This window comes from Amia ocellicauda, chromosome 4 (assembly GCF_036373705.1).
Source record: "Amia ocellicauda isolate fAmiCal2 chromosome 4, fAmiCal2.hap1, whole genome shotgun sequence".
In the NCBI taxonomy this organism is placed as follows: Eukaryota; Metazoa; Chordata; class Actinopteri; order Amiiformes; family Amiidae; genus Amia; species Amia ocellicauda.
The window spans coordinates 88,507-200,263 of record NC_089853.1 but is presented as its reverse complement, the minus strand read 5'-3'; the positions used below and the strand labels follow the sequence as shown (position 1 = coordinate 200,263).

Below are 111,757 nucleotides of genomic sequence, written 5' to 3'. Positions count from 1 at the left end.
TTGCAAGAAAGGAATGTGAGCTGCTGATAACCAAGTGAGGAGTAACGGCACACCAAGGACAAAGGCAGGATAGGATTTCTATATTTTTTCCCCCACATTATGAAGGATTATTTAACCATGTAAACCATCCCTTCCTATTAAGAGACGTGTGGGAATGCCACTGATGCCGGCAATAGCAGCCTGTGTGTAATTCATAACATGCGTTGTTGCTCCGCTTTCCTTCCCTTTTCTGTCGGTGCCAGCGTTACAGAAGGGTGTTTCATTCATGGGTTAACACACCAGCTGCAAATATTGTACCGATATATGTTCTCAAACTATTGGCTAAACATTTTTTTATTATAAAAATCCTTTGTCGACTTCAGACAATAAATAAATACATGTTATTATAATTCTGTTCCAATGTTTTTGAACACAGTCCCGGTGCTTTAGTTTCCGCTGGCAGCTCCGACTGCAGTGCCGCTCCTGAGCGCTGTGGGACACCGGGCTCGTCTCTCGCTGCCTCGGGAGCAGGACGTCGCGCATGGAGGCTGCGCTGCATTGGAGCGGCCATGGGCTTCATTGTTTATTTTCATTATGACTGAAGATTACTGTGAATTATGGCATAGAGGCGCATTTCTACTTAAAATTAAATCGCAATAGCAATTAAAATAAAGAAAAACCGCTGAAGATGTTGACTGGATATCAGCAAACAAAAACTCTCCAAATGACAGGCAGGCTCAGAACAATCTAAAGAAAATTAGTGAAAAATGCATCTCGGACAATGTTGGATAAAATTTAATCTTTACATGATATTTATAAAAGTATTTAAAATCCTACATCGTGTTTTGGCTGTGATTTGAATTGCAAGACGTTTAACATACATATGAAATAAGTTACACTTCCAAGGGCATTTTAAAATAAATGTTTAAGCCAATGCAGCTGTGCTGTGAGCGCTGAGCAGGACTGTGAACTGCGGAGCCGGAGTTTTTTAGCGCTTTTCCACCGACAAGGAGCCGGTGCTGTAGCCGGAGCCGCTGCTCGGCCTGGGATCCAGCTGATGTTTTTGGGAACCGGCCCGCTTTTCCACCGGTTTTGGAACCGAGCTCTGACGTCACTGGTGTGGGCGTTCCCAAGCGCGGAGTAAGAGAAACACAGAATAATAATCAGCACCGAGGACTGCGACTTCAAACCCTGTTATACATCCCAATCAAACTCAATATAGCGTCACACAGAATAATAATCAGCACCGAGGACTGCGACTTCAAACCCTGTTATACATCCCAATCAAACTCATTGTGAAAAGCAAAACAAAAAACACGAGATCACATGTAGACAAGCAGAAACGCAAATACAGCTTTACGAATATGCTAAGATAACTCAGCCTTTTATTTGTATTGATTTGTATTGATGCATTAAGGGATTTACACCGATTCGCTTTCAGACACTTTTACTGTATTGAATAAAATACAAATTAGAGTTAACATGCATTCGCGCACACCGTTCATTATGAATATACTTTGTATGAGTGGATACATTTTCATTCATTTTGTGGCGTATTTTTACTTTTATTCTTGTTTAAACACAATGGCTATAGGCTGGCCTATTGATTATGGATGCGGCTGTTTTGGGGGTGTTTGCGGCGCAGTCCTGGGCAGATCAATAACCTGTCGATGATCTCAGGTGATGTTAATGGTTTGATGGGAAATTGTGCTGATTGATGAAGTCTGGGATGATGGTCCAAATCACTGTTACATTGTCCCTGTTGCCAGACACGCAGCAATGCGCTTATGTGTTGAAAGTCGCCCTGGATAAGAGTGTCCGCTAACAAATACATAATAATAATAATAATAATAATAATAATAATAATAATAATAATAATGCATTGTCAGCACTGCTGGCGTGTGAGCACAAAGCGCATCACTAACAGCTCTCACTGTGTATTTGATCTTCTCTTACTGTACAATATGTATGGTTTGTGTAATTCGCCCTGTGCTAAGAAAATGAATTTATTCACATTATAAATCATGCGCAAACCAACCCGGGACACGTGACTCGTAGCGGCGCTTCATTACAAACAGCGCTTCTGTTCAATCTGTCTCGCGTTAACTCTCATCGTCATAATCTCGCGGTAACACGGCTGTCCTGACACGGAAGTTGCGCTCAGTCGTCTCTCAGTCGAGCTGAGGTCAAGGAACTGCTTCACTCTCTCCTCCTGCATTAAATTCTCCCACATATTAAATCCATCCATCCATTTTCGAAACCTCTTATCCTGGTGTGGGTTTCAGGGACATATTAAATCCAATTTTCTTAAATTAACAAATTATATAACTTCATAGGTATAGTTGTTTGTTAGGGGTTATAAAATACGATCAGTTCTCACTCCAGCTATTAGTACATAATCCATTCTTTTTTTATTAATTGTAAGTAAATGACACCTTCACTTTCTCACTCTGTTCAAGAAGTGATTCTAAAATCTCCCATCTAAAACGGTCCCATCTCGTATAAACCACTTCCAAAGGAAGGAAAGTCCATTTTAACTATCTCCAGACCAAATTTTTCATCTGCCTAAATTAGTCTAATTGTATAGCCATCTGTTATCTGAAATGTCCTGACTTTAGTTTGTCCAAAAGTTGGTGCCAGGGAGTTCAGGTCACATGCAGGAGTCATGCCCCTGCACCCTGTTTGCCACTAGAGTTGCTACTTTTAAGATACAAAAATACCGGACCCCAGGAGGGGGGGCGTTGGCGAAATGTAAACCGAGGGGGGGTGCTGGCGATTTGACGACGACGGGGGGAGGTTGAGGGCAAATTGTACAACAATAACATTGTTAACCACATATCCAATAGATTACATTACTTAAAATAGCCGGACATCTTCCAAAAATACAGGAGGTCAAAGTACATACACTACATAGCCAAAATTATTTGGATACCTCCTCATCTCATTCCAAAATCATGGACACTAAAATGGAGTTGGTCCCCCCCTTTAATGCAGTAACAGCCTCCACTCTTTCCACTAGATGTTGGAACATTGTTGAGGGGATTTGCTTCCATTCAGCTACAAGAGCAGTATTGAGGTCGGGCACTGATGTTGGGCGATCAGGCCCGGCTCACAGTCGGCATTCCAATTCATCCCAAAGGTGTTTGATGGGGTCGAGGTCAGGACTCTGTGCAGGCCAGTGGAGTTCTTCCACACCGATCTCAACAAACCATTTCTGTATGGACCTCGCTTTGTGCACGGGCGCATTGCAAAGGAAACAGGAAAGGGCCCCCCCAAACTGTTGCCCAAAAGTTGGAAGTGCAGAATCATCTAGAATGTCATTGTATGCTGTAGCGTTAAGATTTCCCTTCAGTGGAACGAAGGGGCCCAAACCATGAGAAACAGCCCCAGACCATCATTCCTCCTCCAAACTTTACCCAAACCCAAACTTGTCTATAGGACTGGCAGATGGTGAATCGTGATTCATCACTCCAGAGAACGTGTTTCCGCTGCTCCAGACAATTTAGACAATTTGCAGATTATATTTTTCACTTTCTGTGTTGATCAGTGGCAAAAACTCCTGATTATATCCATTCTGATTTCATGTTGTAACACAATGACATTGACATGGAAACGTCTAAGGGGTGAAGACTTTTTAGAGCCATTGTATACACCTGCCAGCAATGGGTGTGGCTGAAATAGCCAAATTCACCAATTAGAAGGGGTGTCCACATACTGTTGGCCTTGTAGTGTAACAATACCGGACAGTCCAGTAAAATACTGGCCGGCTGGCAACCCTAATCACCACATCTTTATAATTTTCTACTTTTTCATGTTTGAATGGTTAAACAGATATTTGTTATTAATAATGTGGTTTTGTTAAACAGTTATTTACATAAAAGAAGTAAAAAATTTAATGTTATAAATAATGATCACATCCTAGTTTGCACTGTTTTTTTGTGGCTCTGGAGTTGGTTAAAAGCAGCCGGCTGGTTTAAATAACTCATGCAATCAAGGTGCATCGTGTTAAAATATGCACTTGTTTTTAAAAGAGACAGTGTGGAATATGAATGAGGCAGGGTTTCCATTATATTGATCAGCGAATAGCGCCACTGGCACTCCTTGCAATCCCATAATGCACCGGTCAGGTAAGACGGAAGTTCCAATATCAATAGGCAGAGATTACCATCTTGTTTAAATAGAGTATCTATGGCTGCTCTGTGACCAGCATTGGCGCAGTTCCTTTGTGACCAGCAGAGGGCGCCTGGTGCTCTCATCACAGCTCACTAACTGCAGTGTGTGTGTGTGTGTGTGAGTGTGTGTGTGTGTGTAGAGGAGAGGAGAGAAGAGAGAGTGTGTGTGTGTGTAGAGGAGAGGAGAGAGTGTGTGTGTGTAGAGGATTGAGAGAGAGTGTGTGTGTGTGTGTAGAGGAGAGAGAGAGAGAGTGTGTGTGTGTGTGTAGAGGATTGAGAAAGAGTGTGTGTGTGTAGAGGAGAGGAGAGAGAGTGTGTGTGTGTGTGTAGAGGATTGAGAGTGTGTGTGTGTGTGTGTGTAGAGGATTGAGAGAGAGAGAGTGTGTGTGTGTGTGTAGAGGAGAGGAGAGGAGAGAGCGAGTGTGTGTAGAGGAGTGTAGAGGAGAGGGGAGAGAGAGTGTGTGTGTAGAGGAGAGGGGAGAGAGAGAGAGTGTGTGTGTAGAGGAGAGGGGAGAGAGAGTGTGTGTGTAGAGGAGAGGAGAGGAGAGAGCGAGTGTGTGTAGAGGAGTGTAGAGGAGAGGGGAGAGAGTGTGTGTGTGTAGAGGAGAGGGGAGAGAGAGTGTGTGTAGAAGATTGAGAGAGAGAGTGTGTGTGTATGTAGAGGATTGAGAGAGAGTGTGTGTGTGTGTAGAGGAGAGGGGAGAGAGAGAGAGTGTGTGTGTGTAGAGGAGTGGGGAGAGAGAGAGTGTGTGTAGAAGATTGAGAGAGAGAGAGTGTGTGTATGTAGAGGATTGAGAGAGTGTGTGTGTGTGTGTAGAGGAGAGGGGAGAGAGAGAGTGTGTGTGTGTGTAGAGGAGAGGGGAGAGAGAGTGTGTGTAGAAGATTGAGAGAGAGTGTGTGTGTGTGTGTAGAGGAGAGGGGAGAGAGAGAGAGTGTGTGTGTGTAGAGGAGAGGGGAGAGAGAGTGTGTGTAGAAGATTGAGAGAGAGAGTGTGTGTGTATGTAGAGGATTGAGAGAGTGTGTGTGTGTGTGTGTAGAGGAGAGGGGAGAGAGAGAGTGTGTGTGTGTGTAGAGGAGAGGGGAGAGAGAGAGAGTGTGTGTGTGTGTAAAGGAGAGGGGAGAGAGAGAGAGTGTGTGTGTGTGTAGAGGAGAGGGGAGAGAGAGAGAGTGTGTGTGTGTGTAGAGGAGAGGGGAGAGAGAGAGTGTGTGTGTGTGTAAAGGAGAGGGGAGAGAGAGAGAGTGTGTGTGTGTAGAGGATTGAGAGAGAGAGTGTGTGTGTGTAGAGGAGAGGGGAGAGAGAGAGTGTGTGTGTGTGTAGAGGATTGAGAGAGAGAGTGTGTGTGTGTATGTGTAGAGGAGAGGGGAGAGAGAGTGTGTGTGTGTAGAAGTTTGAGAGAGAGAGAGAGAGTGTGTGTGTAGAGGAGAGGGGAGAGAGAGAGTGTGTGTGTGTGTAGAGGATTGAGAGAGAGAGTGTGTGTGTATGTGTAGAGGAGAGGGGAGAGAGAGTGTGTGTGTGTAGAAGTTTGAGAGAGAGAGAGAGAGTGTGTGTGTAGAGGGGAGAGAGAGTGTGTGTGTGTTTGTAGAGGAGAGGGGAGAGAGAGTGTGTGTGTGTGTGTAGAGGAGAGGGGAGAGAGAGAGAGTGTGTGTGTGTGTAAAGGAGAGGGGAGAGAGAGAGTGTGTGTGTGTGTGTAAAGGAGAGGGGAGAGAGAGAGAGTGTGTGTGTGTGTAGAGGAGAGGGGAGAGAGAGAGAGTGTGTGTGTGTGTAGAGGAGAGGGGAGAGAGAGAGTGTGTGTGTGTGTAAAGGAGAGGGGAGAGAGAGAGAGTGTGTGTGTGTAGAGGATTGAGAGAGAGAGTGTGTGTGTGTAGAGGAGAGGGGAGAGAGAGAGTGTGTGTGTGTGTAGAGGATTGAGAGAGAGAGTGTGTGTGTGTATGTGTAGAGGAGAGGGGAGAGAGAGTGTGTGTGTGTAGAAGTTTGAGAGAGAGAGAGAGAGAGTGTGTGTGTAGAGGAGAGGGGAGAGAGAGAGTGTGTGTGTGTGTAGAGGATTGAGAGAGAGAGTGTGTGTGTATGTGTAGAGGAGAGGGGAGAGAGAGTGTGTGTGTGTAGAAGTTTGAGAGAGAGAGAGAGAGTGTGTGTGTAGAGGGGAGAGAGAGTGTGTGTGTGTTTGTAGAGGAGAGGGGAGAGAGAGAGAGAGTGTGTGTGTAGAGGATTGAGAGAGAGAGTGTGTGTGTGTAGAGGAGAGGGGAGAGAGAGAGTGTGTGTGTGTGTAGAGGATTGAGAGAGAGAGTGTGTGTGTGTATGTGTAGAGGAGAGGGGAGAGAGAGTGTGTGTGTGTAGAAGTTTGAGAGAGAGAGAGAGAGTGTGTGTGTAGAGGGGAGAGAGAGTGTGTGTGTGTTTGTAGAGGAGAGGGGAGAGAGAGAGAGAGTGTGTGTGTGTGTGTGTGTGTGTGTGTGTGTGTGTGTAGAGGAGAGGGGAGAGAGAAAGTGTGTGTGTGTAGAGAAAAGCTGAGAGCAGCAGACTGATCTCCCACTGACACCCTGACTGCCTGCTGTCTCAATGAGAGAGTGTCTCAGTTATATAGTGTCTCTGAGTGTCAGTGTGTGTGTGTGTGTGTCTGTGCTCTCTCTGTGAGTGTCTTCTCTCTCTGTGCAAGTGTGTGTGTGCGCTCTGTGTGCGTAAGTGTGTGTCTGCTGTGTGTGTGTGCTCTCTCTCTGTGAGTGAGTGTGTGTGTGTGTCTCTGTGATGTCTCTATGAGTGTGTGTGGTCTCTGTGCCCTGTGTGTGTGTGTGTCTGCTCTCTCTGTCAGGTGTTAATCAGCAGAGCCCCACCCTGCAGTAACGGTTCATTGTGAAGATTACAGCCCAGACTGCCACCACTTTGGCCCACACCCAGCACTCAGACCTCTGCCCCCACACACAACCACACAGTCCAGTCCGGCAGGGTCTCAGCCCTGGTGCTGGATGAAGGCGGTCAATGGTGTTGCGTTAGATTGACAGTGCCTATAGGAAGTCTACACCCCCTTGAGTTTTTACACATTTTGCTGTCAGTGTCAGAGTTTCATACATTTCAACGAGGATTTGTTTCCACATTTCTACACACCAGACTCCACACTGTTGAAGGGAAAAACAAAAAACTGAAATATCCTAATTGGAAACGTCTCCACCCCCTGAGTTAATACCTAGTGAAGCACCTTCAGCAGCAATTCCAGCTGTGAGTCTGTACCTTTTCCTTTACCTCTGTGTGTCTTATCCACTCCAGTGTAAGAAAGAACATAAGAACATAAGACAGTGTCCAGTTGAGAGGAGCCCATTCGCCCCATCGTGCTCGTTTGGTGTCCATTAATAACTCAGTGATCAAGGATCCTATCCAGTCTGTTTTTGAATGTTCCCAAATTGTCTCTTCAGCCACATCGCTGGGGAGTTTGTTCAGATTGTGACACCTCTCTGTGTGAAGAAGTGTCTCCTGTTTTCTGTCTTGAATGCCTTGAAGCCCAATTTCCATTTGTGTCCCCGGGTGCATGTGTCCCTGCTGATCTGGAAAAGCTCCTCTGGTTTGATGTGGTCGATGCCCTTCATGATTTTGAAGACTTGGATCAAGTCCCCACATAGTCTCCTCTGTGTAGTTCTGGCTGTGTGCTTCGGGGCATTGTCCTGCTGAAAGGTGAACTTCAGTCCTGGTTTCATCTTCCATGTACAGGGCAGCAGGTTTTCCTCAAGGACTTTTCTGTTCTTTGCTCCATTCATCTCCCTTCTCTCCTGAGAAGAGCCCCAGTCCTGCCTATGAGAAACAGCCCCATCACATGCTGCTGCTCCCCCAGGCTTCACAGGAGGGATGGGGCTCTCTTGGTCATGCACTTTAGGACATTATAGTTTCTTCAGACCACAAAACTGTTTGCCACATGGCTACAAAATCTCCTGAGAGTTTCAGGTGGGCTTTCTTGAGCAATGGCTTCCTTATCACCACTCTACCTCACTGTCACCAGTCTGGGCCATAAAAGCCTCTAGCTTTTCCATAGTTGCCATTGGCCTCTTGGTGGCCTCTCTGATCATCTCCTTCTTGCTCAGTCATCCAGTCTGGAGGGACACTCTGATCTAGGCAGGGTCTTGGTGGTGCCGAACACCTTCCACTTCTTAATCATCGTCTTGACCGGCTCCAAGGGATATTCAATATGTTTTATACTCATCCCCTGATGTGTGTCTTTGCTTTGAAACACATGAGCCAGCAGAGGGACCTACAGGAGCTGCTGAATTTATCCTGAAATGCTATGAATCACTACAGTTTATCACAGGTGGAGCCACTTAACTTGGTGTGTGAATTTGAGGGCTATTACCCATTCAATAATGCAGGATTGGTATTACAAGGGGGTGGACACATATTCAACCAAGCTATTTCAGTTTTTATTTTTTATAAATTTTCTACAAATTTCTAGAATATGTTTTTCACCTGGAAGTCATGGGGTGGGATGTGTAGATAAATGAAGAAAAACAGAGATTTGACTATATTTTAATTTCAGACTATAAAGCAACAAAAGGTGACACTTTTGAAAGAGGGTGTAGACTTTGTAATCTATAGGCTCTGTAGATGAGCCTCTCAGCCCAGTCTGGAGATCACAATGACAACGCACATAATTACGCACACAGGGAGAGAGAGAGGTTTTTTGTTAAGTCATGGTCTGTCAGCAGGAAGTGTGTGTGTGTGAGAGAGAGAGTATCAGTGTCAGAGAGCATGTGTGTGTGTGTGTGTGTGTGTGTGAGGAAGGTCTCAGGTGTTACTGAGAGGAACAGAAAGTCTCTTCTTCCTCTTTCCTCAAACAGGTGTGTGGCTCACTGCACTGAGCAACACAACACAACACAGCACAGCATTGAACAGCCCAGCTTGGCCCAACCGCACTGAATAAACAGTACAATCTAGTCAGGTTTACTCCAATGCACCACAATGCAGCTCAGTACAGTGCGGTACAGTGTGGTACAGTGCGGTACACAGACACTGTTATTAACTCAGCAGACTCATTTATACAGGGAGAAGCAGCAGCTCAAAGAACAGTGTAATACACTACAGTAACACACAGTATGATGCAGTACAGTACAGTGTAATACACTGCAGTAACACACATTATGATGCAGTACAGTACAGTGTAATACACTGCAGTAACACACAGTATGATGCAGTACAGTACAGTGTAATACACTACAGTAACACACAGTATGATGCAGTACAGTACAGTGTAATACACTGCAGTAACACACAGTATGATGCAGTACAGTACAGTGTAATACACTGCAGTAACACACAGTATGATGCAGTACAGTACAGTGTAATACACAGCAGTAACACACAATATGATGCAGTACAGTACAGTGTAATACACTGCAGTAACACAGTATGATGCAGTACAGTACAGTGTAATACACAGCAGTAACACACAGTATGATGCAATACAGTACAGTACAGCGCGGGGCTGTGTGGCAACCGGGAATTCGAACGGACACACGGATGACGTCACGGAAAATCCCGTCTATTTCGCAAAGTCTGCGGATTGACTTATATACTTATATGTGTGTGGAGACACGTACAGGTCCAAGAAGCAGCTTCGTCACGCGTGTTGTGTAACTGTGCACTTGTGTTGAGCAGTCAGCTGCGTACTGACTAAGCGGAGGGGAATGTCAACATCATATACAAGATACAGTGACGTTTTGTTACAAGTTGTTTCAATCTGTGCTGCGCTTTATCGCAGCCTTTCGGAGGGCGCTATACCACATAAACATTGATTGATTGATGATATGATACATTATACTTATGTAAACCCTGCCGGTCGCTTTAAAAGAATAACGACGATGATGAAAACAGTGCCCAGTCCCATGTTGTTCCCGTAACCAGACAAAGGGAAGGAGGAGCGCGTCTCCTGACGTGAGCCAGGGCTCAATGTCCTGGTTTCTGATTGGTTGGCGACGGGACTCCGCCCTGTTCCACGGCGATGACGTAGGCAGTATATAAGCAGCTGCGCGGCCAAGCACAGGCAGTCGGACTGAGATTTGCGTAGTTAAGGTTACCTGCTTCAACAGTGCTTGAACGGCAACCCAACTACCGCAGCCTCTTCCTCAGACCTACATCCAGACCAGCACAGCTGCCAGACATCGCGCTCCTGCTCCACGATTGCTCCCGGCTCGCCTGCTTCGTTTGTGTACAAGATTCGCTTTGTCTGAACAAGAGTTAATCAGCGCCTCCATCTTGACTCATCCCAGAAGCGTCAAGGTCGTCATCCGCAGGTGAGTGGGGTCTGCGTGACGTCATCGCGCCGTGCGTGTGGGGGTGTCTGTGTGCATTTCTAGGGCGGCCCGGCCCGGCAGCTCGACCCGTGTCTCTGAGCACTGTTATTGTTGTCGGTGAAGCCGCAGTGTAAGATGGCGCGGTCATGGCGGCTGTGTTGTGACCCCTCGGCGCTGCTCGGTGCCTCTACTCTCCTCTACTGCACCTCATGCTGGAGCTGACCCGCAACCGATTCATAATGAAGATGCATGTGTGCGTACGTGCTGACGTCACTAACATTGACGGCAGGTCGCGGACACGAACATGGCAACGGGGGACAAGATTTGATGCGTATACAGCTATCGGTCTGTGTAACTCGCTTATCTGTGTACTGTGCTCTGGGCCTGGGTTCAAGGCTTTTTCACGGCTGTAAACGGCGAGTCCGTGCGAAGGTCCTGCCTGACGGGGGGGCACGCGCACTAGGGTGTAATTGTGACGCAATTGTTAACTGCGCTTCCAGCTGTGTAGTGACTGCGGCGGGACTTGCAGCATCTATTAACTGAGGCCTGAGTTGCTCACTGCTGGTGTTACTCCGTGGATCCCCGCAGTTGTGCCCTTCCTGTACTCGGCCGCACATCCAAACCACTTCCAGCACTGCTCTTCCATTGTCCATGGGTGTGTAAGCTGGGGACCCTCTGCATAGGGACTGGCTGGGTGTGTCGCTTCATTGTGTATTGACCAGGGCTGTGTCTCCTACAGCCATGAGCTCCCAGATCAGACAGAATTTCCACCAGGACTGCGAGGCTGCCATCAACCGGCAGATCAACCTGGAGCTGTATGCCTCCTACGTCTACCTGTCCATGGTGAGTGAGGGCTGACACGGGGTGGGGGGGCTGTGTTCCCATCTGTGAGCGGTGAGGAGTGCAGGGGACTGTCCAGTCATGCCAATAAAGCACCTTTGAGTTGGAGAGGGAGATGGCATGACTAACAGCCGTATTACCAAAGCAGGTACAGTATAACCCCTTATACCAGTCCTTTCTCTCCTCTCCCAGTCATACTACTTTGACCGTGACGATGTGTCCCTGCACAACTTCTCGCGCTTCTTCAAGAAGCAGTCGCACGAGGAGCGCGAACACGCCGAGAAGCTCATGGGCCTGCAGAACCGCCGCGGCGGCAAGATCTTCCTGCAGGACATCAGGGTATGCTCTCACTGTTCCACAGTGATGCTGTGGTGGGGGGGGTGCTGTGTGTATCTCTCCCTGCACAACTGTCGCCCAGCTGTCTGAGCAGCCCACAGGGAGGCAGGCAGAGATAGGCGAGGGAGGGGCACAGTGACAGATAGGAGAGGTGTGGGCTCGTATCTCCTTTGCACGCCTGCACCGCACACGCTGCTCTGAGCGAGGTGCAATGCGGGGGGCTGGGGGGCTGCTGACACGGATGTGTTCAGTGTAGCGTCTGTAGTGTATGGTGTGTCACTGGAGCCCTGTGCAGCCATGTGTAGTGATGTGGGAGGGCTGGCTTGATCCTGATGCTGTGGTCCTGATGCTGTCTGTAGAAGCCAGAGCGTGACGAGTGGGGCAGCGGGCTGGAGGCACTGGAGTGTGCGCTGCAGCTGGAGAAGAGCGTCAACCAGTCCCTGCTGGACCTGCACAAGGTGTCCTCCGAGCGTAACGACCCCCATGTGAGTGAGCCGCCACACATGCTTAACGCTCCAACGCGCTGGATGCCCCCACACACTCACTCGTACTGACCCCCTCTCTCTGCAGATGTGTGACTTCCTGGAGACGCACTACCTGGACGAGCAGGTGCGGTCCATCAAGGAGCTGGCCGACTGGGTGACCAACCTGCGCCGCATGGGTGCGCCCAGCAACGGGCTGGCGGAGTACCTGTTCGACAAGCACACCCTGGGCAAGGAAGACAGCAGCTAGGCCCCCAAGTCCGCAGTCCCCCTCGGGCACAAAACTGGGTTTGAGGTTCTAGACCAACCCTGCCCCTCCCCCTCACCCTCTCGAGTTGGGTCTGCTGCTCGTTTTACTACAATTCAATCTGTAACAAACAATAAATGATTCCAGTCTGCATTGAGACAGTGTTTGTTTGTTTAAGGGGGGGGGGGGTGCACATCTCCAGGGACACCACAGCACAGCCAGGCCTGGTGCTGAACCAGTCTTTATTAAAGATCCAGAGACCACTTATTAAAGACCACCGCTCAGTGCAGGAGTGAGGCTTCAGGTGATGCCAGTAGTGTGTGGGTGGGTGTCAATGCCTGGTATGACTGGCTCTCGTGTCCAGGGGAGAAGTGCAGTGGAAACGGTCTGCAGGTGGACAGTCCAGCAGGGTGGATGGTTCAGGGATCACCACCCCCCCAGTATTTTTATTTTATTGGTCAGTTGCACATCTTTGGTGAGGTTTCAGCTCTCCTGTCATGTGACACTGGCTCCTTGGCAGTGCAGCTCCTCCCACAGACCTGCGTTCATCCTCTCTGTCACAGCTGTGTGCGCTCCAATGCCGCAGCCCGCAGGTCCCTGGCCTGGTTCTGACTGGTTTAGAGTGCTGCGGATGGAGCGCGGCCTGCTGGTGAAGTCTGTGATCGCGCTATCGTCACGTGTGGCAAGATGACCACGATTCGGAACACGGAGTCTTTTGTAATTCTAGAACTCTAGTCTAATTCTCATCGGTCTGCGCTGTCCCGTGGCCGCATGCGGCTGGAGCGCCGCTGTGTGTAATGGGCGGTTAGAGTGTGCATTGTAGTATTCTTCACATTTCTAAAGCCTGTCAGTTGGTATCTTTCTAGAAGTTTTTAAATATCGGGTCGTCACTGTTTGAGTTCATCTGTTCATAAACGCTTTTTAAAGATCAAATCCGTGTGATCGACTCGGAGTTGTTTGTGGAAGAAACAGTCGGCCCCCTGGATGCCCCCACCCCTGTGTCCTCTGCGTTGGACAGGCGGTCAGCACCGTTCAGGGTTGGGAGGACACCGGGGTGGGGGGGTGGTGCTGGGGGGGGGCTCTACTGTCCCGTTTGCCCCCCTCCTTGTCCCTCTGCCCAGCAGGTCTCCCTCAGCCAATGAGATGCCAGAGTCATTGGGAGAGCGCTGCCGGTTGGCTTCGGGCTGGGAGGGGGAGGGGCCTCGGCTCGGGTTGTTGCTGCCGTTGCCGTGGTTACTGGCGAGCGTGCAGGTGATGCTGCTGTTGCCAGGGTGCCAAAAGGAGAGGGGGGGTGCATGGAGCAGCGGGGTGGGGGGGGGAAGGCGAAGAACCGCCCTGTCTCTGCCGCCCCCCCGTCTCCTCTGGCGCTGGGGGGCTCGGCTTGGCCCTCGGCGAGGGGGGGGTCCAGGGAGAGGTGGGGGGGTGGCAGGCGGCGAGACTGTGGGCCCTGGGGGGGCTTCAGGCGGGGGGGCGTGGTCTCGGGGGGGTCGGGGAAGCAGAAGGAGGAGGAGGAGGGGGGTGGCTCGGACTGCTCGTCCTCCTCGCTCAGCCAGGGGAAGGGTGTGTCCGTGGGGCCGGGGCCTCGGGGCTGGGGGGCCGGGCCGCGGCGCGGTGGGGGGCCCAGGGAGGGCGGGGCGCAGTGGATGGGTGTCTGGGGGCAGCTGTAATACCCCGGGCGCTCCAGCAGCCCCAGCGAGGGCAGGGGGAACTGCGGGGGGGTGCGGCGGCGGGCGAGGCGCTGACCGGGCCGGGGGGGGGGTGGGGAGTGCACCCCCCCCAGCCTCACCAGACCCCCCAGCAGCGGAGTGGAGTGGTGCGCCTCCTCGTGCTCCTTGATCTGCTGCAGGTTCGACTGGAACTCCATCTCCTCGCGTGGCACACTGAGAGAGAGAGAGAGAGAGAGAGAGAGAGAGAGAGAGAGAGAGAGAGAGAGAGAGAGAGAGAGAGAGAGAGAGAGAGTGTCAGTCAGTGGCAGGGCGTCTCAGGGCGTGTTGGTGTTGGTCGGGTCAGGGGTCAGACCTGATGTCCAGGGCCGAGCCCATGAAGGAGGGCTTGCGGTGTGCGGCGCTGGCTGCGGTATAGGGGGGCTGGGGGTCCGACTCGCCCCAGAACCGGTCCTTTTCCAGCACTGGAACACTGTCGAACATGTCATCCACTGACAGCAGAGACACCTGGGGAGAGGGGGAGGGAGACAGAAGGAAGGGGAGGGAGAGCAGTGGTAAGCACAGACAGAGACAGCTGGAGCACAGTCATTTGACCCCTGACCCCAGGCTGACCTGCAGGTTGCGATCCACCAGCCAGTTGGTCTCGAAGTCGTCGTCGTCTTCACCAAACGGGTTGATCAGCTGCTCCGCCACCTGGAAACCACAGCAAGCAGCCTGGCATCAGAGCGACCCCCGAGAGCGGCAGGACCCCACCCGAGCCCGAGCCTGGCTGTCTCTGCGTGTGTCTCTCTGCCCTTCCTCCTCTCCCTCTGTCTTTACCCACTCTCTCCCTCTCCCTCTCGCTCACCTTCAGCCAGCCGGCGTAGAAGAAGAACTGCAGCAGAGTGAAGACAGGCAGGTAGAGGTCAAGGTCGTGACCCGGGTATCCCTGGGCGGGGGCAAGGAACTGCCGACCAATCAGACAGGCCAGGAAGAAGCTGTACACAGCAACCGTCACTACCTAAAGACAGGGTGCTCATTGACTATCAGTATCCAGCCACAAGGCACACAGATACTGTAGCACTGTAAGAAGATTAGAGAGACACAGAGAGACAGAGGGGGAGTGAGAGCGAGAGAGTGCTGGTACCTGTGTGTACACCAGGGGCAGGCTGACCCAGTCGTAGCTGTACAGCTTCATACATTGAGTACGCAGAGAGTTCAACTCCTAGAGAGAGAGGGAGAGGAAGAGGAGGAGGGAGAGATGAAGAGATTCCATCACACTTCTCGTCACCCCTCTCCAGAGATCAACAACATCAATAATAAATATTAGTATTATCATAACTGATTATACAGTGCAAATATCCCCCAGAACTAATTAAGCCGTTTCTACATCATGACCCCATAAATACAAATACAATAAGGAAAAGACAAACACAGTGTGATACAGGACAGACAGGGTGTCATACAGAATATGTGAGTGTGTGCGTGGGCGTGTGTGTGTCTATGTGTCAGAAGTCTGGAAAGAGGAAGTTAGGAGTTCCCCTCAACTCTCCATCTCCTCCTCTCACTTCCCCTGTCAGTCAGTTAGTCAGTCAGTGTGTCAGTCAGTCAGTCAGTGTGTCAGTGTGTCAGTCAATGTGTCAGTGTGTCAGTCAGTCAGTGTGTCAGTGTGTCAGTCAATGTGTCAGTGTGTCAGTCAGTCAGTGTATCAGTCCCTGCCTGCTCTCTCTCTCTCTCTCTCTCTCTCTCTCTCTGTTTGGGACTCACGGTCAGTATGGCCTGCAGGGCCACATCGTTGCTGATACGCCCGTCCTGTCGTGCCCGCTGTGCCAGTGAGCCGAACCACACGCACGGCACCCAGAACTTACTGTGGGGCGACGGCAGGGCCTGCAACTCCTTCAGTTCCTCCGCTGTCATCAGCCCTGAGGGGGACAAGGGGTAAAATAGCTGCACTGGGGTGTAGAGTACAGCTGTGTATTTACCTGTGCAGGTGTGCTGTGTGTGTCTGTGCAGGTGTGTTGTGTGTGTACCTGTGCAGGTGAGTGCTGTGCTTACCTGCCTGCACCAGGTGCTCCATGCTGGGGAACCTCTTGTACACAGCCGTGCTGACGGAGCGGTAGATCAACACGCCGCTCAGGTTGGCGTAGCGCATCATCGATCGCCGTAGCAACCGGCCCGCCTCATCAGCCCCCTGCACATGTGCAGACACCAGCCCCCCCAGCCTGTCGGGCCACGGCACGCTCTCGAACTGCCCCCACCAGCGAGACACAACCAGAGCCACGTAGAACCCTGCAACACACGCACAGCCCTGTTCACACTGTATGCACATACAATGCTCAGTGTGCAGTGTAGCTCGCAGTGTGCAGTGTGTTGTGTGTTTAGTTCAGGCTCACCCAGTACAAAGGACAGGGGGATGAGCTCAGCGTAGCGGTCACAGTACAACACCAGCCTCTCGAACAGGCGCCGCTGGGGCTCCGACAGGATGCACCTGCACCTCACAACACATAACACCTCACCACAATGCAGTGCAACACAACACAGCACAGCAACACAAAACAACAATATAACAACACAAGAACACATTTTGAGTCTCCCTCTTCTTAGCAATTAGCTCAACATGTGAATAAACTGCAAATACTGCACTGTGCTGCACTAGTGAAGTGGGACGCTGTATTTCATGGTAACATGATTTCAGACTGAGGGTCTTTTACACAACTGCCCCCCAGCCCCGGCGCTGCATATCACCAGACCTGTAGAGGGCACTGAGGGCGCAGTAGAGCAGCACGAAGATCAGCAGTTCTCTGTACAGCAGCTTGTAGATGCTGCCCCTCCAGCGCAGCAGCAGGTGAGAGAAAGTGCCGAGGCGTGCGTCCGCCACCCGCCGGGAGTACGTCACCGTCATACTGCCCCTGCAGGCTGAGCGGACACACTGCACTCACTGACACATCGATATACACACTGATATACACTCACCTAAAGGATTATTAGGAACACCTGTTCAATTTCTCATTAATGCAATTATCTAACCAACCAATCACATGGCAGTTGCTTCAATGCATTTAGGGGTGTGGTCCTGGTCAAGACAATCTCCTGAACTCCAAACTGAATGTCTGAATGGGAAAGAAAGGTGATTTAAGCAATTTTGAGCGTGGCATGGTTGTTGGTGCCAGACGGGCCGGTCTGAGTATTTCACAATCTGCTCAGTTACTGGGATTTTCACGCACAACCATTTCTAGGGTTTCCAAAGAATGGTGTGAAAAGGGAAAAACATCCAGTATGCGGCAGTCCTGTGGGCAAAAATGCCTTGTTGATGCTAGAGGTCAGAGGAGAATGGGCCGACTGATTCAAGCTGATAGAAGAGCAACTTTGACTGAAATAAGCACTCGTTACAACTGAGGTATGCAGCAAAGCATTTGTGAAGCCACAACATGTACAACCTTGAGGCAGATGGGCTACAACAGCAGAAGACCCCACCGGGTACCACTCATCTCCACTACAAATAGGAAAAAGAGGCTACAATTTGCGCAAGCTCACCAAAATTGGACAGTTGAAGACTGGAAAAATGTTGCCTGGTCTGATGAGTCTCGATTTCTGTTGAGACATTCAGATGGTAGAGTCAGAATTTGGCGTAAACAGAATGAGAACATGGATCCATCATGCCTTGTTACCACTGTGCAGGCTGGTGGTGGTGGTGTAATGGTGTGGGGGATGTTTTCTTGGAACACTTTAGGCCCCTTAGTGCCAATTGGGCATCGTTTAAATGCCACGGCCTACCTGAGCATTGTTTCTGACCATGTCCATCCCTTTATGACCACCATGTACCCATCCTCTGATGGCTACTTCCAGCAGGATAATGCACCATGTCACAAAGGTCGAATCATTTCAAATTGGTTTCTTGAACATGACAATGAGTTCACTGTACTAAACTGGCCCCCACAGTCACCAGATCTCAACCCAATAGAGCATCTTTGGGATGTGGTGGAACGGGAGCTTCGTGCCCTGGATGTGCATCCCACAAATCTCCATCAACTGCAAGATGCTATCCTATCAATATGGGCCAACATTTCTAAAGAATGCTTTCAGCACCTTGTTGAATCAATGCCACGTAGAATTAAGGCAGTTCTGAAGGCGAAAGGGGGTCAAACACAGTATTAGTATGGTGTTCCTAATAATCCTTTAGGTGAGTGTACACTCACCTAAAGGATTATTAGGAACACCTGTTCAATTTCTCATTAATGCAATTATCTAACCAACCAATCACATGGCAGTTCCTTCAATGCATTTAGGGGTGTGGTCCTGGTCAAGACAATCTCCTGAACTCCAAACTGAATGTCTGAATGGGAAAGAAAGGTGATTTAAGCAATTTTGAGCGTGGCATGGTTGTTGGTGCCAGACGGGCCGGTCTGAGTATTTCACAATCTGCTCAGTTACTGGGATTTTCACGCACAACCATTTCTAGGGTTTACAAAGAATGGTGTGAAAAGGGAAAAATATCCAGTATGCGGCAGTCCTGTGGGCGAAAATGCCTTGTTGATGCTAGAGGTCAGAGGAGAATGGGCCGACTGATTCAAAGAAAGGGGGTCAAACACAGTATTAGTATGGTGTTCCTAATAATCCTTTAGGTGAGTGTACACACTGCACTCACTGATATACACACTGACGCACCAATGTACACACTGCACTGACTGACGCACTGAAATACACACTGACACATTGCATTCACTGACGCCCTGTTATACATACTAATATACACACTGCACTCACTGATATACTGATACAAAAGTAAAATGTATTAAATTTTGAATTGCTATGTTTCATGTAAATTGAGTTTGTAATGATTGATGCCTTTACTTAACTGTATTTTTGCATAATACATAAGGATAAGGGTGTCTGTCAAGAAATACAAAAAATAAAAAAAAATAATAATAATAATAATACACACTGACACAATGTACTCACTGATGCCCTAGCACACTGACGCCCTGACATACATAGTGATATACACACTGCTCTCACTGACACACTGATATACACACTGCACTCACTGATGCACTGGCGCACTGACACACTAATATACACACTGATGGACTGATATACATACTAATATACACACTGCACTCACCGATATACACACTGACACACTTACACACTAATATACACTCCTGGCACACTGATGCTCTGACATACATACTGATAGACACACTGCTCTTACTGATACACTGATATAAACACTGAGACACTCACTGATATACACACTGACACACTGCACTCACTGACGCCCTGACACCCTGATATAAACACTGACACACTAATATACACACTGATATACACACTGATGTACAGACTGACACTGAAGCTTTCACACCCTAACACACACACTGACATGCGATACTGATACTCTGACTGAATTATGGACTGATACTCTGACCTATAATACATATAGATACACTGACACAATGACTGGCTGATTGAAATAGTTATTGATCGAGCACATAGTTGAGTTGATCGGTCGTGTAGTACTCACAGTGGTCTGAGCTGCAGACAGGAGCAGAGCACAGAGAGAGTGATCCCAGAGCGAGAGAGAGAGATGGAGGAAGGGAAAGAGAAAAAGGGAGAGACGGAAGAAGGAGATTGACTCCCCCACCTCCGGTCACTTGATGTGTTAATCTGCCTGAGCAACAAAGCAGCATTGTAATCTGTACACAACACACACACACACAAACTCAAACTCACCCTCTGACACTCACACACACATCCTTACATACAGAAACACACTCACATACAGACATACACATAACACATACACACACAACAACAACAACAACAACAACAACAACAACAACAACAATAATAATAATAATAATAATAATAATAATAATAATAATAATAATAATAATCTGTGTGTGGCTTAATGTGGTGGGCAGCAGTACCCTCTGGTGGTGAGAATGCGCGGACCCGCTGGTAGAGACGGCGGCTGCGGGACTCTCTCGCCGTTTCTCCGCACCTGCACTTCGGTGAGATATTATTATTATTATTATTATTATTATTATTATTATTATTATTATTATTATTATTGTTATTATTATTATTGTTATTGTTAATAATATTATTCTAGTTGTTGTATATTGTTGTTGTTGCTGCTGACAGAGAGAAAGTTCAAATGTGTGAGAGTGTGTGTCCCTGTTATCCAGCACACTCTTACTGTGTGACACAAGTACGCAGTGGGAGCAGGTGCTCTCTGTGCAGAAAGCGAACGTGTCAGGAGGACAGTGACCCTTGACCTCTGTCTCACCTGTTGACCTGTGTCTTTCTGTCTCTGTCATTCAAGGTAGTCAGAGTCTGGTAGTGCCTATTCCCTCTTTCTTTTTCTCTCTCTCCCCTCATTCTCTATTACTCTGTGCCAGCCTCCACTGACCTTCAGTCCCTCCCCCTCTCCTTCCCTCTCTCTCTGTGTGTGAGAGTGAGTGGAGGGGCAAAGGTTAACCAAGTTTGTTATGTTTCACAGTCTGAGAGAGAGAGTGAGAGAGAGAGAGAGACTGTGTGACACAACACACACACTTCCTCACACAGACGGCTGTGCTTTGACCGGGCTGGTCTGAGTGGAGGCCCCGACTGAAGCCTGCTGCTCGGGTGCTACCTCTGCCATGGACTCCCTGGAGGGGCTGCACACTGTCCGATCGGCCTCGCCTCCCCCCCGTGACCCCTCTGGCCCTGGGTATGAGGTGCTGGTGTCAAGGGATTCTGGGATAGCTGTGTACTCCTCACCTGCGCTGTTCGGCCAATCAGGAAGAGGCCTCCCAAACTCCGCCCCCAAACCTCAGGGAGAGAGGTGTGCTGTGGGCAGGTGAGAGAGAGAGAAAGAGTGAGAGAAGGGAATTGTACTTGTCTGATATGACTAGTTTCGTGACACAAGTGTTTTGTGTATTTTCGTTGTTTGAAGAGGTTGGTGCTGCTGGGAAAATCTGCTTGGGTTGCGGTTGTATTCCAATAATAATAAAATATAATAATAATAATAATAATAATAATAATAATAATAATAACTACAATTGAAAGCATCTGAAGACACTCTGTCTGTATATGACAGTAATGTATGGAAGATATGTCCCGGATCAGTATTACTGTTATGGTCGTGTGCAGCTCAGTGTGAGTAATCGTGTGTAACGAAGTAGACACTGTTGTTATAATTGAGGTGGACAGGTCAGTCACAGTGTGTACAGGTCAGTCACAGTGTGCACAGGTCAGTACAGGTCAGTCACAGTGTGCACAAGTCAGTACAGGACAGTCACAGTGTGCACAGGTCAGTACAGGTCAGTCACAGTGTGCACAGGTCAGTACAGGTCAGTCACAGAGTGCACAGGTCAGTACAGGTCAGTCACAGTGTGCACAGCTGCAGTGTCACCGCAGTGTGTTCCTGGCGGGACGAGGGCTGTGTCAGTGTGTCAGTGTGATTATTTTGGCCAGGCCGTGCATGCAGGTGAGCACGCAGGGGTGCAGTTCACATCAGATCAGAATATGTGAGCAGGAGCCCGCTGAGGAGGGACGTCCTTCAGTCAGTCTGAGGCCTGCAGCCAACCGTGGTAAATATACTGTATGGTGCGGTGGACATGTGAAGGTATTCACTGGTATGTGGGGCACGAACTGTAGCACAAATTAGTGTTTATCGGAAAGGAATGATAATATTAATTATAATAATAATGATCATTATAATATGAATGATGATGCAATAGAACAAGACTCCCATGTTCTCTGGTGCAGATTACTGGTACTACTGTCCCCCCCAGGCTGGAGAGAGAGGGATGGAGGGATGGAGTGTGTGAAGTGGACGGGATATTTGAGAGGGATGGAGGGAGGGAGTGTGTGATGTGGACGGGTGTGGAGAGAGGGATGGGCGGAGGGAGTGTGTGATGTGGACGGGTGTGGAGAGAGGGATGGAGGGAGGGAGTGTGTGATGTGGACGGGTGTGGAGAGAGGGATGGAGGGAGGGAGTGTGTGTGGAGAGAGGGATGGGCGGAGGGAGGACGCGCTGGAGAGGCGGGCAGCCCCGCTCTGTGGTCACGTGACGCGGCGCACTGACGGCGCGCGGGCGGAAGGAATGCGCGGATCCTTGTTGTTTTGATTCAGAAGAATCGGGGCGATCAGACAGACAGACAGACAGACAGAGAGAGAGAGAGAGAGAGTACAAGAGAGCAGCCGAGAGAGCAGATTTCCTGTCCGCATCGCTGCGCCGAGCTGCTCAAATAAGTTGCATTTGAACAAGTTTCGGTGGAGGCGCTTGGATGAGTCTCACACGACAGACAGAGGACAGGACTGGACACGAGAGACAGAAAATCCCCGCCTGCCGGCGCTGTCCGGTTCTCAGTGAGCGGCGGGGCGGATCGTGTCTCTCGGCCGGGCAGCGAGAGGGTGAGGGGCGGCGCTGAGCCGCGGGGCTGCGGCTGATAGCACCATGAGTCGGCAGAGCTTTATAAAATACACACAGACATAAGTGAGTGTGTGTGTCTGTGTCAGTGTGTCTGTCTGTGTGTGTGTGTGTGTCTGTCAGTCAGTGTGTTTGTCTGTGTGTGTGTCTGTGTCAGTGTGTGTGTCAGTGTGTGTCTGCGTCAGTGTGTGTCTGTGTCAGTGTGTGTGTCTGCGTCAGTGTGTGTCTGTGTCAGTGTGTGTGTCTGTGTCAGTGTGAGTGTTTACAGAGCAGTGCATTAGGACAGTGCAGGACAGCAGTACAATACCGTCCATTGCAGCTCTGCATACTACAGCACAGTGTGGTACAGTACTATAGTACACTACACTGCTGCATCACAGTCTTCTGCACTCCAGCCCAGCTGTGTGTGTCTGCATCGTCATCATCATCATCATCGTTGTCCTGCTGGCCGTTAATGCCGCTATCCCCCCTGTGAGAGCAGGTTGGTAGATCTGGAGCCGGAGCGTGGTGCTGGGGCCGAGGGCCGGTCTACACCAATGGAGGCCGGGGAGGGGGAGCGCTACAGCCTGTCCCGCCTGCGCAGCTCCTCGCTGGAGATCAGGGAGAAGGGCTCAGAGATCCTGCGGGAGCAACTCAACACTGCGCAGAAGGTACGGACAGAGAAACACTGTGGAGAGAGAGAGACGCACACTTTCCCGCCTCTTTCTACCTCTTTATTTCCCACGGCCTGCTCCGTCCCTCCCTGCTTATCTCTCTCTCCACCCTCTGTGTCTCTCCCCAGGAGCTCAGGCTGAAGGATGAGGAGTGTGAGAGGCTGTCCCGGGTCCGAGAGCAGCTGGAGCAGGAGCTGGAGGAGTTGACAGCCAGCCTGTTCGAGGTGAGCGCAGCAACTGCACCTGCAGCACAGATGATGATGATGATGATGAAGGTGGGGTGTAATCCACTGTGTTGTGAGTCTGTTCCTCAGAGGGAACCATTATGTTCAACTCTCATTCCCCACAGGAAGCCCACAAGATGGTGCGCGAGGCCAACACCAAGCAGGCGGCCGCTGAGAAACAGCTGAAGGAAGCACAGGGCAAGGTCTGCCTGTCTGCCTGCCTGCCTTGTCTGTCTGTCTGTCTCTGTATTGTCATATGACTTCACACAGGAAAGAAAGTGGATAAAATAGACAGATTCTCTCTCTCTTGCTCTCTCCTTTTCGCTCCCTCTCCCTCTCTCTCTCCCTCCATCTCTCTCTCTCTCTCTCTCTCAGATCGATGTGCTCCAGGCCGAGGTCTTGGCTCTGAAGACGCTCGTTCTGACCTCCACCCCCTCGTCCCCGAACCCCCAGCTGCACCCCCAGCTGCTCTCTCCCTCCCGGGGGGGCTCGCCTCGGAGGGGGGGGCACACGCGCAACAAGAGTGCCAGCGCTGCTGTTGGCATGGCGACTGCTGCCCCCGACCCACCCCCCGCGCCCAAGCAGCCAATGGGCAGCGAGGAGGACCGCGAGGTGAGCCAATCAGAGTGGGCCTTACGGACCCCGTGCTTTACTAACACAGGGCTGGAGACCCTGCTCTACTGCAGTCTCCCAGTCTGACGCTCTCTCTCTCTCTCTCTGATGAACAACACTGCTCTATGCTAACCTCTGCAGTTTCTCCTTCTCTCTTCTGCCCTCCCTCTCTCCTCTGTCTCCCCTCCATTCTGAATGCCCTCTGTCCATTGTACATCCTCTCCTCTCCCTCTCTCTCCTCCCCCTCTCTCTCAGTCTGCAGTTCCTGCTCTGCTCTCTCTGATCCTGTGTATTGTGCCGGGTCGCTCTGTGCACGTGACCTATGAACCCTGCTGGCAGGACATGGGGGAGGGGCCCGGGCCCTACCTGCGCCAGGTAACCCTGCCCTGTTGCCAGGCCACCCCGCCCTCTTCCTGTGGCAACGGTGTGTGACCGGGATCTGTGTGAGTGTGTGTGTGTGTCAGTGCTGTGTGTGTGTGTCAGTGCTGTGCAGTTTGTCACTGTATTGCTGTTCTGTGTGTCTTTGTGTGTCATGGATCAGTGTTTTTCCAACTTGGTTTTCACACGACCCAGTCCCAAAGTGACCGTTTTCCACAGAGATGAAACATGCACCCCCACAACATAGGGGACGAGACTGTGGTGTTGGTATAAAAAAAAAAAATAATAATAATAGTGTAGTGGTATTGTAAACGAACAGTCCAGATCATACACATTTCTGTGCGTAATATTCCAGTACTGGGCCGCCCCCGGGTTTGAAAAACACTGTCTTAGATTAACACAGTTCAGTGTGTGTTGTGGATCAAGTGCAATGTGTCAGTGCGTGTGTTGTCTTAGATGGACGCGGTGCAGTGTGTCAGTGTGACACAGTGTGTATGTCTGTCTCAGATGGATGCAGTTCTGTTTGCGGAGTTCCTGTCCTGGAGGGAGCGTCCCAGTCTGGAGCGCAGCAGCGCCTTCCTGAGCCGAGTGTACGCTGAAGACATCTCCCCCTGCCTGGCCTTCACACGCACTGAGGTGTGTGTGTCTGCGTGTGTGCATGTTGTGTCTGCATGTGTGCGTGCGTGCGTGTGTGTCTTTGAGGTCTGTGTGTGTGTGTCTGTCATTTCAGTTTCTTTCTCCATTGTTTGATGTTGTCTCTCCATCTCTGTCTTAATGAATCCCTTTCTCTCTTTCTCCCTCTCTCAGCTGTCCGAGGCCGTGCACTGCGCAGTGGAGAGTAACTCGGTCTGCATTGAGCCGGTGGGGCTGCAGGCTCTCCCAGTGGTCAAGGCTGCGGCCGTCGAGCAAGGAGGACCAAAGTAAGACCGACCACTCTCCACTGACCACCATACTGACCACAGTGACACTGACCACTATACTGACCACAATGACACTGACCACTATACTGACCACTATGCTGATCACAGCGACACTGACCACTATACTGACCTCTGTCACCTACACTGACATCATTTTGTATTGCGCTCATGTTTTGTAAGTCGCCCTGGATAAGGGCGTTGGCTAATAAATAAATAATAATAATAATAAACACACAACTGCACTGACAAGCACTCTGACCAGCAAGACACATCAGAGAGGAAAAGTATGTTTCTTTGATTCTAGTTCTAGTTCATTCAGTGTGTCAGTCAGTGTGTCAGTGCTGTCGATCTCCGCTACTCTGATCAGTGAATCTGTGTATCTGTGCTCTGTTGTTTCTGTCTTGGTGCCAGTGGTTGGAGGGCTCAGGTAGAGACGTAAGTGATTCCAGATTCTCACAATTAACCCACTAATGATAATCCCACGTAACCCACTAACAAGAGTGTCAATTAAACTGTGTCTCAGTTAATCCACTAACGAATGTTTCAATTAACCTAGCCACTAATCAGAGACGCTCGGGGAGGGGGGGTAGGGCTGAATGACAGAGGGAGGTGTAGGGGCCGTGGAGGCTGCATGCTGGGCATGGAAGCCGAGGCTCATTGGTTTGCAACCTTTGTCTGCTGCCACGGTTCCGGGATGCAGTGGCCAATGGGGTGAGGCCGGTCCAGTCGTGATTGGTCGGTGCGTGTGTCTGTCTTCCTGCAGGAAGTGTGCGCTCAGTGGGATGTCCCGCCCATGCCGGCACAGGATCAGACTGGGAGACACAGGAGGCTACTACTACATCTCCCCCTCCAGCAGAGCCAGGGTACTGCGCGCGCGCGCGCGTGTGTGTGTGTGACAGTGCGTGTCTGTATGGTATGTGTATGTGTGTATGACTGTGTGTGTGTGTCTGTATATTAGTATGTTGTTGGGAATAACAGTCTATTATTATTGTTATTATTATTATGTATTTCTTGGCAGACTCCCTCATCCAGGGCAACTCACAGTTTATGCAGCAATACACAAGTGCAGGAATACAAATCAATACAAAATTAAATGAAAGTGCAGAAGTACAATGAATATAAACTGCAATGCGCTCATCCCAGGTCAGAGGGGCGCCGGTGCCGCGATGCAGGGACGTCCCAGGGTCAGCTGGACAGGGGGGCAGTGACAGGGAGCATGTTTATTTACAGAGCGCTGAGCCGCCTAGGGAACAGTCTGGACAGTGTGTGTCGAGTCATCGTTGACCGGGGCCAGTGTGGACTGTAATCAGGTATTCCTGGTGCAGAGGGAGCCGAGTGGGAGCGGGTATCCTGGAGCAGAGTGGAGAGAGAGACAGACAGAGAGAGAGAAGGAAGGGAAGGTGATTAGTAGGAGACCTGGGGAGATTGAAGGAGAGGGGCGTGTTGGATATCAGTGATTTTAGAGGCAGAATCACCCGCAGGGACAGGAGAGATCTTGCACAATCCTGCTGCTCCACCAGAACATCCCCGACGATTTACACAACATAACAGCTTAAATATGTGAATATGTGTACAAAATGTAACTGCATTTCCTTACTGTGTGTGTGTGTCTGTGAGCGTCTGTATCTGTGTGTGGGTGTAAAGTAATTATGTTCTTTCTCTCTCTCTGTCAGATCACTGCAGTCTGTAATTTCTTCACTTACATCCGTTACATCCAGCAGGGCCTGGTCAGACAGGAAGGTGAGAGACAGATGGACAGACAGACATACGGAGTGAGTTGTCAGTGCGTTGTGCCAGTGTGTTGACGCAGTGTGTGTCTCTCCAGCTGAGCAGATGTTCTGGGAGGTGATGCGACTGCGCAGGGAGATGGGCCTGGCCAAGCTGGGCTTCTACGTCACAGACGAGGGATAGAGGGAGTGATGGAAAAGAGGGAGAGGAGAGGAGCGCAGTGGACACAAAGCACCGCAAATGAATGAAGGAACCAAGGAAATGTAAGAATAAAACGCACAGAGGAGGAGGAGGAGATGAAGGAATGAAGGAAAATAAAATGGACTATTAAATATTAGGAGAGAGAGGTACAACTCCCTCTCTCCCTCTGCAGGCTCTCGGTATCTCTGCACTGATGTAAACTGGACAATGGTTTCCTAACTTTTCTGTTTATTTTACTTTTTTATTTTTTATTTGAAAACATATTTTGTTAGTTGTTCTTTTATTGTAGTTGTTTAATCTGGGGGGAGAGGAGAGCTCTGACATGCGGACACTGCAAACTGACACGCACACACACTGACACACACACACACACTGACACACGCACAAACACACACGTACACACTGACACGCACAAACACACACACTGACACACGCACACACTGACATGCACACACTGACGCTTGCAAAATGACATACACACACTGCACACTGACTATAGAGACCCACACTGACATTCCTGCATGAATCTGTATTAAATCTTTTACCAAATAACACTAAAATTATAACCATTGTATACATTTAAATAAAAATGTTAAGATGCATATATATATATATATACATATATGTAAAACTTCCAGTGTAAATGTATAGCTCTGTGTGTATATATGTATATATTACAGCTGCTGTCTCTGCCACACAGCACTGCAGCGCCGGCCTGTACTGTACTGACACTGTATCGGTCTCTCCAGAGTCCCACACCAACCTGCCTCTGCCCATCCCCCCATCCCTCTCTCTCTCCCTCTCCCCCTCAGCCTCTCTCTCTGAGACTCCCTCCAGCTGTGGTTTGAACAGTAAAGAGCTGCCTGACACTCCAGTCTGTCTCCGTCTCTCTGTGCGTCTCTGCATCGGCCAGTCTCTGTGTATCTGTATAGGAGTGGGTGTGTCTCTGTCTCTCTGTGTCTCTGTATGTGTGTGTGTGTGTGTCTCTCTCAAATTTAAAATTCAAGGTGTTTTATTGGCCTGACCAATCACAGTATTACCAAAGCAGATACAGATGTAATATCCAATATCACTCTGTCCCGCAGGCTGGGCAGGGACACACACTGGGCTGCTATGATGGCCATCTCTCCTCTTCTCCCAGCAGGACGGGGAGTGTGCAGCTCTCGGGAGCACACTGAGCTCAGGGATTTGCATTTTTAATTGTCTCACTGACATTAGCGTATTAAAGGCAGGACAGCAGGAGGTGTGCTCTTTGTGCAGCTCCCCCGTCACACTGGTTGCACAGCCGCTCTGCTCCGGTCAGCCAGGGGTTTGTGTAGCGGCCCTTTCGTTGGTGAGGCTGTGGTCACTGAGCCTGTATTTAGTTAGCTTTTGTCTTTCTTTTATATTTTTGATTTTTAAGTATTCAGCAAACTTAATTATTATTATATTATTATAATTCAAGTTCTTAGCGGACACCCTTATCCAGGGTGACTTACAATTGTTATAAAATATCACATTTTATACATTTACACAGCGGGGATTTACTCGAGCACTATAAGTAAAGTCCCTTGCGCAAGGGTACAAGCCCAGAGCCCAGAGCCCAGAGCCCAATAGTGTTGAAGACAGAAGCTATCATGTGCACATGGTGCTGTGGAATGTAACTGGAGTGATTGATGCAAATGGAATGGAGAGAATGGTTTAGAACTCGGGAGATGACGACCTCTGGTGGCGAACAGGGGAATGGGTAAGTGAGGATGACACACACAGCGTGACTCCCTTAATTTATTACTCTTTCTGCAGATTTTAACTGCAAACAATACTTTTTGCCGAATTATATATAATTTACTTAACAGACGTCCTTAACCAGGATAAATTACAGTTGAAACAAAATACACACGTTTCACGATTAATCATCCAGCTTCAATATAGCAGGTTATAATTGAACTAAAGTGTGCGCGTCTCAGTCATGGCGTGTATGGACACATTTATTAAACCAGTCCTTAGTGTTTTAGAGGGAAACCCAGATCTGCTGTATTTATTTATTCATTCATTTAACTTGTAAATGGACACGTTAACTGAATCGTGTTCGCCTTCATACTGACTGTCTCTGGATTGTCCTGCACACCATTCACACAACAAAGCCTGAAACACCGGCCAGCTGTTCATACAATATTAATAACATCAGCTACTACGATCCGATTATTATCCTTCAGTTTATTTGTAACTAGTCTGGCACGGTTAATACATTGATATTAACTGTAAGCAGTCATTGTTTCTGTACGTGGATTTCACTCCATGCTGCTAATAAAACTGTAATTTCTTCGTGATCGCACACAGCACTTGAGATTATATCTTCCGACACAATGTCTCTGATCTCTTCCCGGTGTCTCAGTCCAGCGCACTCCTCTCTTCTGAAAGTGAATCATGTCCTCAGTGGGACAGACGCTTACGGACGCGTCCAGCACCAGATATTTAACCTCCACAAAACACAGCTGCGTCCGGACGCTCAGCCAGTGGAAAGGGGGCATAATTCATGTCTCCATGCTTTTGTGTGTTTGTTTTTTAGATACATGTCAATTTTCCCAATTGTTGTTTTGGTCGTTGTGTGTTCGGGCTCTGAGCGCCTCAGAGCCAGTAGGCCCAGGAGGTCTGTGTCTGGGCAGAGCTGGGTGCTCAGTAGAGCCTCATACTGGCAGGACTGGGGCTCGTTCAGGTGCAGAGCTCGGCTGCTCTTGTTTGATCGGCTGTGTGCCGAGGTAAGACCCCCAGTTCTGCTCTGTAGGCGGTGTGGGGGCGTTTCTGTGCACGTGTAAGATGTGTTTAAATGGAATATTTCTGTGGGGCTTTTGTCCCAATTTCTGTTATTGAGGCTCATGAGGGGACCCCACACTTCGCCCCCATATAGCAGGACTAGTTGGATGAGAGAGTTGAATATTTGTATCCAAACAATTATTGGTATTGTTGTTTTCCCAAATCGTGTATTTCGGCAGTGGACAGAGGTCAGCACGACTGGTCTGCGGCTACGCAGCCCCATACGCAACAAACTGCGATGCACTGTGTGTTCTGACACCTTTCTATCAGAACCAGCATTCACTTTTTCAGCAATTTGAGCTACAGTACCTCGTCTGTTGGATCGGACCACACGGGCCAGCCTTCGCTCCCCACGTGCATCAATGAGCCTTGGCCGCCCATGACCCTGTCGCCGGTTCACTGCTTTTCCTTCCTTGGACCACTTTTGATAGGTACTGACCACTGCAGACCGGGAACACCCCACAAGAGCTGCAGTTTTGGAGATGCTCTGACCCTGTCGTCTAGCCATCACAATTTGGCCCTTGTCAAAGTCGCTCAGATCCTTACGCTTGCCCATTTTTCCTGCTTCTAACACATCAACTTTGAGGACAAATATATCCCACCCACTGACAGGTGTCATGATAACGAGATTATCAGTGTTATTCACTTCACCTGTGAAGAAACCCTCTTAAATTGACGAAAACGGCAGCTCAGGAGTTGTGTTCCAAATGGAAAAGAAGTATTTTATTCAGGCCGGCCCAGAAGAAGAACAGAGCAAACTTGTGTTCAAACTGCTTTCTTACAGATCTTTTCCGGGTTTTGCATTTTATACAGTAGTAAACAAAAGGTGAATAATGTCCAATCAGCTGAGGGCAGTGTCCCGGATGTGCATGTGGATTGGCTCAGCCCTTGCTTCCCTACTTCCTCTTCCTCCTTTGGAGTGTAGGGTTACCAATCACCGGGGGTGACGTCACCGTTTCCTCCGCAAAGCATTCTGGGATGCGCAAAGGACTGTGGGGGAGAGAGTGGTTCGACGTGTTTTACACGTGGAACCAGAAAAGTGGGTGTGCAGGGGGAGAGAGACAGACAGAACTATACATGTTACATATTACATTCAAAGAAATATATATACATATTCATATACATTTTAATTTTTATGCAGAGTTGATATGTCATTTATTGTATTTAAATTTAACAAGACCTCAGGTCTTTCAACCTGTTAGTGGTCATAATGTTATGGCTGACTGGTGTATATTCATTTGTATATCACGAATTAAAACTTTTCATGCAAAAACAATAATATTTTGAAGGTGCTCATATCCCTGTGTGACTCTCTCTCTCTCTCACACACACACACACACTCTCTGTGTCTCTGTGTCTCTCTGTCTGCCAGGGTGTGTGCTTGTCCATTGGTTGTCTTCTTAGATGTGTGTACAGTAGAGGGAAGCGAGGGCAAGAGTGAGAGAGTGATCGGGTGAGTACGTGTGATTGTCAGGGTGTCAGTGGAGTCAGAGCTACAGTACAGTGATTTATTTAGCACATGGAGACTATACAGTTACATCACTAATAGATACAGTTACAGCATTTATACATACAGCTACACCTGTAATAGATAGTTACAGCACTAATAGATACAGTAACAGCACTAACCAAGAATACAGTACACATCTCTCAGACAGTGTTTCCAACAGTAAGTGATCCATGTCAGCTGTAATAATGGGACCAGTAGCCGCAGCGGGGGAGATGACAGTATTATTGATTATTGATCAACACTGCCAGGGTCAACAGGCCAACCAGCCTCCTCACTGAGTCCCTGCCCCCTTGACTTTGGGGGCGTGTCCTTCAGCTGCCCATTGCACACTTCCCAGCCCTGGAACCGCCCCCTTTCTGCAGCATCCACCAATCCCAGGCTCCGGTCTCTTCTTGAAGAATCTGCGGGAGTGAATGTACGTTCCAGATGTACGTGTCTATTTTTAAGATTTTTCACAATGAATTGATTTTTGTAGTTCTTGTTGTCTTTGTAATGTGAGAGAGTAGTGCAGTACAGTGTAGTTTAGAGCATTGTAGGGCAGTGCTGTTTATGTGGCAACTCTTTCCAGCCAATCGCAGCTCACCTCCTGAAACATGTGATCAACAGCAGGCTCACAGACACGCCCCCAATCACTGTGATCACCGCGGCCACCACCGAGGCCACACTGGGGGGGCTTCCTGGATCTGACAGGGGGGAGACAGAGCACTGAACTGGACTGACAGCATAGGAGAGGAGAGGAGGAAGAGATGAGAGAGGAGAGAGAAACTGACGGAGAGGGGGGAGGATAACCATCAGTGCACTTACCTGAGCACAGGTGCGCTCCGGCCGTGTTCACACAGGCCTTGTGGGGGGGGCAGGGGGTAGGCACGACTGCACACTCATCCACATCTGGAACACAACATTATACAGTACAACACAACACAACACAGCACAACACAACACTATACAACACAACACAGTACTACACTACACAACACAACACTATACAGCACAACAAAACAGTACTACACTACACAACACAACACAACGCAGTACTACACTACACAACACAACACAGTACTACACTACTCAACACAACACTATACAGCACAACAAAACACAGTACTACACTACACTACACAACACAACTTAGCACAACACAACACTATACAGAACAACACTATACAGCACAACACAACACAGTACTACAATACACAACACACACTATACAGCACAACACAGTACTACATTACACAACACACTATACAGCACAACACAACACAGTACTACACTACTCAACACAACACTATACAGCACAACAAAACACAGTACAACATTACACAACACAACACAACATAGCACAACACAACACTATACAGAACAACACTATACAGCACAACACAACACAGTACTACACTACACAACACAGCACTATACAGCACAACACAACACAGTACTACAATACACAACACAACACTATACAGCACAACACAACACAGTACTACAATACACAACACAACACTATACAGCACAACACAACACAGTACTACAATACACAACACAACACTATACAGCACAACGCAGTACTACACTGCACAACACTATACAGCACAACACAGTACTACACTACACAACACAGCACAACACAACTCTATACAGCACAACACAGCACTACACAACACAACACTATACAGCACAACACAGCACTACAGTGCATTGTGCTGCTCTTTACTGCCCTGTGTTGTGTGTACCTTGGCAGGTGGGGGGGTCTGGCCTCCACTGGCCGCTCGGGGGGTCACAGGTCACTGAGGGGGGGCCGTGCAGCTGGTACCCGGGGCGACACTCGTAGAGCACCGACAGACCGCAGCGCAGAGAGAAGCCCGAGGCCAGCCGAGGAGCCGGCCCGCACCGCGCGTCTGAGAGAGATGGAGGGGGAGGGAGCATTACATTGTGTCCCCTCTTCCTCTCTCCCCTCTTCCTCTCTCATCCCTCCCTCTCTCACCACTGTCCTCCTCCCTCCAGGCAGACAGGTCAATGTGGGGCAGCTGGGGGCTGGCGCAGGACAGCATGTGGTGGGGCGAGTGTGTGTAGGTGAAGGGGTCCGGGGGCACACTGGCGATGTCTGTATTGTCACACATGATCCGCGACAGGGAGGCTCGGCCGAGCTGCTCCCGCTGCTGCTCTGAGAACACACCCTCGCGCTCCCACCAGAACCTGCAGACACAGGCAGGGAGGGTAAATATGATATCACATAGCTTTACTGACTCTGTGTGTATGTTTGAAAGGCGCTATATGTACTGGCCTGTCTCCGTCCCTCAGGTCTCTGAACTGGCGGGTGATCAGGCAGGCCAGTAGGGGCCCCACGCGGGAGCCAGGGAGGGGCGGCTCGGACACGGCCCCCACCCACACGTCCACACTGTCCACACTGCCGTACAGAGACCACAGCCGGTGGGCCAGAGATGCGCTGCCCAGCACTGACCCCAACCCAGCCTCACTGACCGGCACTGACAGACCACACAGCCTGCGCCACGCACTGTACCCTGAGAGAGAGAGAGAGAGAGGGAGGGAAGGAGGGAGAGAGTATATATATTTTTTTTTCTTGATATAATATATAGATATATATTTCCTGGTTTTGGGGTTAGAAAAAACACAAAACGGTTTTATTGACTTTAAGAAGCCATTTGACTCTATCTGGCATAAAGGACTCCAGTATAGAGGGTCGTGGGAAAGTTAAAGACATGACTAAGATCTAGACATTCAGAAATATTGGTGACAGAGGGACAGAGTTTGTCTCTCGGGGCTGTGGGGCGAGACAGGGCTGCAGTCTGAGCCCAACACTGTTCAACATCTACATCAGTTTGCGGCCCCGGCCTCGCTCTCCTCTACACAGAGATGCAGCTCCTACTGTACAGAGGACCTGGTGCTGTTGTCGCCCACAGAGCCGGGCCTACTGGAGCAGCACTCTCAGACCTGGGCCATGACAGTCAATCTGAACAAGACCAGAGTTATGGTTTTCCAGAAGAAAGCCAGATCTCAGGGTCACAGATACAGCCTCACGCTGGGCAGCAAGGTGCTATAGCACAGCACAGCTATAGCTACCTGGGCCTGACCCTCAGCACCTCAGGGAGTTTCAATCAGGCCACCAGCATACTAACAGAAAAAGCACGTTGGACTTTCTACGTCATGAAAACACAATTCAGCCAAACAGAAATACCCATACAAATCTGGTTGAAAATTTTCCAATCAATGATCCAGCCAATCCTCCTCTATGGGAGTGAGGGGGGGGGCCCTCACAAACCCCACCTATACAGTTTGGAACAAAAGCCTGATAGAAAAACTGCAACTTGTGTTCTGTAAGCACATCCTGCAGGTCCACAGGAACGCCCCCAACACAGCCGGCAGAGCAGAGTCTGTTTCCCCAGCTGATCACCGTCCAGAAGAGGGCAGTGAAGTTCTGCTCCCACCTAAAGCAGGCGGACCCCCAGTCCTACCACCACAAAGCACTACTGAGCACCCAGCTCTCCCCGGAGTGGGACCCTCTTGGCCAGCTGGCTCTGAGGCCCACGACCTCAAGCTGCACGGACACCGGAGAGCCCCAGGGCCAGATCTCCACAACAACCACACCAATTGACCTTCACCTGAAGGAGAAATACAATGAAATTTGGGAAAACGAATTACAATTAATAGATAAACTTGAGTGTTATCGGGCCCTAAATAGGAATATTAAATTTGCAGAATACCTAAAAATCAAAACCCCAAAAGAAAGGCAGACATTGACAAGGTACAGATTCAGTGACCACAGCCTGGCAATTGGAACGGGCCGAAGCAGACGGTCCTGGGACCCATAGAGGAGCGGCTATGTGGCACTGTGAGCAGGCAGAGATAGAAACAGACACACTTCCTGCTGTCCTGACCCCCACATTTCTGAACCATATCAGAGAATTCACACTCCTCCAGATACAGAAAATGTCCCCATCCTTCTGGGACAGGAGGAGAACACTGCCGGTATAGCGGCCAAATATGTGTCTGCCTGCCACAGCCGGAGGGACAGTGGGTGGACAGGGTGGACAATGTAGGGACAGTGTGGAAAGCCTCTCCTGTCCTGTTGCTCCATCGTCGTACCTCCGGCTCGCCCCCTTCCTCGCCTCACAGAAATCCATTGATACTCTAATCCAACCCCAGAACCTGGACTCTGATCCTTGTGAGACCCGTCCTCATCACACGTGATTACTGATGCGATTGATCGGCTCAGAAATGGCTGCCGCGTGTGTGTCATTGTGTGTAGTGTCAGTGTGTAGTAGGGGTGTGTACCTGGCAGGCCATGGTCTCGGCCTCTCTGCAGGTTCAAGGCCCCCAGGTCAAGCGCTGCCCCCCCCTGCTCCTGGAACAGCCGCTCAGTCAGCTCTTCCACCAGCATCTGCCCCTCCACCGGCCGCTTCGCCTGGGCCAGCAGCAGCCCCCGCAGCACCGGGGACACGCCCCCTGAGAGAGAGAGGAGGGTCATGGGTATGACACAGCACTGGGGACACACACCCTGAGAGAGGGGAGAGGAGGGTCCAGGGTACAGCACAGCGGTATGGCACTACAGCCCTACAGCCCAGCGCTACAGCACTACAACAATACAGCCCCCCACTCACCCTCCCGCAGGATCCTCCAGGAAGCGAACAGGGCCTGGTGCAGCGGCAGGGGCGGCAGGGTGGGGCTGGGCTTGTACCTGGGGCCGAGGCGGAGCACCATGGGTGACACCGTGACGTGTGCGAAGCGGAAGGCTGCGGTGGCGAAGACATTGGCCACACGGGGGTCCACGGCCGCGCTGTACCCTCTGTAAGCAGGCAGGAGACGCCGCACCGTTGCATTGCCCAGAATCACAGGCAGGTACTGCTGCCACGTCACCACCTGGGACAGACAGACAGGTGTGCTGTACCTGGTGTATAGGGACAGACAGACAGACAGACAGACAGACATGCTGTACCTGGCGTATACAGAGAGACACACAGGATGTACTGTTCCTGGTGTACTGAGACAGAGACAGACAGGTGTGCTGTACCTGGTGTATAGCGCCCACTATCTTGCGGGCCTCCTGGTACAGCGTGTTGGGGCTCCAGTGGAGGTTGATTCTGTGCAGCTCGGTGGCCAGGCGGTTGTGCTCCCGCAGGAACAACGTGTGAAGAGCCACCGTGCCCAGCTGCTCGTTCGCCCTGGAGTCGCCTGCACAGCAGAGCCCAGAGACCCAGTCACCCTCACACTGACACTCTGACACTCTGACACACTGACACTCTGACACACACACACAGTACCAGCCATGAAGCAGGAGGACGTGTTGTCGCTCTCCTCCCTCTCTCTCTCTGTGCGGTTGCCTGGCGGGGGGCCGCAGGGGTCCGGTGTGTGGGCGGCGCGGGGCAGAGGGGGCAGCAGGGCACGGCCGCGGTCGCTGAGGCTGGGATGTGTGGCCAACAGGCCGAGGAGGGACTGGGGATCCCGAAGGCGCTGGGCGAGGGGGGCGGAGCTGCCATACACCTGGCTGGCGTCCAGGAAGGATGTGATGGCATTCAGTTGCTCCCGCGGCCACGGAGACACTGTGGCTCCCGGCTCCGGGTCAGCACCGGTGTCAGTGACGCAGCTGGGCGCCGAGCGGAAGAACGGCATGCAGTTCTGACCAGCGCTGGAGCGGGGGTCCGAGAGAGGGATCTGAGAGAACGGAGAGGAGGTGACAGTGCCGGATCTGCGTGGGGACGCAGAGAGAGGGGCAGGCAGGGAGACAGGGCCGCACCTGGATGGGGAAGCAGGGGCTGCTCTGGCTGCAGCTGTGGGCGCAGTCCTCTCCAGTCAGGAAGGACGCAGAGCTGGCCGTCTGGGGGGTCAGATCCAGGTCGTGGTCCAGCCACTGACCCCAGTCCACCAAGAGCTGAGACGCAGAGTCCAGTGAGATCTGCTCATTGGGGGTGTGGAGCACAGACTGGGACACCACCCGCACCTGGCATAACAGGACACTAACACACTGGGACACACTGAGAGACACTGAGAGACACTCATTCTACTATGATACCGTTTAATTTATTTAGTATTTAGTATAAAAAAAATACTGATCAGGAAGCAAACCCAGATCACCAGGTTTGCAGTGCTGTTCTATAACCACTGCACCAACTGCTGTATAACTTTAACATGAAACCTATTTCATGTAGGGGTGAACTGACACAGGGACAACTGTCACAGGGATGAATTGTTGCCAAGACCAATTATCGTGGGGGCAAATTGTTGTCGGGGCGAATTGACGTGCTCCCGATACAGGGATACACTGGGACACACTGGGACACACTGAGAAACACTGGAACACACTAAGAGACACTGTGACACACTGAGAGACACTGGGAGACACTGAGTCTAGTGCAGTGTAGTTCAGTTTCAGTGTTGTGCAGTGCAGTGCAGTGCAGTGTAGTGTAGTGTACTGTAGTATAATGTACTGTAGTGCAGTGTAGTGTAGTGTAGTGTAGTGTACTGTAGTATAATGTAGTGTAGTATTGTGTAGTGCAGTGTAGTGTAGTGTACTGTAGTATAATGTACTGTAGTGCAGTGCAGTGTACTGTAGTGTAGTGTACTGTAGTATAATGTAGTGTAGTATAGTGTAGTGTTGTGTAGTGTAGTGCAGTGCAGTGTAGTGTAGTGTAGTGTAGTGTACTGTTGTGCAATGTAGTGTAGTATAGTGTAGTGCAGTGCAGTGCAGTGCAGTGTAGTGTAGTATAGTGTACTGTAGTGCAGTGTAGTGTAGTATAGTGTACTGTAGTGTAGTGTAGTCTCACCGGGGGAAGGGTGTGTCTGTGCTGGGGGTCCCAGCCGCGGGGGACGCTGCGCCCGTCCTGGTACTGAGGGGGCAGCCAGCGCCGGTAGGGTGTGTTTGCTGCGCCCCAGCGGGGGTGCTGCCTGTGGGGTCAGGGGTCAGGGGTGAAATAAGGGTCAGACTAGCGATGGCTATAAAATACACTAAACAACTGATTGTCTGCAAGACTGACGACACTGCAGTGTATATTACACTGATTCGCTGCACAGCAACAGCACTGTTAGTTCTGTTAGGACAGTGTGTGCACAGCATCTGCGAAGCGGCTGTGTACCTGTTGTTGCACTCTCCAGTGATGGTGCGGTATCGCTCCGACAGGCAGCCCATGTCACAGCGTAGGGGGCGGAGCTCCGACTCACAGCCTGTCCCCACAGCGATCACAGCCAGGTCCTCCCTGCTGAGCAGCTCTGAGAGAGGGGGGGATGACACAGTGCACTGCCTCTCCCTCCCTGTCCCTCTCCCTCCCCCCGCCACCCTCTCCCCCTCTCCCTCTCTCTCTCTCTCTCTCTCTCTCTCTCTCTCAGTACCGGTGAGCGCGCTGCTGTTAGCCGTGCTGTCCTGTGTGTACACCATTTCTCGGATAAGCTCCACGGTGCTGTGCAGCAGCTCTGCGGCTCGGACCCGTCCCCGGGTCTCGGGGTCAGGCTGCTTGAACTGGGCCAGACGGTCACTTGGCTGGACTGAGCCCTGCAGCGCCGACAGCTTCATCCTGAGAGAGACGCACCGCAGGGGAGGGAGTCAGACAAGGACACTGTGCTTTGCATAGATTCACTACAGCACAACTAATCAATACACTTGATGATGATTTATATTATTGCTAATAGATCAAAACTATTTTCCAATTAACAGCACATTTACATTAGAAACCCTTCCCATGAACTCAACGTCTTTATGACCCCGTTTAGCATGAATTGTTCAGGAACCGATCTCTTGTGCAAAGCGAGGTGTTGCTGTACTGAGACACACAGGTGTCTCTCTCTCTCTCTCTCTCCCCCTCACTCACCTTTCTCCAGTGTGGGTGTAAGCAGTGTCTATGAGCTCCTCTGCCTTCCTCAGGGCTTCCGACACAAACCGGCTCCCAGGATGCACCCCCCCTGCTGGACACAACAGTACAGCAACTCAACACGACACTGCACTGCACAACTCTACACCACAGCAACACAGCACAACAACAGGAAACAATACTGCAATACAGCCCAGCACTCCCCCTGCTGGAATGCGTGCAGACCTGCGACCCAACACAGCACAACTGCAGACAGCACAGAAGAGGAAACTATAACACACAATGCATCGCACAACACACAGCAGGCAGGAGTCAGGAAGAGGGAGCGATAGAGAGAGGGACAGAGGGAGAACATGTCTCTGACCTGTGGAGGAGTACGGAGGTGTATCTGTCTCCAGCGCAGCACAGCAACTAACGGCAAGTTTGAGGAAGAGGAGCGCAAAAAGGACCTGAAAGAAGACTGCAGTTAGAGGTGAGCTGTCAATCACAGAATCAATGTGTCAGTCAGTCAGTCCTCACCATTGCTGAAGTGTGTGTTTGTCCAGGTGTCTGTCTCTTTCTCTCTGTCGTTGTCCTCAATGTCCCTGCAGCTTTGTGTGATGTTGCATCTCCCTGTTCCTCTCAGTCCCCCTGTGTGTGTCCTGATGTGTCTCTGTATATCTGTCTGTGTCGCAGTGTCCGTCAGTGTGTGAGTGTGTGTCTCAGTATGTGTGTCTCAGTGTCTCAGTGTGTGTGTCTCAGCGTCCCAGTGTGTGTGAGTGTGTGAGTGCAGGGGTTTATATAGTGGAGGAGGAATGATCAGAATCCAGTTATCAGTGTCTGTATGTCGACGGCTCCCACATCAAGGGGTACAGCTCTCCCCCTCCCTCCCTCTCTCTCTGTTTGTTTCACTCTCTCTCCACCCTCCCTCCCTCTCTCTGTACAGGTGTGTTTATGATGTACCTGCATGCCGCCGAGACTCACAATCTGATTGGCTAATTCCCAAGGTCCTGCTCACCTGGACAGGTGTGGAGAGGAACAGAGTGAGAAAGAGAGAGAGACAGGGAAGGAGGGAGGGAGAGATGCAGAGATGGGGAGAAAGAACAAGAGGATGACAGATATGGGAGTGAGGGAGAGAAAGAGAAGGAGGCAGGTGAATGAGGAAAAGACGATGAGGGAGAGACAAAGAGAGACAAAGAGAAAGTGACCTTACATTTACTTTTACTTTGACTTTGACTTTGACCTTGACCTCTCCCTCTCTCTCTCTCTCCCTGTGTGTTAGCAGCAGTCGTGCCTGCAGAGTCTCCTTTGTTCCTGTCAGTGGATGACACTGAGGTTCTCCTTCCCCAGGGGGTTCAGAGAGCAGCCCTGTGTGGCATCTGTTGTGCGGAGGGCATTTCTTAAAGTTGTTTATTAATCATTTAGAATATTCACTGTGCAAAGGCTTGTCTTGTTAAATATTGTAAGCTGTAGGGGGATTAAGGTAAGTATAGAATTGTGTAAAGAACTTATTAACTTATTTATTACATAATTTAAAAAGTCAAATCTAAGCAGATTGCTAATTCAATTAAGTAATTGAGAGCTTGGTTGGAACAAAAACCAGTGGGGTAGGGGCTCCTGCAAAGGGTCCTGTCTTAAGAACATAAGAACATAAGAAAGTATCCAATCGAGAGGAGCCCATCCGCCCCATCATGCTCGTTTGGTGTCCATTAATAACTGAGTGATCCAAGGATCCTATCCAGTCTGTTTTTGAATGTTCCCAAATTGTCTCTTCAGCCACATCGCTGGGGAGTTTGTTCAGATTGTGACGCCTCTCTGTGTGAAGAAGTGTCTCCTGTTTTCTGTCTTGAATGCCTTGAAGCCCAATTTCCATTTGTGTCCCCGGGTGCGTGTGTCCCTGCTGATCTGGAAAAGCTCCTCTGGTTTGATGTGGTTGATGCCCTTCATGATTTTGAAGACTTGGATCAAGTCCCCACATAGTCTCCTCTGTTTCAGGGTGAAAAGGTTCAGTTCCTCAGTCTCTCAGTAGGACATTCCCTTCAGACCTGGAATAAGTCTGGTTGCTCTCCTCTGAACTGCCTCTAGAGCAGCGATATCTTTCTTGAAGTGTGGAGCCCAGAACTGTCAACAGTATCCAGATGAGCTCTAACTAGTGCATTGTACAGTCTGAACATCACTGCCCTTGTTCTCAATTCTACACTTTTGACAATATACCCTAGCATTGTGTTTGCCTTTTTTATTGCTTCCCCACACTGTTTGGATGGAGAAAGTGAGGAGTCCACATAGACTCCTAGGTCTTTCTCATGCGATGCTTCATCTAATTCTATTCCTCCCATAGTGTAATTATAGTGGACATTTTTGTTACCTGCATGTAATACCTTGCACTGAATATTATCTAAGTCCCTTTGAATAGCCTGTGCTGCCGAGATTGTATCTGCTGAGCCACCTATTTTAGTATCATCTGCAAATTTGACAAGTTTGCTAACTATCCCAGAGTTCAGATCATTAATATAGATTAGAAAAAGCAAAGGCCCTAGTACTGATCCCTGTGGAACTCCACTAACAACCTCACTCCAGTTAGAAGCGACTCCTCTAATCAACACCCTCTGTTTCCTATACATCAACCAGTTCATAATCCATCCACTTACATTACCCTGAACGCCTACAGCTTCCAATTTGAGGATCAGTCTTTGGTGTGGAACCTTATCAATAGCTTTTTGAAAATCTAAGTATATCATATCATATGCTTTCACGTGATCTACAGCTGCAGTTGCATGTTCAAAAATTCGAATAGATTAGTAAGACATGATCTGCCTCATCTAAACTCATGTTGACTATCTCCAAGAATATGGTTTTCATTAAGATACTCCTCTATTTTCTGTCTAATCATTTTCTCCAACATTTTACAGGTGATGCAGGTGAGACTGATTGGTCTGTAATTTCCTGGCTCAGTTTTGTCCCCTTTCTTGTGGATTGGTATGACATTTGCCGTCTTCCAGTCAGTTGGCTCATCCCCTGTTCTAAGTGTCATTTGGAATAATTGAATTAGCGGCCTATAAATAATTTCCCTAATTTCTTTAAGTACTGTTGGAAATATCCCATCTGGCCCAGGTGATTTGTTTGTTTTTAATTCTGCTAGTCCCTTTAGTACCTCCTCCTCATTTATCCTGATCTCTCTTAGGGTTTGACTGGACTAATTGTCAACCTGTGGCATGTCATCTGTCTTTTCTTTTGTGAAAACCTCTGTGAAATAGTCAATTAGAACATTTGCCACATCTTGTTCGTTTTCCAAGATACCTAAATTTTTGCCCTTTATCTGTTTCACTTCCTCCTTTATTGACCTCTTGCTGTTGTAATATTGAAAAAAGCTCTTTGCATTAGTTTTAGCTCCAAGAGCTATGTTTCTTTCTATTTCCCTCTTTGCTTTCCTGATCCCTTTCTTAAGATCTCTTTGCAGCTCAACACATTCTTTGTATTTTGTTTCATCCCTATCCCTTTTGTATGCACTATACAACATTTTCTTTCTCTTGATATTTTTTTGCATACCTACATTAAACCATTTTGGTCACTGTTTTTCGTTGGTTCTCTAACTAGTGTCCTTCTGACTCTATCTTGGTCATTTGAAAATATCAAGTCAATGCATGCACTCTCCCTGGTTGGTTCCCTGACAAATTGAGTTAGAAAGCAGTCATTTACCATCTCAACCATTTCTATTTCTGCTTCTGTAGTCCCGACTGGGCTTTCCCAGTCTTGTAGAGGACGGGGGTGTCGTAGGGGATGGGGGTTTTGTAGGGGACAGAGGTGTGTCGTTGGGGAACGGGCTTGCTGTAGGGGACAGGGGGTGTATCGTAGGGGACAGAGGTGTGTTGTTGGGGAATGGGCCTGCCATAGGGGACAGAGGTGTGTTGTTGCGGAATGGGCCTGCCGTAGGGGACAGAGGTGTTTTGTAGGGGACAGAGGTGTGTCGTAGGAGACAGGGGGTGTGTCGTAGTGGACGGGGGTGTTGTAGGGGACAGAGGTGTGTCATTGGGGAATGGGCCTGCCGTAGGGGACAGGGGGTGTGTTGTAGGGGACAGAGGTGTGTCATTGGGGAACAGGCCTGCCGTAGGGGACAGGGGGTGTGTTGTAGGGGACAGAGGTGTGTCGTAGGGGACAGAGGTGTGTCATTGGGTAATGTGCCTGCCGTTGGGGACAATCGGTGTGTTGTAGGGAATTTTATGCAGAAGTAAGGAATCCAAGTCCTGTAAATCCTGACCTCTCTTTGTATCTGCGGAATCGTTATGTCCCACAGTACCGGGAATATTACTGACAGTGTGATATGTGTACAGCAGTGGGAGCTAATCTCTGCGATGTTTTGTAGGTTAGTCACAGTAGTTAGTTAGTTGTAGGTTATTGTGGTTGATAGAAGTCGCTTATTTTAGACGTGTAAAGCCCGTCAGATTAAACGAATCAACCAGAAACGTTGATGGGTTACAATGCTGTCTGTCTTCAGGATCACAGCCGTCACTCTTTTCTAAAAGCTAAACAGTGCAAGTGAACCTTGACGAGCTGTAGCAGTGATCATGGATCAGTATAGAATTGGAGCTACAACGAGGTGAGTGACAATGCTTATATGACAGTTTGTTTGGTGGTATAATGGGTGACAATAACATAGTTTTCATTTTGGTAGACCTTTGTTCAGAAAGAATAGCAGGTGGTAAATGAGGTTAGAGGTATAGCGTGGGAGCTCTGTAATAATAATATTTATTCTAATTCTAAGTTTAGGTGCTGTTCCAGGACTGGCCAGTAGCGGCCAGGAGAGTCTGTCTGTTTGACTGGACTGCTGGGAGACAGAGAGAGAGAGAGAGAGAGAGAGAGAGAGACTGAGAGAGACTGGAAACACGGCTGGGGGAGGACACACAGGCAGCAGAGAACATGTCACACTTCCTCACCACAGACTGAGAGAGACCGGCTGAGGGCTCTGCATCTGTATTTCCCCATTTCCCAGTTCCTGAGCGCTGGTCTGTAACCAAAGCCTTGGCAACCCTGAAGTCAATTAGTCATGCCAATAAAGGTTTTTTAATTGAATTGATTTTGAATTGAGAGAGAGGGGACTAGGGATTCACAGGCCACAGAACAAATACAATCATATCTACTACTGCTCCCTTCTAAGAGGGACCATTCATTCATAGGCCACTCGCCCTGCTGAGTTTTACTGACAGAAGCCAAGTGGTCACTAGTGCACATTGTTGCGTGTATCAGTGGGCCGGATCTCTGGCTCGGCGGGTCCCTCGCTCTGCTCTGCTCTTAGAGGCGCTGATTTTTACTTTATGGCTTTACAGGCGAATGAAAATGAAGCCGAGTTTCTCAGGACAGGAAACCAGGGTCTCTTCTTCAGGAAACCAGTGGCTCTTGCTGTTGTAAGCGGAGCGACATGCCACTGACACGGCTCTGAGACGGGTCCGCAGGTCCACCACGTAGCCCCTGGAACTGGGCCGTAGACCAGCTGGCCGTTGGTCTGAGCTCACAGAGCCGGTGTGAGAGGAGCCTGCATCAGCCTCTGTAATCGGATTGTCATTCCTGCGTGTGTGAGCTGTGCATTACTGTGCCGTACCTTGGTACACACACACTACACAAGTGTGTCATAGTGTGGACATGCACACAGTACAGTGTTGTGCTGTACTGTATTGTTCAATGATAATAATAATAAACTGTTCAGCGCTGGTCTAGTCACCTGCTACACAACCGCCCACCCCCTCCAAACACTCCCACTCACACACACACACAATTTTAGCTCCGAGCCCCCCCCTCGAGTCTTACAAATGGAACAAAATGCTAAACCAACTGGAATGTTAATCTGTACTGAGAGAGAGAGTATGGTGTGTACACACACACACACACACGCGCACACACACATACACACACACAGATACACAGAGTCTGGTTTAAATTGTTTTGCTTGTTTATTGTTGTTTATTCTATCTTTGTCTAAGGTGGGTGGGCAGTTAAGTCCTGTGCGTAACCATCATATGAAGAACCCCCCCTCTCTCCCAGACACAGACAGACATTTAAAAAAAATTGAAAATTGTAATTTGAAATGATCTTATTATTACTCAGCACTGTAAGCATAACACACACACACACTGACACACAAACACGGGCTGTCTGTGTGTCTGTCCTTCTGTCTGTCTGTAAGGGTCCTGTTTTCTTCCATCCCATCTCTCTCACGATTGCTTTCTCTCCCTCTCTGTCTGTCTCTCTCTCTCACAAACTTTCTGCTTCACTGTAATCTCATGTCTTTGTGTGTGTTGGTGTGTCTGTCTGTGTGTGTTAGTGTGACTTTCAGTGCATCAGTGTGGGTATCAGAGCATCAGAGTGACTATCAGTGTGACTGTCAGTGCGTCATTGTGGGTGTCAGTGTATCAGAGTGACTGTCAGTGTGACTGTCAGTGCATCAGTGTGGGTGTCAGTGCGTCAGTGTGACTGTCAGTGCATCAGTGTGGGTGTCAGTGCGTCAGTGTGGGTGTCAGTGTGGGTGTCAGTGTGACTGTCAGTGCATCAGTGTGGGTGTCAGTGTGTCAGTGTGACTGTCAGTGCATCAGTGTGGGTGTCAGTGTGACTGTCAGTGCATCAGTGTGGGTGTCAGTGTATCAGAGTGACTGTCAGTGTGACTGTCAGTGCATCAGTGTGGGTGTCAGTGCGTCAGTGTGGGTGTCAGTGTGTCAGTGTGACTGTCAGTGCATCAGTGTGGGTGTCAGTGCGTCAGTGTGGGTGTCAGTGTGGGTGTCAGTGTGACTGTCAGTGCATCAGTGTGGGTGTCAGTGTGTCAGTGTGACTGTCAGTGCATCAGTGTGGGTGTCAGTGCGTCAGTGTGGGTGTCAGTGTGACTGTCAGTGCATCAGTGTGGGTGTCAGTGTGACTGTCAGTGCGTCAGTGTGGGTGTCAGTGTGACTGTCAGTGTGGGTGTCAGTGTGTCAGTGTGTCACTGTGCCACAGTGACAACATTCTAAAGATCTAAGACCGAAGAATCAGTTTAAATTGTATTTCTTTTTTTCCTTATCAAATGTATTGCATATCCTACTGACGTGTTTCTTTTTATATATATTACTCTATAACTATGTATTATTGTTTTTTTGTATTTGATTTTTTTTTTTGTTTTTCACTCTGCTATCGAATCTGAGGCAACCATGCTGGGTGGGGACGTCCCCTCTTGGCCGTTTGAGCCCCTCTCTAAGATGGCAGAGGCTCAGTGTTAGAGAGACTGACACAGCACTAGAGCCCGGAGAGACGGGTTTGGTACAGAAGGCGAGAGGGCTGGGGCTGGGAGCCACCCTCCCTCTCTTTCTCATCCTCTCTTTGTGCCAGAGGATGTGGAGAAAGAGAGAGGCAAGCAGTGGGACTCCCGGCTTCTGGCCCTCTGACCTTTGACCCCAGGGCTTGAGCAGGGGTCGTCACTTTGAAACAAAATGGACACCTTCCAGAGAAGCAGTCGCTCTCACTGCACTGTGACAGACAGGATTACTAAAACTGTGTATTTTAAACAAAATACAAATACACCCAAAACACACACATACAGACCCACACTCCTCGTTAAATAACCGCATAGTTAAATTAGTCTCAGTATTAATACATTCGAGAGAAACTATCAAAGACTACACAGCCACTGGGGCTGCAGAGAAGGCAGAAATGTGTCCAGCTTCTTGTTTCCTGTCCAGGAGACTGACTGGCTAATGACACACAGCCTGCTGTGACACATGACAGGACGTAGGAGTGGCTAAGCCACTGATGGGACTCTGTAAAACGAGGGGGTGTGGGGGCTGGGGTAATTAACAGGATTCATTATAAAATACAAAGGAGCAAACAAGCCAATTACAGCACCTGATCAGATGAGAGGGTACATTGTCTAGCCAATCACAGCCCTGATTATTGATATATGAGTGGAAACTTTATGAACAGATAATCCCTGTCTTCCCTCCTCTCTCTGGCTGTTGTAAAAGGGTCAGTAGCTGCTCTATTGACTGGCACTGAGTGATTGCCTAATTGCTTAAAAGCAAAATGTCTTGATTGCTCAGCTGTTTGATTGGATTGGAGTGGGTGTTGTGCTTTAAGAGCTAGGAAAGGAAGACAAACAGATGGACAGACAGACAGATGGATGGGGTGGGCAGGATTATTTGTGGAGGTATGCATCTAGCCACAGATCTCCAGACGTCCTCAGGGAGCTGTGAGAGAGTGAGAGGGCGTGCATGGGGTTAATATAACTGCAGTGGTCAGCAGTACTGTACCTGTGTGTGTGTATATACTGTACATATGTTATAATGTGGTTGATTAGTTTATGTATATTGTGATATATTCGTACATTTTATTTCTTGTATTTACTTTTGTCTTAATTTATGTTAATTGTTGATAGAATGTTCTATCATTGCTTTGGCAATATTGTCTTAAGCAGTCATGCCAATAAAGCTCCAGAAAATTGAAACTGCATGCGTGTGTGTGTGTGCGTGTGTGTGCGTGTGTGTGCGTGTGTGTGCGTGTGCATGTGCATGTGCATGTGTGCGCTGTGATTCATGGTCAGCGTGTTACCTGACGATGTCAGTGAAGCCCTGCCAAAGCCCCTTGACGCGGTACGGCACTCCATGTCTCTCGCATAGCTCCCGCACCTGCAGGGCCACGCGCCAGTAATTGTGTCTGGGCATCATGGGAAACAGACTGAGAGAGAGAGGGAGGGAGGCTGTTACTACAGGACAGTGCAGACTGACAGCTCAGCGTAGGACAGTCCAGTGTATCGCAGGGCTGGACTCTACTGTGTATGACAGCACAATATAGCACATTAAGTCCAGTGTATTAGAGCACAGGACAGTACAATCCTGTCTGACCCCTCAGGGCCGTCGAGGCACAGACTAGGCCGCCCAGTTTGCAGACCCCCGTCCCCGAGGGAGGACCGCAGACGCAGCACAGTAGAAGACCACTCTGATCTGCACGCTGCCTGGCCTGGCCTTGAGCCGCAGACCCCAAGAGACTCGCTCTCCCCGCTGTATCTGTGAGCCGGGGGAGTCTGTGCTGCTCTTCTCAGAGCCCAATGGTTTGCTTTTACATTTTGTATCACTAAGTGATATTGTTCTTTTAATCTGTGACGCACTGGGGCAGCCTGGACACAATACAGATGTGCTGATTTCTGTGTGTGTGTGTGCTTGTACTCACTGGTGTTCGATCTGGAAGTTGAGGTGCCCACTAAACCAGTCGTTGAAGAGGCTCTGCTCGATGTTGCAGGTGGCAGCCAGCTATAGGGGAGGACACTGTCAGTCGCCATCTTGTGTGCGCTGTGAAGCGTGTTCTGAGTGTTGTGGAGGGTGGGCATGCATTGTGCATAGGGTGTGCTGTGCTGTGCTGTGCTGTGCGGTGCTGTAGAGTGTTGTGTTGTGCTGTGTACTGTACCTGCATGGTGATCCAGTCCTGGTGTCTCTCATGCTCGATCTCCATTGGAATGTGATTCATCTGGGTCACCCACACAAACCAGTGACTCTCCAGGAACCTGAGAGAGAGTGAGTGTGTCTGTCAGTCAGTCAGTCAGTGTATCAGTCAGTCGGTCAATTTGTAAGCCAGTCAGTCAGTCAGTGTATCGGTCAGTTACCTGACGAAGCTGATGAGAGCAACAGAGCCCAGGACTCCGTACAGGGGAATATAGCAGCTGAAATAGCGCAGGTAATATGTCACTGACCAGAGCAGGTCCTGAAGGAGAGAGGGATGGAGAGGGCGTGAGAGAGGGAGGGGGGGGGAGAGAGGGATAGGCAATGGAGAGAACAGGAGAGGCATAAGACAACTGATGTGTTCAGTTTAAAGCTGTAGTATTATTATTAGTATAAGCAGCAGCAACACTGGAGTGGTATCAGTAATCACAGGAGCGGCTGTGTCAGCAGCAGCAGCAGTGACAGTGACAGTGACAGTGACTGTAACAGTGGCAGCAGCAGGGCTGACAGCAGCTCCACTCACCACCCAGTCCCGCCGGGAGATCATGGTTTGGACGATCTGGATGTGGAAGTAAACTGGAATCAGGAGAGGGGGTCCAACTGGGGGGAGAGAGAAATGAGGTATTATTACCCCTAATACTGTACAGGCACACTGTACACTGACTGACTGACTGACACACTGACAAGAGGGACCCTAGAGAGGGGAGACAGAGGGACAGCAAAGAGGGGACAGAGGGACAGCAGAGAGGGGACAGAGACTCACTGAGGAAGAAGTACTGATGCTGGTAGTTATAGGGCAGGTACTTCAGCTTCTTAATTCCGTACTGCAACACAAACAGAAACACACTGTTACACACTATTACACACACAGACACACAATACAACATACGCTTTCAAACAACAGGCTGTCCGATTGACCAATACACACATGAGAGTGTGTTAGTGTGTGTGAGTGTGATTGAGTGTGTGTGTGTTGACCTCCACAGGCTGCGTCTTCCCCAGGACGAAGGTGTGCAACATGTTGACATCAGGGTCCTTGCTGAAGATGTTGGGCTTGGCGTGGTGCTGGAAGTGACGGTGATTCCACCAGTTAGCAGAGGCTCCCTGAGAGGAAAGAGAGTGGGAGAGAGAACGCAGCACATCAATCATGTATAATAATTTTATATGTTTATTATTTGTAAAGCTATATAATGTTATTGTGTTTAATTTCAATGTACCCAATTGCATTGGCAATACTTGTGTGTAAACATCTCATGCCAATTAAGCTTGTTTTGAATTTGAATTTGAATTTGAGAGAGTCAGACACACACATAGGCAAATGCACAGAGCACCCTTATCCAGAGCGACTTACAAAACATAAGAGTGCAACAATACAGTGTAGTTCAGAGCATAATTCAGTTTACAAATTCCAGTTTACACAAGTGTATAGGAAATATACAATAAACAATACAAGTCCTACATCCTAGATAGTAAAATCTACTGGACTGCACTAGACTGTAGTATACTTATACTGCACAGCCGCCCCACTCTCACCTTCAGGTGTCCGATAACGAACTTGTGCAGCAGGTGGTTCCAGCGGGACGTCCTAAACACAGACAGGTGACCAAAGTCATGCTGCAGCCACCCAGCCTGAGCCTGGAGAAAGAGAGAGGGAGGGAGGGAGGGAGAGAGAGGAGATAAATGAATGCAGTGGACAGAGACTCTACTTCTCTTTCTCACCTTCACTCTTGCCTTCCCCTCCCCCTCCTCCCTTACCCCCCAACCCCTTCCCCTTCTTATCTCCCTCCACCCCTCCACCTCTCTCTCACAGTACCTGGGAGGTGGCCAGCAGTCCCGCCGTGAGCAGCGTCTGGACCCAGCCGGTACCGAAGGTCCACAGCAGCCCCAGCGCCCCCAGCTCCAGCAGCAGAATGTGGCCCAGGTGCAGCCAGAAAAACCAGAAGTCAGCCTTGAACAGCCCAGCCTGCTCCACAGACTCGTGCAGGGCCCGGAAATCCTGCAGCAGAGCTGCCTGAGGGAGAGGGAGAGCCAGAGGGAGAGAGAGAGAGAGGGAGTAGGAGAGAGAGGGAGTAAGGGAGAAAGAGAGAGGGAGAGAGGGGTCACGGTGTCTGGTGTGTGCCAGTGTGGGGAGTCAGTTTCAGGGCCTGGTTAATTATTCAGTGCTGAGCTCGTTAACTCGGCAACCCAATACAGTGTAATTAGACTAACAAGCTAGGCTAACAAGCTGTCAATCACCAGGCTGAACTGGGGGACTGTACCATCCTGCATTGATGTGGGGGCACAGTTAGAGCCTCTCTCTTTCTGTCTCCCTGACTCCATCCTCCCCTCTCAACCTCTCCCTCTCTCTATACCTTTCTCTGTCTCAGTCTTCAATACTCCCTTCATCTCTCGCCCTGTTTCTACTGCAGACTGAGAGACATGATGACAAGAGTGGGTGTGGTCACCAGCACTGGGTGTGACCAATGGCAGTGGGCGTGTCTTGTGCAGTGTGAGCATGGCGAGAGATGGGATTGGTCCATCCTCTCACTCTGTTGTGGGGGTTGTTGAAGTGTCATGTTTGTCTTTGTACGAGGTTACATAATATCCCAAATATATTCTTATTATTATGTCTTATTATACATTAGTCATGTGTGGGTGTGGCCTGCTGGGAAGGGTGTTGGAGGGGGCGGGACTCACATTCTTCTTACGATCCTGATTGGGCTCTCCCGGCGCAAGCTCTCCAATCAGCAGCGGCTTCAGGAACTTCCTCACGAAGTTGGGTTCAGGGTGGAAAGCTCTGAACGCATCCTGAGAGAGAGAGAGAGAGAGACAGAGGGGTTAATATAGACTACTGTAGAATATTAGTGCAGAGATCAAGTGAGAGAGAGAATAACATGGACACAGACTTTACTCAACACTATAGCACAGCAACGGCACTGACAGAGAGAGAGAATATTATTACTGTTATCTTACTATGTTATATATTACTTTTATTTATTGAAATAAGAACATAAGAAGAACATAAGAAAGTTTACAAACGAGAGGAGGCCATTCGACCCATCGTGCTCGTTTGGTGTCCATTAATATCTAAGTGATCCAAGGATCCTATCCAGTCTGTTTTTAAATGTTCCCAAACTTTCAGCTTCTACCACATCGCTGGGGAGTTTGTTCAGATTGTGACTACTCTCTGTGTAAAGAAGTGTCTCCTGTTTTCCGTTTTGAATGCCTTGAAGCCCAATTTCCATTTGTGTCCCCGGGTGCGTGTGTCCCTGCTGATCTGGAAAAGCTCCTCTGGTTTGATGTGGTTGATGCCCTTCATGATTTTGAAGACTTGGATCAAGTCCCCACGTAGTCTCCTCTGTTCCAGGGTGAAAAGGTTCAGTTCCTCAGTCTCTCAGTAGGACATTCCCTTCAGACCTGGAATAAGTCTGGTTGCTCTCCTCTGAACTGCCTCTAGAGCAGCGATATCTTTCTTGAAGTGTGGAGCCCAGAACTGTCCACAGTATCCAGATGAGGTCTAACTAGCGCATTGTACAGTCTTAACATTACTGCCCTTGTTTTAAATTCTACACTTTTGACAATATACCCTAGCATTGTGTTTGCCTTTTTTATTGCTTCCCCACATTGTTTGGATGGAGAAAGTGAGGAGTCCACATAGACTCCTAGGTCTTTCTCATGCGTTACTTCATCTAGATCTGTACCTCCTATAGTGTAATTATAGTGGACATTTTTGTTACCTGCATGTATTACCTTGCACTTGTCCACATTGAATTTCATTTGCCAGGTGTCGGCCCACAACTGAATATTATCTAAGTCCCTCTGAATAGCCTGTGCTGCCAAGATTGTATCTGCTGAGCCACCTATTTTAGTATCATTGGCAAATTTGACAAGTTTGCTAACTATCGCAGAGTCCAGATCATTAATATAGATTAGAAAAAGCAAAGGCCCTAGTACTGATCCCTGTGGATCTCCACTGACAACCTCACTCCAGTGAGAAGCAACTCCTCTAATCGACACCCTCTGTTTCCTATAAATCAACCAGTTCATAATCCATCCACTTACATTACCCTGAATGCCTACAGCTTCCAATTTGAGGATCAGTCTTTGGTGTGGAACCTTATCAAAAGCTTTTTGGAAATCTAAGTATATCATATCATATGCTTTCACCTGATCTACAGCTGCAGTTGCATGTTCAAAAAATTCTAATAGATTAGTAAGACATTATCTGCCTCGTCTAAACCCATGTTGACTATCTCCAAGAATATGGTTTTCATTAAGATGCTCCTCTACTTTCAGTCTAATAATTTTTTCCAACATTTTACAGGTGATGCAGGTGAGACTGATTGGTCTGTAATTTCCTGGCTCAGTTTTGTCCCCTTTCTTGTGGATTGGTATGACATTTGCTGTCTTCCAGTCAGTTGGCACATCCCCTGTTCTAAGTGTAATTTGGAATATTTGAGTTAGCAGCCTATAAATAATTTCCCTCATTTCTTTAAGTACTGTTGGAAATATCCCATCTGGCCCAGGTGATTTGTTTGTTTTTAATTCTGCTAGTCCCTTTAGTACCTCCTCCTCATTTATCCTGATCTCTCTTAGGATTTGACTGGACTGATTGTCAACCTGTGGCATGTTATCTGTCTTTTCTTTTGTACAAACCTCTGTGAAATACTCATTTAGAACATTTGCCACATCTTGTTTGTTTTCCAAGATACCTCAATTTTTGCCCTTTATCTGTTTCACTTCCTCCTTTATTGTCCTCTTGCTGTTGTAATATTGAAAAAAGCTCTTTGCATTAGTTTTAGCTCCAAGAGCTATGTTTCTTTCTATTTCCCTCTTTGCTTTCCTGATCCCTTTCTTAAGATCTCTTCGCAGCTCAACACATTCTTTGTATTTTGTTTCATCCCTATCCCTTTTGTATGCGCTATACAACATTTTCTTTCTCTTGATATTTTTTTTGCATACCTCTATTAAACCATTTTGGACAGTGTTTTTTGGTTCTCAATTTGCTAAGTTTTTGTACAAATTTCTCCTGAGCCTCAAGTAGTATATTCTTAAAATATACCCATCCCTTTTCAACTGACTCTGTATCCAATGTGCTCCAGTCTACCTCTTCTAAGTGCCACCTCATACCTTCAAGGTTTGCTTTTCTAAAATTGTAGACCATTGTTTTAGACTTGGACCTTGTTTTTTGAAAGAATGCCTCAAAGCTAACCATATTGTGATCACAATTTGAAAAGATCAAGTCAATACATGCGCTCTCTTTGGTTGGTTCCCTGACAAATTGAGTTAGAAAGCAGTCATTTACCATCTCAACCATTTCTATTTCTGCTTCTGTCGTCCCCACTGGGCTTTCCCAGTCTAAGTTTGGGAAATTGAAATCCCCCATTATAACAGCCACATCCTTGCTACATGCAGTCCTGATTACACTGTACAATGCAGCATCTTTCTGAATATCTGAGTTGGGTGGCCTGTAACACACTCCTACCGCTAATCCTCCAGATCTCTTGATCAAAAGTTTCACCCACAAAGATTCTGTTCCGTTACTGGGATCTAATACAAGTTCTTCTGCCTCAATGTCATTTTTCACATATAATGCTACCCCACCCCCTCTTCAATTTTGCCTGTCTCTCCTAAACTGCGTGTATCCTTCCAACTTGTATTCATCCCCATCATTTTCCTTAAGCCATGTTTCTGTCACTCCTACAACATCATAGTCACACGCCAGCACTGTGGCTTCCAAGTCTAACATCTTGTTCCTTATACTCCTGGCATTGAGGTACAAACATTTCAGGACTTTCCTACTAGCAGTTTCCCTTGGTTTTATTTCCTTAGAGGAACATCTCCCATTGTCAGAGCTCCCTGCCCCCCTGGTTCCTAGTTTAAATGATTCTCAATTTCACTGCACATACGCTCTGCCAATGCATTAGCCCCCCTTCTGTTTAGATGTAGACCGTCCGGTTTGTACAGGTCCCATCTATCCCAGAAGACCAATGCTCCATAAACCTAAACCCCTCTTCCCTACACTAAGCTTTCAATATTCCAATATTTTCCGGTTTATATGTATCAGTTATCTCACATGCTCTGGCAATACTTGTATGCAAATGTCATGCCAATAAAGCTTGCACTGAATTGAATTGAGAGAGAGGGTAGGGGGTTGTTACAGAGGGGTACAGAAGGAGGCGTGTTAAATGTGAAACGTATAATCTGTCAATAAAGCTGGTTTTAATGGAATGGGGGCGCTGGGTGAGAAACAGCACAGAGGGAGGTAGACCCGGGGGATTACTGATGAGGGTTATTGCTGTGACTGCAGGGATGTGCCGAGCCTCTGCGCGGCACTCACCCCAGGGTCACATGACCCGTGCTCCGTGACCGGCAGTAACCCCAGACACGGCCCGGCCGCGCGGAAGCGCCAACACGAATTCCTACAGAGACTCTTGCGACGCTTCTAACTACTACGTTGCTTGCTTTTTTCTAGATTGATGTGATTAATACTTATTAATTTATAACTGATTAAATAATAATAATTATAAGTGCCGTCCTGTTCATACGGTGGAAACATTCCAGTACGAAAGATATACACTAATGATTATTGTTACTGTTGAAATACAAATTTAAATAATAATGGTAATACAAATGTTTTTACTAAGAAGTGCCGAATGTTAATAAAATGGGAGCATAGGTGCACTCGATAGCCAATCAGCAGTGAGGACTGTCTGCCTCCACAGCATGGCTACGAGGTAGTAACCAGCACGAATTTTATCGGCATTTAATTGCATAAAAACAAAGTGAAAATGCGTTTCTTTTAAAATATAAAGTCATCACAGACAGACATGTGTATCCGTTCTGGCTTTGTGGAGCGGATTGTAATCAATTAATCAATTACAACGGATTAGAATAAATTCATACATTACAGCGGATTACAATCAATTAATCAATTACACAGCGACAGTGTGTGACTGGAAAGAGACAGAAACGGACTAAGCTCTGTACTGGCCACTGCACTCTGGGTCTGATGTGCATATACACACACACACACTGACTGACTGACATACTCACACTAACTGACAAACACAGAGATGTTGACAAACACACACAAGTATAAGAATATACTACTTGAGGCTCAGGAGAATTTTGTACCAAAACTTACCAGAAGATGGCAAATACCATTCCACAAGAAAGGGGACAAAACTGAGCCAGGAAATTACAGACCAATCAGTCTCACGTTCATTACTTGTAAAATGTTGGAGAAAATGATTAGACAGAAAATAGAGGAGCATCTTAATGAAAACCATATTCTTGGAGATAGTAAACATGGGTTTAGACGAGGCAGATCATGTCTTACTAATCTATTAGAATTTTTTGAACATGCAACTGCAGCTGTAGATCATGTGAAAGCATATGATATGATATACTTAGATTTCCAAAAAGCTTTTGATAAGGTTCCACACCAAAGACTGATCCTCAAATTGGAAGCTGTAGGCGTTCAGGGTAATGTAAGTAGATGGATTTTTGAATTGGTTGATGTCTAGGAAACAGAGGGTGTCGATTAGAGGAGTTGCTTCTAACTGGAGTGAGGTTGTTAGTGGAGTTCCACAGGGATCAGTACTAGGGCCTTTGTTTTTTCTAATCTATATTAATGATCTGGATTCTGGGATAGTTAGCAAACTTGTCAAATTTGCAGATGATACTAAAATAGGTGGCTCAGCAGATACAATCTCGGAAGCACAGGCTATTCAGAGGGACTTAGATAATATTCAGTTGTGGGCCGACACCTGGCAAATGAAATTCAATGTGGACAAGTGCAAGGTAATACATGCAGGTAACAAAAATGTCCACTATAATTATACTATGAGAGGAACAGAACTAGATGAAGTAACGCATGTGGACTCCTCACTTTCTCCATCCAATGTGGGGAAGCAATAAAAAAGGCAAACAGGATGTTAGGGTATATTGTCAAAAGTGTAGAATTGAGAACAAGGGCAGTGATGTTAAGACTGTACAATGCACTAGTTAGAGCTCATCTGGATACTGTGGACAGTTCTGGACTCCACACTTCAAGAAAGATAGGCAGTTCAGAGGATAGTATTTAATGGACACCAGACAATCACAATTGGGTGAATGGCCTTCTCTTGTTTGTAAACTTTCTTATGTTCTTATCAGACCCTGTTCTTTTGGGTATCAGGTTGAACTGTAGCACAGTACCGCAGCACAGTGAGACCTTGAGACAGTGACTTTGTTTACAGACATACAGTTCTTCAGCAGCTATTTCCTATGCATGATCAATCATAATAATCACAATCATATTTAAAGATGAATTCTCCCCACTCAGCTATCCCTGAAGGAGTCTGTTGTATTTTTACAACAGAGTTTTATTATGCTTCTTGTGTTTTTGATTGTTTTCCTCCTTGCTCCCTTTACCGTAGCCCTTGACTGTGACCCAACATCTTGACAGCACTTAACTTTTACCGTCCAGGATGTAGGACCTCACTTACTGTACTTACCTGTGTAAATTGGAAGTTGTAAAATGTATTATGTATTATATTTTGAATTGCTATGTTTTATGTAAGTTGAATTTGTAATGTTTGATGCCTTGTACTTAACTGTGGCGTCTGTCAAGAAATAAAAATAATAATAATAATAATAATAATAATAATAATTATTATTTTAAAAAGCTTTTCAAAGACTCTAGTTATTCGTATGATTACAGCACTGTCTCACACTGTCACTGCACTGTTACACACTGTCTCACACTGTCACTGCACTGTTACAAACTGTCACTGCACTGTCACAGTCCCACACTGTCACTGCCACACAGTTGTACACTGTCACACACTGTCACTGCACTGTTACAAACTGTCACTGCACTGTCACACTGTCCCACACTGTCACTGCCACACAGTTGTATACTGTCACAGTCACTGCCACACACTGTCACTGCACTGTCCCACATTGCCACACACTGTCCAACACTGTCCCTGCCCCACACTGTCACTGCACTGTTACACACTGTAACTGTCACACAGTCACTGCACTGTTACACACTATTAGACACTGTCACTGCACTGTAAGACACTGTCACTGGCACTGTCACACACTGTCACTGTCCCACATTGCCACACACTGTCCCACACTGTCACTGCCCCACACTGTCACTGCCCCACACTGTCACTGCTCTGTTACACACCGTCATACACTGTCACTGCACTGTTACACACTGTCACTGCACACACTATCACTGCACTGTCACACAGTCACTGCACTGTCCCACACTGTCAATGCACTGTTACACACTGTAACTGTCACACAGTCACTGCCCCACACTGTCACTGCACTGTTACACACTGTTAGACACTGTCACTGGCACTGTCACACACTGTCACTGCACACAGTCACTGCACTGTCCCACACTGTCAATGCACTGTCCCACACTGTTACACACTGTCATTGTCAAACACTGTCACTGCCACACACTGTCGCACACTGTCACTGTCACACACTGGCAATGAGACCTTGTTGGACTGTTCTTTCATTGCACAGTACTAGTGACTGTCCTGAAGTCCAGTCCAGTCCAGTGGATATACAGTACAGTGTGCTGTGTGGTGCTATACAGTGCTGTGTGAAACACTGGAAGAGCCCAGACTGTGGGGACAGAGGGGTGTTGTTACCGTGGCATCCTCCCCGGCATAGTGGCTGATGACCCTGATCCCCCCTGGGTGCCGCCTGGCCCAGTCCGAGATGTTGTACACCTTCCTGTCAATCACCAGCCACTGGTCAGTGCGGTGGTTGTGTCTCTGCACCTCCTCCCAGGTGAACACACCCCCAGACCCCCCCCCACCACCACCTCCACTTCCTCCAGGCTCCGTCTGCTGCCCTCCCCCTCCCATCACTGTGTCTCTTTCTCTCACACTGCTCCCTCTCCCTCTCTCCCTCTCTCTCTCTCTCTCAGGTCTTCAGGTGTCACTTTTCTTCTTCACACTGCAAGAGAAGAATCAGACAATTAAGATGCTGATACGCTGACTGACTGACACACTGACTGACTGACTGACAGACACACTGACTAAGAGATGAGCCGATCCGTTCATACAGCTTATCGAACAGTATCAGAGAGAGGGAGGGAGTGAGAGAAAGGGAGGATATGTGCAGTTGTATTGTGTGTGATGTTTGTTGCCCTTTGCACCATCACCTCATGGTTTTGGCAAAATGTCTAAATAATCCAGGTCAATGTGGCTCTAATGACACACACACAACACACACACACATAACATACACATCACTCACTCGCTTAATCAATCACACTCACAATCTCACTCACACTTATGACATTATTATTATTATTATTATTATAAAGGTTTCATAACCAAATAACAGGTTGACAGATCAACTGAGCAATAATAGTTAGCCACACACATACAGTGGGGGAAAAAAGTATTTGATCCCCTGCTGATTTTGTACGTTTGCCCACAGTCTATAATTTTAATGGTAGGTGTATTTTAACAGTGAGAGACAGAATAACAACAACAAAATCCAGAAAAACGCATTTCAAAAAAGTTATAAATTGATTTGCATGTTAATGAGGGAAATACACTCACCTAAAGGATTATTAGGAACACCTGTTCAATTTCTCATTAATGCAATTATCTAACCAACCAATCACATGGCAGTTGCTTCAATGCATTTAGGGGTGTGGTCCTGGTCAAGACAATCTCCTGAACTCCAAACTGAATGTCTGAATGGGAAAGAAAGGTGATTTCAGCAATTTTGAGCGTGGCATGGTTGTTGGTGCCAGACGGGCCGGTCTGAGTATTTCACAATCTGCTCAGTTACTGGGATTTTCACGCACAACCATTTCTAGGGTTTACAAAGAATGATGTGAAAAGGGAAAAACATCCAGTATGCGGCAGTCCTGTGGGCGAAAATGCCTTGTTGATGCTAGAGGTCAGAGGAGAATGGGCCGACTGATTCAAGCTGATAGAAGAGCAACTTTGACTGAAATAACCACTCGTTACAACTGAGGTATGCAGCAAAGCATTTGTGAAGCCACAACACGTACAACCTTGAGGCGGATGGGCTACAACAGCAGAAGACCCCACCGGGTACCACTCATCTCCACTACAAATAGGAAAAAGAGGCTACAATTTGCACAAGCTCACCAAAATTGGACAGTTGAAGACTGGAAAAATGTTGCCTGGTCTGATGAGTCTCGATTTCTGTTGAGACATTCAGATGGTAGAGTCAGAATTTGGCGTAAACAGAATGAGAACATGGATCCATCATGCCTTGTTACCACTGTGCAGGCTGGTGGTGGTGGTGTAATGGTGTGGGGGATGTTTTCTTGGCACACTTTAGGCCCCTTAGTGCCAATTGGGCATCGTTTAAATGCCACGGCCTACCTGAGCATTGTTTCTGACCATGTCCATCCCTTTATGACCACCATGTACCCATCCTCTGATGGCTACTTCCAGCAGGATAATGCACCATGTCACAAAGGTCGAATCATTTCAAATTGGTTTCTTGAACATGACAATGAGTTCACTGTACTAAACTGGCCCCCACAGTCACCAGATCTCAACCCAATAGAGCATCTTTGGGATGTGGTGGAACGGGAGCTTCGTGCCCTGGATGTGCATCCCACAAATCTCCATCAACTGCAAGATGCTATCCTATCAATATGGGCCAACATTTCTAAAGAATGCTTTCAGCACCTTGTTGAATCAATGCCACGTAGAATTAAGGCAGTTCTGAAGGCGAAAGGGGGTCAAACACAGTATTAGTATGGTGTTCCTAATAATCCTTTAGGTGAGTGTAAGTATTTGACCCCTTCGACTTAGTACTTGGTGGCAAAACCCTTGTTGGCAATCACAGAGGTCAGACGTTTCTTGTAGTTGGCCACCAGGTTTGCACACGTCTCAGGAGGGATTTTGTCCCACTCCTCGTTGCAGATCCTCTCCAAGTCATTAAGGTTTCGAGGCTGACGTTTGGCAACTCGAACCTTCAGCTCCCTCCACAGATTTTCTATGGGATTAAGGTCTGGAGACTGGCTAGGCCACTCCAGGACCTTAATGTGCTTCTTCTTGAGCCACTCCTTTGTTGCCTTGGCTGTGTGTTTTGGGTTATCGTCATGCTGGAATACCCATCCACGACCTATTTTCAATGCCCTGGCTGAGGGAAGGAGGTTCTCACCCAAGATTTGACGGTACATGGCCCTGTCCATCGTCCCTTTGATGCTGTGCAGTTGTCCTGTCCCCTTAGCAGAAAAACACCCCCAAAGCATAATGTTTCCACCTCCATGTTTGACGGTGGGGATGGTGTTCTTGGGGTCATTCCTCCTCCTCCAAACACGGCGAGTTGAGTTGATGCCAAAGAGCTTGATTTTGGTCTTATCTGACCACAACACTTTCACCCAGTTCTCCTCTGAATCATTCAGATGTTGGCAAACTTCAGACGGGCCTGTACGTGTGCTTTCTTGAGCAGGGGGCCTTGCGGGCGCTGCAGGATTTCAGTCCTTCATGGCATAGTGTGTTACCAATTGTTTTCTTGGTGACTATGGTCCCAGCTGCCTTGAGATCATTAACAAGATCCTCCCATGTAGTTCTGGGCTGATTCCTCACCGTTCTCATGATCATTGAAACTCCACGAGGTGAGATCTTGCATGGAGCCCCAGACCGAGGGAGACTGACAGTTATTTTGTGTTTCTTCCATTTGCGAATAATCGCACCAACTGTTGTCACCATCTCACCAAGCTGCTTGGCGATGGTCTTGTAGCCCATTCCAGCCTTGTGTAGGTCTACAATCTTGTCCCTGACATCCTTGGACAGCTCTTTGGTCTTGGCCATGGTGGAGAGTTTGGAATCTGATTGATTGATTGCTTCTGTGGACAGGTGTCTTTTATACAGGTAACGAGCCGAGATTAGGAGCACTCCCTTTAAGAGAGTCTCAGCTCGTTACCTGTATAAAAGACACCTGGGAGCCAGAAATCTTGCTGATTGATAGGGGATCAAATACTTATTTCCCTCATTAACATGCAAATCAATTTATAACTTTTTTGAAATGCGTTTTTCTGGATTTTTTTGCTGTTATTCTGTTTCTCACTGTTAAAATACACCTACCATTAAAATTATAGACTGATCATTTCTTTGTCAGTGGGCAAACGTACAAAATCAGCAGGGGATCAAATACTTTTTTCCCTCACTGTAAGCGCGATCTATAGAGGAGTAGAGGACAGCGTTTGAGTTACAGACGGGACCCCGATAGGTGATGTCACTGCAGGCGTGTTCGATATATATATATGATATGGAAAAGGAGGAAGAGGAAGAGAGAGGATATCTGTGTGTACGTGTCCGTTGATGTGTGCTCCCCTCCTGAGTGGAGCTGCTCTGTATCGGTCCTGTCTGTATCTGTCTGTTTATGATCGCTATTATAATTGAAGTTGTTTCTATTCTGATGTGGACCATTTGAAGACACATACTGGATGTGAATGTGAGAGAGATGAGCAGAGAGCGGTGACAGAGCGAGCAGGTCCGCTCCTCGGCCTCCGTGGACCGGACCCATGCGCCGCTGCTCCGTGCGGACGAGTCGTGACGGGGTATGAGAAACACTGTGATTCAGTTTACAGCTGGACAAATGTCACCAACATAGTTTTACATTAACCACACTTCTGGTCCATTACACAGACTGGCACACTCACCTACACAAATACAGACTGTCACACACTCACACATACAGAGACTAACACACACACAGAGACTAACACACACTCACCATCACACACACAGATTGTCACACACTCACACACACAGACTAACACACACACACACACACACACAGACTAACACACACACACACAGAGACTAACACACACACACACACACACACACACACTCACACACACACAGACTAACACGCACTCACACACACACAGAGACTAACACACACACAGACTATCACACACATACACACACAGTCACACACTCACACAAACAGAGACTAACACACCCTCACACAAACAGACTGTCACACACTCACACACACACACAGAGACTCACACACACACAGACTATCACACACATACACACACACTCACACATACAGAGACTAACACTCACACACACACAGTGTCGCACACACACACACACAGAGATTATCACACACACACACACACACAGACTATCACACACATACACACACTGTCACACACAGAGACTAACACACACACACACACACACAGAGACTAACACTCACACACACACAAACTAACAAACATACACACAGATTAACACACACACACACACAGACTGTCACACACACACACACACAGAGACTAACACACACACACACAGACAATCACACACATACACACACTGTCACACACTCACACACACAGACTAACACACACACACTGTCACACATTCATTCACACAGACTGTCACACACTCACACACACAGACTAACACACACACACACACACACACACAGAGACTAACACACACACAGACTATCACACACATACACACACTGTCACACACACACACAGACTATCACACACATACACACACTGTCACACGCACAGAGACTAACACACACACACACACAGACTAACACACACACACACACACACAGACAATCACACACATACACACACTGTCACACATTCATACACACAGACTGTCACACACTCACACACACAGACTAACACACACACACACAGAGACTAACACACACACTGTCACACACACACACACAGAGACTAACACACACACAGACTAACACACTCACACAGACTGTCACACACACACACAGACTAACACACACACAGACTATCACACACATACACACACTGTCACACACACAGAGACTAACACACACACAGACTGTCACACACTCACACACACAGAGACTAACACACACACAGACTAACACACTCACACACACAGAGACTAACACACACACACACACACACACAGACTAACACACACACACACACACAGACTGTCACACACTCACACACAGACTAACACACTAACACACAGACTGTCACACACTCACACACAGAGACTAACACACACACACAGACTGTCACACACTCACACACACAGAGACTAACACACACACACACACACACACACACAGACTAACACACACAGACTGTCACACACTCACACACACAGAGACTAACACACACACAGACTAACACACTCACACACACAGAGACTAACACACACACACACAGACTGCCACACACACACACAGACTAACACACACACACACACACAGACTGTCACACACACAGAGACTAACACACACACAGAGGCTAACACACACACACAGACTGTCACACACTCACACACAGACTAACACACTAACACACAGACTGTCACACACTCACACACAGAGACTAACACACACACACAGACTGTCACACACTCACACACACAGAGACTAACACACACACACACACACACACACACAGACTAACACACACACACACACACACACACAGACTAACACACACACAGACTGTCACACACTCACACACACAGAGGCTAACACACACACACAGACTGTCACACACTCACACACAGACTAACACACTAACACACAGACTGTCACACACTCACACACAGAGACTAACACACACACAGACTGTCACACACTCACACACACAGAGACTAACACACACACACACACACACAGACTGCCACACACACACACACACACACACACACAGACTAACACACACACAGACTGTCACACACTCACACACACAGAGACTAACACACACACAGAGGCTAACACACACACACAGACTGTCACACAATCACACACACAGAGACTAACACACATACACACTGTCACACACACAGAGACTAACACACACACACACACACACACACACAGACTATCACACACATACACACACTGTCACACACTCACACACACACACAGACTGTCACACACTCACACACACAGACTAACACACACACACAGACTGTCACACACACACACACAGAGACTAACACACACACACACACACACTGTCACACACAAACACAGAGACTAACACACACACACTGTCACACACACAGAGACACTGTCACACACTCCCACACAGAGACTAACTCACACATAGACTGTCACACACACACACACAGAGACTAACACACACACACACACACAGACTGTCACACACACACACACACACACTGTCACACACACAGAGACACAGACTAACACACTCACACAGACTGTCACACACTCACACACACACAGACTATCACACACTCACACACAGACTAACACACTCACACACAGACTGTCACACACACAGAGACACAGACTAACACACTCACACAGACTGTCACACACTCACACACACACAGACTATCACACACTCACACACAGACTAACACACTCACACACAGACTGTCACACACTCACACACAGAGACTAACACACACAGACTGTCACACACTCACACACACAGACTAGCACACACACACACACACACACACACAAACTAACACACACACACAGACTGTCACACACAGAGACTAACACACACACACACTGTCACACACACACACACACACAGACTGTCACACACTCACACACACAGACTGTCACACACTCACATACACAGAGACTAACACACACACACAGACTGTCACACACACACAGAGACTAACACACACTCACACACACAGAGACTAACACACACACACACACACACAGACTGTCACACAGTCACACACAGAGACTAACACACACAGACTGTCACACACTCACACACAGAGACTAACACACACACAGACTGTCACACACACTCACAGAATAAAACACACACACACACACACACACAGAGGCTAACACTCACACACACACAAACTAACACACACACACAGACTAACACACACACACAGACTGTCACACACACACACACACTGTCACACACACAGACTGTCACACACTCACACACACAGACTAACACACACATACACACAGAGACTAACACACACACAGACTATCACACACATACACACACTGTCACACACACACACACACAGACTATCACACACATACACACACTGTCACACGCACAGAGACTAACAAACACACACACACAGACTATCACACACATACACACACTGTCACACGCACAGAGACTAACAAACACACACACACAGACTAACACACACACACACACACACAGACTGTCACACACACACACAGACTATCACACACACAGACTGTCACACACACACACACACTGTCACACACACACACACAGACTAACACACACACACACTGTCACACACACAGACACTGTCACACACTCCCACACAGAGACTAACACACACACAGACTGTCACACACTCACACACACAGACTAGCACACACACACTGTCACACACTCACACACAGACTGTCACACACACACTGTCACACACTCACACACATAGACTGTCACACACACACACACAGAGACTAACACACACACACACACACAGACTGTCACATACACACACACACAGAGACTAACACACACACACACACACACTGTCACACACACAGAGACACAGACTAACACACTCACACAGACTGTCACACACTCACACACACACAGACTATCACACACTCACACACAGACTAACACACTCACACACAGACTGTCACACACTCACACAGACTAACACACACACAGACTGTCACACACTCACACACACAGACTAGCACACACACACATACTGTCACACACAGAGACTAACAAACACACACACACTGTCACACTCACACATACAGAGACTAACACACACACACACACACACACTGTCACACACACACACACACACACAGACTGTCACACACTCACATACACAGAGACTAACACACACACACAGACTGTCACACACACACAGAGACTAACACACACTCACACACACAGAGACTAACACACACACACAGACTGTCACACAGTCACACACAGAGACTAACACACACACACACACACAGACTAACACACACACACACACACACACACACACACAGACTAACACACACACAGACTGTCACACACTCACACACACAGAGGCTAACACACACACACAGACTGTCACACACTCACACACAGACTAACACACTAACACACAGACTGTCACACACTCACACACAGAGACTAACACACACACAGACTGTCACACACACACACAGACTAACACACACACACACACAGAGGCTAACACTCACACACACACAAACTAACACACACACACAGACTGTCACACACACACACACACACAGAGACTAACACACACACAGACAATCACACACATACACACACTGTCACACACTCACACACACAGACTAACACACACACACACAGACAATCACACACATACACACACACACACAGACTAACACACACACACACACACTATCACACACACAGACTGTCACACACACACACACACACACAGACTAATACACACACACACACACACTGTCACACACACACACTATCACACACACAGAGTGTCACACACACACACACACACAGACTAACACACACACACAAACACAGACTAACACACACAGACTGTCACACACACACACACAGACTAACACACACACACACACACACTGTCACACACACACACAGAGACTAACAAACACACACACACTGTCACACACACAGAGACACTGTCACACACTCACACACAGAGACTAACACACACACAGACTGTCACACACTCACACACACAGACTAGCACACACACACAGACTGTCACACACAGAGACTAACACACACACACACACACTGTCACACTCACACATACAGAGACTAACACACACACACACACACTGTCACACACACAGACTAACACACACACAGACTGTCAAACACTCACATACACAGAGACTAACACACACACAGACTGTCACACAGTCACACACAGAGACTAACACACACAGACTGTCAAACACTCACACACAGAGACTAACACACACACAGACTGTCACATACAGAGACTAACACACACACACACACACAGACTGTCACACACTCACACACACAGACTGTCACACACTCACAAACACAGAGACTAACACACACACACAGACTGTCACACACACACAGAGACTAACACACACTCACACACACAGAGACTAACACACACACACACAGACTGTCACACAGTCACACACAGAGACTAACACACACAGACTGTCACACACTCACACACAGAGACTAACACACACACAGACTGTCACACACACACACAGACTAACACACACACACACAGACTGTCACACACACACACACAGAGACTAACACACACACACAGACAATCACACACATACACATACTGTCACACACACACACACACAGAGACTAACACACACACAGACTATCACACACATACACACACTGTCACACGCACAGAGACTAACACACACACAGACTAACACACTCACACAGACTGTCACACACTCACACACACACAGACTAACACACACACAGACTATCACACACTCACACACAGACTAACACACACACACACACACACACACACACAGACTAACACACACACAGACTGTCACACACTCACACACACAGAGGCTAACACACACACACAGACTGTCACACACTCACACACAGACTAACACACTAACACACAGACTGTCACACACTCACACACAGAGACTAACACACACACAGACTGTCACACACACACACAGACTAACACACACACACACACAGAGGCTAACACTCACACACACACAAACTAACACACACACACAGACTGTCACACACACACACACACAGAGACTAACACACACACAGACAATCACACACATACACACACTGTCACACACTCACACACACAGACTAACACACACACACACAGACAATCACACACATACACACACACACACAGACTAACACACACACACACACACTATCACACACACAGACTGTCACACACACACACACACACACAGACTAATACACACACACACACACACTGTCACACACACACACACAGACTAACACACACACACACACACACACACTGTCACACACACACACAGAGACTAACACACACACACAAACACAGACTAACACACACAGACTGTCACACACACACACACAGACTAACACACACACACACACACACTGTCACACACACACACAGAGACTAACAAACACACACACACTGTCACACACACAGAGACACTGTCACACACTCACACACAGAGACTAACACACACACAGACTGTCACACACTCACACACACAGACTAGCACACACACACAGACTGTCACACACAGAGACTAACACACACACACACACACTGTCACACTCACACATACAGAGACTAACACACACACACACACACTGTCACACACACAGACTAACACACACACAGACTGTCAAACACTCACATACACAGAGACTAACACACACACAGACTGTCACACAGTCACACACAGAGACTAACACACACAGACTGTCAAACACTCACACACAGAGACTAACACACACACAGACTGTCACATACAGAGACTAACACACACACACACACACAGACTGTCACACACTCACACACACAGACTGTCACACACTCACAAACACAGAGACTAACACACACACACAGACTGTCACACACACACAGAGACTAACACACACTCACACACACAGAGACTAACACACACACACACAGACTGTCACACAGTCACACACAGAGACTAACACACACAGACTGTCACACACTCACACACAGAGACTAACACACACACACAGACAATCACACACACACACAGACTGTCACACACACACACAGACTAACACACACACACACAGACTGTCACACACACACACACAGAGACTAACACACACACACAGACAATCACACACATACACATACTGTCACACACACACACACACAGAGACTAACACACACACAGACTATCACACACATACACACACTGTCACACGCACAGAGACTAACACACACACAGACTAACACACTCACACAGACTGTCACACACTCACACACACACAGACTAACACACACACAGACTATCACACACTCACACACAGACTAACACACTCACACACAGAGACTAACACAGACTGTCACACACTCACACACACAGAGACTAACACACACACACACACACAGTCTGCCACACACACACACAGTCTAACACACACACACACAGACTAACACACACACAGACTGTCACACACTCACACACACAGAGACTAACACACACACAGACTGTCACACACACACACACAGACTAACACACACACACACAGACTATCACACACATACACAGACTGTCACACACTCACACACAGAGACTAACACACACACACACACACAGTCTGCCACACACACACACAGTCTAACACACACACACACAGACTAACACACACACAGACTGTCACACACTCACACACACAGAGACTAACACACACACAGACTGTCACACACACACACACAGACTAACACACACACACACAGACTAACACACACACACACAGACTATCACACACACACACAGACTAACACACACAGACTGTCACACACTCACACACACAGACTAACACACACACACAAACACAGACTAACACACACACACACACACACTGTCACACACACAGAGACACTGTCACACACTCACACACAGAGACTAACACACACACAGACTGTCACACACTCACACACACAGACTAGCACACACACACTGTCACACACTCACACACAGAGACTAACACACACATAGACTGTCACACACACACACACACACACACACAGACTAACACACACACACACACACAGACTGTCACACACACACACACACACAGAGACTAACACACACACACACACACTGTCACACACACAGAGACACTGTCACACACTCACACACAGAGACTAACACACACACAGACTGTCACACACTCACACACACAGACTAGCACACACACACAGACTGTCACACACAGAGACTAACACACACACACACACATACTGTCACACTCACACATACAGAGACTAACACACACACACACACACACACACACTGTCACACACAGACTAACACACACACACACACACTGTCACACACACAGACTAACACACACACAGACTGTCACACACTCACACACACAGACTGTCAAACACTCACATACACAGAGACTAACACACACACACAGACTGTGACACAGTCACACACAGAGACTAACACACACAGACTGTCACACACTCACACACAGAGACTAACACACACACAGACTGTCACACACTCACACAGACTAACACACACACACACAGACTAACACACACACACACAGAGACTAACACACACTCACACAAACAGACTGTCACACACTCACATACACAGAGACTAACACACACTCACACAAACAGACTGTCACACACTCACATACACAGAGACTATCACACACATACACACTGTCACACACACAGAGACAAACACACACACAGACTCTCACACACTCACACACACAGAGACTAACACACACACACACTGTCACACACACAGAGACTAACACACACACACACACAGACTAACACACACACACAGACTGTCACACACACACACACACAGACTATCACACACATACACACACTGTCACACACTCACACACACACACACAGACTGTCACACACTCACACACAGAGACTAACACACACACACAGACTGTCACACACTCACACACAGAGACTAACACACACAGACTGTCACACACTCACACACACAGACTAACACACACACACACACAGACTGTCACACACTCACACACAGAGACTAACACACACAGACTGTCACACACTCACACACACAGACTAACACACACACACACAGACTGTCACACACACACACACACAGAGACTAACACACACACACACTGTCACACACTCACACACAGAGACTAACACATACACACACTGTCACACACACAGAGACACTGTCACACACTCACACACAGAGACTAACACACACACACACACAGACTAACACACACACACACACTGTCACACACACAGAGACACTGTCACACACTCACACACAGAGACTAACACACACACAGACTGTCACACAGTCACACACACAGACTAGCACACACACACACACAGTCACACACACAGAGACTAACACACACACTGTCACACACATACAGAGACTAACACACACATAGACTGTCACACACACACACACACACACAGAGACTAACACACACACACACAGACTGTCACACACACACACACAGAGACTAACACACACACACACACACTGTCACACACACAGAGACACTGTCACACACTCACACACAGAGACTAACACACACACAGACTGTCACACACTCACACACAGACTAACACACACACACACTGTCACACACACACAGAGACTAACACACACAGACTGTCACACACACAGAGACTAACACACACACACACACACACACACACACACAGAGACTGTCACACACACTCACACACAGAGACTAACACACACAAGCTCATGCACTAACACACACCTAAATATGGACAGAAATAAATCTATAAATATGCATCTCTCTCCCTCTATAAATCTATTTATATATAAAGAAAGGGGAGGGCAGGTGCAGGAGGGGGTTTCCTTATACAGCTCGGCACCCAGTTCACCCCTACTTCCATCCATCCATCCATCCTGGCACACTTATTCACTCTCTCCATCCCTCCTCCACTTACCAACCCACTGTTTAATTCATATTCATATTCACTGCTTGCATTGCGTTGATTCAAGGGATCATTCCCGATCCGCACGGAGCACCGTGAACAGATGGACAGAAAAGGAAAAAGAATCCACCCGCTTCTCCGTCTCCCTCTCTCCATCCCCGTCCTCACCTACGTCTCTTCGTCCGTTTCTATCTCTTAGAAGGATTCGCTCCCTCCCTCCTTCCCTCCCCGTTTCTCTGTCGCTCTGGTTCTTCTTAATGGATCTTAAAAAGTTTTCCTTTTCTCTCTCTCCACCTCACTCTTTCTCTCTCCATCTCACTTCTTCTTTCTTTACTCGTTCTTCTCTTTCTCGGCTGCCACCACTTCACAGCTCTGCAGCATTACCGTGAAGATAATAATAATCATAATGTCTGCTCGACATATAACCGATCGAGGCGGCGCACTACCATTTTATGTATGCATTTATTTTCTTATTTACAGGATACACCGCAAATACACTCACCTGCTGCTCCCTCTCTCTGTCTCTCTCTCTGTCACTCATTCACTATCTTCCTTTGTAAGGTCTCCCTCACCTTCTTTCAGGGCTTGTGTAACTGAGAGATTTCCCACGCCAGCATCACTGTTGAGCGTGCCGCCCCCCCCCTCTCTCTCTCTCTCTCTCTCTCTCTCTCTCTCTCTCTCTCTCTCTCTCTCTCTCTCTCTCTGTCCTCCGGTATCCTGGCGGATCAGCCGAGCGGCGAAGAGCCAATCACAGGCGTCTCCGCGGCCGCCGGCACCTCAGTAATTGGTGCAGAAGAAGTCATTCGAAAATTTGAGAGAGAGAGAGAGAGAGAGAGAGAGAGAGAGAGAGAGAGAGAGAGAGAGAGAGAGAGAGAGGATGGAGACAGTTTTTTTTGTATAGGGGGTCGGGGAGGGTGGTCGTCCTGTGTGTAACTACGAGAATACCAGTTAATACAGAAGGAGAGAAGAAGAGAGGCATGTACATAATAACATACGAACATAAGAAAGTTTACCCATCTTGCTAGTTTGGTCCAGTCTGCTTCTGAATGTTCCCAAATTGTCTCTTCAGCCACATCGCTGGGGAGTTTGTTCAGATTGTGATGCCTCTCTGTGTGAAGAAGTGTCTCCTGTTTTCTGTCTTGAATGCCTTGAAGCCCAATTTCCATTTGTGTCCCGGGTGCGTGTGTCCCTGCTGATCTGGAAAAGCTCCTCTGGTTTGATGTGGTCGATGCCTTTCATGATTTTGAAGACTTGGATCAAGTCCCCACGTAGTCTCCTCTGTTCCAGGGTGAAAAGGTTCAGGTCCTCAGTCTCTCAGTAGGACTTTCCCTTCAGACCTGGAATAAGTCTGGTTGCTCTGCTCTGAACTGCCTCTAGAGCAGCGATATCTTTCTTGAAGTGTGGAGCCCAGAACTGTCCACAGTATCCAGATGAGCTCTAACTAGTGCATTGTACAGTCTGAACATCACTGCCCGTGTTCTCAATTCTACACTTTTGACAATATACCCTAGCATTGTGTTTTCCTTTTTTATTGCTTCCCCACAATGTTTGGATGGAGAAAGTGAGGAGTCCACGTAGACTCCTAGGTCTTTCTCATGCGTTACTTCATCTAGTTCTATTCCTCCCATAGTGTAATTATAGTGGACATTTTTGTTACCTGCATGTATTACCTTGCACTTGTCCACATTGAATTTCATTTGCCAGGTGTCGGCCCACAACTGAATATTATCTAAGTCCCTTTGAATAGCCTGTGCTGCCGAGATTGTATCTGCTGAGCCACCTATTTTAGTATCATCTGCAAATTTGACAAGTTTGCTAACTATCCCAGAGTCCAGATCATTAATATAGATTAGAAACAGCAAAGGCATGGATGTAGATAGGGAGAGAGAGTTGGGTTAATGTGTCTAAAGGAGAAACTTTCTTTGTCTTGTAATTATAGTGTGTGTGGGTGGGGGTCCGGTCATCATCCTAGAGGGGGTCAGGGACACAGTGGAGTGGGACAGTACATCTCTCTCTCCATTCAGTTCCATTACAGAAACCTTTATTGTAATGATGGCCTGGTGTTTCCAGGGCAGTGACACACTGGTCCAGCACTCAGGTCCTGGTTATGGGGAACAACACACAGTCACACACCGAGCATATCAGTGACAGTGTGTTGCAGTGTGTGTGTGTGTGTGTGTGTGTGTGTTGTAGTGTTTTTTCAACTCTCTATCACATTTGAATTGCAAAGTGTTTTCAAAAGAGAAAGCTGAGAGTCTGAGAGAGGGATAAAGATTAAAAGAAAGGGAGAGAGAGGGACAAAGAAAGGGAAAAATAGAGTGAGGGAGCGAGAGAGGGAGGGAAGGAGGGAATAGTTTGAACTTTATGAACTGACAAAGCTTTTGGCTGTAGTCCATCTCTCTCTTTCTCCTTCTCTGAATCCCACCCCCCCCCCAGTGGTGTGACAGTTGTGGTCAAGGCTGAACAACTCACCGGGCAAAGTTTAGCAGCATTAAATCAAATACAATAACACAAACCTCATCTTCAGAGACACACACACATACACAAACTTACTAACAAACTAAAACTTTCAAACTCATTCAAATAACACCCCTTTTCCATTGCGATTAAGATGTTTACTATAGTATAATAGATAATACTACAAATACTACAAATACTACTACTACTAGTAATAATAATAATAATAATTCATAATAATAGTGTCCTGTCTCTTTAAATCTCTGCTCAACGGCTTTGCTGGGGATATCAGGCGTCTGAGCGGCACATCAAAATAAAAGATCTGCCGTCTCGACCAATCAGCGAACGGTCCAGTCACATCACCTGTGGCCTCCCAGCCAACCGGCGGCAGGATGCTGCGTGAGTGACGCGGCCGTGGGCCAGTGAGCGGGGCGGCCGGGGCGTGTGGGCGGGCGGCAGCGGGGTACCGTTGGAGGCAGGTCGGACGAGCGGCAGTCCCGTCTGCGGTACCGAGTTGCAGAGTGTGAGTGCGCCTGAGCCGGGGCTGCTCCGAGTCTGCCGGGCTGTCTCTCTCACTGGCTCTGTCTTACTCGCTCTCTGCTCTCAGTGTGGCCGGTTGCTGGACCGTGTTCTGGGCTGTGCGAGCTCTGTGTCGCTCTGGACTCGTCCAAGGCTCTGGGTCCCGGCCCGGCTGGAGAGATGTGCGGCTCCGAGGAGCGCCCGGCGCTGCAGCGGCTCACCTGGGCCGAGGTGCGGGAGCGCGGCGGCGGCCGCGGGTGCGAAGGGCACTGGCTGGTGATTGACAGGAAGGTGTATGACGTCACCAACTTTAGACTACGTCACCCTGGAGGACCGAGGCTGCTGGCGCACTACGCCGGGCAGGACGCCACGGTGAGCGACGTCATCTTATTTCTGTTAGTGTTGATATTTAGGACACACCCTTAGCTGCACAAGAGCTGCGTCTGTCCCCAAATCCCCCCCCCCTCACCATCACTGTTTCTCTCTCTCTCACTATCACTCTATTTCTCACTATCACTCTATCTCTATCTCTCTCAGGATGCATTCGGTGCGTTTCACCTCGACCCCAAGCTGGTCAGACGATTCCTGGCTCCACTGCAGCTGGGGGAACTGAGAGACACACAGCCCAGCCTGGAGCCCAGCAAGAGTGTGAGTGTGTGTGTGTGTGTGTCTGTCTGTGTGAACAGTGTGTGTAGTGTGTCTGTGTGTATTTGTGTGTGTACAGTGTGTGTGAACAAAGACAATTCTGTGTATGGGATAATTGGGAGAAGAAGCAATGAATGTGCATTAGATACTGATTAATATCAAGGCTAACAGGTTATATTGGCGCCTGAATAATCAGCTCCTGATCTGTGAAACGCTCGGGTCCATTCCTGCTCTGCCGTGACTCTCAGACAACAGGCAGCTGCGTATCAATACAGCCGAGCTGACCTCAGCCCTGGAAGAGTCACAGCAGGGACATCAGATTGTAGAGAACAGAGTGTCTCTGTCTGCTTCTCCAGACACACACTCACAGACACACACACAGACACCATCACACTCTCACTCACACAGACACCCTCACACTCTCACTCACACACAGACACACACACACTCTCACTCACACACAGACACACTCTCACTCACACCCAGACATAGACAGACAGTAGTGTAGCTGTGTTGTATAACAGTGCTGTGTGTAGCTGTGCTGTCACTGCTGTGTAACTGTGCTGTGTGTTGTGTACAGCTGTCTCTGGTGGAGGATTTCCGGCGGCTGCGGGCGGTGGTGGAGGGGGCGGGGCTTCTGAGGCCACGCCCCTGGTTCTTCGCGGCGGTTCTGGCCCACATCCTGGTGCTGGACGGGCTGGCCTACCTCACCCTGAGGCTGGGGGGCACCTCCTGGCCGGCACTGACCCTCACCGCCCTGCTGCTGGCCACCGTGCAGGTCAGCACCGCCCGCCCAACACAGCACCATCACGAGCCATTCATACAGTCCTCTCAATCGATTACTGAAGATTAACGTGCTCTCCCTCCCTCTCAGCACAAGCCCGAGCTCTGTGGGCTCTACTGGCACGACATTTTTCTCTCTCAATTCAGTTCAGTTCGATGAGCTTTATTGACATGACAAACACATTGTCAAAGCAATTGAACATACATATATGAAAATAAATAATTATAAATCACAATACCTTATCCCTTATCGTGTCCCTGCTCTCTCCCTCTCTCTCCCTCTCTCTCTCTCAATTCAATTCAATTCAATTCAAGGGTGCTTTATTGGCATGACAAACAGTTTCGTAGTGTTGCCAAAGCAGTTGATATTATATACATACATTGAAAAATAATAAAAGGTAAGAAAAAAAAAAAGAGAGACAGTAACATTATAATTTATAAATAAAATCTTAATAGACATGTACATTTACTTTATTTATAATTATCAGGTTACAGCTGGTGCTCATGTATGTTTTCACAGTGAGCCCCTCAGCCTGTGGCAGGCGGCTACATATTGGGCGGCCAGGGGGGCTGTATGTCCCTCCCCCAGGAGGATAGCTATTTTTTTTTCATTTATCAATTCAGAGAATGATTTTGTAATATTTATGAATTTATTAAAGAATGTGTCCCTTAATTTGGCATATTTATTGCAGTGGAGGAGGAAGTGCATCTCTGTCTCGACCTCTCCTGTCTCGCAGTGACCACAGCGCCGCTCCTCTCTGGGCAGCCAGCTCTGCCTGTGTCGGCCCGTGTCTATGGCCAGGCTGTGGTCACTGAGCCTGTACTGGGTCAGGATCCGTCTCTGCTTCGTATCTCTGACAGTGAAGAGATACTCTGCCAGGGTGTATTCTCTGTTTAGGGCCCGATAGCGATCCAGTTTACTTTGGGATTTGGTTTCATTGTTCCAATGTTCCAGAGAGGAGGTTTTGGTTATCTTTATGATTTGGTTGACTCTAATTGGGGGCAGGTAAGCAGTGCTGACCTGAAGCTGGTCTCTGTTCGCAGTATTAGCGGGGGTCAGTGCCGTGAGCTTCAGGGTCAGCTGACTCAGGGGACTCTTTTCAGGGCTGAGCTCTTGGGTTTGGAGGGTCTTGTACTGGAGTGAGTCTGACTCACTTTTCTTCAGGTGCATCCAGAATTTCAGTGCTCTTTTCTTTATATTAATGAGGGTTGGGAAGCGGCCTAATTCTGCCCTGCATGCGTGGTTTGGTGTGTTCCTGTGCACCTACAGTATGTTTTTATAGAGTTCAGCATGCAGGGTCTCTATTGGATGTTTGTCCCACCTAGTGTAGTCCTGTTGACTGAGTGGACCCCATACTTCACTGCCATACAGCGCAATGGGCTGGATCACACTGTCAATTACTTTGAGCCAGATTTTGACTGGAATAGTAATTTTGTAGAATCTTCTTCTGATTGCATAGAAAACTCTTCTTGCTTTGTCTTTGAGCGTCTTCACTGCCAGGTTAAAGCCCCCTGACGCACTAATAGTCAGGCCCAGGTAGGTGTAGTGTGAGGTGTGTTCTAGGGTAGTGTTATCTAGCGTGAAGTGGTATTTGTTTCCCTGAGGTCTGGCCTTTTTTTGGAAAATCATGATCTTTGTCTTCTTCATGTTTACTGCCAGGGCCCAGGACTGACAGTACTGCTCTAGTAGTGCCAGGTTTTGCTGAAGCCCTTGCTCTGTGGGCGACAGCAAGACTAGGTCATCTGCATAGAGCAGGAATTTGACTTCTGTGTCATTTAGGGTGAGGCCAGGGGCATCAGACTGCTCCAACACCGTTGCCAACTCATTGATGTAGATGTTGAACACTGTTGGGCTCAGACTGCAGCCCTGCCTCACTCCCCGCCCCTGAGTGAAGAATTCTGTTCTTTTGTTGCCAATTTTTACTGCACATTTGTTTTCGGTGTACATTGATTTTATAATATCATAGACTTTACCCCCTACACCGCTTTGAAGAATTCTGTAATAAAGTCCCTCGTGCCAAATGGAGTCGAATGCCTTTTTGAAATCAATGAAACAGGCAAAGATTTTGCCTTTACTTTTTTGGTGGACGTGTTTGTCTATGAGGGTGTGTAGGGTGTAAATATGATCTGTAGTGCGGTGATTTGGGAGGAAGCCAATCTGACTCTTACTCAGGACACTGTGCTCGGTAAGGAAGGCCAGTATCCGGGCGTTGATGATACTGCAGAACACCTTCCCCAGGTTACTGCTCACACAGATGCCCCGGTAGTTGTTAGGGTCGAATTTGTCTCCACTCTTATAGATTGGGGTGTTCAGCCCCTGGTTCCAGATGTCAGGGAAGTAACCAGTACTGAGGACCATGTTGAACAATTTAAGCACAGCCTCCTGCAGTTGTGCACTGCTGTGTTTGAGCATCTCAGTGCTGATGCTGTCCGGGCCGCAGGCTTTTCTGGGTGGAAGTGCCTGTAGCTTTTTAGATAGTTCCTGTAGGGTGATTGGAGAGTCAATTGGGTTTTGATTATTTTTAATTGATTGTTCGAGTAATTTCAGTTTTTCCCTGGTTTCAATTTGTTTGTGTGTCAGATCGTTTTGTTGGATATCTTTATAAAGGTTTTCAAAGTATTTTTTCCAAATGGTTCCGTTTTGTATTGCCAATTCTTGTTGTTTTGTTGAATTTAAATTGTTCCACATTTCCCAGAACTGGTTTTGGTCAACAGATTTCTCTGTCTGTGAGTGTTTTGTTTGTGTTTTTCTGTTTTTTATTTTTAAGGGTGTGTTTGTAGTGTTTTAGGGTCTCACAGTACTGCTGGCGTAGTTCTGTGTCTTGTGGTTGATGATGTTTTTGATTGGATAGGTGCCTTAAATTTGTTCGTATTGATTTACACTCATCATCAAACCATGTCTGTGTGTGTGTGTGATTCTGGTTGGTCTTTTTCTTTGTCTTTTTAAGATTTGCCATTGTGGCTGCAATTTGATATATTTGATTGATATCATTTATGGCCAGATTTAGTCCTGTCACGTCAGGCTGGTACTGTGAGCTGAGGAAAGTGTTGATGATGTCTGTTATTTCTGTAGAACTGATTGCTTTGTTAAATTCCTCTGTGCTGTTTGGAGTCCATCTGTATGTTTGATTAAGGTTGTACAGCTTACTGGGCTGTGTCTGTGTGTTGCTGGCCTGACTTCTTTTTTTCAGGAACACTGAAGTTAGTTTTATGTAAAGTATGGTTACATTGTATGTACACAGGTATTTATTTTTAATTATTTACAAGTGGGGTTGTCCGTCCCTACCCGAGTGCTCTGGCTCAGCTCAGCAGTCTGGAGCAGAGGAGGCTGAGCAGCTGCTTGATCTCCCCCAGCTCGGTGGGGGCCGGAGGGGCGGCCTGGGTCAGGGCCGCGGCGTAGCTGAGCGGCTTCTGATGGGCGCTGTGCCTGGCGCTCGTGGGGCGGGTGGGAGGCTGGATGATGGGGGGCTGGCCGGTGCTGCGGCGTCGTGGTATGTGTGCTCCAGTGTGGGGGGGTTGTATGTTTGGCTGGCCTCTGTTGGTATTGCTGTGTGGGGGTGGGCTGGCTGGGCTGTGGCCCAGGGCTGCATCTTTCAGAGTCTTTGCTAAGACTCTGACCCCCTCCTGATTTAGATGCACCCTGTCATGGAGGTGCCAGGGGCGCACAGAGGGGTGGTGTGCCAGGTGTACATTGGGCAGGGCGGCGCAGCCTCGGGTGATCTCAGTGTTGAGAGCACTGATGATGTGTGGAGGGGTGTCGGCTCAAGGCAGCAGTGCGGACATTATTATTTTGGAGTCGGGAAACTCCTGTGTGGCTAACTCTGCCACCCTCCTCACAGCCCCGGCGGTGCCCTGCTGCAGGGAGCCCAGGTCGTTGGTGCCGGTGTGGATGATGATGCAGGCTGGGTTGCCCAGTGTGTGGCGGCGCAGCAGCTGCAGGGCCCGCTCCGTGTCCCTGCAGTGGAGACTGCTGACGCACCGCTTGGGAAACAGCCTCTGCAGGTCGAGGTATTTCCCGTTGCTGTCGATGAGCAGCACCACCTCAGCATCTGACTGCCTGTTGGTTGACATGTTGGGGGTGGATGTGGTAGCAGGGGTGGAAGGAGTGGGTGCCAGGGGGGTTAATGGAGCCTGGGTGGTGGTGGGGATTGTCGGGGTGGTCGCAGCATCTGCGGTGGTCGTGGCATCTGCGGCTGCGGTGGTGGTCAAGGCAGATGTGGTGGTCGTGACATCTGCAGCAGCGGCAGTGGTCGTGGCAGTGACAGTAGTTATGGCAGTGGCGGTGGTAGGGGCAGCCGGGGCAGCGGCGGTGGTTGTGGCAGCATGTCGGTGGAGCTGTTCCCTCAGTCCCTGTAGCTCTGTCCTGATGGTTCTCTCTCTGTGCTGCATCTCCTCCCTGTAATAAAGTCCCTCGTGCCAAATGGAGTCGAATGCCTTTTTGAAATCAATGAAACAGGCAAAGATTTTGCCTTTACTTTTTTGGTGGACGTGTTTGTCTATGAGGGTGTGTAGGGTGTAAATATGATCTGTAGTGCGGTGATTTGGGAGGAAGCCAATCTGACTCTTACTCAGGACACTCAGTGTGCTCGGTAAGGAAGGCCAGTATCCGGGGCAGCGGCGGTGGTTGTGGCAGCATGTCGGTGGAGCTGTTCCCTCAGTCCCTGTAACTCTGTACTGATGGTTCTCTCTCTGTGCTGCATCTCCTCCCTGACGCAGCCCAGCTGGGTCCTCAGGTTGTCGTTTTTCTGCTGCAGGGTGCTCATCTCACTCTTCAGCTCCTTGATGGCCATCCAGCTCTCTTTCTTGAGCTGAGTCACCTCGTCTCGGAGCTGCTGGGTAAGGCTGCTCTCTGTGGGACGGGACAATGTGAGTTCCCTGAACTCCACAAACTCCAGCTCCAGCATTGCCAGGCACTCCCGCACGTGCTCGATGCTGCTGGGTGTGGTGGTGGTGGTAGGGAGGGGCTGGATGGGGTCCAGTGTCATGCTCTCTTGACTTGGAGTTGGATCCTCATGGACTGTGCTCTTGGGGGGGGCAGGCATTGGGAATGATTTCTCCTTCTCTGCCTCTTCTTTCAGTTTGTTGAAAGAGTTTTCAAAGGAGGTCAGGCTTGCCTCGCTGCCCTGGATTAGCACAGTCCCGCTGTGGTAGATGTTGACACTGAGCACTGTGCCGTCCAGGTCCGAGTCCTCCCCAATGAGAACCTGCCTGCCGTAGCTGATTCCCCTTTTCTTAATGTTGCTGTATGTCCGGCCCTGGGTGTGCTCCGTGAAGAAAATGAGGTTGCATCTCATCCTCTTGTCTCCTGCCCCAGCAAAGTCTGTGTACAGACACTCAGGGTTGCTCTTCAGCACCTCCAGTCTGTGCTCTTTCCTGGTCTTCGCATTGCTGGCCTCGGGAGGGTACTGCATCTCCCTGCTCTCTGCGTGATGAGCAGTCTCCATGGCAACCAGGCGATTTAAATACAATGTTGCCGTTTCCAACTGAATTTCCAACAGAGTTTCCAACTGCCACTTTTTGAATATACACAAACTCCTAAACTATAACTTTACTTTGATATTATACTATTATTTTATATTATATAGAGTAATTGATGATTTACCTCTTCTTCAGTTGTTTTCTTTCTTCCTTCTTATTTAGTTTCTACAATCTTTCCTTTCTTTGTTTTATGCTTCTGATCCATATCTTCGGGATTTCTTTCTTCTTTTTAAATGTTTTTGTAATATTTCACCAAGGTTTTATTTGTATTTGGTATTAATTATTACTTCATTTATCTGTATTGTTGATTTTTAGTATTTTATTCCATCAAGAAACAATATATATTTTAATAATTTTAGGAGCTCATACTTTCAGTGACTCTCTCTCTCTCTCTCTCTCTCTCTCTCTCTTTCTCCCTTCCTCTCTCTCTCTCCAGGCTCAGGCTGGGTGGCTGCAGCATGACTTTGGTCACCTGTCTGTGTTCGGGACGTCCCGCTGGAACCACCTGCTGCACAGGTTCGTCATCGGACACCTGAAGGTGAGAGTGGGGCGGCAGTGCAGTGCAGTGTAGTAAAGTGAAGTATACTAAGGATAGTTATTGTTGCTGTGGCCTCTGCCTGTGTTCCTCTGAGAGCTGCAGTGGCTCTTGGTGACAGCGAGGCTCCGGGAGACTCCGTGCCGGACGTGCGATGAGCAGGCGTGTGTCTGTTGTGTACCGTGTGCAATTCCTCTTAGAGACAGATGAAGACCGTCTCTTCACACTGCTCCAGGACACAGACTTCACAAGTCACCAGACACTGGACCACTTATTTTAGTGTGTTTCAGTTGGTATGATTGGTCGGCTCTGAACGGCTTTATGATTAACTATTATTGTTTGGTCTGTCATGACAGCTGTGGTACATGCAGGTGCTGTATATCAGATTAATAGTATTACTCGATTTCTTAGCAGACACACTTATCCAGGGTGACATTTGTTACAACAAATCACATTATTTTTTACATTTTATCCATTTATACAGCAGGGCATTTACTGGAGCAGTCTAGGTACAGTGCCTTGCTCAAGGGTACAACAGCAGTGCCACCTGGGATTGCACCCACAACCCTCCACTCCAGAGTCCAGAGCCCTGAGCCCTGACCACTACTACACACTAATAATAATAATAATAATAACGCCTTAAATCATCACCGCACCTGCTGACTGTTACAGTAGGCCAGAGTAAACCGGTCACAGGAGCCTCTGTTGCGCCCTTCGCAAACACGGCAAAACCAGCCACCGTTCCCTCCGACAGCACGTACCCCTCCACCCATCACTGCTCTGAGCTGGGAATGATCCTTCCTTCATCTGCGTCCACCTGCGTGATTCCTGCTCAGTACGCAAGACTGCCATGTCTGTCTCAGGCAAACTGTCTGCCCGAGTGTGCGCGCCATCCGAGCCTCGCTTTCAAACCAAGATGGCGCTGGAGTGAATAAAGTCTGTTGCAGTCGTCGCAGTAATTGCGTGCCTTGTCCTGCAGGGGGCGCCGGCCAGCTGGTGGAATCACCTGCACTTCCAACATCACGCCAAGCCCAACTGCTTCCGCAAAGACCCCGACATCAACATGCACCCCCTGCTGTTCACTCTGGGGAAGGCCCTGTCCATAGAGGTATGATGCACTCACACACTGACACGCTCACACTGTCCAAAGAGGTACACTGACGCACTCACACACACTGACACGCTCACACACTGACACGCTCACACACACTGAAAATGATATTCGCCTGTTTGAGCCGCTCTCTCTCTCTCTCTCAGCTGGGGGTTCAGAAGAAGAAGTTTATGCCCTATCAGCACCAGCACAGATATTTCTTCTTCTGTGAGTCCCCTTCCATCCATCATCCCTGCATCCCTCTTTCTCTGTCTCTTTAATTTCCTTTTACTTTTCTCTATCCTCTCTCCCTTGCTTTCTTGTCCTCCCAACCCTTCCTCTCTTTACCAATTCCTCCATCTCTTACTTCCTCTATGTATCAAATAAAAAATAGACTTTATAATTGACATCACAAACATTCCCTCTCCCTGCCCCCCCCCTCTCTCTCTCCAGTGGGCCCCCCCGCTCTCATCCCTCTGTATTTCCAGTGGTATGTCTTCTTCTTCGCTGTAAAACGACGCCAGTGGCAGGTCAGTTGTCTGTCTGTCTGTCTTTGTTTGTGTGTCTGTCAGTTAACAGTTATTAATGACTCTCTCTTTCTCTCTCCCTCCCTCAGGACCTGCTGTGGATGTTGTCCTTCTACGTGCGCTTCACTCTGTGTTACCTGCCGCTCCTCGGACTCCCAGCATTTCTGGGTCTCTTCTTCGTGGTCAGGTGTGTGGGGGGTTGTGGTTCAGACCCATCTGGTCCAGAAAATACCCACTGTGTTGAAGACCTGGGATTCAGATGACGATGGGTTTACACACACACACACACACACACACTGACTGATATTCTCTCTCTCTCTCAGGTTCCTGGAGAGTAACTGGTTCGTGTGGGTGACCCAGATGAATCACATCCCCATGCACATCGACCGGGACCAGAACAGAGACTGGGTCACCATGCAGGTACAGCACTGCCCCCTGCCAATAATAACAACACCAATCCTAACAATAGCAGTAATAAAAACAGTAATAACAAGAACGGTGATGAAGATGATGATAGTGAGGGTTGTCCTGCTGTGAGTCCCGCCCAGTGACAGATTGCCCCTGCTCTCTCATAGGTCCAGGCCACCTGCAACGTGGACCAATCTCTGTTCAACGACTGGTTCACTGGACACCTCAACTTCCAGATCGAGCACCAGTGAGTAACATGGTGTGTGTGTGAGAGAGAGAGACAGAGTGTGTATGTGTGAGAGAGAGTGTGTGTGTGTGTGTGTGTGTGTGTGTGTGAGAGAGAGAGAGAGAGAGAGAGAGAGAGAGTGTTTGTGTGTGTGTGAGAGAGAGAGAGAGAGAGAGAGAGAGTGTGTGTGTGTGTGTGAGACTGTGAGAGAGTGTGTGTGTGTGAGAGAGAGAGAGTGTATGTGTGAGAGAGAGTGTGTTTGAGAGAGAGAGATAGTGTGTGTGTGAGTATGTGTGAGAGAGAGTGTGTGTGTGAGACTGTGAGGAGAGTGTGTGTGAGTGTGAGAGAGAGAGAGAGTGTGTGTGTGAGACTGTGTGCGTGTGAGGAGAGTGTGTGTGTGTGTGAGAGAGAGAGAGGTGAAGTTTCTTTTAGAATTATTATTTTTATTTCTTGGCCGGTTACCTTTATCCAGGGCGACTTACAAAATATAAGCGCAATACAGAGTTCAAAAATACAGTGCAGTTCAAGGCATCAAACATTACAAATTCAAATTACATAATACTGTGCAATTCAAAGCATAATACATTTTACAAATTCCAATTTACACAAGTGAATACAATATAAGAGGTCTTACATCCTGGATTGTAAAAGCAGAGAGCAGACAAGATGTAGGTCACAGTCAAGGGCAAAGGGAGAGGGAGCATAGGGGAGATCAAAATAACAATACTAGTGCTAGTAACGCAAGGCAAGAAGTATGACAAAACATTGTGAAGTGCTATCTTACAGGAGAGTAAGGACAATATTACAGTCTGAAAATATGTGTTTTGAGTAATCGCTGTCTTTTTTTTTTTTTAACCTTATTTTATCAGGAAAAGAACTCACTGAGATTAAAAATCTCATTTACAGGAGTTTCCTGGCCTAAACGAACATCAACAAACAAAAACCAATACAAAACACACACCACAACATAGAGAAACCAAAACACAGCAACCACACCATCCAGCACCAACACAAAAACCAAACAACACAGCCACAGTTCAAGAAAAGATGCACTGTGAGGTGTGAGAGAGCGAGTGTGTGAGAAAGAGAGTGAGTCTGAGAGCGTTAGTGTGTGTGTGTGAGACTATTTGACTCTGACTGTCTGTTAGTGTAGTAATAACCCTCTCTCTCCATCCCTCCCTCCCTCCTCTCTCCGTCTCTCTCACAGTCTGTTTCCCACGATGCCGAGACACAATCTGTTCTCTGTAGCTCCTCTGGTTCGCTCCCTGTGTCGTCGCCACGGGCTGCAGTACAGCAGCAAACCCCTGATCACGGCCTTCAGCGACATCGTAGCGTGAGCCCTGAGCCAACGCCGTGGCACTGACGCCCTGACCCTGACACCCTGAGCTCGACGCCCTGACACCCCAACACTGATGCCCTGGCACTGACACCCTGACCCTGACACCCCGACTCCCTGACTCTGACACCCCGACACTGACGCCCCAACCCTGATGCCCTGACACTGACAACCTGATGCCCTGACCCTCACACAGTGACCCTGACCCTGGGACTCTGACTGACACTGACACACTCGCACACTGACGCACTGACTGACTGCAAGAGCCTCACCTCTCTCTCCCTCCCCCACTCTCCCTCTGTTCCTCTCCTCCTCCTCTCAGATCTCTGAAGGACTCAGGTGAGCTGTGGCTGGATGCATACCTGCACAGGTGAGAGGGTGTGGTCACATGAGCCCCTGCCCTTTAAGAAGAAGTTTGTGGATTCATAAAACATGCCCTTTAAGAAGATAAACACTGGAATTCAAACTGTCTGACCTGCAACAAAGAAGCACCAATGACCTCCAACCTTCCCTTTAAATTGTTTTTGGCCAACCCTCTACATAAATGAAGGCCTAGCACTGAAGAAGATCAGGGGCAGCTGACTTCCCCTTGAAGCTCCGCTGCGCCTTCAGCTGCTTTTGTATTCGTCTCTAACCTGTAAAACGACACTGCGGGGGGCAGGGTCAGAGGTCAGAGGTTAAGGGGCAGGACCACTAGAACAGCAGGGCGGACGCCGATAAGGGTATCTGCTACTAATCATAATAATCATATTCATGTTCCTTAAGATTGAATAACATCGGTGTGAAGGACTGGGAGTCACGCCTCTAGATTTAAAATTAATCTATTTTTGTATGATTACATTTCTTTGTGCAGAATACAGCTCTCACTCACACACACTCATTCACCCACACTCACTCATTCACACAATCATTCATTATCATTTGCACTCATATTCAGTCTCTCTCACTCGCTTTACATTTCTGTGATGCTGATTAAAGACTGAGAGAATGACCCCTGTGTGACCTGGCAGTTTGTGTGTGTGAGTTTGTGTTTACTGTGTATTGTGTACTGTGTGTGTGTGTATGTACAGTGTGTGTTTCATTTGTGAAATGAATTCTGAGATTAATTCCTTTGAACAGCACGGAGATGCACCAGTGATTGCCCTGCGTCTGGCCATGTCGAGAGTTCCTCCTGCACTGTTACTGTTACTCTGTTTAAATCGGAATGGTTTATTTTCCTGAGAAGGCCCAGTTTGTGACAATGTCTCTTCAAAGTTGGAATGCTTGTGGGCTAATATGATTTTGTGCCAAAAGCCACAAACTTTCCCTATTGCTAACTTCAATTCCAAAATATAACTGGATTAGAGCCTTCATTTGATCAATTTTAAAGAAGCCCCAGTTAATATGAGCTTGGAATCTCTGAGCATCCTGGCTTTTTTCTCAGAATATCACACCCCCATGCACTCAATACCTGGCCTAATACTCTTCCGTAATAAACACGTCAACTCCTCAGACAGCACTTGGCAGGGAGTCATTCTTCATTTGTCCACAAGGTGGAGCAGTTTACACAGTCTAATGATTTGTATTTATGTATTATTATTTATTAGCAGATGCTCTTATCCAGGGCAACTTACAGTTTGAAAGCATTACAAAAGTGCAGTACTACAATCAGTACAACATTATCATGACGATTATTATTGCTGTATTTTGCACTGATTGTAGTTTTGTACCCTTGTGATGCTTGTGTAAATTGTGTCGCCCTGTGTCTGCTAATAAATAATCAAAATAACATACAATAAACATATACACTATGTTTATGTATAATGTCCTCATACAATGAGGTAATACATGCAGAGATAATAGTCCCAGGTGTGTGCTAATGGGGGGTGTGGAGGAAAATAGAGATAATTTTATGCCTGTGTGTTTTTTGTGCTGTGACCCTGTAGTTTTCTCACAGTAACTATTAATTTGCCTGTATTCTTCTCACATGGATTATGAGAACCTCTTCTCTTTTCACTTCTCATTTACTCCCTTTTAGTTTATCAGCAACTTACATTTTCTACTTGTTTCTTATTAGAGTTTAATTGTTTCAAACCTATCTTTATCGGCAAATGACCTTCTAGATGTAGCTGGCAATTCAGAGGATAATAATTATTATTCATGAGTAATAATATTGATGAGATGGGTAGTCTTATTTTAGAATGCCAATGAAATTACTATCATAGTTATTTAGATGACCAATCAGACACTGCTTGTAAAATGTCAAACCCCTTGAAGGTATGTCCCAAAATGGGAATAAAAGCTTTGTACTTCCTTGAACTCTTTGGGAAAAACGGCATTATAGTTGTTGAATACTTTCTGTTGCTGTGTTCTGCTGTTGTTTTCCCGTGCACGTAATAAAATCTGATTAGAACTTCCGACTCCAAATCTTATTTCCAGCACAGGGGCCTTGGAGAAGGTGCTGTAAAACGAAGTGCCAATAATACAGAAGTAAGCAGGAGCATCAGGGAGCAGTTTAATAAAGTAGAGCCAGAGAGCTGAGCTGCCCAGAGGAGCAGGCTGTGTGTGGACAGGGACAGGCGTGTCACAGGGGCAGCTGTGTGGACAGGGATAGGTGTGTCACAGGGACAGGCATGTCACAGGGACTGTGCTCCTGACCGTGGAGGGAAGGTCGTTCCAGCGCTTGGGGGCGAGTGGAAGAAAGGGTGGACTGGAGGAAGGGCAGCGTTGAGGGGCAAATGAGTCTGCTGGTGCAGGAGGACCCGAGAGGTCAGGAGGCAGTGTACATCCCCTCCAGACCACTGCGCTTCTCCAGTGCCAGAAGACTAACTCTGCCTCCTCTCCACTATCCTTTCTCCAGAGCCGCTGCTTCTTATCCCTGGCCCCTAAATGGTGGAATGACCTTCCCACCGAAGTCAAAACAGCAGAGTCCTTGACCTCCTTCCGGCGCTTACTCAAGACACATCTTTTCAGACAGTACTTGTAATTTAGTCATTTACACTCATCAGCTTTTACAATCCAGGATGTAAGACCTCATATATTCTGTAAATTGGAATTTGTAAAATGTGTTATGCTTTGAATAGCACTGTATTATGTAAATTGGAATTTGTAATGTTTTATGCCTTGTACTGCACTGTATTTTTGCACTTTGTATTGCGCTTATATTTTGTAAGTCACCCTGGATAAGGGCGTCTGCCAAGAAATAAATAATAATAATACCGCAGTTAACTGCAGTACAGTATATTATACTACATAAGATCATAAGAACATAAGAAAGTTTACAAACGAGAGGAGGCCATTTGACCCATCGTGCTCGTTTGGTGTCCATTAATATCTAAGTGATCCAAGGATCCTATCCAGTCTATTTTTAAATGTTCCCAAACTTTCAGCTTCTACCACATCGCTGGGTAGTTTATTCCAGATTGTGACGCCTCTCTGTGTGAAGAAGTGTCTCCTGTTTTCCGTTGGAAAAGCTCCTCTTGTTTGATATGGTCGATGCCTTTCATGATTTTGAAGACTTGGATCAAGTCCCCACGTAGTCTCCTCTGTTCCAGGGTGAAAAGGTTCAGTTCCTCAGTCTCTCAGTAGGACATTCCCTTCAGACCTGGAATAAGTCTGGTTGCTCTCCTCTGAACTGCCTCTAGAGCAGCGATATCCTTGAAGTGTGGAGCCCAGAACTGTACACAGGTATCCAGATGAGGTCTAACTAGCGCATTGTACAGTCTTAACATTACTTCCCTTGTTTTAAATTCTACACATTTGACAATATACCCTAGCATTGTGTTTTCCTTTTTTATTGCTTCCCCACATTGCTTGGATGGAGAAAGTGAGGAGTCCACATAGACTCCTAGGTCTTTCTGATGTGTTACTTCATCTAGTTCTATTCCTCCCATAGTGTAATTATAGTGGACATTTTTGTTACCTGCATGTAATACCTTGCACTTGTCCACATTAAATTTCATTTGCCAGGTGTCGGCCCACAACTGAATATTATCTAAGTCCCTCTGAATAGCCTGTGCTGCCAAGATTGTATCTGCTGAGCCACCTATTTTAGTATCATCTGCAAATTTGACAAGTTTGCTAACTATCCCAGAGTCCAGATCATTAATATAAATTAGAAAAAGCAAAGGCCCTAGTACTGATCCCTGTGGAACTCCACTAATAACCTCACTCCAGTTAGAAGCGACTCCTCTAATCGACACCATCTGCTTCCTACAGCTACTACAGTTAACTACAGCACAGAATATTACACCACATTTAACTGCAGTGCAGTATATACTACAGACAGTATGTACTACAGTAAACTGGAGGACAGTATATTATACCATAGTTAACAGCAGTACAGTATGTACTATAACTGCAGTTCAGTATATACCATAGTAAACTGCAGTACAGTATATTATACCACAGTTAATTGCAGTACAGTATATACTATAGTTAAATGCAGTACAGAATATTATACTGCAGGACATTATATTATACTATAGTAAACTGCAGCATAGTGTATTATAATACAGTAAACTGCAGTACAGTACAGTACAGTGCAATACAGTATATTATACTATAGTATATTATACTTACGTTGTAGTCACCCTGGATAAGGGTGTCTGCCAAGAAATAATAATAATAATAATAATAATAATAATAATAATAATAATAATAATAATATAGTAAACTGCATTACAATATTTTATACTATAGTAAACAGCAGGACAGTATAATATACTACAGTTACCTGCAGGACAGTATATTATACTATAGTAAACTGCAGGACAGTATATACTACAGTAAACTGCAGGACAGTATATTATACTATGGTAACCTGCAGGACAGTATGTACTACAGTAAACTGGAGGACAGTATATTATACTATAGTAAACTGCAGGACAGTGTATTATACTATAGTAAACTGCAGGACAGTATATACTACAGTAAACTGCAGGACATTATATTACACTATAGTAAACTGCAGGACAGTATATACTACAGTAAACTGGAGGACAGTATATTATACTATAGTAAACTGCAGGACAGTATATACTACAGTAAACTGGAGGACAGTATATTATACTATAGTAAACTGCAGGACAGTATATACTACAGTAAACTGGAGGACAGTATATTATACTATAGTAAACTGCAGGACAGTGTATACTACAGTAAACTGCAGGACAGTATATTATACTATAGTAAACTGCAGGACAGTGTATACTACAGTAAACTGCAGGACAGTATATACTACAGTAAGCTGCAGGACAGTATATACTACAGTAAACTGCAGGACATTATATTACACTATAGTAAACTGCAGGACAGTATATACTACAGTAAACTGGAGGACAGTATATTATACTATAGTAAACTGCAGGACAGTGTATACTACAGTAAACTGCAGGACAGTATATTATACTATAGTAAACTGCAGGACAGTGTATACTACAGTAAACTGCAGGACAGTATATACTACAGTAAGCTGCAGGACAGTATATACTACAGTAAACTGCAGGACATTATATTACACTATAGTAAACTGCAGGACAGTATATACTACAGTAAACTGGAGGACAGTATATTATACTATAGTAAACTGCAGGACAGTATATACTAGAGTAAACTGGAGGACAGTATATTATACTATAGTAAACTGCAGGACAGTATATACTACAGTAAACTGGAGGACAGTATATTATACTATAGTAAACTGCAGGACAGTGTATACTACAGTAAACTGCAGGACAGTATATTATACTATAGTAAACTGCAGGACAGTGTATACTACAGTAAACTGCAGGACAGTATATACTACAGTAAGCTGCAGGACAGTATATACTACAGTAAACTGCAGGACATTATATTACACTATAGTAAACTGCAGGACAGTATATACTACAGTAAACTGGAGGACAGTATATTATACTATAGTAAACTGCAGGACAGTATATACTAGAGTAAACTGGAGGACAGTATATTATACTATAGTAAACTGCAGGACAGTATATACTACAGTAAACTGGAGGACAGTATATTATACTATAGTAAACTGCAGGACAGTGTATACTACAGTAAACTGCAGGACAGTATATTATACTATAGTAAACTGCAGTACAGTATATACTACAGTAAACTGCAGGATAGTATATTATACTATAGTAAACTGCAGGACAGTATATTATACTATAGTAAACTGCAGGACAGTGTATACTACAGTAAACTGCAGGACAGTATATTATACTACAGTAAACTGCAGTACGCTGGTCGGCTCGCGCTCCCTCCCTCGCGCTGGCTGGTTGCTAGGGGGAACAGAGCGGACGGGCGCTAGGCAACCCGGCTACGCAAAGAAAAAAATCCCAAACAGAGAGAGAGAGAGAGAGAGAGAGAGAGAGAGAGAGAGAGAGACGTATTTAGACATAGGGGGGGGGGGCAGATGGAAGAAGGGGAAGAACAAGAAGAAGAAAAAACTAACTCCATCTCTCCTTCTCTTAAAACAACACCATCATCAACAACATCATCATCATCAACAACAGCAGCGACTTCGGGATTCGCCCCGGATCAGCTCGGACTGGAATCGGAGTCCGGGCGCACGGCGGCGCACAGCGGGTCGGCCGGGCCGGTGAGTTTGTGCGCCTCGGTGTCTCCGGTATCTCAACTCATCACACCCAGAGACACAGACCAGGCACAGCAGCGCCGGACACACGGACAACGGCGCTGACCGGTCACTTTGCCACCGGCCGGGTCGACTGTAGCCGGGGAGAGAGACGCGCTCCGGTGCCCGGGACTACGAAAGAGGAGAGAGACGACGACGGGGGGGGGGGGGGGGGGGGGCGTATTCCCGGAGCTGCCAGCCGCTGTGCCGGTTCACTACCTCGGCGTGGAGTTCGGGTCCGGATTGGGGACCCGACCTGGAGAGAAACAGAGGGACTGTGCGGTGACGGGGGAGAGAAGTTTAACATAAATAAACAGTTAAAAGTACAGTAAAAGAATTTCATTTTATTTGTATATCTCATAAAAAGACAACAATATATGTAACGAGACTTTGTAACACAAAAGTTAAAAGACAGAGAAGAGGCTCCTGCAGGGATCGGGCTGCGAGAGAGGACTCGCCATATCGGGCTCAGTGCGGGTACAACTTTGGGGATACTTATCATTATTATTATGATTGTTGCTGTTGTGGTTGTTGCTGTGGTTGCGGCTGTGGTTGCGGCTGTGGCTGTGGTTGTTGTGGCTGTTGTTGTATTGTTGTTGGTGGTGTGGTTGTTGTGGTTGTGGGTATTGTTGTTGGTGGTGTGGTTGGTGGTGTGGTTGTTGTGGTTGTGGCTGTTGTTGTTGTTGGTGGTGTGGTTGGGTTTGTTGTTGGCAGTGGTGTGTTGTTGTGGTTGTGACTGTTGGTGTTGTGGCTGTTGTTGGTGTGGTAATGCTTGTTGTGGTTGTAGGTATTGTGATTGTTGTTGTTGTGGTTGGTGATATGGTTGTTGTGGTTGTGGGTATTGTTGTTGGTGTGGTTATGGTTGTTGTGGTTGTGGCTGTTGTTGGTGTGGTTGTTGTTGTGGTTGGGTTTGTTGTTGTTGTTGGTGTGTTTTTGTGGTTGTGGCTGTTGTTTTTGGTGCGGTTATGGTTGTTGTTGTTTGTGTGGTTATGGTTGTTGTGGCTGTTGTAGTTACGTTGTTGTTGTTGTTGTTGTTGTTGTTGTTGTTGTTGGTGGTGGTGGTGGTGGTGGTGGTGGTGGTGGTGGTATGGTTGTTGTGATTGTTGTGGTTGGTGGTGTGGTTGTTGTGGTTGTGGGTATTGTTGTTTTTGTTGGTGGTAGTGTGGTTGTTGTTGTTGTGGCTGTTGTTGTTGGTGGTGGTGTGGTTGGGTTTGTTGTTGTTGTTGGTGTGTTGTTGTGGTTGTGGCTGTTGTTGTTGTTGTGGTTGTTGTTGTGGTTGTGGCTGTTGTGGTTGTTGTAATTGTTGTTGTTGTGGTTGTGGCTGTTGTTGTTGTTGGTGGTGGTGTGGTTGTTGTTGTGGTTGTGGTTGTTGTTGATGTGGTTGTTGTAATTGTTGTTGTTGGTGGTGTGTTGTTGTGGTTGTGGCTGTTGTTGTTGTTGGTGTGGTTGTGGCTGTTGTGGTTGTTGTTGATGTGGTTGTTGTAATTGTTGTTGTTGTTGGTGTGTTGTTGTTGGTGGTGTGGTTGTTGTTGTTGTGGTTGTTGTTGTGGTTGTTGTCGTGCTTGTGGCTGTTGTGGTTGTTGTTGATGTGGTTGTTGGTGGTGGTGTGGTTGTTGTGGTTGTGGCTGTTGTTGGTGTGGTTATGGTTGTTGTGGTTGTGGCTGTTGTTGTTGTTGTTGTTGTTGTTGTTGTCATGATTGACTGTGTGTGTGAGACCCAGCTGGACTGAGACGGCTGCACTCTCTCTCCACAGTAGCCCAACAGAGAGAGGAGGACACAGGCAGGAGGGGAGAGGAAGAGAGGACAGGGGTGGAGGAGGACAGGTCTGAGGTCCTGAGCCAACAATCACACAAGAGGAGGACAGTCAGCACCGGAGCAGCTGATACTGAAGTGCACTCTGAGCTGGATGCTCTGACCAGTGCCGAGTACAGTGTATTGCTGTACTGCAGTGCAGTGCAGTGTATTACAGTACATCTTATTACTGTGCAGTACAGTGTATTACAGTACAGTACAGCTTATTACAGTGCAGTAGAGTACATTGTACTACAGTGTATCACAGTGCAGTACAGTGTAGTACAGTACAGTGCAGTATAGTGTAGGGCAGTACAGCTTATTACAGTACAGTAGAGTGTAGTACAGTACAGTGTATCAGAGTGCAGTAGAGTGTCGTACAGTACAGTGTAGTACAGTGCAGTGCAGTTTTTTACAGTGCAGTCAGTCTGTCAGCTGTCCTGGTACCTGTGTCTTGAGTGACAGCAGTGGGAGTGTCAATGCCCTAACCTGCCCCTCTGTCTGGGCGGAGAGCACCATGCCCCACCCTCAGCTACGGAGTCGAACCCAGGACATATACACAGACACACACACACACACAGACACACACACACTCACACTCACAGCCACAGTGCAGCCCAGAGAGAGAGCAGGGGAATACTGTGACCCCAGTTACCGCAGCGAGGCACACACAGAGAGGAAGGGACTGTGGAGAGAGAGTCGGAGAAGCAGTTGCTGTAGAGCCAGAGCGAGAGGAGAGAAAGTGGGGGACAGGGGACAGGGAAAGAAAGGGAGGAGTGTGAGAAAGAGAGGATAGTGGAAAGAGAGAGGGGAGAGAGAGGACTGCAAGAAAGAGAGTGAGGGGAGTGTGGCAAGAGCGTGACGGAGAGACAGACGGAGGGGAGAGAGAGGACTGTGAGACAGAGAGCAAGAGAGGGTGCAGCCAGAGGGTGAACATCCAGATAGAGGACAGAGAGAGAGGAGAGAGAGAGGGAGCTGGGGGACAGAAAGAGACAGGGCTGGGAGCGAGGCAGAAGAAGCAGCCTGAAGAGGAGGGACAGGGGGCAGGGGAACATTTGGATCAGAGGACGGGAGTGCTGGTGTGAGAGGGGCCAGTGGGGAAGGGAGCTGAGCAGGGAGGCAGAGGGCAGGAGGGAGGCATGGGTAACTCGGGGGGCAAGGAGGGGACGAAGGAGGCCGGGGAGGAGGGCGGGGGGGCAGCGGAAGAGGAGGAGGAGGAGGAGGAGGAGGGGGAGCTACCCCTGGCCGTGGAGGAGGCGCTGGCCAGCGGAGACACCGTGCTGGACCTGAGCGAGCGCCGCCTGCGCCGCCTGCCCAAGAGAGTGTGCCAGCTGCAGCACCTGGAACGGCTGTACGCATGCACCAACCGGCTGCGCGGCGTGCCGGAGGGACTTGGGGGGCTGCAGGGGCTGCGCATCCTGGCGCTGGACTTCAACAAGATCGAGGAGGTTCCTGCTGCAGTGTGCCAGCTGGCCGGCCTCACCCGCCTGTACCTGGGAAGCAACCGGCTCATGAGCCTGCCGGCAGAGCTACGCAACCTGCAGAGCCTGCGCTGCCTGTGGGTTGAGAGCAACTACTTCCAACGCTTCCCCCCACCACTGCTGGACCTGCCCCAGTTGCGCTCCCTGCAGATAGGCGACAACCGCCTACGCCGCCTGCCCGCCGAACTGCCCCGCATGACCGCGCTGCGCGGGCTCTGGCTCTACGGCAACCGCTTCTCTGAGTTCCCCCGGCCACTGCTGCGTATGGAGGGGCTGGAGATCCTGGACCTGGACCGCAACCGCATCGCCGCCTTCCCCAGCCTGGAGCACCTGGACCGGCTGCGCCTGTTCTCCTACGACCACAACCCTGCCAAGACCCCCCCCCGGGCAGGTGAGCAGGTGACGCTGGTGGGGGAGGGGGCGCAGGAGATCCGTGAGGCCCGCGAGGCCAAGAGGGAGAAGGAGCGGCGGCTGGCGGAGGAGGAGAGGGAGCGGGAGCGGGAGAGGGAGGAGGAGAGGCAAAAGGAGGAGCTGAGGCACAGGGAGGGGGTCGGCACAGTCATTCACGGCATCTTGAAGAACAGCACGCCTGCCGGCCAATCGCAGGGCTCCCCAGGGGTGGAGGCAGGGCGTCCCGGCCGGCTGGCCGACGGGGCGGTGGAAGGGTCGGGCTTGGAGTACGAAGAGGGGGCGGGGTACGAAAGGGAGGAGCTGCTGTGTGAGGGCGAGGGGTTCGAGTTTGGGGGCGAGAGTCTGGAGTACGAGAGTGCGGAGCTCGACTACGAGTACGAGGACGGCCTGGAGCGCCCCGAGGGGCCCGGGGCGGGGGTCTGAGCTGTTGCCAGGCAATGGGACTGTAACCCTAAACCCCACTGCTGCCATGATGGGGATGCAGGAGACACGTGGAGGGGGGGGCACACAGGTGAGCAGCGAGTGCTGTGTCCAAATCCCACCTGGATCAGATCCCACCTGCTGCGCGATGCTGGGCTGCGCTGGCTGCGCAGAGACAGTGTGTTCTGGACTCGGGGGAAACAGAGCCTGTGTTTATATGAACTGTAAGCATTGTGTACACTGTGTGTGGTGGGGGTTCTCCTAGCTACAGGGAGAACTGTATTCTGATGGGGAAAGGGGGATGAAATGGAGGGATGTAGGAATTCTTTGAAGGAATGAAACAGGATGAAAAAAATAGACATTTAAAAAGAAAAAAGATCCTGCTCGACATCTCCCTTTCTCCTTATCTGTCTCCTTCTCCCCCACCTTTCTCTCTCCTCTTTCTCCCTCTATCTCTGAGCCTCTAAGACCCCATCTTCCCCCAATTTTCCTCTCCTCTCCTGTACGACACTGCCCTCTCCTCTCCTGTACTACACTTTCCTCTCCTCTCTTCTCCTGTATGACACTGTCCTCTCCTCTCCTACATTTTACTGTACGACACTGTCCTCTCCTCTCTTGTACGACACTGTCCTCTCCTCTCCTCTCCTCTCCTATACTGTACTGTACGACACTGTCCTGTGCTCCGCTCTGCTGCCCCACCCTCTTCTGATCTGGGAGTGATTATTAATGGATGTGATCAGGGGTGGCTGTAACTGATAGTGCTTTGGTGTTCAGTTAGCGCAGTGATCCTGACGGACTCGACTCCATTATTCAGCACCTGCTCAGTGTGTGTGTGTGTGTGTGTGGGGGGTAATTAATTAATTAAATCAATGATTGGAACAGTCAACAACTGATTGACTGTAGGAGAATGTCTATGTCTCCGAGTCAGTCCGTCAGTATTTCCTCCATTCTTTCACCTCCTCTTCTCTCTCTATTCCCTGCCTCTCTTTCTGTGTGGAGCATTCTGTCCCCCCAGCCTTGGACCTCACAGCCCCCAAAGCCACTGGACACTGTCCACCTTGAACTATGGACACTGAGCATGGTCCAAACTGAACTCTGGACACTGTCCACCATGAACTATGGCCACTGGAGATTGTCCATGCTGAACTCAGACACTGGACACTGTCCACCATGAACTGTGGATTGTACACTGTTCACCCTTAATTCTGGACACTGGATATTGTCCACCATGAACTCTGACACTGGTGTCAGCGCAAGGCAGCGTAACACAGTGAGTGTGTCACAGTGAGTGTGTGTGAGTGTATATGTGTGCGTGTGGGAGGGTGTCTGAGTGTGTATGGGTGTGAGTGTGTTGTTTGTGTAAATGTGTGTGTGGGACTGTGTGGTGTATTGCAGAACAGGTTGCTGTGTTGTTAGACTGTCTCAGCTGTATCTGTAGCCCTGGGTAACTGAATAAAGCCCAAAACATTCACCTCAACTCTGAAGAGCAGACTGATACACTGACTGATTGATACACTGAGTGACTGAGTGACTGAGTGACTGAGTGATACACTGACTGAGTGATACACTGACTGAGTGATACACTGACTGACTGACTGAGTGACTGACTGACTGATACACTTACTGACTGATACACTGACTGATACACTGACTTACTGACACTGACTGACAGACTGACACACTGACTAACAGACACACTGACTGACTGTGAGTGTGAGAGTTCAGTCTTGTTGGCAGACGAGAGAGAGAGAAAAGTGTGAAGTTTGACACTAACCGTGTGTCTCTGTTTACTGTTTAGGAATTTGTGCAGAGATGGAGGGAGTGGAAGACTTAGGGATGGAAGGAGAGGAACTGGGGGGGAAGGGTGTTAATGTTCCTTCAATAGTAACTTTAAGAAAGAATTAGGAAATGGAGAGATAGAGGGAGGTCGGGATGGCGGGAGAGATGGAGAAAGAGGGATGCAGGGAACAGAAGAGGGGGGGTGGAGGGCAAAATGCCTACACTAGCAGACACAAAAGGGAGAGTGAGAAGGAGAGAGGGGGGAGGGGGGGACGGGGAGTGAGAGAGAGAGAGGGAGAGCGAGAGAGAGAGGGGTTAGCTTTCCTTAAAAGGAAAGCAGGCAGTGAGGAGAGAAGTTTTAAACAAAAGAAGGAATGTTCCCAAGGAAAAGAGAGAGAGGGAGAGAGGGGCAGAGAGAGAGAGAGAGGGAGGGAGGGAGAGAGATGGGAGAGATACTACTATCCCTGCCATTAGTGTTAGTGCTGCTACTGCTTCTTCTGATGCTTGTTAGTATCGCTGCCACTGTTCCCTCTTCTGATGCTGCTTCTGCTTCCACAGTCACAACTGCAGCTGTTCTCCCTGCCCCTGTCTCTGTCCTGTTACACCTGTCTGGCTTTCCTGTCACTCCTGCCTGTCTCTGTCCTGTCACTCCTGTCCCTGTCTTTGTGTCTCTCTAGTCACTTCCGTCTTTTTGTCTGTCATGTAACTCCTGCCCCTGGCAACACTACCACTCCAGGAACTTCTAAAAAAACTCCTACTAGAACTTCACCCCCCCCCCTTTCAACAATCTCTCTCTCTCTCTCTCTCTCTCTCTCATCAATGACAGTCAGATGGCCTGTACCATCACCAAGGCAACGCAGTGCCCACGCCATGGTTACTGGTTATCCACTCAGACTGACTGCTGGGACCCAGACACCCCAGAGACAGACACACTGACACACACACAGACACCAGTGTCCCCTCTCTGTCTCCATCTCAGACTGAAGACATGGGAATTCAGTTGTGATTTATTTGTTTATTAAGAAGCTTATTAACAGGAGGTTTCATTTCGTGGAGCACACAGGAAGTAGTTCTTTCACTTCTGGGTCAGCCTGGTAATCAGCCTGGATAATGGCGTCTGCCAAGAAATAATAATAATAATAAATAATAACAAACAAATACATTCAACATCAGTTCTGCCTTAATTTTATTATTATTATTATTAATATGTTGGTATTTGCATATTATAGAGGAGTTATTTGCATTGGATGATCAATAATAATAATAATAATACTTATAATACATACAGTATACTTATACTAACCGACATACTATCATGAATATGAACATAACTACTATTACACTACTATCCTGTTGCATACAACAGTAGAGTTTCAATTATCCGCGCTAATGATGGGGAGGACAGACAAAGACAATCCAAAAATATATTTTTTCTACAAATATAGGTATAAATTATGTGTAAATTAAGAAAATGTTGTTAATGAACAAAACAAAAATTTGTAGTAAAGAATGTATTGATATTGTTTTATTGTAAAGTCCATACAAACACACTCACTTAAAAGGTTTGAAAACTCCTAAAATGGATTTCTGCTTCAATTCAGCGTTCTTTTTGAAAATTGACGCTCTTAATTGACGCAATAGCAAATTGTGAGAAAGAAACGTGTCATCCTGCTGCTCCACATAAGCAAGAAGACACTCCGCTATCAAGGGCAGAGCAGTAAGACTCTGCCCACTGGTGTACGGGTGTGTGATGACATTGCTGCAGGAGATCATGTGCATTTCACATTAACTGCAGCACATGTTTAAGCACGTGACTTGTAATACAATTTGCAACAATAACAATGTAATGGCTTTAAGATGATTAATTTGGGTTGAAGGGAAAGTCCACTAGTTTTTAATGTATGTAAAAATCTCATGAGCAAATCGTATAAACCGCACGCAGATAATTGAGTCTACTGTACTTCTAATATAAAGTATCCTCTGCCTCTGACACTTAGATTGCTATCACTGATAATACGCTGCACACTACTGTGACAATAACCCATATCCAGTGACATATCATACAAAAGCTGCTCTCACGTGCAGGCCGAGTCTTCAGACACTTTACAATCCAGCTGTTGTAGGGTGTGTGGCCTTAATAGGTGGGTGTGGCCAGGGTGCATCATCCTATAATAACAAGGGATGAGGGTTACCGTGACAATAGGGGGAGGGACCACATTCACATTCATTCAATAAACAAAATCAAATTCATATTCACTTCACATTCACTCAATAAACATAAACAATCAAATTCATAATCACTTCACATTCATTCAATAAACAAAATCAAATTCACATTCACTTCACATTTATTCACATACACAAACATTCAAATTCACATTCATTCACATAAACATACACATTCACATTCATATCATTTGCATAAACATTCAAATTCATATTCACATTAATATTCACTTTCACATAAACAAACAAACATTCATATTCACATTCATTCATATTCACATAAACATAATTCACTTCACATTCACATTGACTTCACATTCTCGGGCTGCTGTACTGATGTGACCAACAGGGGCAGTGTTGCCAAAACAGTTTTACACAGAACACACAATAAAACTATATAACAAGAATAACAGCAAAATAAATGCATCAAATGTATATATATATATATATATACACATACATACACACACATATATATATACACATATATATTCACATAAAAACAGTACAGTGAATATAATATAAAAAAATTAACTCTCAGTGACAAAACTAATAGTGACAGTGGGAATAACGGAACAGCAGCAGTCAGCCAGGGATCCTGGGCCCTGCAGGGTCCGCATGTGCAGCGCTCTGCCGAGCCCCCCGTGGCCCCTCATGCTGGGATGGGCTGCTACATCATTTGCCACTAGTGGGGCTGTGTGTCCTTCTCTAGGACAGAGTTCAGTATCTCTGTGTCAGTTAACTGTGGGTAATTCTGTGGGATTTTTTGGGTTCATTTAGATTATTTGTGCATATTTGTTACAGTGCAGGAGAAAGTGCATCTCTGTGTCCACATCTCCTGTCTCTCAGTGACCACACTGTCCTCTCTGTGTCCACCTCTCCTGTCTCTCAGTGACCACACTGTCCTCTCTGTGTCCACCTCTCCTGTCTCTCAGTGACCACAGCGCTGCTCCTCTGTGTCCACCTCTCCTGTCTCTCTGTGACCACAGCGCCTCTCCTCTCTGTGTCCACCTCTCCTGTCTCTCAGTGACCACAGCGCCGCTCCTCTCTGTGTACACCTCTCCTGTCTCTCAGTGACCACAGCGTCGCTCCTCTCTGGGCAGTCAGCTCTGACTGTGTCGGCCCGTCTCTATGGCCAGGCTGTGGTCACTGAGCCGGTACTGGGTCAGGATCTCTCTCCGCTTCGTATCTCTGACAGTGAAGAGAGACTCTGCAGGGTGGACTCTCTGTTTAGGGCCCGATAGTGTTCCAGTTCACTTTGGGGTTTCGTTTTGTTATTCCAATATCCAAATAAAAATTCTCTTAAGCCTCGGTTCCACTGGCTTAAGCGTCGTGCCATGCTGGACACGTCCCAGAGCTTTTTTTTGTAAAACCAGGGTGTTGTGAAGTCCTTCCCTCTTATGGGAGGAGCAGCGACTGTGGGTTTGGTTAGTGTTAAAAACAGAGACAGAGAACAACACTACGAGCGACACAGCCTGATGTGGAGAGGACTTTTTTGTCTATTTTATTCTTTCTGCTTTACATGATTGTAAACAGCGTAATAAACACAGTGCATCCGGAAAGTATTCACAGTGCTTCACTTTTTCCACATTTTGTTATGTTACAGCCTTATTCCAAAATGGATTAAATTCATTATTTTCCTCAAAATTCTACAAACAATACCCCATAATAACAATGTGAAAGAAGTTTGTTTGAAATCTTTGCAAATTTATTAAAAATAAAAAACAACATAACAAAATGTGGAAAAAGTGAAGCACTGTGAATACTTTCCGGATGCACTGTACATGTTTCTGTTAAGAGATATTAGGAAGAGCTAAACGTGTAGATTCACGTTTCATATTCATTATATTCAGACAAGCACGTCCCCATAAGAATACGTTTCCATATGCAACAATAATACTAAATAGGAAATATGTATTGTTATTATTATCGTCCTCATTTGTGCTAGTATATATGTATTTTAAATGGCACAGCGTGACTCCCTTAACTTATTACTCTTTCTGCAGATTTGTAACTGCAAATAACACTTTTTGCCGAATTATATATAATTTACTTAACAGATGTCCTTAACCAGGGCAAGTTAACGTTTCACGATTAATCATCCAGCTACAATATAGCAGGTTATAATTTAACTAAAGTGTGCACGTCTCAGTCATGGCGTTTATGGACACATTTATTAATCGATTGCGCCAAACCCCTAAATTTCCCCAAGTTCAAAATATGATCCCACAACATTTCCCCCATACAGATGTTGCCCCCAAATTTCCCCCTGTGCTCTTACAAATCACCCAAATTTGGGGGAAAATCTCCCGATCTGGCAAAGTGGCACACGATCACAGCTGTCTGCCAGCGCACTCGCACAAGAGTGATGCGTCCATAGGGGGCAGTGTCGCATTAACACATCGCCATCTACAGACAACTAACCCGATTTCTATGGTGCACCTACGATTGTATGGATGTAAATTAACACACACTGTTAATGACATGTTACAGAAACTACACACACAAATACAAATTGCGTCCTGTATGTGCAGATCTCTATTTTCTTGCTATAGTTGGCTAGACACTTAACACTAGAACATACATACCCACGTCTCTGTGTATGTGAATTTCTCCTCATATCTGTGTAAATATTTTAATTAAATACATATATGGCGTTTCAGCTGTTAAACTCCTCAAAATGAATGAGCTATAAATACGTTCTTCTCCAACCGCCAGACCCGCAGTTCATTTGATAGGCTATAGCCCACTGAATAATATAATAAATACAGCTGACAATATGGGCTTTGTAATCAAATTAGTAATTGTGAAAGATTTATAATCATGTTTATTGGTGAAACACGCTATTTGCTGCAGATCATATATTAATTATTATCATTATTTATTGTATTAGATTTGCACTTGATATAGCTCTCGTCTGATCGGCTCAGCGAGTTTCTAACTTTCCTTTGTAATTCAATCCTGATCTCTTTGCAAACCCGGGTCTCTGGATTAATGCCCTGATCAGTCATTGTTGATCAGGATGCTAATTGTTCATTCCATCCACGGAAAGCAAAGTACATTTTACCTTTCGTCCAAAATTGCCAAGCACGAAATACATGGTCATTTCGTGGGATAAAATGTGAATTATGTTCACGAAATGTGAATTATATTAACGAAATTTCTCAACATGTACAGTTTCTGCTGGGTGTTTCTCCCATTTGGTATAATGCTGTTGACGTACTGGACCCCATATCTCACTTCCATTTCACCCAATGGGCTGCATTACATCGTCACATATTTATAGCCAAATATTAATTTTGTATATTGTATACCTGCTGTGCCATGTGTGCAGTGTGCCGTGCGTGTGTCTCTCTCTCAGCATGCCCCCTCTGTCCCTGGTTGTGTAGCCGTTGGTTCTGGCTCTGTGGATGCCACCCCGCACCCAGCCCTGTCTATACACCCCCACTGGGGAGAGGTCACTAAACCTGTAACACACACAGGTTAAAATGTTAATGGTTTTGACAGTGACATACTATCACACAAACTCACACTCACACACTCACTCTAACACTCTCTCACCTGATGTCATAGTTGGTGAGGTAGTGCTGGGGGGCCGTGGAGTCACAGGGTCGAGTCACATGGGGGGGTTGTTGATGCTGAACCCTGACAGCTCCTGAAGCACAGAGAGACACACTTACACACTGATGCTCTCCCACTCTGACACACAGACACTCTGACACAAAGACACTCACACACACACTGTGTCTCACCTTCCTCCCCACAGCTGTGCTCTCTGCTCGAGAGATGTATCTCTGACTGAGGACAGAAGGAACTGAACACTGAAGATGGAAAAAGGGAGAGGGAGAAGAAGAGGAAGGGGGAGAGAGAGAAAGAGAGAGAGAGGGGTAGATTTTGAATTAAGGTGTCAATCAGATAAATACTAATACTACTACTACTGCTTCTAGTACTACTAATATGAATGACAACAACAAAAAACACAGGCAGGAAGTGAGAGGTTGCAGGTCAGCGGTGAGAGGTCGTGGGTGAGGGTTGAGAGGTTGAAGTTGAAGGGTGAGAAGTCGGTGTTACTCACAGTGGCAGGCGGGGGGGCACCTGTGTCCTGGCTGAATGCTGACTCGTTGAGTGATCGCTGAGCCAAGCGGGGCAGACACTCAGTGCCCTGGACAGACAGAGACACACAGAGACACACAGACACTCACTGCCCTGGACACACAGGGATACACAGACACAGAGATACACACTGCCCTGGACAGACAGAGACACACAGACACTGCCCTGGGCACACAGACAGGCAGGCAGTGTGATACCTGGAAAGGTGATGTGCGCAGGAAGTCTGATTTCATGATGCTGTTTCCTGTCAGCTGATCTGAGCCGTTACCCTGGAGAAAGACCCTCAGCCAATCAGAACAGTTAATAATAATAATAAACTTTATTTTATATAGCATCTTTAAAAGCAATCATCTCAGAGTGCTTCACAGTAAAATACATAAAATAACCTAACATACATACAAAAGCAAGGGAAATCATGAAAAGCATAATCATAAAAGTCACAATAATCAAAAATAATTATTTGACTTAGCTTTAAGAACACTCAAAGAAACTGAAACCCTGATTTCTAATGGAATAGAGTTCCATAATTTGGGGGCCGAGCAACAGAAGGCCTGTGACCCACAGAGCGCAGGCGAGCAGCAGGACCAGAGCAAATGTGTGGGTGTAACAAATCTGACAGGTGAGACGGAGCACGCCCCTGAAGAGCCTTGTATGTCAGCTTTAGAATTTTAACATCAATTCTGGATACTTAAATTCAGAAGTGCAACTTCCGAGGGGAAACATATAAATACAAAATAACAGGGGACCGAGAATAGAACCCTGTGGGACACCAGACGTTACTGGTCAAACATCAAAATTAAACCCACCCAGGGAAATAAATTATTGATGTTCCAGTTAGGTAAGATCTGAACCAGTTAAGTTCAGATACCAATTAAACAATCTAATCTGTCCAGGAGGGTCACAGTCTCAAACGCCGCATTAAGATCCGGAAGATTCAAATTGATAAAGCATCCGAGTCAGCAGATCGTTAGGGACATTAACCATCGCTGTCTCAGGGCTGTGAAGATGCCGGAAGCCAGATTGAAAGGGTTCAAAAAGACTGTTAGCAGTCAGATGCCGGTTTACTTGCCCAGTGACAGCTCGTTCTGATAGTTTAGCTGAAATGGGACGGAAATTATTCAGATTATATAAGGCCACATGAGTTTTTTTAGGCACAGGTGTGATGCAACAGTTTTAAAAGCAACCGGAACCACCAGAACTCAGAGACTCATTTATACTCAACACCAAGGGAGAGCAACTCAAAACAGTGCTTGAGCAGAACGGAGGGGATAGGATCCAGCAGACAAAAGCTGGCTTTCATACGAAGAGAAGCCAGATCTGTCAGAGAAGCAAGAGACAGAGAGACAAAGAGACAGAGAGAGACAGACACTGACCAGACTGGTGTGGGGGAAGCAGTATTTGGGGAGGAATGTGATTGGCTGGAGCTCTGAGCCCTGAGTGAAGCCCGAGTCCTGCTGCACACCCACTGTCCTGCGCTGCCAGCCCACTGAAACACAACACAACAACGACAACACGTTCATATCACAACACGACTTCAACACTCCTGCTGACCTGCTCCAACCGCTCACTGACACACAACAGCAACAATACAACAATGACTACACAATAATAACACAACAACAATGACTATGACACAAAAAACAATTGTAACAGAAAGACACCAATGACAAACACAAACAGTGTCACAGTGCACACCTGCTGCAGTGGGTGGGGGGGGGGCAAACTGGCCCTGATAGTGTGACTGACTGAATACGGCTCCCTGAGAGAGAGACGGGGAGAGGGAGGGTTAGATTAACAGCACTGTATCAGTGTTCAGATTTCCCCTGCCACTCCTTCCCCCTCCCTCTCCCCCTCGCTCCCTCCCTCTCTCTCACTCCTCTCTGCTCAGCACTCTCTCTCAGATATCCGCTTTCTCTCTCTTCACTCGTCTGGGGCAGGGGTTCCGAGCCGTCTGATTGGTGGAAAGGCAAGAAGTGCCTGTGGGTCACCGACCTGTAGTTGTCCAATAGGGAGAACCTGCGGGAAAGAGATAAGAACATAAGAAGATAAAGTGTCCAATCGAGAGGAGGCCATTCGCCCCATCGTGCTTGTTTGGTGTCCATTAATAACTCAGTGATCCAAGAATCCTATCCAGTCTGTTTTTGAATGTTCCCAAATCGTGTCTTCAGCCACATCGCTGGGGAGTTTGTTCAGATTGTGACGCCTCTCTTTGTGAAGAAGTGTCTCCTGTTTTCTGTCTCGAATGCCTTGAAGCCCAATTTCCATTTGTGTCCCCGGGTGCGTGTGTCCCTGCTGATCTGGAAAAGCTCCTCTGGTTTGATGTGGTCGATGCCCTTCATGATTTTGAAGACTTGGATCAAGTCCCCACGTAGTCTCCTCTGTTCCAGGGTGAAAAGGTTCAGGTCCCTCAGTCTCTCAGTAGGACATTCCCTTCAGACCTGGAATAAGTCTGGTTGCTCTCCTCTGAACTGCCTCTAAAGCAGCGATATCTTTCTTGAAGTGTGGAGCCCAGAACTGTCCACAGTATCCAGATGAGCTCTAACAGTGCATTGTACAGTCTGAACATTACTGCCCTTGTTCTCAGTTCTACTCTTTTGACAATATACCCTAGCATTGTGTTTGCCTTTTTTATTGCTTCCCCACACTGTTTGGATGGAGAAAGTGAGGAGTCCACATAGACTCCTAGGTCTTTCTGATGTGTTACTTCATCTAGTTCTATTCCTCCCATAGTGTAATTATAGTGGATATTTTTGTTACCTGCATGTAATACCTTGCACTTGTCCACATTGAATTTCATCTGCCAGGTGTCGGCCACAACTGAATATTATCTAAGTCCCTTTGAATAGCCTGTGCTGCCGAGATTGTATCTGCTGAGCCACCTATTTTAGTATCATCTGCGAATGTGACAAGTTTGCTAACTATCCCAGAGTCCAGATCATTAATGTAGATTAGAAAAACACAGGCCCTAGTACTGATCCCTGTGGAACTCCACTAACAACCTCACTCCAGTTAGAAGCAATTCCTCTAATCGACACCCTCTGTTTCCTAGACATCAACCAATTCATAATCCATCTACTTACATTACCCTGAATGCCTACAGCTTCCAATTTGAAAACTACCGTGGAGGTTCTGCTCTTTAGTTTTGTTCCTAAGTCTTTAAATTTGTCTTGCAGAACCTCTGTCCTAACATTTCCTATGTCATTGGTTCCAATGTGGACCATGACCAGTGGATCGCCCCCAACTTTGGCCAGTAGCCCGTCTACTAGTTTAGGGAGATCTGCAACCTGAGCACCAGGCAGGCAAGATACCATGCGGGTCTCCTTGTCACTAGAACACACTGTGTGATCTACGCCTCTAAGAATTGAGTCTCCTATGATAACTACCTCCCTCTTCTGGGGGGGAGTGGGCACCATGGTGCTCTGGTGCTCAGCTGCCCTCCCATCGCCCTCTGAGCCATCACCGTGCAACCGTGTCCAGCAGTTGGGACCTGTTGGGCAATTCTAGCTCTTGGGGTGTCTCTAGGGGTTGTGCGCGCCCTGTTCTGCGGTTACGACCTACTGTAACCCAGCAATTCTCTACGCTGTCCTGCTCTAAGGTCTCAACTCTCCTAGGTTTTGGCTTGCACACCATCTCTCTCATGGGCTGATTGACCAATTCTTCTATATCCCTAATACAGTGCAGATCAACAAGCTGAGCCTCAAGATCATGAACCTTGATCTCTAGAATTTCAACATGTCGACAACGTTCACAAATGAAACCTTCTGGGATGAGTTCATCCAGGAAGACAATCATTCGGCAAACCTGACACTGTAGTGGCCACATTCTTCTAAATGTTAGTTTTGTTTGTTTGTTTGTTTGTTTTTTGTTTTTTTGTTTTTTACGTCTCTTGGTTCCTGTTGCCTAGTCAACTGCTTAACTTTTGTGACCGAGAAACAGCGCAGCTCTAAGTAGCTTTTGTCTACCTGCCGCCAATTCACACCTCACTGGCCACACCTAGTTCCTCCTGCAACAGAATTCCTGCTAGTCCTAGACAAAATCTCCCTTCTCCAACCCGTTTACTTTCACCAACTCAGCAGCTGAACTGAATTGACTTCAATTTAGGCAAACTACAGACAATGCTAACTTCAATGAAGGCAAACTTAAAACAAAATGAGCAATGCTAAAACGTGTCTGAAACTAGTCAAACAACAAGATGGCTGCCTCTCACCTGTACTCTCCTGTGTCTCTCTGTGGCAACTTCCATACTTCCATGTTGATTATCTCCAAGAATACGGTTTTCATTAAGATGATTGGTCTGTAATTTCCTGGCTCAGTTTTGTCCCCTTTCTTGTGGATTGGTATGACATTTGCTGTCTTCCAGTCAGTTGGCACATCCCCTGTTCTAAGTGTCTTTTGGAATATTTGACATAACGGCCTAAAAATAATTTCCCTCATTTCTATAAGTACTGTTGGAAATATCCCATCTGGTCCAGGTGATTTGTTTGTTTATAATTCTGCTAGTACCTTTAGTACCTCCTCATTTATCCTGATCTCTCTTAGATGGGAGGGGCTCATCACAGTTATAGACACTCCTGTCACACTGTACCCCATAACACACACTGTGACACAGTCTCCCTCCCCCTCTCTCTACCCTAGCCGTGGGTTGTCAGTGCGGTCCAGGCTGGGTGTGTAGTACAGTGCTGGGTGAAGGTTGGTGCTGTATCCTGTTGCACTGGGACACCTGGCACCAAGCACCTCCCCCTGCCTGCCTGAGAGAGAGAGAGGGAAAGAGGGGAAATTATGTACTATCAATGAATCAAGTCTGTATGTCAGTGTGTGTGTCAGTGTGGGGGTGCAGTAGCTCACTGCTGTAAGAGGTGCTGTAGGAGGTGCTGTAGTGCTGGGGTCTGCTCTGGGTCCCGGGGTACAGGCCCCCTGCTGCCACCACACTCATCACCACCACTGCTGGAGAGAGAGAGAGAGAGAGAGAGAGAGAGAGAGGACACTTTTACCCCGTTTCCACTAGCCACGTTTAGCTGCACCTCAGCGTGGCCGTGCCGTGCCAGGGGGTTTCCACTAGGGCCCAGCTACACCTCCACCTGTGCTGGACTAGTTTCAGGGGCGCAGTTTCGTATATCGTATTTCCACTGGCCTGTTCAGCTGCACCTCAGCGTGGCCATGCCGTATCTGTGCACCTAAACTACACCCGCAGTGAGAACATTACAGTGCAATACACTTTGGGCTGAAATGTTTTTAAGATATCTAACAGTCTTATAGTATAAGTTATACCAGTTATTCAAAAGTAGAAACCGGGACACATTCAAACAATATTGAAAACAAATTACATCAATTAAAAAATCCACTAATTTATTTTGTTTACCAGCGCATCGTAAATAACCGTGTTGCTTCTCCGTGTATCATGATCTGATTAACAATGACGATATAGCTTAATTTAAGTATCCTACATATTCTCCCTTATTATTTATCTGTGGGAGAATGAGTTGCATTGCATTATTAAATACAGTGCGCTGGGTTTAAATCTGTCCTGTGTAGCCACTACATATCTACACTCACCTAAAGGATTATTAGGAACTCCTGTTCAATTTCTCATTAATGCAATTATCTAACCAACCAATCACATGGCAGTTGCTTCAATGCATTTAGGGGTGTGGTCCTGGTCAAGACAATCTCCTGAACTCCAAACTGAATGTCTGAATGGGAAAGAAAGGTGATTTAAGCAATTTTGAGCGTGGCATGGTTGTTGGTGCCAGACGGGCCGGTCTGAGTATTTCACAATCTGCTCAGTTACTGGGATTTTCACGCACAACCATTTCTAGGGTTTACAAAGAATGGTGTGAAAAGGGAAAAACATCCAGTATGCGGCAGTCCTGTGGGCGAAAATGCCTTGTTGATGCTAGAGGTCAGAGGAGAATGGGCCGACTGATTCAAGCTGATAGAAAAGCAACTTTGACTGAAATAACCACTCGTTACAACCGAGGTATGCAGCAAAGCATTTGTGAAGCCACAACACGTACAACCTTGAGGCGGATGGGCTACAACAGCAGAAGACCCCACCGGGTACCACTCATCTCCACTACAAATAGGAAAAAGAGGCTACAATTTGCACAAGCTCACCAAAATTGGACAGTTGAAGACTGGAAAAATGTTGCCTGGTCTGATGAGTCTCGATTTCTGTTGAGACATTCAGATGAGTCAGAATTTGGCGTAAACAGAATGAGAACATGGATCCATGATGCCTTGTTACCACTGTGCAGGCTGGTGGTGGTGGTGTAATGGTGTGGGGGATGTTTTCTTGGCACACTTTAGGCCCCTTAGTGCAAATTGGGCATCGTTTAAATGCCACAGCCTACCTGAGCATTGTTTCTGACCATGTCCATCCCTTTATGACCACCATGTACCCATCCTCTGATGGCTACTTCCAGCAGGATAATGCACCATGTCACAAAAAGGTCGAATCATTTCAAATTGGTTTCTTGAACATGACAATGAGTTCACTGTACTAAACTGGCCCCCACAGTCACCAGATCTCAACCCAATAGAG

The 111,757-nt window shown here is 47.6% G+C and overlaps 7 protein-coding genes and 1 long non-coding RNA gene across 15 annotated transcripts; 4 read left to right on the top strand and 4 right to left on the bottom strand.

The window, feature by feature from the left end:
• Nucleotides 1-10,160: 10,160 nt before the first annotated feature.
• Nucleotides 10,161-12,477, top strand: LOC136747493 (ferritin, heavy subunit). Its single transcript, XM_066700332.1, has 5 exons — nt 10,161-10,415; nt 11,155-11,258; nt 11,448-11,594; nt 11,951-12,076; nt 12,162-12,477. The coding sequence occupies exons 2-5, from the start codon at nt 11,157-11,159 to the stop codon at nt 12,321-12,323; spliced, it is 537 nt and encodes a 178-aa protein (XP_066556429.1). The 5' UTR covers nt 10,161-10,415; nt 11,155-11,156; the 3' UTR covers nt 12,324-12,477.
• Nucleotides 12,478-13,342: 865 nt separating this feature from the next.
• Nucleotides 13,343-16,865, bottom strand: best1 (bestrophin 1). The gene is made up of 10 exons (XM_066702929.1): nt 16,714-16,865; nt 16,357-16,451; nt 16,019-16,252; nt 15,731-15,885; nt 15,111-15,188; nt 14,832-14,984; nt 14,597-14,677; nt 14,340-14,491; nt 13,652-14,200; nt 13,343-13,580 (listed from the first exon to the last, which is right to left on the bottom strand). The coding sequence occupies exons 1-10, from the start codon at nt 16,863-16,865 to the stop codon at nt 13,343-13,345; spliced, it is 1,887 nt and encodes a 628-aa protein (XP_066559026.1).
• Nucleotides 16,866-19,950: 3,085 nt separating this feature from the next.
• Nucleotides 19,951-27,972, top strand: rab3il1 (RAB3A interacting protein (rabin3)-like 1). 7 transcript variants are annotated; one of them, XM_066700325.1, is made up of 13 exons: nt 19,951-19,977; nt 20,534-20,807; nt 22,864-23,032; nt 23,164-23,259; nt 23,385-23,462; nt 23,635-23,871; nt 24,127-24,246; nt 24,757-24,885; nt 25,057-25,169; nt 25,581-25,604; nt 25,933-26,032; nt 26,843-26,909; nt 26,995-27,972. In XM_066700325.1, the coding sequence occupies exons 2-13, from the start codon at nt 20,608-20,610 to the stop codon at nt 27,078-27,080; spliced, it is 1,419 nt and encodes a 472-aa protein (XP_066556422.1). In that variant the 5' UTR covers nt 19,951-19,977; nt 20,534-20,607; the 3' UTR covers nt 27,081-27,972. The 7 variants fall into 7 exon arrangements, with proteins under 7 accessions (XP_066556422.1, XP_066556421.1, XP_066556423.1 ...); XM_066700324.1 differs by lacking the exon at nt 19,951-19,977 and having other exon boundaries at nt 20,465-20,807; XM_066700330.1 differs by lacking the exons at nt 19,951-19,977; nt 20,534-20,807 and adding an exon at nt 22,010-22,366.
• Nucleotides 27,973-30,593: 2,621 nt separating this feature from the next.
• Nucleotides 30,594-40,163, bottom strand: LOC136748918 (eosinophil peroxidase). The gene is made up of 15 exons (XM_066702928.1): nt 40,158-40,163; nt 39,580-39,664; nt 39,216-39,306; nt 38,740-38,921; nt 38,487-38,619; nt 38,178-38,298; nt 37,151-37,414; nt 36,678-37,068; nt 36,428-36,588; nt 36,018-36,276; nt 35,692-35,862; nt 33,683-33,920; nt 33,383-33,594; nt 31,985-33,296; nt 30,594-31,802 (listed from the first exon to the last, which is right to left on the bottom strand). Exons 1-14 carry the CDS (start codon nt 40,161-40,163, stop codon nt 33,109-33,111), a joined length of 2,502 nt encoding a protein of 833 aa, XP_066559025.1. The 3' UTR covers nt 30,594-31,802; nt 31,985-33,108.
• A 4,954-nt stretch (nt 40,164-45,117) lies between these two features.
• Nucleotides 45,118-73,002, bottom strand: fads2 (fatty acid desaturase 2). Of its 2 annotated transcripts, none has more exons than XM_066700322.1 (13): nt 72,872-73,002; nt 58,282-58,591; nt 51,314-51,424; nt 50,451-50,648; nt 50,171-50,272; nt 49,616-49,741; nt 49,401-49,461; nt 49,161-49,237; nt 48,802-48,899; nt 48,606-48,702; nt 48,372-48,451; nt 47,754-47,879; nt 45,118-47,392 (listed from the first exon to the last, which is right to left on the bottom strand). In XM_066700322.1, exons 2-13 carry the CDS (start codon nt 58,498-58,500, stop codon nt 47,341-47,343), a joined length of 1,347 nt encoding a protein of 448 aa, XP_066556419.1. In that variant the 5' UTR covers nt 58,501-58,591; nt 72,872-73,002; the 3' UTR covers nt 45,118-47,340. The 2 variants fall into 2 exon arrangements, with proteins under 2 accessions (XP_066556419.1, XP_066556420.1); XM_066700323.1 differs by lacking the exon at nt 72,872-73,002 and adding an exon at nt 72,382-72,831.
• A 2,276-nt stretch (nt 73,003-75,278) lies between these two features.
• LOC136747489 (acyl-CoA (8-3)-desaturase) lies at nt 75,279-88,765 on the top strand. The gene is made up of 12 exons (XM_066700321.1): nt 75,279-75,717; nt 75,883-75,993; nt 76,571-76,768; nt 82,688-82,789; nt 83,766-83,894; nt 84,044-84,104; nt 84,330-84,406; nt 84,493-84,590; nt 84,727-84,823; nt 84,979-85,058; nt 86,245-86,370; nt 86,696-88,765. Exons 1-12 carry the CDS (start codon nt 75,526-75,528, stop codon nt 86,745-86,747), a joined length of 1,323 nt encoding a protein of 440 aa, XP_066556418.1. The 5' UTR covers nt 75,279-75,525; the 3' UTR covers nt 86,748-88,765.
• A 7,160-nt stretch (nt 88,766-95,925) lies between these two features.
• lrrc10b (leucine rich repeat containing 10B) lies at nt 95,926-98,575 on the top strand. Its single transcript, XM_066702927.1, has one exon. The coding sequence runs from the start codon at nt 95,926-95,928 to the stop codon at nt 97,099-97,101; it is 1,176 nt and encodes a 391-aa protein (XP_066559024.1). The 3' UTR covers nt 97,102-98,575.
• A 2,267-nt stretch (nt 98,576-100,842) lies between these two features.
• On the bottom strand, nt 100,843-104,751 carry LOC136747488 (uncharacterized). Its single transcript, XR_010816523.1, has 3 exons — nt 104,665-104,751; nt 104,418-104,570; nt 100,843-101,043 (listed from the first exon to the last, which is right to left on the bottom strand). It is a non-coding gene; the product is annotated as an uncharacterized LOC136747488 (long non-coding RNA).
• Nucleotides 104,752-111,757: the final 7,006 nt, after the last annotated feature.

Bases quoted from the DNA above. Each gene is read 5' to 3' on its own strand.
- LOC136747493 (XM_066700332.1), top strand. From the start codon at position 11,157: ATGAGCTCCCAGATCAGACAGAATTTCCACCAGGACTGCGAGGCTGCC. The intron at 11,259-11,447 runs GTGAGTGAGGGC...CTCCTCTCCCAG, and splicing joins CCTACGTCTACCTGTCCATG to TCATACTACTTTGACCGTGA. The intron at 12,077-12,161 runs GTGAGTGAGCCG...CTCTCTCTGCAG, and splicing joins CCGAGCGTAACGACCCCCAT to ATGTGTGACTTCCTGGAGAC.
- best1 (XM_066702929.1), bottom strand. From the start codon at position 16,865: ATGACGGTGACGTACTCCCGGCGGGTGGCGGACGCACGCCTCGGCACT. The intron at 15,886-16,018 runs GTAAGCACAGCA...TGTCCCCCTCAG, and splicing joins GGAGCACCTGGTGCAGGCAG to GGCTGATGACAGCGGAGGAA. The intron at 14,678-14,831 runs GTGAGCGAGAGG...TGTGGTTTCCAG, and splicing joins TCTACGCCGGCTGGCTGAAG to GTGGCGGAGCAGCTGATCAA.
- LOC136748918 (XM_066702928.1), bottom strand. The intron at 38,922-39,215 runs GTGAGTGAGGGG...CGTCTCTCTCAG, and splicing joins TACACCCACACTGGAGAAAG to GATGAAGCTGTCGGCGCTGC. The intron at 33,297-33,382 runs GTGAGAGAGGGA...CATCTCTCTCAG, and splicing joins CTGGAGGGAGGAGGACAGTG to ACGCGCGGTGCGGGCCGGCT.
- rab3il1 (XM_066700325.1), top strand. From the start codon at position 20,608: ATGGACTCCCTGGAGGGGCTGCACACTGTCCGATCGGCCTCGCCTCCC. The intron at 23,872-24,126 runs GTGAGCCAATCA...CCTCTCTCTCAG, and splicing joins GCAGCGAGGAGGACCGCGAG to TCTGCAGTTCCTGCTCTGCT. The intron at 24,886-25,056 runs GTGTGTGTGTCT...TCCCTCTCTCAG, and splicing joins TGGCCTTCACACGCACTGAG to CTGTCCGAGGCCGTGCACTG.
- lrrc10b (XM_066702927.1), top strand. From the start codon at position 95,926: ATGGGTAACTCGGGGGGCAAGGAGGGGACGAAGGAGGCCGGGGAGGAG.
- fads2 (XM_066700322.1), bottom strand. From the start codon at position 58,500: ATGGGAGGGGGAGGGCAGCAGACGGAGCCTGGAGGAAGTGGAGGTGGT. The intron at 50,273-50,450 runs GTACTGTGAGAG...CTCTTTCTCCAG, and splicing joins GACTGCTGGCCACCTCCCAG to GCTCAGGCTGGGTGGCTGCA. The intron at 49,742-50,170 runs GTGAGAGTGGGG...CTTTCCTCTCAG, and splicing joins TCGTTATCGGACACCTGAAG to GGAGCCTCTGCTAACTGGTG.
- LOC136747489 (XM_066700321.1), top strand. From the start codon at position 75,526: ATGTGCGGCTCCGAGGAGCGCCCGGCGCTGCAGCGGCTCACCTGGGCC. The intron at 84,105-84,329 runs GTGAGTCCCCTT...CTCTCTCTCCAG, and splicing joins GCACAGATATTTCTTCTTCT to TGGGCCCCCCCGCTCTCATC. The intron at 84,407-84,492 runs GTCAGTTGTCTG...TCCCTCCCTCAG, and splicing joins TAAAACGACGCCAGTGGCAG to GACCTGCTGTGGATGTTGTC.